The sequence below is a fragment of the Grampus griseus genome (genome assembly GCF_964374135.1).
Source record: "Grampus griseus genome assembly, chromosome: 8".
Lineage (NCBI taxonomy): Eukaryota > Metazoa > Chordata > Mammalia > Artiodactyla > Delphinidae > Grampus > Grampus griseus.
The window spans coordinates 38,749,125-38,887,616 of NC_139002.1; the positions used below are offsets into that span (position 1 = coordinate 38,749,125).

General features: G+C 40.0%; 1 protein-coding gene and 1 long non-coding RNA gene across 2 annotated transcripts; one reads left to right on the top strand and one right to left on the bottom strand.

Annotated features, from left to right (window-relative positions):
• Window positions 1-7,477: 7,477 nt before the first annotated feature.
• Window positions 7,478-23,381, bottom strand: LOC309826725. The gene is made up of 4 exons (XR_014297132.1): window positions 23,299-23,381; window positions 12,723-12,852; window positions 12,155-12,208; window positions 7,478-7,640 (listed from the first exon to the last, which is right to left on the bottom strand). It is a non-coding gene; the product is annotated as an uncharacterized lncRNA (long non-coding RNA).
• Window positions 23,382-24,894: 1,513 nt separating this feature from the next.
• SESN3 (sestrin 3) lies at window positions 24,895-99,261 on the top strand. The gene is made up of 10 exons (XM_082661033.1): window positions 24,895-25,247; window positions 72,240-72,305; window positions 74,892-75,089; window positions 76,546-76,728; window positions 78,761-78,997; window positions 79,731-79,905; window positions 85,505-85,623; window positions 86,450-86,640; window positions 89,026-89,170; window positions 91,229-99,261. The coding sequence occupies exons 1-10, from the start codon at window positions 25,170-25,172 to the stop codon at window positions 91,313-91,315; spliced, it is 1,479 nt and encodes a 492-aa protein (XP_082517159.1). The 5' UTR covers window positions 24,895-25,169; the 3' UTR covers window positions 91,316-99,261.
• Window positions 99,262-138,492: the final 39,231 nt, after the last annotated feature.

Consider the following 138,492-nt stretch of genomic DNA (forward strand, 5'->3'; position numbering starts at 1 on the left):
AGGGGTAAGAGTCTCTAGTTGCAGGCTTATTTTAACTTTTAATAGAATGACTTTGACAGAGCAGAAATAGCAGGCTTAGTACCCAGCTCAGGTGCTTAGATGTCAGAGACATTTTTGCCCTGGCAGGTGGGGCTCTTCCTCATCTCTGAGGAGACACTGGATTTCTCTTGTCGATCTCCAGCTGGGATGATTAACTGCTCTTTGCTTGGCTTTCATCTTGCCTGGCACAGATTTCTCTTTCATCGCAGTCATTGCTCCAAACCCTTTCTCTCTTGAACTTTTCATACCCATTTGAAATAGTTCAGCTTCCCTAAGTTCCTTTTACATAAGCAGAGCAAAAAAACATGGAATCCCTGGTTTGCTCAGGTGAAAACAATTCTCCCTCCCCCATCCTTATTTTTCAGTGAGACAGAATCCTTCAACAAAGGCTGAAGAGACAAAAATGTTGGAGGAGGGAACGTGGGAGTGAGGGGCACAGATGACTCAGACACTAAAGTGTAAGTTTTTATTTCCTCTCTCAATCTCTGTGGCTGCAGCCCCCAAACACATAGCACTAGGACTTATGTTTCACAATTGACATAGCTGATTTCATGGACTTTACATGCTTCTATCATTTTCCCAAGAGTTACCTTTTTCCCTCTGGGGACATTGTGGGACCATGTGTCCCCCTCCATCCTCCTGTCTCTCGCTTGCTGTGTGTGACTGATGCACACACGTCACTCTCGATTTCAGCAAAATGCTCTCTCTGAAACTGGCTTCATTTCACACTGCTCAGATGTTCATGTTTTCACTGCCTGTGAAAGTACAAACTTATTGATTTTTATCTTTCTGGGTTATTTTAAGGTTACAAATAATTTTTCATATTGAAAAATAGAATTGGTCTCATGGACACTCCAGAGTGAACCTAGACAGTTCTGACATCCAGATCTCCCCTCTCTGTTCTGTGAACACAGTGCACCTTCACTCCTGCTATCCTTTTGCCTGAAATGTATGTCTATAAAAATGCAATAGTTAAGACAGTAAATGTTTGGGGAAAAAATCCTTGGCCACATAGCTAGTTGATGGCAGTCAAAGCTAAAATGAGATTCCAACCTCAATTATTCAACAAATATTTTCTGCTGAAGTAATACATTAATGTAGGCTTAGAATTTTGTATAATATCCATCCAATTCCAAAGCTTTGGACATGAAAGTCCTCTCCTGGGATCCCAGGAATTAGAGTCACCCCCCTTCTCCCATTCCACCCATCCCCCTGCTCAGCCTGTCACTCTCCATTGGGAGGGTCATTTTGTCTAGAAAGTGATAGAGAGAATCAGGTTCATAAGTGTACATCATGTCCTAAGCCAGACAGTCTCAAAGGGCACTTCTAGCACAGCATTCTAAGTCTCTGGGCCCTTTGCAGAATTGTGTGTGCTGGCTTAAGAGTCTGGGTGCTGGAATCAGGCCTCATTCAAACCTCAGGTCTGCAACACTTTAGGAGCCTGGGAGGAGGGACAGAAACCAATATAAATGTATAGGCAATTTAATCTCCCCCATTTATGTCATTTTTTTATAAGTCAAGAATAGTCATATACATACCTCTTATAAATGAGGATTAAATAAGATAATGCCTGTGAAATCCATATTACAGAACTGGGATGTGGGGTGTAGAAAAGTCCCAATAAATGTTACCAAGAATTTTTTTAATTTTTTATACCATTTTTAAAGGTTACACTCCATTTACAGTTATTAAAAAATATTGTCTATATTCCCCTGTAGTACAATACATCCTTGTAGCCTATCTTACACCCAGTAGTTTCTATTCAATACCTCCCTCTCCTGACCAGTAACCACTGGTTTGTCTCTGTATCTGTGAGTTTGCTTCTTTTTTGTTATATTCACTAGTTTGTTGTATTTTTTAGTTTCCACGTATAAGTGATATCATACAGTATTTGTCTTTCTCTGATTTATTTCACTTAGCATTATGCCCTCTAAGTCTATCCATGTTGCTGCAAATGGCAAAATTTCATTCTTTTTCATGGGTGAGTAATATTCGTGGTGTGTGTGTGTGTGTGTGTGTGTGTGTGTGTGTGTGTGTGTATACCACATCTTCTTTATCCATTCATCTGTTGATAGACACTAGGTTGCTTTCATATCTTGGCAATTGTAAATACTGCTGCTAGGAACATTGGGGTGCATGTAACTTTTCGAATTAGTGTTTTCGTTGTTTGTAGGGGATATATACCCAGGAGGTGAAATGCTAGGTCATATGGTAGTTCTATTTGTAGTTTTTTGAGAAACCTCCATACTGTTACCCACAGTGGCTTTACCAATTTACATTCCCACCAACAGGTTACCAAGTACTTTTGTCAAACTGACAGAATTTCAGATACAATAAGAAAAAATCAAGGTAGCAAGGTATTAATAAAAGAAAATTTCAAAAATGAGTTATCTGTAGTATCCCATGGTTAAAAAAACACAAGTGCGGGAATTCCCTGGTGGTCCAATGGTTAGGACTTGGCACTCTCATTGCCAGGCCCTGGGTTCAACCCTTGGTTGGGGAACTAAGATCCCGCAAGCCGTGCAATGAGGCCAAAAAATAAATAAAAGAAAATAGGAAACATGCAGGGATAATATGAAAAGCTATAAATTTGTCTAGATGATTAACATCAAAAAGAAGGATTTTTTTATTTTTATCTTTTTTTGGCCTCACAGCATGTGGGATCCTAGTTCCCCAGCCAGGGATGGAACCCGTGCCCCCTGCCTTGGAAGCGCAGAGACTTATCCACTGAACCGCCAGGGAAGTCCCTGATTGTTGTTATTAATAACCTTTGCCAAATTAAACCATGGCTGTTATTATATTTGGTATACCTATTAACCAAAGTTCTGTTGGCAAAATCCAGCCAATATGTTGGGCACCATACAGTATTTTTTTCCTAGAAAGAGTCTTCCTATCTTGTAGCTAGAGATAAGTGTACTCTTTATAAGAATCCATAGGACTTGTGAATACCCACATCACAGTATGTGTGACATCGCATTTTAATTTTGTTACCTATCTGACTCTCAGTATGGGGCTGACATACCCTGCCCATGAAATTGCGGGATTAGTTATGTGCAGAAGGGGTTACACATCTCTTTTCTCCAGATTTCACTGCATCACTTGCAGAATCTCTAGGATAAACGGAAGACACTAAAAACTTTTATGAAATATCAGGAAATGTTCCAGAAAGCAAAGGGTATGATACTGTGGCACCGACTCTGGGGAATGAATGTGAGGCCTTATTACTGACCCATGTAGAGCTAAACTGGCCACAGACCTGGGAAAGGTCTGGAGGGCTAAACTCTATATTTCAATCCTTGAAGTGTATCAAATAGCCTGGCTGTTTCTGCAAATTCATAAAAAATTATGCAGGCTAAGTCACTGAATAAAGTGTGTATTGAGTGCCCACCATATGCAATACACTGTGCTTGCTGTTGGGAATATGGTGATAAGCGAAACAGCAGCCCCGTAATGATGGTCAGAGAGGTAACAAATTAAAATACAATGTTACAAATACTGTGACACAGGTATTCACAGGTGCTGTAGGTCCCCATAACTAGTGCACTTTAGCTACAAGATAGAGAGATTCTTCCCAGGAAAAAATACTATAAGGTGCCCAAGATGTATGGATTAATCAGTCAATAATCACCCAGAAGGGAAACTCTGTTACTACCGTGCTAAGAGGCTTAAGGTCCCTCTGATACCTGTCAACAATTTTCAATGTAGGGTCTTAAGTTTTCTTAAAAAGAGGACATATTCATCAGATGGGCATGGGGCATAAAGTTGGAAGAGAGAGCTAGAAAATTGATGACCAAAGCAAGATTCAAAAAGATATCGCAGGTTGGGAGGATGGCCTGAAACCAAGAAAAAATGTGAAATTTTGTATAAAAATATACATAAGAACAGAAAGAGGGAAAACTGGCTCAGAAGCAGCCTATGTGGGAAGACTTAGGGAGTGATTAACTGGAAGTTCTTCTTGGTCTGACTGTAAGCTTCTTTAACAAAGCAAAACATCATTACTAAACTATGGTATCCTTGAGGGCAGGAATCACATCTTAAATATTGAATACCCCTCCCTTGCCTTGCATAGGACCTAATACAGAGTGTGAGCTCCGTAAAACTTTCTTAAATGGAGTCAAAACTAAAGAGCCCAAAGTAGTAGACTCCACGAACGAATGGACTTTGGTCAGAATCATCAGGAAAGACTATCAGCTCTCCCCCTATGTACCACCTTCCTGATACCACTCTGGGCTTTCTCCTCCTAGTTTCTTCTTGCAATAAAAATCAGAATCCTCTGCATGATTGACGAGTTGACCCCATCTCCCACCTGACCTCCAGCCCCACCTCACAGGACCTTCCTCTATCCTCACACGCTGCTCCGGCACTTTTCATTCCTCCAAGGCCCCAGTGGCCCTTCCAGCCTGGTCTCTGATGGGAGATTCCACCCCATGCCCTCATACATATACACATGTGTTCCACTTGCTTCTCCTGGTTCACCCTGGCTTTTCACTGTAACCTATGCAGGGAAACCTCCCCTGAGCCCCCAGCCCTGGGCATGTCCAAGTTCCTGATATGTCCCCTTTCTAGCACTTATCACCATCATCATCCAATGCTGACCATGGAATTCTTGTTTCAGATCTGCCTCCCATGCAAAAGTGTGAACTCCATGATGGTGCAGACCTCAGCTGTCTTGTGTCTTCACCACTAAATCTCAGGCACCAAGAGCAGTATTTCTCAAGCTTTAATGTGCCTATGAATGAATGAATGACCTGGCGGATCTTGTTAAGCTGCGGATTCTGATCCAGTAGGTCTGGGATGGGGACCGAGAACCTGCTTTTCTTCCAAGTGATGCTGATGTTACGGGTCCTCTGAATCACTTTGAGTAGCCGAGTCTTACAGCACAGCTTGTCCCTGTGTCCTCACTGCCTTTAATCCATCCCCTTCTTTCCATCCTTACAGCTATTGCCTTAATGGAATCCTTTTGCATCTCTTATCCAGATGACCTTATCTCCCAGCTGTTCTTCCTGCCTCAGTTTCCTAGAGGTCCAACGCCTGGGTCTTACACCTTCAAAGTGTCTTTCTAATATGTAAACCCGTCATGCTGTCCCTCTTCTTTAAAAACTTTAGAGATTCCCTGTCACCTTGTAGGAAAAAAGTCTAAGCTCCTCAGTATGGCATTCAAGGCTCTACCCTGCCTACCTTTCTGATCCTACCTCTTTTGTACCCCAATCTCATATCCCACACTCCTGACCTATCAAGGCCTTTGCGGTTCCATGGACTCACTAGGCGGTTTCATTCCTCCCTACCTTTGCTCAGGCTGCTGACTCTCCCAGAAATACCCTCCCCCAGCTCCATCTGCCTGTCAGAAGTCCACACTCATACTCTGAATTACCTCCCCTTGGTAGGAAGCATTTCCAAGGATTCCCCTCTCCAAGGTGAACTGGCAGCTCCCTCATTTTCTTACCAAGTCCAAGCTCGTACTGCTCACCACATGACAGGTCAATAAATTGAGGGACAATTCGTTGGGGCAAGGAGTAGGGACTTTATTTGGAAAGGCAGCAGGCCGAGAAGATGGTGGACTAGTGTCCCAAAGAACCATCTTCCCTGAGTTAAATTCAGGCTTCCTTAATACTAAAAGGAGAGGGGGTAAAGTCCTGGTTCCAGGATGTGTTAATTTCTTCTTTCCTGTAGCCATTTACAGGTGGGCCTGGTCAGGAGGTTTCCTGTGGGCTAAACAAAGGTATTTTAGCTTAACGCTCATTATATGGGAGGCAGGGTTCTCAGAGATGAGCTATTATGTATACCTTAAGCTACAGGCAACATCCCTTTAGTGATTAACTTGTAGCAAAAGCAACAGAATACGAAGGTTAAAGTAATCTGTTCTTCCCTATTACAATTTGGGTTTCACTGTAGCTGTCTATGCTGGACTATCTTATTTACAGAGCAGCCTCCTCCTTCTGGGCAGTGAGTCCTCTGAGCACAAACCTGTCTCATTCATCCGTGTTACCCTTATACCTGGCATGCGGGACACTTAAGTCATGTTTAACACATGTGAATGGATGTTATCATGCTTTGCTCCAGATGCCGTATTTTAAAGGTGATGTTTGACACAGTGGAGTCCTCCTAAGGAGGGAACACCAGTACTGGTCCAGAATCCCCGTGACACGAGAAACAGTTCAAAGAACAGTCTAAACGTAAATCCTGAAGAAAAGATGTGCCTGCACATTGTAGGTGCTCAATATTTATTGAACGGATGAACAAATGAGTCATAATAGCTCTCTTCATATGGAGCTGTCAGGTAGAAGAGAGCACACACGCATCCTGAGTTACCTGTAGCTCCCGAAGCTCCAACATTCTATCTAAGGCAGAGATTTCGGTCCATTAAAATAATGAATTTCCTAACAAGACCAAGATGTACCAAACCGCACTTCCTCTAGGAGCCACCTAAATGATTTCTTTCTTTTACAAAGACAAAAACAAAGTAACACAACACATTCTCTGGACCAGTTAGAGTTATTTTTGTGGCAAATGACAGAAAAAAGTTACGTTGTGGGTGATTTGTTGCCTCTAATGAGGTATGTCCTCAGGACCCTCTCTCTCCTGCCCTCTTTCCCTTTATCTCCCCACTCCCCACGTTCTCCTCTGTTGGCTTCAGTGTAGAGACTCCACACAAAGCTCCAGCTCACTTCTCCCCAAAGCAAAGAAAGGACATGCTCCTCTGACAGGACCAGCTGGAACTGTGGCTGAACAAAGCCCAGTGGCCCCGGAAGACGGTTCTCTGGTACACACAGGATCACCTACCAGGGTAGGACCCAGTGTACCTGGGGGAGGAGAATAAGATGGGACTGAGGGTGAAGGAGGGGGCAATTTCCTAGACTAACACTGGCTGAGAGTTACCCGAAGTAAAAATAAAAGCTGGAGGACAAAAACAGCACTTAGCCACCGTGGCCTGAACACTTGTCCCTATTCCAGAACTTATAACTGCATTCAGTATTACATTTTCCCATAATATACTTTCAGCTGACAAACACTGGTTATTAAAAATTCCTGAGCAATTCAACCCACATTTTACTAACCTAAAAAGATTTCACTATTCCTATAACATAGACTAGAAGACTTTTTCTGAGTTGACTTTCTTTATTCATTTCTTCAAAAAAAAACGTTGTTACTGTATTGAGGATACAATGAGGAGGAAAACTGTCCTCATGAAGCCTATAATCTCGCAGAGAAGGCAGCCAAGTAAAATGACAATCACAAAGCAGGTGACAAGTACTTTAAGAAAATAACTCGTCTCCATATTGTGGTATTGAGATAGAAAAAGATAAAGAGAAAGTTTCATCACACTCCTTTATGACCAAACATCGTTTTCTTTGTTAGCACGACTAGCTGCCTCTCTGAGTTAGGATGTCAGCTGGCAGAAATGTTATTTTGGCTGAAGTAATCTCAACGTTTCCCTGGCATAGCAGCAGAAGAAAAGGGATCTTCTTGCTTGGAGCGCTCAGTTTCAAAGCTGGAAGAACTCATGGATGTAACATTGCAGTCGTTGGAAATCAGCACCTTCAGAGCACAAAAAGCAACTGATCACTTCACATGAAATCGGCAGCTCCTATCAGTGGCTGGGTCTATAAAGAATAAAAAAAGGAGGAAGCGAGGAGATTAGCAATGTCTTGATTCCCACACCATTTAATCCCTTGTGCCACCCATACTTCCCACTCAGTCATCAGTTTCACTTATTTTTCTCAGATTGATGTTTTGAACTTCTATCATGATCCCACAAACTATATGACCTCTCAGATGTCACCTTGGCTGTGGACATCCTTTTCTCTGTCCATAGTGACATGGCATACTACTCGTCTTTCAGAATCTGCAGTAGGTGAAAAGGTTTGGGTGATACCCTTTTCTCAGGCAGAGAATAACAACATTTTCTTTTACTTGCCGCTCCAGCCTTGATCATATATTTCAGGTTATTTAGGTTTTGAGTGATGGCAGTGGTTGCTGAATTACAAAGCTCATCAGAATTCTGATCTCTGCTTCTCACCTTGCTTTTAAAAATTTTCCTGTCGCTTATAAAAATCTTAGTTGCTGTTGTTAAGTAGCAACTGTGTTAACACTGAGTTAAAGAGACATCTAAAATAACTGCTCTGGATTCTTTTGCTGTCCCTTCTGCAGGAGGCACAGATGTGGTGCACTCAGGTGATCGAAGAGGCAATGGGTTCCATTGTAATTGCTGTGGGCCCAGCTGGGCTGACATTTTAATTTCTGTCTCTTTTGTGGCTCCCATTATCCTGGGGGCCAAGGTAAGAACGTGTCTGGAATCACAATTTGTGGAAGGTTAGTGAAATTCTGGAACAGGGCCAGGACCATTCAGTGCTTGGGATGGATTTCTTGGAGTCTCTCCAAATGTATGGGTTGTCCATTAGTGCCACGTGGCCAGACCTGAGTTTAGAATAGAGAGTTAAGACAAAATTACGCTTACTGCAGCCTGGTTGTACAATGGAAAAGAACAGAACGGAGATGAGTGGTCTGGAGAGAGTTGCTTCAGTGCTTTAGAAAGCTAGCTCCACAGAGGAATGCTCCCTGGGTATATAAAGGGTTTAGGGTGCTTAGAAAGCAGTTCTTAAATAAATATAAAAGATGAATTACAGGGAAAGTAATGGCTAAGACTGAAAAGGCTCTGGTTTGGGGAAAATGTTCTGTCTCCCAAAAAGAAGGTAGTTCTATGTAATGAATAAAAGCATGGCATTCTGGTTCAGCCTGGGTGGGTGTCCCAGCTTCACCAGTTATCAGCTGTAAGACTTTGAGAAAGTTAACTTCTCAGAAAAGCAGCAGTCTTGTGAAGTTACAGTTAAATGAGGTAAGACATATAAAGTGTTTCAGCATAATGCCTGACACATAGAAAGTGTTATTTCAAGCCTTATAAGGAGACAATCTAAAATGTTATAATCCAGTGGCTTGTAAGGTTTTGGGGTCTCAAACTACCTTGGGAATTTCATGAAAACTATGGATCCTTGTTCCTCAGGGGAAAAAATGCACATATATAAAATTTGTATGCACGGTTTTAGGGAACTCAGATATACAAGGAAGTACAACCCTACACTTCAGGTTAAGATTTTTTGTTCTAGGGCTACACTCATTCCCAAAAGAGAGACTAAAGACGTCAGTTTTATTTGTTTTTTATATTTTTTGATGATTTATAATTGTGTAGTCTCAACTTTTTAGAATTGGAGGGAATTTTATCTAGTCTGAAGCCCCCTTGACCCCTGCTTTTTAGGAATAATAATATTAAGGTCCTAGGAAAACTTGGTGTTTCAGATAAACAGTAAATTCTTTATCAATTTCACATTTCTATAATTAAAAAGCTTAATTTTCTCTTTATCAGCTACCCTTCATGTTCAAGATGCTCCTTAAAATTTAGTATATTTCTACTCCATTCTTAGTCCTGTTCTCTGAAATACATTTACAGCCCTCAGAAGCTCACGTTCATTCAAAGCCCATGGTATTTACAATGATATTTTTTTCCCCTTGTGTATATTAATTAGCATATTAAAATCGACTCTGCTATACCTGTTTGATATTGTGCTATTTGGTGGAGAAGAGTCTTGCTGAAATGCGGTACTAAAGTAACAATTCCATCGGGCGGGAATTCAAATTAACAGACTTATCGGGCACCTACAATGGGACAGGCTCCGTTCTGTGCACCTGGTTTACATGAATGAAAAGAAATCAGACAGAGATGTGTGCCCTCAGGGAGCCTACAGTCTACAATGCACATGATCTTTGCTTTTGGAAGGATTTGGCTGGGGTTGAGATTCTGTTCGTGGGCAGGACCAGAGCTAACCTGAAAGGTTATTATCTACATGAATGTCACCCACGCCTCCATCACTGTTCCTCAAGGATACTTACCTTCATTTGTTTCAACAATAGCTGACTCAGCACGGGCAGCACAAAACACAGAAGGGCCAAAGCGTGCCTGGGCAAAATCCCACCATACCTTCCCCCTGGCCAGAGCATGAACTACATCAAGCAGCAAATAGGCCATGCTTAGGTAAGTCATCTCTAGGCTTTCCACTGCAAAAATAGTTTAAGCTCTTCTCCTTTGCTTCCTGGAAACTTTGGGTGACTTTTGAGGGGAATGTGAACAAGAGAGCAAAGGTACCGGGGTTGGCAGTTTGCTCTAGTGAGAAGGGAGCAGAAAGTAGGGCTGATGATATGGGAAAGAGTCAGATGAAATAAAAGGGATGGGAGATTGGAACATGAAAAGTTGGAAGTAGGTCAGATAAGTGACATGCCAAAGGCAAGAGACATTAAAAGGCTCTGAAAAATCATGTGATCTTGTTGAATCTGCTTCTGGAGAAGCAGAGGTGACACAAAGCTGGTGTAGCTAACATGTCACTGGGATCCGTGGGCTCTGAGGAAGTCACCTAATCTCACTCTGAAATAGGGTAGAATGATGTCAATGAAGCCCCGAAGATAAAGAGCAAATAGAACCAAGCTGAGGGGGCGCGGAGCTGGCAGGTGGAGCTAGAGCCGCTCTTCACCCCCAGGTCGTTGTCCTGTCTTGGGGCTCAGATGGCTGGTCTTCACTCTGAAGATACTTTGGGCAGCTCCAGGGCTACAGAAATTAGGCCACCGACACACCCAAGCATCTGCCTTCCCTTTGCTTTTTCCACCTAGAAAAATCTTACCGCTCCTTGTTACCCTCCACATCTAGAACCTTATCCTCGTCTGGCTAAATCTACTCCTTAGTTCTTTGAAAAAGGGGAGAAAATCTTATTGATGTTCTCAGGAGGATCCAACTCAGACTTTGCTTCAGGCCCTTTTTACCTGAGATGTCACTGCACAAGCAACTAAGAACTATAGTGAAAAAGCAAAAATTATGTTCATGACATCTGAGGAAGGCGAAATCAACCTAAATGAGTTACATCATTTGTTCAAGAGAACAAAATCATTGTCTTATGACGTGGTAATGCGGTGACTTCTTTCTCGTGCACTCAGAATCTTCAAGCCGCAATATTTTTGTCAGATGAATCGCTTATCTCTTCTTCCAGTGAATGCTATGATAGACAACAGTATAAATATCCTGTGTCCTGGGCCCTTGGTTTTGTAAACAATCATGAAATAAATAAGGCATTTTCCCTGATGACCAGGGCAGACTCATAAATAGGTTTCTATAAACAGAGGACAATTGTAAAAGGCAAAGAGGAAAGAATCCATGGCTTGGTCCATGCTTTATATATCCTGCCCATTACACCTCCCAGAAGACCCTCTCAGCCCAGACCTATATTTAAAAAAAAAAAAAAAAAGACCTATTTATAGTATGGTTAAGTTCTTCTAGAGTCATACAGAATACATGAGGTATATTATCTTTTGTGATTTTGTCCATCTCCCTAAAGATAGTTACCTCCTGTAGAGTAAAACTGAGAATCATCAGCTATTAGCTAGTAGGCAAAGCTCTTGATGGCAAGAGCCAACGCACTCTATCTTAGGACTCCAGCTCTTAAATGGGTTAATACGTCCCGTTCATTAACTGGCAAACTGCAGTTCTTCAGTTAAAAGCTTAAGGAATGGGACTTCCCTGGTGGTGCAGTGATTAAGAATCCTCCTGCCAGTGCAGGTGACATGGATTCGATCCCTGGACTGGGAAGATCCCACATGCCATGGAGCAACTAAGCACGTGCGCCACAACTACTGAGCCCACGCGCTGCAACTACTGAAGCCTGTGCACCTAGAGCCTGTGCTCCACAAGAGAAGCCACTGCAATTAGGAAGAGACCCACACACCAGAACGAAGAATAGCCCCTGCTCGACACAACTGGAGAAAGCCCGTGTGCAGCAATGAAGACCCAACAAAGCCAAAAATAAATAAATAATTAATTTAAAAAAAAAAACCAAGGAATGATTATGACTCACTATCTCTAGCTTAGCAAAAAAGAATTTGTTGGGAATTCCCTGGCAGTCCAGTGGTTAGGACTCCACTGCGCTTCCAAAAGCAGGGGGCTCCAGTTCAATCCCTGGTCGAGGAACTACGAAGAACTAAGATCCTGCAAGCTGTGAGGCACGGCCAAAAAAAAAAAAGAATTTGTTGAGAGCAGGACACATAAAGGCATATATCCATGCGTGTGGACGCATACACTCACCTAATACGCGTGAGAGCCCAAGTCCCAGAGAAGATGGTCCTTCTTCATCTTCATCTAGAGAGAGGTTACAATGGGGGTTACATTGTGGTCATTTAATTTCTCCAGACACTTAGGTTCTTCATTTTCCCACAGGCTCTCTGACACAGAATTCTCTATCTTGTAATGTGATTGAACAGACTAACTAAAAGAAGACCAAAATGTACTTTGTGAACACAAGTGCAATAAAGATGCTTTGATGATCAACCTTGCATGTTATCAAGTACTTGAGGCCCTTTTAAATCAAAACAAACAGTGGTAAATGGCATCAGGGAACCCAAAATATTAAAATTCAAGTAAATTTCAATTGCTACTGAACAAATATATTATTGTTGTATGAAAAATTTAAAAAATAATAATAACTAACATTTATTGAGTGCTCATAATAGGAGGAACACTGTTCTATGCACTTTACAGAAATTTTTTCATTTAATCCTCAAAAAACCCTACAAAGTAAGTACTAAAAAATGAAATTTGAAGAGTTTTTGAACAGCAACTTGATTATACAATACCGAGATAGAAAAAATTTCACCTGTACAGAGTTCTTAGGTAATACATTTCAGGTCACAGCTGAAGTTCCACTTGTGTAATATATTTCCATTTGTTTCCATTCCTCAGCATTCCAATTCCCCATAGACATGTGACTCTCTAGATGTTCATGTCTTCTTGAAGAAACAGAAAATGAAAAGCGACAGGCCTTGAGTATACAGAAATAACTGTAGAGTTATTGCATCAACAGCAAGTCCAACACGACCACAACCCTTCTAGTATGGCCCAGGGAGAAGCACCACTTCCTTTAATTTCCCATCCACAAAGTTTCCAAAGTTGTGGCAAAAACAATCCTCACTGGTCAGGTGAAGTACCTCCTTTATTTTCCAAGGTCTTAGCAAATCCTAAGAACTATTTTACCTACAAGATAGAGAATGGGTTCAAGGGTGGCTGAGCTCAGAATAGGCCCAATATAAATGAGAGAGAGAGAGAGAAGGAGAAGGGGAAAGGGAAGAAGAAGAAGGAGAAGGAGAAGAAGGAGAAGAAGGAGGAGAAGGAGGAGAAGAAGAAGAAGAAAGAAGAAGAAGAAGAGGGAGGAGGAGGAGGAGAAGGAGAAGGAGAAGAAGAAGAAGAAGAAGAAGGAGGAGGAGGAGGAGGAGGGAGGAGGAGGAGGAGGAGGAGGGAGGAGGAGGAGGAGGAGGAGAAGGAGTAGGAGACAGAGAAGGAGGAGAAGAAGGAGAAGAATGAGAAGGAGAAGGAGAAGAAGGAGAAGAAGGAGAAGGAGAAGAAGGAAAAGAAGTAGAAGAAGGAGAATAAGAAGAAGAAGGAGAAGGAGAAGAAGAAGAAGAAGGAGAGGGAGGAGGAGGAAGGGGGAAGGGAGGGCAGAAGAAGGAGAAAGAGGGAAAGAGGGAAGGGGAGAGGGAAGGAAGGGAGGAAGGAGGGGAGAGAGAGACTTAGAAAGGGAAGGAAAAGCAGCGGCTCCTGCAGAGACAAGGCATGTGAGGCACAGGAATGGAAACCAAGAATATTCCAGATCTATTCTGGTTAGCTGAGTTGAGCTCCTCCAAGGCTAGTGATTGGCCCTACGGAAACAGATCACTTGTTGAGGCACATTCCTTACCTGGCAAGTTGAGTCAAATTAAAGCATTTATACCTGTTCATATTTATATGCCTGGTCCCCTTTGTATTTCATAAAGACCACCACAGTGATCTTTAACCTGCCAACTGACACAAAGCTGCCCTCATTCACTTTATCTTTTTCTTGACTAACTACTTAGTTCTTGGAAACATTCAAGGACATTTAACTTTGACTTCTGTTTTTACTTTTTAAAAAAATCTTTTTGGTTCAAAAACTCTAGAAAATCATTAAACTGGGCCAGCAGGCATGAGATCTGAATGAAGGATAACGAGTGGAAAGGGAGAAAGCCTTTTGTCTCTCAAAGTTTTCTTCACAGGCAGTTGCTCACATAGACACATTAGAATCACTTTGACATTAAACTTGGAGAGAAGCAGTTCGGCTAATAGATTACTGATCTCCATTCTCCAACTGGGAACACAAAATGTTCTAAAAAGTTTTGAGAGCAGCCTTTCTTAATGAAACGTATGCTTAATGAAACGTAAAAATTTTCTATGTGCAAAAATCAAAATGTGGTTTTCTGGCTCAGCGCATTCCAGTTCTTTCTTTTGAATGTCTGACTTTTCACATCCATTTACTAATGAGAACTAAGAGTAATACTTCATATTTGTAAGTGCTTGACATGTAAGGGAAGGAAGATGGTTTTAGTCTCTTTGGATGGAAAGAAACAGGCGCACTCAAGTTACTTCACAAAATTAGTGGTGGAAGGAGATTCAGATAGGGGAACGGGCGGTTACAGGGATACATGGCAGGGACCAGAACTGGAAACACCCAGGATCGAAGGCACTTCTAAATACAAGTGTCTTAGTGTCTTCGCCTTCTTCCTGTGCATTGTCTCTATGCTTCTTTTCCAACCAGCTTCCTCAGCCTTTACTCTCTATCTCTTCTGCCCCTTCATAGTTTTAGCGTCCATATGGTTCATGGCATCCTCTCACAATCTGACTTTGCTGCCAGCTGGCCTGGTGCCTTAGTTTCCAATTGCTGAATTTCCCAGAACGGCAACTGATCGGCCCAGATCATCATTTTAAGCTAGTCCATCCAGATGGCTGGCCAGGTCACAGAATGTCTGTCTTCCAGCAAGCATCTACCCCTTGGTCCACTCATCTGAGACAAGGGGCAAACACACAGTATAGAGCACCACTGTGTAGAATGAGGCCACAAGCAGAAAGGTTTCCTTAGAGGAGAATCTGGATGGGACAGGTTGAGATAAATATCTCTAGTTCGCTGGCAGATTATGTGGAAACCAGTTCATTCACCTTCTTTCTTAGAGGAGCTAATCTCAACCAATCACAATGGACCCGGATCATCCTTGATACAGCATGTAAGAGGAGCATTGGCAACTTCTTTCCTCTCCCCTCTCCCTCAACTTTATCTCCATTACATCCATCACTTTACCTTCATGACTAACCAAGTGCCTAGGAATCATCAGACTTATATATCAAAACATTTGGCATTTCAACTTAAAGTGTCAACAAAAGAATTTTTCACATCCCAGGATCATTTAGTTTTATTTTAGAGTAACATGCCAGTGGGCAATAAAATATTAGAATAGGGAATAATGAGTATTTCTTTTCCTACTCCCATAACATTGATCTCAGTAGGAATCCGACTACTGGAGGTGCCCACACTGTATTTGGTGGATGTTGGGAGATCTAAGTCAGTGGACCTCACAGTTTGGTAACCTATCACAGAGAATTAGTTCAAAGAATATTTACAATATTCTGAATGTACAATGCCAAGGCAGGACTGAATAATACTATAAACACTGGCATCGAGCAAATCTGGGTTCAAATCTCAAATGTCTTGTAATAACTGTGACTTTGACCAAACTTTTAATCCCTATAAATCATTTGAAAAATGGAGATAATAATAACCATTTCATAGGCATCTTATAAATATTAGGTAAGATAATGTATATAGGATATTGCAAAATGACTGGTACATAGTAAGCATTCAGTAAGTGATAGTGGTTGCTTTTATCACTATATCTATTATGATTATAGTATCATTACCATGGATGTTGTGGGGATTAGAGAAAATAGGTTAGAGATATGAGGATTACCTTCAAATACTTTAGAGTCTTAAGAGAGATAAAATAGATGTACCTCTTAGAAATGGTGTCTACATTTAACTTGCACATGCACGGATGGAACTCATCATGGTGGTGGCCTGAGTGAGAACGGTCAAGTGTGAAATAATGATGTTAAATGATATTCTTTAATCTGGAAAAAGAAGTTAAATAGGGATAGTGCCTCTTAGAAAAAGAAAGGAGGATGGCTTCCAGCATAAAATTTGTCTACTGTACTGTAAGAAGTCAGGATTCATAGGAGTTTTATAACTAGAACAGGAACTATATTAAAAGGAGAATTGAAACAACAAGATGAGAGTTGCAGATGGAAAGGACCTACTGGCTGGAATATGGGGGAGTCACTGTCAGAAACAGTGGACACCCCGCCACTTGGGTTTCCATTTTACTTCTCAGGGAGGCCTGGACCAGGTTAGATTCCCCTGCTCTATGTTCCCTTCCTGTGTTTTCCCTACTATAATACTCATTACATATTGGCATTACTTGTTTGAAGTCCATCTTCTCTGCTAGATTATCTGTTCTGTAAGACCCTGACTCTCATGTTTATCACTTTATCTCCATGGCTAGCCAAGAGCCTGGCACGTGGTAAGTACTCCACAGACATATGTTGAGGAAATTAATGTGTGACTGCAGGAATGAATTGAGTAATGAATATGGAATTAAAAGGTGATCTCATTATATACTCTTCTGTATTGTTCTCTAGTATTTGTAAGGGTTAATCCTATCCTCCTGTTGACATTGTAAATTGCATGGAGACACAGCAAGAATTCTGTATCATGTGTCTCCATCACTACCACTAAGGCATCCAGTTACAGGCATAAATGCTCAAAGGAGCTTTCTGAGTTCTTTGCTAATAATTCTCTTACCCTCTATTCTCCATTTTCTATTTATCTTCTACACCAATGCAGAGATTATACCCCAGTCTCACTATTAGATTATAAACTTATCTTTTGTTATTTTTTGTCGCCAGGACTTACTACTTGCTGAGGGTCCAATAAATAAATGAGCAAATAAAAAACTATCTGTACAGCATGTATTTCACAGCATACTCTTCCAAAGTTGCAGCCTTCCAGAATCTTACAAGATGCTATTGTAATTCCAAGCTTGCAGCTCATGTGGGAATGCCAACATTTTATCTTTGAAATTGCTGTGTTTGTTACATTTATATAATTGTTGAAAGTTGCTTCTTGCGAACAAGGCAAATTTTACCTTTGCATGAAAATCATTTTACAGTTTTAAGACAACGTGGGAACTTTATTTGGTAAAAATATGTGTACTCACTTTCCAGTTAACAAACTCTAATACATCCAACCATTTCATCTAACAAGGTTTTTCAAGCACCTCCTCTTAGGTTCCAAGTACTTGAAATACTCAGATGAATAAGACTCATCCCTGAGGATGCTCCAAGTCTGTATGTAATTGTCACTTTCAGAAGGTCTGAAAGTGGAAGTATAGACTGTTTCCTTCTAAAGGTCCCTTCAATCCCACCTTGGTTCTACATGTTGATTTCCTGCAAATCCTTCACAATAGAATACTATGTCATCTAAGATACCCGAGTCTAAAAATTATAACTCTTCTGTGCTCTTAATTGGATCGTACTCCCAAACTCCTTCACTCTCATGGGGATTTTTGTTTTATTCACCCACTTTCTTTTCTAACACCCAGACAGCCAGCATATTTCACAATGATCTTTCCTTAAAATATATAAAATTATTTCTCTATCTCAGTTTCCTTACATCTGAAAGAAGGATACTGAGAACTGGGGAGAGTGAATTTAGATTATCAAGGAGACGAGCAGACTCACAGAAGAAATAAGGGAACAAAGGAATACCAAGGCAACTTTGGGGATTTTTGAGACTAGAGCTCCTTTTACTTTCTCCCTGCTTACTTGCAGAAATTCTCCTACTTCTCCTATCTTACTAATCCTGCTTGCACTAGATTCTCATGGAAATCCTAAGACAAAACAAATTCACAGAATTTTAGAGCTTGGAAAGGTCTTTGCAATTCTCAGACACGGATTAACCACAAATTTAATAAAATTTAAAATTTAGTGTCCATCACTAGCACTGGCCCCTTCCAAGGCCCTTGGAGAGGCCAGAGCAATGTGTTCACGTGGTCATATTCTTAATTAAATTTCAAAAGCAAGCTATTTTAACCATTATTGGTAAAGACCACAGTCTCTTTTCACTCAAGTTACCTCTTTCAAACTCTCCTTCATGCTGGAAGAATTGGGAAGCCATGTGTATTTTTGTTATTCTGGCTAAGGGAAAGTTAAGATGCAGACACCTTTAGCTTGGGTTTGGTGGGTTATAGAGAGAGAGCAAGATCACAGTCATTTCAGTGTGTGGTTGCTGTTTTGAGTTGTCCCAACGTAAGAATGGGTTCTAGGAATATTTCTATCGCCCACCGGGCCAATTCACATGCATCAGATCACAAAGATGTAGGTTGGAGGAGGTTTCATGATGCCTAACTATCCTAGGGCACTAGACTAGAGAAAAAAATTGAATTACCTTTCTATTTTCTCCATAGAAGATAACATTTCAAAAATCGTTGTCATATGAAGAGGAAATCAAAATATACTGCCCAAAATATGTAGGGAAAAAAGTAATACAGGGTTGTGTCAGGTAGTTAATTAATAGAGATTTGTTATTTATTTGGATTTTGTGATGTTTATAGTATTTTCAACTTTTTAAAGTTTATTGATTCTATTGATGATTTTAAATAAGTATTTGCTTTCATAAATAATTTTGCATCCATAGTTTTATATTCTTTTATTAAGTAAGGTCCCCACATTATATAAGCTTCAATTTTCCTACAATCTGGATTTGGCCCTGACCCTACTTAATCACCCTTCCACATTTAATAGATAAGAGAACTGAGACCCAAAATCACATCGTTTACAGCACTACTGAACTAAACCCTGGATCCTCTGACTTTCTGTCCATTGCCATTTCTACTACCCTACATTACCTTTTGAGAAGTACCTTGAAAATCAAAGATCTTCACAGAAAAAAAAGAAACAAATAAAAAAGATCTCCTGACCACTGTATATAATAATAGTAAATATTTATATAGCATTTCTTATATGCGAGGCATTGTTTTACAGTGCTTTACATATAGCTCATTTAATCTTCAAAATAACTCTATGACTAAGCTAATATCAATATCCTCTTTTCAGATGACAAAAATCAAGACATAGAACAGTTAAGTAACTAGACCAAGGTCACACAGTATGTAGAGAACATAACATCCTTTGTATTGTGGCAGCTAGCAGCAAACATTTTCTGAGGGCTTGCAATGTTCTAGTCACTTTGCTGAACACTACAGTGCATTAATCTCATTCAATCTTCACAATCACTCTTTGAGGAGGTAGCATTATTACTCGGTCTTACAGATGAGGAAACTGAAGCCTAAAGACGGTAAGTAACTTGCCCAAGGCCATATATCTAGTAAGGGGCAAAGTCAGTGCTCAAATCCATACCTGACTAGGAAGAAACACTCTCATGGTCCTTCTACTGTTGCCACATTCCCCTTGGTCCCTTTCTCCTAAAGCTACAATTAGAATGGGGATGTGGGCAGACTTAGAATAAGGAGTGGGGTGAAGAGTGTAAAGGACATAATAGTCCCTTCTTAGACAACTGTCCTTCCCATTTTGTACACACACATGCACACACACACACACACACACACACACACGTGTCAGGGTACCTAGCTATCCATCATGATATTCCTTTTTAAATATATTTTTTTATTGAAGTATAGTTGATTTACATATCATGATAATCTTTACATCTGACCCCTTTCCTCAACGTTTGCTATAGCCAAGAGATGACGTTTCTTTTCAATTCATATTCTATAATAAAGTTAAGAGGGACAGTCAGCAGATCAGTAATTTAGGTATTTAGGTGCTGGAGAAAGTTTATAGAGGTGGCGAATCCTTACAAGGATCAAGAAGATAATGTAAATAAAGTGGCAAAATAGAACCCCAAAGAGTGACAGAGATGTTGGTAAACTAGAAAGTGCATGTCCAAACCCAAAGAGCAGGTACTGGGTTCCAGTAGATGGTTGCCATGTGGCAGTATGAGTCCAGTGTGATCAGATCTGACAAATTTTCAGGAGACGCCAGAAATCTAGAGTTGGGGGTGGGGCGCAAAATATCCTAAATTATAAATATTTAAAGTAATTCAATGTTTAAAAAGCACTGTGCTGGCTAACATCTTGCAGGCCAAACAAATAGCAACAAACCCACGTCTGAGGGCCTCGCTCGCCTTTGCAGTCTGCTTTACATGGGGTTAAATGCAGGAAACTCTGAAATAGGAAGTTAGAGGAGAAAGCCGACAAAAATTTGGATGTTGGTGGAATATTTGTTCTTTGAAAAATGAGCTTTAGTAAGAATAATTTTCTCAGTGGAGGTGGGCGATGGAGGGGGTGGGACGGGAATGGGCACTCAAGCAGTGGCCTTTTTGGATCAGATCCTCATAATTTCTCCTTTGGAGTAGTATTGGTCTTGGACCGCAGGAATCTAATTAACAGCTCAAAGGGAGCAATCAATTTATAATTGTGTGAAGTACAAATTCCTTTGTGCACAAAACAAATTACAATATTTGCAAATTTGTAAATAATGCAGTACTTTCCCTGAAATCCAAAGGCTTTGGGTGCTCCCAGGGGAAAGAAAAAGAAGTCTGAGGAGGCAAAACGTTAGAAAATGACCTATTGTCTCAAGAAATGGAATTTAAAAAATATCTTTAGTAATTGATTTTTTTCAATCGAATCCTTATTTAGGAACTATAAAGGGGCCTGTTCTTAGGTCAGTAGAATGAGAATATCTAGAGAAATAAACAGTTTCAAGTCCAAAAGTCACAGCACGTTACTAACAGGGTATCTTCTTTCGAAAGCACCGAGCATAAAAATGTGCCTCAGCCCTCCCTCCCTACACCCTTGGTTTGTGGTAGGAAGTTTCATTTTATAAAAGAGATAGCAAGTCCCAGTTATGATCATTATATACAATGTCAGAGAAGGAATTGGTGACAGATAAGGACACGAATCCAATCTCTCTGCTTTGCCAAATAGTTGTTTTGAGCCATTCAATTCACAAATATGTACTGGGATCCTTTTATAAGTTCCTGTAGCTGTTATTAGAGATTCAAAAGAGATGTTCTAGAAGAACTTATGGTGTACTGAGGAAAGTCAGAGTGAAAACTCCTTATTTTCTCCAAGATTTTTTAAGCACTTCTCTTCAAGTTGGTTGAGCTAGGAGTTGGGAGTGGATAAGTGAATGGAGTCCATCCCTGCCCTTCAGGGGTTCACCAGTCTAATGAGAACATAGAATTTGAACCAATCATTTCAGTATTGAGCTTGATGCTAAGGAAGAGCTACAGGAAAGCACTTTGGATGCTTTGGCAAGTGCTTATTTCTACCGGGAGATCTTTCAAAGAGAAAGAGATGGAGGGCATTCGAAGTAGAGTTAAGTGGACTATTGACTGGCCTTCTATAGGAGGATGACAGATCAGATTTGTGCTTTCAAATGATTCTCTCCCCTGTGCTCTTATTCACTGTGAGTTGGTTGCAAATTGGTTAAACCTTTCCACAAAATCTTTTAGCAAATTGCATCAAAAGCCTTAAAACATATTCATATCCTTTAGGTTAGAAATTCCATATCTAGGAATAAAAGATGCTGCCAGAAACTTATATATGAGGAAGCTTATCAGAGCATTATTATTTATAATCATGAGAAGCTGGAAACAACCTACATGTTCCATAGTGGAGTAATGGTTAAATAATTTACGGTACATCCAAGCCATGTGATTTTATGCACAACTAGGAAAAAAAAGTCACATTGAAAAAAATAGTTCAAAACAAGCAAAAACTATTTTTAAATGATGTGAAATGTTTCGTGAAGTGTCATTCTCATTTTGTAATTAAAAAATTAAGAAGTAGTGCTCCACATTGGTTGTTAATTTTCACCCAGATCTTACTTTCCTAAAGTTCTTTCTTGTTTTAGATCAACCAGACAACAAAAGGGGCGGAGTTTTTCCTTGCTCTGTACAAAGTTCAAAGAATGGGCTTTTGTTTCCTTCCCTCTTAACTAACAATGTGATCCAGGATTTGCAAGTCACTTATTCTCTAAGTTACAGTCTCCTTCTGGTATCCAGGCTAGCTGGGAAAGAAAGGGAGGTCAGGTGAGGAATGGAAGAGAAAGGAAGTGTCCAGAAGTTGACCATTACCGTGAGAGGGGAGAAGAAGGATGATGGGACTGAGGGTGTGAGAACCAGAAGAAAGAGTGGTCATTGTGTATTGAGAATGAGTTACTGGATTGGAGATTTCAGGGGTGGGACACAGACACATATACCGTGGTTCAATAGAAGAAATGTTACAGTGCAGTACATGGTTGACTGCCAAATAAATGACAGTATAGACAATGTTACAACAGTTTGGAGGATTTGGTGGAGAGGGCCATCATTTGGTCACATACATGTATATGACCATGGATCAATGAAGAGATTCCTCTAAAACCTCCTTTTAGCAATTTTTGTTAGACGGTATAACTGTATAGGGCTGGCCTCTCTTGGCCTCCCTCTTGAGAGATTTAGTTATGGAAGAACTTAAAGGACTGCACTGTGAAAGAATTTTAGCTATTAAATAGAAGGAAAGGATATAAAAAGTATATGATAGAAAATAATTTGAAGTTAAAATACTGTTTGAGAAAACTCAGTCTCTGCACAAAAATTCACTTCATCCTTCAATTTCTCCTTTCCTTTAAAATGTATTCACATAAAATCTGCTTTACAAGCCAGGAACATAACTCAAGATATTTACCATTAAATGGGGACACCTATGTGTTTCAGTTCTTAGGACAACTGAGACTTCCTTTCTCCCTGGATTTCTTGGTTCTCTGCGTTGAAGTGTACGTAGTAATTTCTCCCTTTGCTGAATCTTCTTGCTTATACAGTTTCTTCTAACTGCATGTTATACACCTTCCCCATGCCATTGCTATTCTAGGCTCTATAAATCTGCACAGCACCAAGAGAACTTTAGCTATCACTAGTTAAATGGATCAACACATTTACCCAACCACATAACTTAGACCCTTTGGGGGTTTTCCAGTCTATTTTAATCTATTTAAACCTGACACTGGCAGATTTCCATTTCCTTTGTTCCTTGTGTAGACTTGGTTTATGCCTGTTGGTCTCTAAAAGGGACAGAGAGGAGGCAGCTGTCGAAAAATGAGGAGATTGGCAGTTTTAACCACACAATTTGGTCTAATAGCTTTGATATGCTAAACTTGCTAGCTCCTCCAAGTGTACCTTTCTGATTTTGCATCACAACACTACACTGAATCCCTAAGGAAACCAGGGTAGTTTTTTAAAAAGAAAGGGAAGAAAAGAAAGAAATGCAAACCAGTGAAACCGTTCTTTTAAACCATCTCCACAGATTCATTCTGCCAACTGCAGGCCTTCACAAATCCTCGTACACCAGAGACCTTTAAAAAAAAGAGAAGCAGAGAATACCGATCGTGTTCTCAACAGCGAAAACAGGTGATGTCATAACGCACAGTCCTATGTGGTCCCGGCCAAGGCCGGGTGGGGAGCTGGGGCGCCAGTGCGCACGGAGCTCCGCGCCAGTGGGCAGAGCAAGTTATCTCCGGGGTCCGGAGGACACCGGTGAGGACCGGGCACCAATCAGGTTCTCGCTCGGAGCCTGCCTTTGTTCTCACTGGGGAGCAGGTTTCGGGGCGTCTCGCGTCGTCGGGAACCAGCATTCGACTAGCATGCGCGCTGCTAGCTCCTCGAGAGACCTCGCTCCCCCACTCGCCTGTCCCCCACACCCTGCCAGCCTGAGCTTTCCCCAATTACATCTGCCTTCTCTCCCCAGAGCGTGAACGCCAAAATCCTAAATCCATTTTTAGCTTCGGAAGAGGCAGGTCCAGCCCAACAGTTTTAAATGGCAATTTGTTCTCTGAACCTTCGCTCCCAGGCAGAGCTCCATGCTCTGCGTTTATCTAACCAGCTACCTCAGAAGGACTTTTGGGTGGAAGACAACCCTGTCTCTTTGGCCTTTTCGTGTTGGACAAATAAAGGAATTTTCGTTGCTGAGAGACTGCGAGAAGGGGCTTTAGATGGAGGAGGAAACCACTCACCCACAGGTTTTGTGTCTTTTCTTCCCTCTAACTCGATTATTGGTGCAAATATACTTAAACATCTATCCCCTACCCGCTGCCGAAGCCTCAGGTAACTGGTCTTTTGCAAAACAGGGCTCACGATAAATGATGCATAAAGTTCTTTGAGATCCTTGGATGCAAAGTGCTACGTGATTGCAGTCTTCTTTACAGCTAAGATTTTGGTTAAGAGAAAGCCTAACCACTGCCCTGACGGTAAGGACGTTTTAGCTCCCCCCACCCCCATCCTCTTTCTCAAGAAATCAGGAAATATTTAGCTCAGTCTTAGACCCACTAGCGAGCTCTAGCTCCCAGTTATTTATCTCATTCCCTCACCATTTCTGCAGAGACCTAGAGCAGGGGCTGTGCCTTGTCTTAGGGGAGGGGCTGGACTTCACGGGGTTATTTGCATATGACACACCCTCTTCCTCCTATTGGTGGAGCAGCACACTGTATTCCCACCCACCCCACTACCTAACTAACCCGCCATCTCCCTTCAGTTCGGAGCCTCGGAGACAAACTTAACTTGCCCAGAGATTCAAGGCGTCTTCGGCCTCTCTGATTGGCCGGTGCAGCTCCCAGCCGGGCTCTAGTTGCTCATTGGCTGTGGGCTAGCGCCCGGGGGGCGTGGCTGGAGCGGTCCGATTGGCGGGAGGGGGCGGTGCCCGAGCGTGGAGGTGGTGAAGGTGGTGGGGTGGCGGGGGCGGGGCCGCACTGAGGCGCTGCTGCTGCGGCGGCGGCGGCGGCGGCGGCGGCGGCGGCGGCGGCGGCGGCAGCGGCGGCAGCGGCAGCAGCAGCGCGGCGGTGGCGGCTGCTCGTCCTAGCCTGGCGGGGGCGGGGGTCTGGAGGATGGGGGCGGGTGGAACAACGGGCCGGTGAGGAGCAGCCGCCACCGTCTCCGCCGTCGCTTCGGTAGCCGCCGCGGTGGTCGCTTCGGGCAGCCGTTCGCTCTCGGGGCGTCGCCTCCCATCCCGACATCCCGCCCGGAGGACGCTGAGGCTGAAGCGCGGCCGGCGGCTGGGGGACGGTCCGGCCCCTCAGCTGCGCGGGCGGCCGCAGTGACAGCCCGGCCCCAGCCCGCCGCTCGCCCTCGCCCTCGGTGCCCGCAGCCACGATGAACCGGGGCAGCAGCAGCCCGTCGGCCGCCGCCAACTACCTGCTCTGTACCAACTGCCGGAAAGTACTGCGGAAGGTACGGGCTCGGCCTGGGGTCCGGCCCGAAAAGGGCGCTTCCTGCCGGCCGCGGCTCGGGCTGCTCGGCCCCGGGGCGCACTCTTGGAGCAAGGCTCAAAGGGATCCCGGGGCACCTTCCCTACGCCGAGACCCAAAAAGGGGGCATGGGTTGAGAGTGGAGGGTTTAGCCTGCTGCTGCTTTTGATGTCTGCCGGGACAGACGCTAGTCCCCAGGGGTTGGGGATTTGGGGCCGCGGGGGGGGCGGGGGGACCTGTGGTCTGTTCCTCCGTTCACCTCCTTACCTTGCCACCCCCGGCCTGCTCCCAGGGCGGAGGGAGGGACGGACCTGTTCGATCCTTCTCTCAGTGCTCTTGATGGAGGTCGGTGTGAAATCAGAACTGCTTGGTCTGGTCCAGAGGAACCTGGCTCCCTCTTTGCTGTGCCTAACTCTTGCGGGTGTTGTTTTTGTTTATTCGGTTGCTTCTGCCTTCCTTGCACGCTTTCCCCGAACACTCCCTTTTTACATTCTTTGGATGGTCGTCTTGTGGCTGCAGTTCGATCCTGAAAGGAACTGGTAAAGCAGCTTGAACTTTATGCCCATGGGAAATGCTATTCGACGTTACAGTTTCTCAAGCTGGGGTTGGGGGAGGTGGAGACTGAGGTGGACGTGAGTTATCCCTTTTTAGCACTTACTCATCCTCAGCCCCCCGGTGTTGCTCCAGAAAAATCAGACGCACAATCAGCTTATTGCTTCCCAGAGTGACTGATAGAAAGTTTACTCCAGTATTGTTTAACTTACTTGGCTTAGTCGCTCCGTTAAGGGGGGTGGGGTGAGGGGGCTGTGAAAAGATGTCGTTTTAGACCGAGAAAAGCTTTTAATCAGACTTTAACAGCCGCCACTGGGTAATATTATAATCAGTTTATTCTTCTCGAGACTCTATTTTTACATTTCATTAAGTGGAAACAGTAGTTGAGGTGCTTCTGTTTGTCCAGTACAAATGAATTAAAATTGCTGAGCTGTGCAAATGCGTCGGGACTGAAAGACTAAGATGAATACTGCACCGTTTTTAGTCAATTTCTCTAAATACAGTTCAATTGGGATTGTTCTTTATATATTAAAAAAAGAAAGAAAGAAAGAAAGAAAGCATGTAAGTAAGCAAGCTCAAATATTTGCGCTCTTTGTCCAAAAACTGTTTTTCTTCCTCTGTGGGTCAGGCCAAGTGCCAATCAAAGTTGTTTTTCAAGCCTCTTTTCCCTGCAGTAGGGCTGCTGCTTCCCCCCCCCCGCCCCCCCCATTTTATTTGAGAGCACGAAGAAAGCAAAGGGGTTGCATATTTGAAGTTAATCAAACAGTGAAATATGCCTTAAATTGTGTTTATCGGATATGTTTTTCTTGAAACAGATTTTTATTAAATGTGCATGTTGAGTATGTGCAGTTATTTTTTTCCATAAACTCTGGGATCAAATTACAGTTGATACTTGCTCAGCTCATTGTAGGGCAGCTCGTGAGAAATGTAATGGATCAGAAGCGCAGAGCAGCTTAGTTGAATGTTAACTCTTTCACTTCTGGGCCAGATGGCATCTGAACTTAGCTTTTTAAAAAATGATGATGATGATGATTTTCCAACTTTAAAAGTGATGTTATGTCTTTAACATGAAAAAAAAAGTGTTGTTGAGACATGTTTGATTAAACTAAAGCCTGGTTTAAAAAAAAACAGCTAATTTTTTTTTTAACTGAATAAGGGGAAAATGAGCTGTATTGACTTGGATTTTTTTTAATGGCTCTGGCAATTTGGTGGACTAATTAAATTTTTGGAGGTAGTATTAAGTTTCAAAATCTATTTTTCTTTTGAGAGAACCATGGCTGTGGATCCATGACCCTTTGCTAGCTTTCAAGACATCTTTATATCTTTCTCTTAGCTTTTAAGAAACTATTTCTATTTACCTAGAAGGAACATACTCATTTCTAGCTATTATTAAAAGACAGAGGTAGTATATGGAAAATGGATAGTCACCATTTTCATATCTTATAATTGCTATGCACACCTCTGCTAATTCCCAGTTTTCAGTAACTCCAAGGTATTTAATATTGATTCATGCAGTAGCATGAAATAACTTTAGATGGAAATGGGATTGTTTGAGCCAGTTATGGCATGACTTGGCAGACATTTGTAGCTTTTTAAGAGTGCCTTAAGTGCTCTTAAAAGATATCAAGTGTTTAGCATTTTAAGTTCTTCATCATTCTAAAAATAGCATGTAAGAGTTTTCTAATAAAGAAATGGTTTTCTTTTTGATAGAAAGTATATAACTCTAAGCAAAATTCATCTATAACGCTCAAAATGGGATTCTCTGGATTTATCTTGTGTTTTCCACTTAATAAAGTGTTCAGTAATAACCATGTGAGTCACAGCATTTTGAATTTTAGTTCAGTGTAGTTCATGATGGAAGAATGAAAATCATGCACATCCAGTGTGAATTACTCTTTGCTGTTATAATCCTAATTAATGATGGAGGAAGAGTTACCTTTATTTATGTGGCATGACACCTTTTTCTCTAAGTGGCTTAATTTGTTGCAATGTATTGAATTGGGGGGGAACTTCAAAAAGAACTGGATTCACCTTCAAAGAAAATAATTTGGTTCAACCCAACATCTGAAAATTTAATTGTATATTGTATGAGAATTACATTTATTCTTAGAAGTACCTTCATAATTTTGATTCAGTGTCTACCAAAAAAAAGAGACTTTTTTACGTATTAAATATACCTAATTTGGTAACCTTAGGTCAGTAAAAAGAATGGAGAGGTAAACCACATAGGGAAAGAAATGAACAAACAAAACTCTCCTCAAATCTATAACTCCTACTTATTCTAACTTGCTCTGTTATCAAAAATAATTCAATAAAGGTTTTAATAAAAGAGGAAATGTTTCTATTTACTTTGGAAAAGTTAATGAGTTGTGAAGTGTAATACATTTTACTTGAAGAAATTCCACTGACAACTAGATAAATTTCAAAGTGGAGTGCCAAACTGCATTAAGAAAGGTAGGTAACTCTCAGTCCACTCATCTTCCAATAAATAAAAGGGTGCATATTACAATGTATTTTGAGTATTGAGCAGTTAGTGCTACTGAAGTGAATAAAACTCTGCACTTTAAGTTAGAGGATTTACCACTTTATAATTCTTAATATGTTTAGGTAGTTCCAGTGATTTATCTTTGTTGGATATTGCACTTTTTCCCCTTTGCTTATATGATCACTTATTTTGACAACTTTTTGATGAGTGAAGAGACTGGGAAAATAAAATGGGAAGTATTAGTTTAAGTCATATGAACCTCATTTTTATAGTCAAAATTGTCAGTTAATAGCAGTTTTATATGGTTCAACCAAAAGAATCGTATTGCTTTGACTGTGGATGAGTAGCTGTATTTTTCTTTGGTTAATCAGGTTTCTTATGTACATATTTTTGATTGTCAAAAGTAGTTTTTTATTTAGTTTTATCTGAAAATGAACTAGACAGAGACCAAGCAGTGAATTTATGACAGCAAGCCATTATGCAGTGGTTTTCAAACTGCTTTTTACGGAGCCCTAAGATGCTTCAGTGTTCAAAAATACTTGAGTTGGATTAAATTTTAAGTACTTTTTAAAATCATAATTTAAAAATACAACCACCCAAAAATCTTTTGTTACGAGACTATTCTTGTGCCGGCCTTGAATTAAAATTTATTCTGCTCCCTTTGTACATATACTTGAACATTTTTGTTAATAAGACATTGATCAGAAAGATTGTCATTGATTATGAAGGCACTGGCCTTTAAAAAAACTTCCTTCCTGTGCATATCTACTCATGTTCAATTTTCACTTGTGAGAAAAACTTATCAGTAATTGTTCATTTATAACTAAAACACTTATAAAAACGCTTTTGTGTATTTATGTGTTTCATAGTTCAGATTCAATATAAGGTTTCATTTGTAAAGGGATTCTACTGCTTCTATAACCTCCCCACCACCAAATAAATAAACTGCTAAAATATAACTGCAAATGTAGTGATACTGGGAGTCACAAGATATGCTCATCATTAGGTCTTTGATACGTGTTTGAATTTTGGGCAAGTTAGTTAACTTCTTGCAGCCTAGTTTTCTCTGTAAAATGTACATCATTTCTACTTGCCTTTCAGGTTGCTGCATAGCTGGAGAGAGGTAATCTGTGTTAAAGTACTTTGTAAGCCATAAAGTACAACTACAAATATAAGAAAGACAAGTCTATGTATTTTCCCTATTCCTAGAACAGGTCTTTTGTGTGTTGTGGCAATATATTTCAATACATACGGAGTAATTTGGTTAGTCTTCACTTTTCTGTCTTGTCTAATGATTGCCTGTAAGTGAGAGGTAAAGATATTATGCTTTTAATTAGCGTGATCAACATACCGATTTTTATTTGCATATTCTACCCCTCCCGCTCCTTAAATAGTAATCCAACGCATTGATTTTGATGTTTCAAATAATTAAATAAAGTAAAATTGCCTTTTGGACACCTCAGCAGATGAGGGATATTGGTATTAAGTTTGAAAAGACTAAGAGTTAAGGATGATCGTGCTTAATAGAAGTTGGGGCAAATCTAGGGTAAAGCAAAGAATGTTTAATTATTTTAATTTAGGAGAAGAGCCTGGAAGTAAAAACATGTCTCAATCTTTTTCTCCCAATTTCTTCATCCTCTTTTTCCCCTTTGAAGGGACTGGGTTATAACTTATGTTTGGGTAGACCTTCACAATTTTTACAGTGCTTTCACATTATCAGTTGATTCTCATAAACTGAGAAAACTTAAAAGGCATGGACTCTGTCATACAACTCGTATGAAGTCCATTTAATTTTTAATAACACCTCTGTAATAAGCTATAAACTACATTCGAATTGTCCCCTGTAGTATTGAGGCCATCAGGGAATATCCATCCCCCCCATCCCCCAGCTTCAGCATCTGTGGAATGCCTATAGGTACCTAAAACTCTCCAGGTAACATTAGTTGGAAATGTGACTTTTAGCCACTCTTTGACACATTATTGCAGATCAACTGGAGGGGAAAGAGAAGAGTTAGCTGGCTATTTTTATTATCTCTTTAACAGTAGTTTGGTTAATTCTTTAATGAGGTAAAGCACAGTTCTCAAATATGATCTTCAGACCCTGGGAGTATCCAAGATCATTTCAGCAGGCCTGGGAGGTCAAAACTATTTTCATGATCATACAAGACTTTATTTCTTCTTTCACTGTGCAAAAGCAGTGGAGGTAAAACTGTGCTGGCCCCTTAGTGTAACTCAGGGTAGTGGCACCAAACGATAATCACTGTTAAATTTTGTTAAATCCTGACCCTTGAGTGATGAGAAGTATACTATGTGCTTCTACTGCACAGCAATCTGGTTGTCTCTAGGGAAAGAATCTGTGCAGTTGTTTTAGTTGCAAGCTAAACTAGCCACTTTTAAAATGAACCCCATTTTTACTTAAAAGAACATCTGTTAGGCAAACTTTGGTTTGTCATACTTGGGTATTTGATAACAATTTTCTTAAGATTGAGTAATGTGACCCTGAAAATTTAAGGAAAAACACTGACAATATTTATTGCCAGTGATAAAATTCAAGCTTTCAAGGAATAATTCGAATTTTGGAAAATGTATATCTGTCACCATTAGCCTGAAAGCTTCCCAGTTCTTAAAGGTTCTCCTTTTGAAAGCAAGGGTGATTAATGGGTGTGATTTTTTTATAGTATATTATATTACAAAATGTGTCAACGTTTGGAAGATCTGCATGACTCAATGAGCCAGTATCTTTTAAGTGACCAATGCATGAAGACATTGCTACTCAGGACCTTGCTTGCCTTCTCAGCTCAGAACCAACCAATTAGAGCACAATGGACATAATCTTTGCCATCTGACCATTCTTTTTACCACTGCCAATGAATATTGTCAGTTGTTTTCCTTGAATTTTCAGGATCACTTGACTCATTTTTGAGAAACTTTATCAAAATCATGCATGGGTAAAAAATCCATTCAAAATACAACATAGAGAAATGAATTTTAATATAATATAGAAAGTGAAGTTTACTGATTGGGCTTCAGATTCCACATTGTGACTCACCTTTCAGAAGCTCTACTTGTCAAGTTTTGGTGTAGTATCAAAGCAGGTATTCACAATTATCTCTTGCATTGTCCAACTAAATATCTGTGTGAGGCCAGATTTTCCTTCCATACCTTCAATCAAAACCTATCATGACAGATTGAATACAGAAGCAGATATGAAATCCAGCTGTCTTACATTGAACAGACATTGAAGAGATTTACAAAAATGTAAATCTCTTCCATTTCTTCTGTTTTGAAAATAAAATTATTTTTATAAAAACCATGTGCCATGATAACATGTAGTGGATTTGTTATTATTTTAAATGAATTAATAGACATTCAAAAATTTCTGTTTTAACTTCTACACTAAATCCAATAGTAAATATTGACAGTTATAACGCACACATAAAGAGAAGCTCTTTGGGGACCTCAAGAGGAGGTCCTCTTTGGAGTTCCAAGACCAAAACTTTTGAGAACTGCTGAGCCAGAGATCCTGACAGCAGTGTATGTTGCATATACATGTAATTCTTTAGAGTGTCTATGGGGGAAATAAAATATCACTGGCAGAAAATGTAGATAAACCCAAACCAGTCATCTCTGCTCTATGTGGGGATCACTTGCAGATGCTGCCAGCACCTTTCAGTGACATCTCAGAAGCTTCTCTAGTACCACAGTACAGATGGTCCTTGATTGAGGAAGGTTTGACTTACAATTTTTTGACTTTATGGTGGTGCAAAGGTGATAGGCTTTCAGTAGAAACTGTATCTTTGAATTTTGAATTTTGATCTTTTCCTGGACCAGTGATATGCTTTATGATGCTCTCTTGTGATGCTGGGCAGCAGTAGCAAGTGGAGCTCCCGGTCTGCCATGTGATCATGAAGGTAAACAGCCAATTCACTTACAACCATTCCAGACACATACAATCATTCTGTTTTTCACCTTCAGTACAGTATACAATAAGTTCCATGATGTATTCAACACTTTATTTTAAAATAGGCTTTGTGTTAGTTGATTTTGCCCAACTGTAGGCTAATGTAATTGTCCTGAGCACATTTAAGGTAGGCTAGGTGTATTAAATGCATTTTTGACCTAGGATATTTTTGATTTATGATGGATTTATTGGGATGTAACCCAATAAGTGGAGTAAGAGCTGTAGTAAGACTTAGACTAGCTAGAGATATCTTTCTGTAAGTTTTGTGAGCATCCCTTTACCTGGTAGAAACCGGGGATGGACAAAAACAAAGCTCTTTGGCTCTAAAGGAATGCTCTCCTTAGTACTTACTATGCAACAACTAAAGAATGGTCAGATCCAAAGATTATGTCCATTGTGCTCTAATTGGTTGGTTCTTGGCTGAAAAGGAAAGAAAGGCCCTGAGTAGCAAAGTTAGCCTTTTTTTCTTGAAAGCTGAGAAGTGTGGGAGAAGCAACAGAAGAAGGGACAAGAATCAGAAGAAAGAGGAGTATCAATGTAGACTACTGATAACTAGATTGTTTCAATAAAGAACAAGAAAACCACTACTGTAGACAGGAGATAGGACAGCTCTGAATGTGGAAATCCCTAAATATTGCAGCCCTTTAAGGTATAGGGCATTTTCCACTTTATGTGTGTGTGTGTGTGTGTGTGTGTGTGTGTGTGTGTGGTTGGGAGAGGGGGGGTTACCCTGTACACAAAGCTATGGCAGCCAACAACTACCTGTAATTCAGTGTGGTGTTGAAGGCATGGGCATAAGGATCTATCTGATTACATCTGGTGAGACCTATGAATGACTACCAGTAGCTGACCTGTCCATTAGACATCACTGTGGTAGGAGTGGGGATAGAGGGAGGAGGTGGAATTCACAATACACAGTACATACGTTGCCAAGCCAAAACATTTAGTCATGTATTGTGTTAACAGTTACGTTAAATGTATGAGTAGATGTATAAACTATTTGAAAATATCTATCCTATACCATCTAAACCTACAGTTAACATGTAGAATTTCTATTGTTCAAACTTTTTCTTAACAACTGTGACATCTCTAAAAAGTCTTTCCTCATCTTCAAACGTTTTTTTCTTCTGTCTTCTGGACTGCTATGCTAGTCAAGCATACTGCATTTATTGCACTTTGCATGTTGAATTATAATTAAAATTTATATATATCTTTCCCCTACTAGGTTGCCTCTTATTTGGGATCAGGTTAATGGAAAGTTTATTTTTAGCAAATATTGGCAGTACATTTATATTGAATACAGTATAATCTAGCTAAGAAAATGACAACTCTTTTCTCACTTTCCAAGATTTGTCTGTTCTTTATAGCCATATTTTGTCCTCTTTATTGATAAGATTTATCTGAACACTTTGAGAAGTTTAATAACAAAAATTATTTTTTCATCTTTGTGACCATGAGAATGTTTCGATTAAATATCATACCACTTTTTCGAGGGAGTTCTGATAGGCAGCAAGAATGTTAGTTCACTAAGAGGATCAGGACACTGGCCTTAGCAGTTGGTCTCTCTCAGAAATGTAAAATGGCCATTGCTTTGATAGGTACACATGCTTCATCTCCTGGAATCTGCTAGACTTCTCTAAGGGAAGGCTACTTTAAAGGAGTAACCTTTAAACCCCAATTTCTCTGCAGGTCTCCTCCTGAGGTTTGTTTCACCAGAGAATTCTGGCTAAACCTTTCCCTCTTCTACCTCCCCCAAGTCTTTTACTTTGATCTCCTTGGCCACCAAGGAGATCACCCTTGGTAACTGTTAACCAGAGAATTCTTCATAGGCCTGGACTACCTCTTAGCTAGCCTTTAATTTTTAGATACTCCCAGAAGTTATTTATTGGTCTATGGGCCAGAATACTGACTGCCGCGCTAAGGGACACATGAATATTATGGGTTATTCAGTGGTGGGTTGCATTTTGCTGCTCCAAGCTAATAAGGAATGACAGCCATTTTACCTATGTTTCACAAAGAATGTATTGAACATAGCATATGCGTAAGTATGATCAAGTGTAAAACTGGCTGACTAGGGCCATGTTATTTTTTGTACCAGAGATTCTTTAAAGTATAGATTTGAGTAAGACTTACTTTCTCTACTAATTAATAGCTACTTGTACTGCAGGTATATGTTCTCATTTCTAGATATATATTTTATTTTTGCATCTTCCTATATTGCAAAGATGGAACTAGGCAGTTGAAGAAATGAAATCTCTCTTTCTTTTTTTTTTAGATATATGCAGAATTAGAAAGGTCAAATTTACCTCACAGGTAACTAAAACTGGATTTTGTGGAAGATTATGGTAATTATCTGAAACTGTAACTCTTAGTTTTGAAATGCATTTTATAATGTCAATAACAATAGTAGCTTCTATTGAATACCACCTATGTGCCATGGACTGTGCTAAGTATTCAGGCTCTACATGTGTATTATTATATTTAATCATCACAACAAACCTATAAAGAATTATTATTCACACTTTATGGATGAAGAAACTAGAGCTCAGAGAGCCTTAGTTACTTGCTTAAAATCATAGTACCAATAAGTGACAGACTCAGGATTTAAAACCAGTCTAACTCCAAAGCCTGGCTCTTTATACAGCTATAAACACTGCATTCCCTTGTACTCCACATGTTTTCTTTATGTACAAGATTCAGAAAACATAAAATTAATGAAACAATAGGACCTGATTACTTGAGATTAATAGGAGTGATTTCAAGTTCAGATATTTTCTACTACTTTAATTTTACATGAAAAATGTAATTTTTTCTCTTTATAAGAGTAAATCAATGAGAATCAAATTGAAGTTCTCATTGGACAGTTTTGACCTATCTAGTTCATTGTTTTATCTATGTAAATCTATTGTTAATTTTGTGACCATTCTTATCCCAGGATATATTTTTCCTAATTTCCCAGCAAACTTTGACCGACTCCTTTTGCCAGCCAGCCATACATTAGTTCAATAACATTGATTCATTCAATAGTGCTATAATGTCTGTGACCAACGACACTGTCTAGAAACATTTTACGTATTGTGTCTCATAAAGAGGACCTCTAGAAAACATTCTCACTTTTTGGTAAATTTTTTTTTGCAGTAACAAAGAGTTAATTTATGAAGATAAGAAGTAGCATGAATGATTATTTCCACTATTCATTTTATTTAATTAATTAATTTTTATTTTTGGCTGCGTTGGGTCTTCGTCACTGTGTGCGGGCGTTCTCTAGTTGCGGTGAGTGGGGGCTACTCTTCGTTGAGGTGTGCGGCTTCTCAGCAGCAGCTTCTCTTGTTGCAGAGCATGAGCTCTAGGCATGTGGGCTTCAGTAGTTGTGGCACATGGACTCAGTAGTTGTGGCTCACGGGCTCTAGAGCGCAGGCTCAGTAGTTGTGGCGCACGGGCTTAGTTGCTCCGCGGCATGTGGGATCTTTCTGGACCAGGGATCGAACCCGTGTCCCCTGCATTGGCAGTCAGATTCTTAACCACTGTGCCGCCAGGGAAGTCCCTCCACTATTCATTTTGGCTTCCTGTGTTAAGGCAACAATGATAATGAAAGAAAACGAGGAAACCCTGGGACTTCATCCTTCCACTGGCCTTCCCCTGCCAACACTCCTACAGTACTGTGTCTACAGAAGAGTTTTTTGTCTTACAAAGGGAGAGAGATTTGTGGGAAGACGTGGTTTTGCTATTTGTTAATTGGAACTCTTGAGAGTTTTCTATAGAAACACAGTTAAGATATCTAGTTAGGTTCTGCAGTACTATTAATGTAACTAGTATTCTTAATAGCCATTTACTGATTAGGCTGGAAACCTAACTACTAGGTATAAGATTGTTTCCAGGGGAAGATACATTGTGAAATCGTAAGTAACTGCTTCACTGGAGCTGTCTTTCCTAACTTGTATGCTTAACACTAAGAAGGGTAATGATTTTGACAAAAAATATTTTTTAATATGTTCACTCTGAGAATATGTTTGGTTATTGGTTGTTGTGTCTAATAGGAAGACTGCAGTATCATCCAATATTCAAGCAGGAGTTGATGGAAGGGATAAAAATTGGATGATAATCAGGATGTTGAGATAACCAAGGGCCAGTATCAAGCTGACCTATCTTTATTCACTTTGTGCTCAGTAAGACTCTAGTCCAGAATGGTGCATTTTAAGCTGTTTCTACTACCCATTGTTGTCTTTAAGGTAATATAAATGAAAAAAATAATCAATTTTAACTCCCCAGCAAGTTTCCTTTTTATTTGAAATTAGGAATTTAACATGTGTATCTTAATTCTTTTGATATAAATTAATAAAGAAAACAAATTAGCCCAGCAAGTTTACTCCACTCAAAAAGAATTAAAACAAAACAAAAATCATCTAAGCTAAAGGTACCTTAGCACTAAACCCCAAGTGATGCTCAAATTCTTTTATCAAAGCTTTTTTGTATAATATATTACTTGAAATTAATGAATTCTCAGATGGAGTGTGGAATCCTATTTGTGTTATAGTTTTATTTTTTTAAGTATGACATATAGTTAATAATCTTGTGAAATATCAATTGTTTTATATTGTACAACTATTAAAATGACTACAAGGTCTAGGTTCTAATATTCGTTACACAAAGTATGTTGATTATTGAGCACCCAAGATTAACATGAACTTATAAGTATTCTTTTGACTATGCTAGAGACCTATTTAACATTTAGTGCCCTTAAAAATGAGGGGAAATATATATTTTGGTAAATAGGATTGTAGAAACAATTTTCCTTTTTTGGTAAAAATATATGGATTGCCATTTTACACTCATTCTGTGTCTCAATGCTATCACCCTTTAATGGCTTTCATATTCTTAAGCAGGCAAGAAATGTAAAGGCTGTAAACATTTATAAACCACTCACAAACTTTGTGAATATCTTTCATTCATTTATTCATTCAACAGACATGAAGTGCCCCTGCCTGTTAGACGCAGAAAGAACCCCAAGTGAGGACATCAGGGTTCTTGCCTAAGCAACGTGATGAGTTGCAACACACACCTGGATCTCACAAAGAGATCTTCAAGATTATGCCCCTCCCCTGGCAGATAGTATAGATCATGTTTGGCAACTGTTTCTATAAAGGGGTAGATAGTAGGTATTTTAGGCTTGCTGGCCTAAAGTAAGGGCTAAGGAGCTGTCTCTGTGACAGCTACTCACTTCTGCCTCTGTATTGTGAAACCAGCCATAGACAATTCATTAAAGAATGGATTCGGCTTTATTCCAATACAGTTTTATTTAGGGGTCCTGAAATTGTAATTTTGTATAATTTTCACATGTCATAAACATTCTTTTGATTTTTTTTCAGTCATTTAAAAATATAAAACCCATTCCTAGCTCCCAAGCAGCAGAAAAAGAGGTGGCAGGCCAGATTTAGCCAGCAGTCAGAAGTTTGCTGACTTCTTGGTGTAGAAGCAGTGCAAAGCATTTTGCATCAGAGACCTCGGTTAGGTGACCTTTCTGATAGGCCTATTAAAAAGTTTTTTCTATGTAATTCTATCTACTTTCATTGGTGTACAAAATTAATCAAAAGCCAACTATGTAATAAACATTACCATTTGTAAAAACAACTAACTGGGATGACCTGCCTATTTAGTACCTGGATAGAGAGCATGTAATTTGGATGGATCCAAAGTAAAACTTTAAAAATCTGTAGATACTGAATATACTTGAAAGCACATTTGTCAGGTCATTTAGCACCTATAAACAGAGTGTTTTTTACCTCTTTTGAAATTGTCACACCTTGTTTGAGTTCAGTGGAAGTGCCATTAGTATTACAGAGGCTAACATTTTAATTAAAGTTACATTTCGAGAGTTTTCCAAAATCTAATATGAGTTGTTTGGATTGATATGTCACAGTGCACAACTTATCACTTAAGAATCTGTTTTTGTGCTGGCCAGAGTCCCCGTGTTAGTATCACAGAGCTCTGTTACTCATACTATCTTTGAGGTCTCACATGAAGAGAATATACAGTAGCTCCATAGACATTCCTATGACTACAGATTGGCAGTGCAACAAGCATTGTAGTTTTTTGTTTGTTTGTTTGGTTTTGGTTTTTTTGCGGTACGCGGGCTTCTCACTGCTGTGGCCTCTTACTGCTGTGGCCTCTCCCGTTGCGGAGCACAGGCTCCGGACGCGCAGCCTCAGCGGCCATGGCTCACGGGCCCAGCCGCTCCGCGGCATGTGGGATCTTCCCGGTTCGGGGGCACGAACCCGTGTCCCCTGCATCGGCAGGCGGACTCTCAACCACTGCGCCACCAGGGAAGCCCTGTAATTTTTATAGTAAATAATTTTAAAGAGTTGAACTCTGTCTTATTCCATTAAAGTCCTAATTCCTTATCTACCTTCCTCAACCAACATTCACATAGTGGCACTCAAGAACATTAAATGAAATGAACAGATGCTCCAGAGCTGACAAGAGTAGTACCTGAATGCAGAGATACGTGAATGTTGGTATTGGAGGGTGTGTGTGAGGGGAGGATAATTCCATGGAAACAAACCCCTTTCTGGTGAGTAGAAGTGATGGCTATCAATAATTTAAACCTGGAAAATCATTAGCTATTCAAAATACTTTTTATGGAAATGAGCTTTAAAAATTTCACACTGAGCATTTAATCAGTGACTATAACATGGCACCATTTATCCAGGTCCCACATTTGTAAAAGCATCAGTATATGATATTTTCCATGCTTGAGATCTAATGATACCCAGAGCAATGACACAGCTAGTGCAACGTGCAAGATTCAAACCTAGTCAGTCACTCAGAATTTTCATTGAAATGAAGATCGGTAACTATGCATTTTAATAATGTGTCCTTCAAACTACATCTGGTAGGGAGTTCTACTGACCAACTCCTGTTACGATTGCATATGGTTATGATGATATATGGGAGAATTAAATGTACATAACCCATGTATTGATATGGATGATCATTCTTGTTCTTCTATCTTATGAAGTAATCACAAATCTGATGCACTTGGTTTAAAAAAACAAATTTCCATAATGTCTAAGCAGCAGATATTAATGGAACACATTTTACTTTTAACTGATGTTAAACTTCTCAAGGTAAGTACATGACATCAATGTGTTTTTCTCTTGCTTCCTTTACTAATGATCTGGATCAAAGTTATTGCAGAGAACATATTTGTCACAATGGCAAATGGAAAGATTTGATAATTAATGAATACCTGGATGATAAGTTCATTTAACTTCAGATATTTTTAAGGAACAATTTCTTACTGAGTAAGAAACTAACTCAGGTTCCTGCCATCAATGTGCTACAGGGTGTTGAATCTTTTAGAGTGCCAGTAAAATTTGAACATGCGTGGCAGTGTGCATTTAGTAATTTTAGCATTTAACAAACCACTGTGTTTCATGAAAGGTACTCTGATGTCATGAAAGTGAAGTAATTTGTCCTCTAGAACTCCTAACTCGTCCATCACTTTTTTTAGTGACAGGTATGCATTTCATGACCATAAAAAAGGAGAGGAGTGCGCTGTTACTATAAAAGGCCATTTCCTTTTATTCTGTCTTTATAGTCATTTTAATGCATTTTAGTGTTTATGGGTAATTAACTATCTGACAGAGCTGTAGAGCACTTGAAAACTAAAACATAATGTGCTGTCAGTTTTGGATCAATCAATCCAAGATCAAGGATTTCTAAAAATGAAGATGTAAGTCAGTGGAAAAGCTAGATGGGACTCATAGAAACTCGATACATATACATTTTCTGGAGCATATGTAATTGTCATAATTGATTTACAGTTATTTCTAAGAAAATTTTACATTCAAGTACTAAGTTCCTCTGCACAGTTTAATAGTAGATACTTGTTTTTCAAGGATTCACAGGCGACACAAGCCATTTATTGCTGGTCAGGGGGTTATTTTCCTGAATGTCATTGTAACCTCACAGCAGTTATCCAACCACTAGATAGCAGTTTTTTAGGAATTAACATAGTCTTGATTGAATTAATAGCCTTTCCAAATTGCTATGATTTACTGTTTTCCCCGAGGGACTGAAGCTATTGTTTTCTTTAAAATGGTTCATTTTGGGAAAGATTGAAGTAATTTTTAACAAGGAATAACAATTCTCTCATCTAAGGAGTTTGTTTAAGGTCTAGGACAATGGTTCTTGAAGTGTGGTCCTGGAGCTTGCAGCATCAGCATCACCTGGGACTTCGTTAGATGTGCAAATTCCTATACCCCATCCCAGACCCGCTGAATCGGAAACTCTGGAGGTGGGACCCATCAATCTGTATTTGAATAAGCCCCCCCAGGTGATACAGATGCACTCTATGGATTGAAAATTACTAGTCTAGGATTCTTATCTAAATACTTCTACAAATCAAAATTTACACATCCATTTTACGTTCAGTATGCGTTATCAATTATTTGAGAAATATGGTAAAGGAGGAAATTGTTTCCAATTAAATTGATTCTAAAGCTCTACTCTTTAGAGATAATAATGGCAAGTACCAGCTCTAGAATCAGGAAGATTTCTTTTGCCTGTTTTAAAAATACAGATTTGAGACTTTCAGGTACAATTTGCTCTTATCTTGAGAAAAATGTTATTACATTGTTGCTAGATTCTGAACTTCAGCTTAAGGAAAAAAAGAGATGGGTTTTGGAAACTTGTTTATGACTGAAATCAAGTGAAAATATCTCCTGGAATTGCTTGTCTACATAAAAATAGGTGTTTTAGCACTAACACTGGTAGACTCTGATGGGTTTTATCATCTTAGGTGACTTTTATTGCAAGGAAGATTGATGTTTTAAGTTTTCATGGAAAATTATCTTAGTTTTTTCTTAAATAGAAGGAGAAATGAATATATGTGTCTTAAAGACAGATTTAGAATTGCCACATTGTCCTTTTAAATTATTTTGAGTCTCTTAGATAAGATTAAATATGTATATAAATTATGAGTGTTCTTTTTTACCTGTAAACTGGTAGCTTACTCTTCAATTACGAATGGGATGTCAGGAAGCCTGAAAATTAAAATAAAACAAACTTAAGGAATGTATATTACACATGGGCCCTAGATAAAAGGATAAAAGATTGCTCTTTGAAAAGGAAAGATAGTTCCAGTTAGTTGCAGTTCATCTAGGATAGTGAATATAAGTACTTTTATTTTGTTGCATCTAATTTTGAGGTAATGGGAGTTTTCTTCATATTGTCTCTACCTTAGTACTAAAATTTAACCTGTGTTGCTCTTACTCAGGAAAAATAATGGACTGTATTAAATTGCCCCCTCCTAACCCACTCCCAAATTTCCCTTCTGTGTTGGCTGCCCAAGAAGCATTTTTAGTGACTTAATTCTAAACCATGGAGATCGATGCCTTTTTATTGACCACTTTTTTATCCTCCTTCTGTGAGGAAAGGACTAATGTAGTACCTTAAATAGAACTGTCTCCATGGCAATGGGCAGTCAGCTTTTGACTTTGAGACTTATAAAAAAGGAAATTTTAAAAGGCATTTTCATGGTCTAAAATAGCAGTACAGCAAAACTAAGGTATGAGACTATTTCCTGTCAGTTATTGCATGACTGATTAAGCTAGCATAACATCTTTCTTTACATAGCACTTTTTGTCTGAGTATTTCAAAATGCTATACAACAATTCCTTCCCTTAATTAATGAGTGATAATTGTTATCTTCAGATTAATAGAAAATTTGAGGAGCTCAGATATAAGATTAGAATTGGGTCCCTGAGAAAAAAGGGTTGCCTAGGTCTGGCTGTATTTTTTTTTTTTTTGCGGTACGCGGGCCTCTCACTGTTGTGGCCTCTCCCGTTGCAGAGCACAGGCTCCGGACGCGCAGGCTCAGCGGCCTTGGCTCACGGGCACAGCCGCTCCGCGGCATGTGGGATCTTCCCGGACCGGGGCACGAACCCGTGTCCCCTGCATCGGCAGGCGGACTCTCATCCACTGCGCCACCAGGGAAGCCCTGGGCCATTCTTGATTATAGTTAAACAGAATTATCTCTGAAACACTGGAAACAATGACAAGATTAAAAATAAAAGCTTAACAATTTCTGCCATCTTTTTCTAACTGGTTCCTACAGTTGGGGATCTGTGCATTACTTCTCCTGTTACAAGACTTCCTTGGCAACCGCCTCCCTTGTTGCCTCTTGCATCCACACCCACTTAAGAGGTAAAGCCCTGTAGTTCTCATTGTTGGGCCACCTAGCCTTCCGTAAATGTCAGGAGTGTGCTGTATATTAGAGGTTAAAGAGTAAGACCACATTATCCTTTGTAATCTTCTTTAGTCCATTTCTTTTCTGTATTCATTTCCTCCTTGACTAAGCCTTATCTTAGTATGGGGTTAATTTCCAGTTGAATCATCTCTCAACTTAAAAGTATCATCAGTAGGGGCTTCCCTGGTGGCGCAGTGGTTGAGAGTCCGCCTGCCGATGCAGGGGACACGGGTTCGTGCCCCGGTCAGGGAGGGTCCCGCATGCCACGGAGCGGCTGGGCCCGTGAGCCATGGCCGCTGAGCCTGCGCGTCCGGAGCCTGTGCTCCGCAACGGGAGAGGCCACAACAGTGAGAGGCCCGCGTACAGGAAAAAAAAAAAAAAAGTATCATCAGTAAATACTTAATACCCTGATGTTACCGTTAACAAGGGAATTGATTAAACAAATTATGTGACATAAATGCAGTGGAGCACTAGACAACTCTCAGGATGTAGATCTATGTGTTGATGTGAACTGATGTCCATAATAGGTTATTGGATGGAAAAAAAACCCTTTATTAAGGATATTAGGTTTTTCCTTTTTTTAAAAAAGATAATACAGAAGGAGAGACTCCAAAATAAATAGTATTTGTTTCTGGGTGGTGAGGTTACTGGAAATTATTTTTACCATCTGTTTCTCTTCATTGCCTTTTGTTTGTTTTAACAATAAATATGTCTTTTATAAAAATGTTAAGACTCTCAGCATTTTGAAATAATAGAGTAGAACAAATTAAGTGAGGGATAGTGCTGAGAGCAAATCCAAGTGACATGGTAAATTGAAGATGCCTTGAGATGAAAACAAAAGTTCATGCATTTAATAGATATCCATCGAAGCTACAGATAAACTGCCAAGGGAATAATAATGTGTGTGTAGGTGGCTAATGAGAGCTCAGATATGTAGCCACAGATGTATACAATCTGAAAATGAATGAAGGTATCGTAGCTGTTTCTATACCATATTCCTTTATGTTATCATAGCAATCATTCCAGGATTTCCCTTTAGGAACCTTATGTACTTACTAATATTTAATCAGAAAACTAGTTTTTTCTCTTTAACTTAGAATTCAAAAGATAGCTGCAATTGTATTCTTTTGCTTTTATACTCTATGGTAGGTGAGACATTGTATTTTCAGAAGTGTATCAAATCTGTAATTTGAACATTATATATTAATCTAGAGGTGTTTTCAATTAAGACCTAAAGATAGGAAAAGATGCTTAATTTGTGAAATAATTTAATTTACAGTTACTTAATTGGTATTTATGTTCAAGGGTTTTTGAAGAATACAAAGGTATACAGAATATGACCTAGATTTTAGAGAGCTTACTGTGTGGTTGGAAAGGAAGACCTTTTCTAAATTATTATGAAGGGAGGTAAAAAGGAAAACATATACCCTTTTGGCTTTTTATAGATAATCATAGATTATTATTTATCTTTAACAATTATGAAGTCATGAATAAAACTTCAATCACCCAAATATGCTAGTGTATCGACAGAAAGGTTAATCAAGTATTAAATATCAAATACTTGTTCTTATTTTTAAGGCAGAGTGATGTGATCTTGATGACTTTCTGCATTTTTAAGGATTTTTTTAAATCTAAATTTTAATTCTTGAAAATGAGCATCACATTATAGAGTATCTATAACCAATTATTTTGTAAATGAGTGTTTCTCACTTAAGTAGCTTTATTTTCTAATTTTGTTTTCCATTTTTAACTGTCTGGGTCATTTGTTGAGCAAAATAGTGAATTAAGCGACTACTGTGAGTCAATAGTTTTCTAAATCCAGTCTACTCTATAAATCTTTTCTTTGACTTGTTAGATAATGATTAAGCACTTTGACTAGTTACACTGAACTTTATGAACTTGATGTTGCATAATTCTAATAATAGCAAACACATGTAGTAGATAATATGGCACTGTTTTAAGAGCTTGACAGGTATTAGCTCATATAATGTTTTTACTATCTGTTTCAATAGCCTTTTATTCACCCCATTAGTGAGGAAGGGATTCCTAGCTTTGGGTCATGGGGATCACCAAAGAAACAACGCTCAACACTGGACAGGTGAGATCAACAGTTTATTAGTTACATATACCACAGCCCAGGGAAAGAAAACACCGCATGCCACTCAGGCCATAGGGAGGTTGCACTCAGGAGTGAGCAATCAGGGGCCCTGGGAGGGAGGTTTTGTAGTATCAAGAAAGTACCTTTGGTTCCTGTGGGAATCTGTGATTGTCTTGCTTGAGTAATTCCATGGCTGGTGGGGAGGGAACTGAAACCTGCCGCTCAGAGATCAGCAGGAATTGCACCTGGTCCCTTTGATAAGAAGGGTTATTTCGCCAAGGGACCTTATCTGCACGAGCAGAGTGGGGAGAGGAACTTGCGTTTGAGCCATTTGAGGTCTTCCTGATTTCATCAGATACCTAGGCAGCACGTAATATTGAGCCTTAATTTTAGGCTTTACACTATACGACCCTATGAGGTAGGTACAATTATTAACCCCATTTCGTAGATGAGGAGATCAGGTACATAAGCTAACTTGCTTAGAACTATGATGACCACACCTCCAACCGTTGTCTTATATGTTTATGTTCCCTCAACCTAGATAGAAATTCTCAATATCCAGAAATAAAAGGAAGGCATATAGAAATTCAATGTTTTACACCCATTTCTATCTCGTAAATAGAAGTGAACTGCTTTTGTGTTTGTTTACTGGTTGTCATGAGTTTTCATGCATGTGCCCTGATGATTTTATTTCATTTCCCTTTATAAATCTATAAACTCTGATATAAGTGAATACCTTTGCATTTCTTGATTGAGAGTTGTTGGATATAGTCATAATCAAGAGAGGTAATAGATTTGGGTTTTGTCTTCTAAGAGCCTTTAAAAGCAGAAGAAATATTAAGATAATTTGGATTTTATTCTGTCTAGCATGGGAGGGAATGGTCTACTGATCTAGTGTTTCTATGAGTAACTTAGCTATATTTCTTATAAATATTAAAAAAAAACCTTTGGGTGATAGAAATTTTGCTGGTTTACTTGATTCCAACTTTGGAATTTGCAAATGTGATTTTTCATTATATTTTTAAAAACATACTTTAACTATACAACAGAAAGTAACTGATGGTCATCTGCAATATATATCCTGTTTTATCACTCTAATGATATCAGAACATCTCATTTTTCTTGATAAAATTGGATATCTTTTTCTGTGGATTTGGTCTTCAAATAATGCAAATCTAATTATAAACTGCCTGAATTAACCCTGGTTTTGTTTTTACTTTTCTTTTTTATTATGGCTAAATCTTTGATATAAGGAAGATAAATATTTATTTATAGAGTATTACTTATCATGAACTATATGACAATTAAAAGCAGAATTTCCACACTTGAGTTTTTCTCATTGCCTTCACCTTGCCTGTGAACTTTGTCAAATTAACTTTTTTTTTTAAATAAAAACAATTTCACATCTATTTATTAAATAGTCTTGAGTCATCTGGTCCATAGGAATAATAAACTTTTTTAGTATTCTTTCTGTCTTAATGAGAGCTGTGCTTCACTGATGTAGTGTCATAATGCAACATGCTGTTAATTCTGCTGTAACACTTATGCAGATTTGTTCCAATTGATGTATTAGGGAATAATTTGAGCATGATGGTGAATTTTGCATTTGCTTATGGGCAATTTCATCCAAGAGAAATACTAGGTGAATTCAGAAAACCACACCTAGTTGACCTGAACTGCCTAGGAATACCCTAAACACACATGTTGCTCAAACATTCACCCTCCACCTCAGTTCACCAGTGTGTTTTGAGCTCTGTCCATCCACATCTGGTGTCACAAATTTCCATCCAATTTCAGATCGTCTTCCTTCCACTGCTTCATAACTCACAAGCTGTAGACCCTCCAGCACGCACTTCCATAAACAATCTTCAGATCTTTTTCAAGGTAATGGGCCATATTTACTGTAATGCTTATATATTTTTTAGCAATTTAATGTGTGTGAAACTTTGATACTATTTTTTATTAGGTTCTTTTTTTAAAGTGTAAAACTGATGCACTTTTTTTAGTATTGTGCCCTTAACTTCATTTTCCCCATAAGCCTGTAGTTTTATTGCATGATTTTGCACAGTGCAGTGAATTTTTAGGGGCACATATATTGTGTTATAGAAGAATGACTGTAATTGTAAAGGTTATCTTCTTTTTTTTTTCCCTAAATTACCCTTGGCTTTTAGTTAATTCATTGTAATAGTGTGATTAGTTTAGTAAATTTACTAATTATAAATGTGATAAATCAGGCATAGAAACTCAGTAGATTTTTTAAAATAATTAGATCATTAGAGATCACAGATATCTTTAAAATATGTCACCTGTGAGGGCCCCAGAGGGAACTGTCATGTACTCATCACCTAAATTCATGGTTAAAAGCATAATTTATTATTGTAACATTATTAAAATTTATGTTTGGGGGAAATTATGGGGAAAAGGAAATTACAAAGTTGTAAAAAATCATGATCTCTAGTACATTTATATTTATGCATCTACATATGTATGCTTAGAAAAACATTGGAAGGATAGAAATCACCATGTTAACAGTGGTAGTTTTTGTATGAAGAAATTATGAAGAATTTTTGTTTGTTCTCTGTGTTTTTCTTTATTTTCCATCATGAGTAAAAGTTAAGCTTTATAATGAGAAAAAAAGAAAAACTACAGAGGGGGGAAGAGCACACAAGTTGTGGGGTGCAGTATAGTACTAACAATCATGTAATTTAATTTTTAATGAAGCTCTTAGGAAAACATAATCCAGAATGGAGGGAAATTAGTAAATCTTGCCAGAAATTCTGTCTAAAATTTGAATATAGGGCTACTTTTCATTTTGTGCCCACTATATTCTTGACACAGTACTAAATTTTTTTTCTTCATACCTTATCTCATTTAATCCTTATAATGTATCTTATGAAGTTGAGATACCATCCCCACTTGAAGAGAATAAATTGAGGCTTGAAGAGATTAAATATTTACCTGCTGCCTTGGATGCTGCACTATTATCAATATAATGCATTACTTTTTCTCTGAGGAAATGTGTGTTTTTGAAACACTTTTGTTTATTTTTTATTTGTAATAAGAAAAACTATCATATTGTTCTCTAAATTAGAAAAAAGCACTTATTTGGGGGAAAAATGTTGTTAACTTTTGTAGAGAAGGACCCCATTGCCTTAAAATCTTGTAGAACATTGCCACTCAAGGCTTATGAATCTGTATTTCATGTTTTGCCGCTAAAGGAATAAATGTTACTTCAAGGCTTATCCGTGAAATTAAACTGGGCCCTCTGTTCCATATAGCATTCTTATTTGATATTTTCATGTTTTTCTCTGAGAAATCAAATAATAACATTAACAAAATACAAAAGAAATCGTTGGCTGTCGGAAATGCAGATGTCCCTTGGTACCTTGCAATTATTTAAAAAGTATTTGCCAACTAAATTCTGATGATTCAATAATCACACGTCTCTTCAAACTGTTATTTAAAATAATTGTATTCACATGGGTAAGAGAGTCAACTTCGTTAAGTTCACTTCTGCTCTTGAGTATAACATAAAATCACCATTTGATTCGTCTTTAAATCCTCTAAAAACTATCATTGGACTAGTTTTATTGATTTGGAAATGTACTTTCTCATATGAACTTAATCGTGAGGTCTTATAACCACTTATATAATTGTGCTGAGAAAACTCAGAGTTGTTCCCACTGTAATACACTCCTCTTAGAGAAAAGATAGTTTGGAGCACAACTAGGGAAAAAAATTCTTTGCTTTAGAAAGTAAAATTAAGCTTTGAAGGGCAAACAATAAAAACTCATGGGGAAGATCTGCAGCTTCAGCTTTTCCATTTGTATGCTTCTTTTTGGACCCACTGCCATACTTGGAGGAAGCAAAAGCATCTTCTTCTCCATGTGGAGAAGCAGCAAGACACCCATTAGACAGCCAGCACCAGCTGCCAGCAATTGAGTGAGGCATCTTGACCTATCAGGCAGTCTGTACGTGCTGATAATTATATACATGTTTGGCATAGCAATGATCATGGCTCTTCTTATAGAGGAGAAAAATCTTGTATCTTTTGGAGACTGCATTCTAGGGAAGAAACAGCTGTATCTGAAGACCTCTAAGATTATATAAACTCCCTAAAAATATGTTAGGGAAAATTAGAACTCACAAATATAGACAGGCCTAGTAATCCTTAATGCTGAAGATAAAAATCTGTAATACATTTTTAAATAGAAATATCTGAGAACAACAAGTCCGTACATCATTTTGTGATGACTTTGAAAAATAATTTATGGTATTTATAAGAGATTATAAAGATTATTAATCTTATAAAGATTACTTACAACGCTTTCATCATTCACATAAAACAGCTTATCATAATCCCTTGATTTATTTTGGGGGAAAAAGAAACGAGAGAAAGAAGAAAACCTTTAAGCAACATGGATCCTGACAAGAAATAGATTTTTTTATTTTTAACTTTTTTGGAGTATGGTATGTTTTCTTAACTGGATTATTGAAAAGAATCTTAGATATACTTAAAGTCATTCTGTTTTAAATATGTATACATTATATATATATATTTAACTATAATATAGGTTATCTTCTAATCTTGGCTTTATAACATTTTATCGAAAACTCTTTTTTAGTTTATTAATAGACTATAAGTAAAATGGTTATTTTTAAAATAACATTTATTTTAAACTAGTTAAAACAATGAGAAAGTAATTCTAAAACAAATTGGTTATTTTGCTTCTGAAAACTTCCTACCAGCATTTAGAGCCCCTCACAACATTGTGTATTACCAGAGAACGTTAATGCAAAAAGGCCCTTAGAGATCATCTTTCTCATTTTTTATTTTTCAAATGAGAAAAGTGATGCCTCAGAAACTGATCAAAGTCTCTAAGTGCTTGAGAAGGGAAAAGAACTCAGGTTTTTCATACCCTTTTCATTATATTACCTTGCCTATACCATTCAGTTACATATCATTCTGTTTATTATTGTTTGAGGTATATATGTCTAATTTCACCAGCTAGGTTGTAAGCTCCTTTTAGGTAGCTTTTATATTGATACTTTGTATATTCTTAAGAGAGCTATTACATAAGCTGTTTAACAATGAAGAATTCAGTGCATAACTGAATGGTTATGGATGGTTGTTTGATTTGAATATGTGTTTTTAACTTAGAATGCTTAGTGCAGTGTTCTGGTTCCCATTAGATGTCCTTTTAATGCTTAAAAATTAGTAATGCTTAAATCACATGAATGATCGTTATTTATTTTGAGTTAACCAGAAGACAATTCAGTATGCTAACACTGAAGACTTAAGTACAGGCCATCCTTAGTTAAAATAAGTTGTCTGTTAAAATAGAATAAGAAAGAACAGAACATTGCATGGATAACATCTGTATGTAAGCTAACCTGGAAAGTGGGAGGAACTATCAAGAGAATGACAAATTAAAGAAAGTCTTCTTGATTATTAGAAAATAATTATTTTCACAGATCTCAATTGTAACATAATTGCAGCATGTTCCTTCAATCAAAAACTACATTATGAGAAAATTTTTGCCAAAACAAATTCAAAAGCTTTGGATGTTGTGAAACAGCGGTCCCCAACCTTTTTGGCACCAGGGACAGATTTCATGGAAGACAGTTTTTCTGCGGGGGAGGGGGGATGGTTCAGGCGGTAATGTGAGCGATGGGGAGCGGCAGATGAAGCTTTGCGTGCTCCACGGCCACTCACCTTCTGCTGTGCAGCTGGTGGTGGAGGACCCCTGTTGTAAAATAATTCTATTCATTTATAATAGGTATGTGTGTGTGTGTGTGTGTGTGTGTGTGTGTGTGTGTGTGTGGTGTTTTTTAGGACTACCATGAGTCCAGAATGCCAAGAAATGATTTTTAAAGTGGTTTTTGTCCAAAAATTGTTACTTAGTATCATTAAATGCGTAATAGGCTCAGTAATACATAGGAAAATTGTGATCAATCAACATTTATTGAGCACCTGATTTGAATTAATTATTCAAGTTAATTAAGATGGAATACTTCTTTTATAATCAAATTGGTGATAGAGAAGATAAAGACATGTGTAAAGGTATGACCCAGAAAGGAGACAGTTCACTGGATTTGAATGATTCAGTATAGTGTATGTGGGAACTCAGTTGGGCCTCATGAGATGAGTGAGCAACATTGTAATAAATATGAAGAGGGGACATGGCATTCCACATGGAGGTTCAGGGATGAAGGAACAGAAATATGCAAAGGAATATTTCGGAGTCAGCAAATCAGTGTAGCCAAAGTGAAGTGTTCAATTCGGGAACACTTGGAAAACAAACACTGGAAAGCTAGGTAAGGGCCAGAATGTTGAAAACCTTACCTTCTTTGTTTCTACTGTACTTCCCCCAATCCCCATCCCCCACCCCCACCCCAGCTGGGGATAAAGTAATAGCCTAAAATCGGTAGTGGTGATGGAAACAGAAAACATAATAGAGTCACTGAAAGAAAGTTTGTGAGCAGGCGGTATTAGAACCTGGTATGAAGTTATTAAGTGTTATGGTGTTATGCATGATAGGAAATTTGGGTCTTTAAGTGCAGATTAAAATGATAAAGCACTTGACTCTTGCCAGCAATTTCATCTCCCTGAACCCCATATCCTTCCATATACCTGCCTTATAAACGTATATCTCTGGATTATTAGAATCAACCTCAATCCAAGCTGCCTCATTCTCCTGATTTCTTTTATACCAGTTGGTGTCACCATTATTCATCCATCCATTCATCCAATTCCGAATTCTGCGAGGCATCCTAGACATCTCACTATCCTCATAGCCAATCAGTCACTCAATTCCATTTATTCTACCTCCTAAAAAGCTCTCAACATAATTCCTTTTCTTAATCCATACTGCTTAGTTAAGCCAAGTCATCTCTTTCCTAGAACTTAGAGTAGCCTTATAATGGGCTTTATTTCCTCCAACTTCCCCACCCCAGTCCATTTTCCAACTGATGTCAGAAATGCTTTCTCAAAAGACAATATCCTTTTAATATTGTCTGTCATTTATATGAATTCAAAACTCTTGGCATTCATGATATGGCTCTTGCTTATGTCTCAAGTCTTATTCCCTGAGAAATATTCAGGGATCATATAGAAACAGCATATGGTTCTCCAAATGTATCATGACTTTGTATTTTCTTTTCTTTTTTTTTTTTAACATCTTTATTGGAGTATAATTGTCTTTGTATTTTCTATTCCTTTTCTCCGGGATGTTGTACCCTCATGGACCTAGCCATCCTTTTCTAGGTAGTCTAACAAATCTTTATTTCTTCGTAAAGAATTATCCCATCTGGAGGGCAATTTTGAACCATCCTCTTGCAGAGTTAGGCTTTCCTATCTTGGTCATCTCCATTAAAGCTCCTAACAGGTATTGTAACTGTGCATCCAAATTTATTCACCTTGTGTTTCTTTGAGGTCAGCACCTATACTTTATTTATCTTTATACTTCCAGTTCTTAGCCCAAGACCTTCCAGATAACAATCTTTAAAAAATCAAAAAAAAATATTGAATGAATTAATAGTTCTTCTTTATAAAAGTTACAACGCTTAATCTTAGTAAGGTTTAAATATACATAACACATTTTTTCCTCTTTAACTTGTAAAGTACCAAAACTTTATTGTAATAATTGCCATTTATTAAATGCCTGTTGCATGTCAGGGACTTTGCTAGGCACCGTTAAAAAACTATCATGAAAAATGTCACTCTACACAAAAGCAGAAAGAACAGTGTAATGAGCCTCCAAAACCTATCACCAAATTCAATATTGGCAAGATTTTGCTACTCTTACTTTATCAATACTGTGGTGGTGTTATTGTTGCTGAAGTAATTTGAATTAAATCTCAAAACTCATTTCCTTTTACCCCTACATATGTTAGTATGCATTTCTAAAATATACAGACACATTCTTGTATAGCTACAATGCCAGTATCACACTTAACAAAATTAGCAATAATTGCTTGATGTCATTTAATACCTCATCTTATTCAAGTTCCTGCCAATTGTTTAATGTCTTTTTCGAGGTAACTCTTTCTGAATTAGATTCACCATTACATTTGGTTGTTAGGTCTTTTAAGTCTCTCTTAGGAGTAGTTCCTCCTTTTATTTTTGTTTTTGTTTTTCATGGCTTTAACTTGTTGTTTTCAGCTGTCCTCTAGAATATTTTGTAACCTAGATAGTTTTCTATGCTTCCTCATGTCATTTCGCTTGCTCCTCTGACCTTCTATTTCCTATGAATTTGAAGTTGGGCCTGAAGGCTTGATTAAGTTCAGGTTCAAATTATTTTTGTATATAGACATTTTCCTCATCCTATTTTATGGCTGTATGGATAGGTTAGATTCCTGCAAGTGGGATTGCTGGGTCAAAGGGTAGATGAATATGTAGTTTTTCTAGACATTGTCAAATTCCTATCGGTGGGGAGGGGTTTGTTTGATTTTGCATTCCCACAGTTTTTGGGACTGCCTGTTCCCCTATAGTTTTGTCAATAAATATGTTGCCTAACTTGGGTTTTTGTCAATCTGGTGTGTGAAATATAATATTTGCTTTTCTTTTTATGAGTTACTTCTGTGAATTGCCCATTCTTTGTTCACTTTTTGATCTTGTTGTTGGTTTTTCCCTCATGATTTACAGGAGCTCCTTATATAATTGATATATTAGCCATTGTCTGTGTTAAATTGCAAATATTTGTCTTCTGATTTTGTTTATTGTATTTTTGTACCATACAAAAGGTTTTTTTTTTAAGTGTGTGTGTGTGTGTGTGTGTGTAGTTGAATTAGCAATTTTGTATTGTTTCTGGATTTTGAGTCATCATTAGGGAAGTTCCATTGGTTTGTCTATGTGCTAACACAACTCCTTTAATTATAAAAGTGCTATGTTTTACTATATGGCAGAGCTTGCACCCCTTCTACATTGCTCTTCTGTTATAGGGTTTTCTTGATCGTTCATGCTTAACTGTTTTACAATTAAGTTTATTTTACAAATAAGGAAATGAACACTTCCACAGAAGTTCTATGACCATGTAGTAATGAGAAAAGTAAAAAATAATAATTGTTCTTAATGGTTTCTTAACACTTTGTCTTCGCGTGAAGGTTACTTTTAGCAATCCTTTTGCAACTGTAACCGTTTATAAGGATACATAATTAAAAGGAGGAGAGACGAGAGTGTATTGGAAACATTTATTTCAGTCAGTGGTTCCCAAAGTGTGGCAGTGGACCTCTAGCTTTTAGCACAAATCAAAGCAGTGGCATTACACTGAAATAATAATCATTATTTAACTCAACAGCCTGTATTCACACACACACACAAAAAGTCAGTTTCACTGAAGAATATCCTTGATGAAACAGTAAAACTTATGCATTTTATTAAATCCTGACCATTGAATACTTATCATTTTAATAATCCCTGTTTCAAAATGGAGAATAAAAACAAAGCTCTTCTCCATGCCAAAGTATGGTGGCTGTCTTGAGGAAAAGCAGCTGTGGGACAGAGTTGTGAGCCAAACTAGTCATTTTTTTGAACACCATTTATTTTTATTTATTTATTTATTTTTTTGCGGTACGCGGGCCTCTCACTGCTGTGGCCCCTCCCGTTGCGGAGCACAGGCTCCGGACGCACAGCCTCAGCGTCGCGTCCATGGCTCACAGGCCCAGCCGCTCCGCGGCATGTGGGATCTTCCCGGACCGGGGCATGAACCCGTGTCCCCTGCATCGGCAGGCGGACTCTCAACCACTGCGCCACCAGGGAAGCCCTGAACACCATTTTTATATGAAAAAATGACCGACTCATAGGTATGGTTATTCAGACTTGGGTATTTAGTAGATACTTTTATAAAAATGAACAAAGTGAATCCATCACTCCCGGGAAAACACTGATAGGATTTATTGCCAATGATAAAATTTGAACTTTGAGGAGAAAAGAATTTTGGAAAACAGGTATCCCGACCATGAGCTTGACCGCTTCTCAAAACTTAAAGATTTTTCTGATATGAACAGTGCTGACATTAACACATTTTATTTTAAATAATATATTTGATGTGTCAACTTTGGACAACCTGTCAAATGCAGTGATCCACTATTTTCTAAATGACCAATGGTTAATAATACAAAATCTTGCATGGATAAATGATCCCTTGAAAGTATAAGATAAACCAATGGATTTTTTTTTAATTTTTTAATTTAATTTTATTTATACAGCAGGTTCTTATTAGTTATCTGTTTTATACATATTAGTGTATACATGTTAATCCCAATCTCCCAATTCATCCCACCACCACCACCACCCCCCTGCCACTTTCCCCCCTTGGTGTCCATACGTTTGTTCTCTACATCTGTGTCTCTATTTCTGCCCTGCAAACCGGTTCATCTGTACCATTTTTCTAGGTTCCACATATATGTGTTAATATATGATATTTGTTTTTCTCTTTCTGACTTACTTGACTCTGTATGACAGCCTCTAGATCCATCCATGTCTCTACAAATGACCCAATTGCATTCCTTCTTATGGCTGAGTAATATTCCATTGTGTATATGTACCACATCTTCTTTATCCATTCATCTGTTGATGGGCATTTAGGTTGCTTCCATGACCTGGCTATTGTAAAAAGTGCTGCAATGAACATTGGGGTGCATGTGTCTTTTTGAATTATGGTTTTCTCTGGATATATGCCCAGTAGTGGGATTGCTGGGTCATATGGTAATTCTATTTTAAGTTGTTTTTTTTTGTTTGTTTTTTTTGGGGGGGGTACATGGGCCTCTCACTGTTGTGGCCTCTCCCGTTGTGGAGCACAGGCTCTGGACGCACAGGCTCACGGCCATGGCTCACGGGCCTAGCCGCTCCGCGGCATGTGGGATCGTCCCAGAATGGGGCACGAACCCGTGTCCCCTGCATTGGCAGGTGGACTCTCAACCACTGCACCACCAGGGAAGCCCTATTTTTAGTTTTTTTTTTTTTTTTTTTTTTTTTTTAGCGGTACGCGGGCCTCTCACTGTTGTGGCCTCTCCCGTTGTGGAGCACAGGCTCCGGACGCGCAGGCTCAGCGGCCATGGCTCACGGGCCCAGCCACTCCGCGGCATGTGGGATCTTCCCGGACCGGGGCACGAACCCGTGTCCCCTACATCGGCAGGTGGACTCTCAACCACTGCGCCACCAGGGAAGCCCTATTTTTAGTTTTTTGAGGAACCTCCATACTGTTCTCCATAGTGGCTGTATCAATTTACATTCCCACCAACAGTGCAAGAGGGTTCCCTTTTCTCCACACCCTCTCCAGCATTTGTTGTTTGTAGATTTTCTGATGATGCCCATTCTAACTGGTGTGAGGTGATACCTCATTGTAGTTTTGATTTGCATTTCTCTAATAATTAGTGATGCTGAGCAGCTTTTCACGTGCTTCTTGGGCATCTGTATTTCTTCTTTGGAGAAATGTCTATTTAGGTCTTCTGCCCATTTTTGGATGGGGTTGTTTGTTTATTTTAATATTGAGCTGCATGAGCTGTTTATGTATTTTGGAGATTAATCCTTTGTCCGTTCATTCATTTGCAAATATTTTCTCCCATTCTGAGGGTTGTCATTTCGTCTTGATTGTAGTTTCCTTTGCTTTGCAAAAGCTTTTAAGTGTCATTAAGTCCCATTTGTTCATTTTTGTTTTTATTTCCATTACTCTAGGAGGTGGGTCAAAAAAGATCTTGCTGTGATTTATATCAAAGCGTGTTCTGCCTATGCTTTCCTCTAAGAGTTTTATAGTGTCCAGTATTTCACTAAGGTCTCTAATCCATTTTGAGTTTATTTTTGTGTAAGGTGTTAGGGGGTATTCTAATTTCATTCTTTTACATTTATCTGTCCAGTTTTCCCAGCAGCACTTATTGAAAAGACTGTCTTTTCTCCGTTGTATATCCTTGCCTCCTTTGTCATAGATTAGTTGAGCATAGGTGTGTGCGTTTATCTCTGGGCTTTCTATCTTGTTCCATTGATCTATATTTCTGTTTTTGTGCCAGTACCATATTGTCTTGATTACTGTCGCTTTGTAGTATAGTCTGAAGTCAGCAAGTCTGATTCGTCCACCTCCGTTTTCTTCCCTCAAGGCTTTGGCTATTCAGGGTCTTTTGTGTCTCCATACAAATTTTAAGATTTTTGTTCTAGTTCTGCAAAAAAATGCCATTGGTAATTTGATAGAGATTGCATTGAATCTGAAGATTGCTTTGGGTAGTATAGTCATTTTCACAATATTGATTCTTCCAATCCAAGGACATGGTATATCTCTCCATCTGTTTGTGTCATCTTTGATTTCTTTCATCAGTGTCTTATAGTTTTCTGAGTACAGGTCTTTTACCTCTTTAGGTAGGTTTATTCCTAGGTATTTTATTCTTTTTGTTGCAATGGTAAATGGGATTGTTTCCTTAATTTCTCTTTCTGATCTTTTGTTGGTGGTGTATAGGAATGCCAGAGATTTCTGTGCATTAATTTTGTAACGTGCTACTTACCAAATTTATTGATTAGCTCTAGTAGCTTTCTGATGGCATCTTTAGGATTCTCTATGTATAGTATGTCATCTGCAAACAGTAACAGTTTTACTTCTTCTTTTCCAATTTGTATTTCTTTTTCTTCTGTGATTGCCGAGGCTATGACTTCCAAAACTATGTTGAATAATAGTGGTGAGAGTGGACATCCTTGCCTTATTCCTGATCTTAGAGGAAATGCTTTCAGTTTTTCACCATTGAGAACAATGTTGGCTGTGGGTTTGTCATATATGGCCTTTATTATGTTGAGGTAGGTTCCCTCTATGCCCACTTTCGGGAAAGTTTTTATCATAAATTGGTGTTGAGTTTTGTCAAAAGCTTTTTCTGCATCTGTTGAGGTGATCATATGGTTTTTATTCTTCAGTTTGTTAATGTGGTGTATCACATTGATTAATTTGCATATATTGAAGAATCCTTGCCTCCCTGGTATAAATCCCACTTGATCATGGTGTATGATCCTTTTAATGTGTTTTTGGATCCTATTTGCTAGTATTTTGTTGAGGATTTTTGCATCTATATTCATCAGTGATAATGATCTGTAATTTTCTTTTTTTGAAGTATCTTTGTCTGGTTTTGGTATCAGGGTGATGGTGGCCTCATAGAATGAGTTTGGGAGTGTTCCTTCCTCCTTAATTTTTTGGAAGAGTTTGAGAAGGATGGGTGTTAGCTCTTCTCTAAATGTTTGATAGAATTCACCTGTGAAGCCATCTGGTCCTGAACTTTTGTTTGTTGGAAGATTTTTTTAATCACAGTTTCAATTTCATTACTTGTGATTGGTCTGTTCATATTTTCTATTTCTTCCTGGTTCAGTCTTGGAAGGTTATACCTTTCTGAAAGTTTGTCCATTTCTTCCAGGTTGTCCATTTTATTGGCATAGAGTTGCTTGTAGTAGTCTCTTATGATGCTTTGTATTTCTGCGGTGTCCGTTGTAACTTCTCCTTTTTCATTTTGAATATTATTGATTTGAGTCCTCTCTCTCGTTTTCTTGATGTGTCTGGCTAAAGTTTTATCAATCTGTTTATCTTTTCAAAGAAGCAGCTTTTAGTTTTATTGATCTTTGCTATTGGATCATCATGTTTTCGTTGTCATTTGTCTCTAGGTACTTTCTGATTTCCTCTTTGATTTCTTCAGTGATCTCTTAGTTATTTAGTAACGTATTGTTTAGCCTCCACGTGTTTGTGTTTTTTACATTTTTTCCCCTGTAATTTATTTCTAATCTCATAGCATTGTGGTCGAAAAAGATGCTTGATATGATTTCAATTTTCTTAAAGTTACCGAGGCTTGATTTGTGACCCAAGATGTGATCTATCCTGGAGAATGTTCCATGCACACTTTAGAAGAAAGTGTAATCTGCTGTTTGGGGATGGAATGTCCTATAAATATCAATTAAATCTATCTGGTCTATTGTGTCATTTAAAGCTTGTGTTTCCTTATTAATTTTCTGTCTGGATGATCTGTCCATTGGTGTAAGTGAGGTGTTAAAATCTTCCACTATTATTGTGTTACTGTTGATTTCCTCTTTTATAGCTGTTAGCAGTTGCCTTATGTATTGAGGTACTCCTATGTTGGGTGCATATCTATTTATAATTGTTATATATTGTTATATATTCTTGGATTGATCCCTTGATCATTGTGTAGTGTCCTTCTTTGTCTCTTGTAACATTCTATATTTTGAAGTCTATTTTATCTGATATGAGTATTGCTACTCCAGCTTTCTTTTGATTTCCATATTCATGGAATATCTTTTTCCATCCCCTCACTTTCAGTGTATATGTGTCCCTAGGTCTGAAGTGGGTCTCTTGTAGACAGCATATATATGGGTCTTGCTTTTGCATCCATTCAGTGAGCTTGTGTCTTTTGGTTGGAGTATTTAATCCATTCACGTTTAAGGTAATTATCAATATGTATGTTCCTATTACCATTTTCTTAATTGTTATGGGTGTGTTTTTGTAGGTCCTTTTGTTCTCTTGTGTTTCCCACTTAGAGAAGTTCCTTTAGCATTTGCTGTAGAGCTTGTTTGGTGGTGCTGAATTCTTTTAGCTTTTGCTTGTCTGTAAAGCTTTTGATTTCTCCATTGAATCTGAATGAGATCCTTGCCGAGTAGGGTAATCTTGGTTGTAGGTTCTTGCCTTTCATCATTTTAAATATATTGTGCCACTCCCTTCTGGCTTGTAGAGTTTCTGCTGAGAAATCAGCTGTTAACCTTATGGGAGTTCCCTTGTATGTTATTTTTCATTTTTTCCCTTGTTGCTTTCAGTAACTTTTCTTTGTCTTTAATTTTTGTCAATTTGATTACTATGTGTCTCGGCATGTTTCTTCTTGGGTTTATCCTGCCTGGAACTCTGTGCTTCCTGGACTTGGGTGGCGATTTCCTTTCCCATGTTAGGGAAGTTTTCGACTATAATCTCTTCAGATATTTTCTCGGGTCCTTTCTCTCTCTCTTCTCCTTCTGGGACCCCTATAATGCAAATGTTGTTGTGTTTAATATTGTCCCAGAGGTCTCTTAGGCTGTCTTCATTTATTTCCATCTTTTTTCTTTATTCTGTTCCATGGCAGTGAATTCCACCATTCTGTCTTCCAGGTCACTTATCCGTTCTTCTGCCTCAGTTATTCTGCTATTGATTCCTTTTAGTGTATTTTTCATTTCAGTTATTGTGTTGTTCATCTCCATTTGTTTGTTCTTTAATTCTTCTAGGTGTTTGTTCTTTAATTCTTCTAGGTCTTTTTTAATCATTTCTTGCATCTTCTTAATTTTTGCCTCCATTCTTTTTCCGAGGTCCTAGATCATCTTCATTATCATTATTCTGAATTCTTTTCCTGGAAGGTTGCCTATCTCCACTTCTTTTAGTTGTTTTTCTCGGGTTTTATCTTGTTCCTTCATCTGATACAAAGCCCTCTTCTTTTTCATTTTATCTATCTTTCTGTGAATGTGGTTTTTCTTCCACAGGCTGCAGAATTGTATTTCTTGCTTCTGCTGTCTGCCCTCTGGTGGATGAGGCTATCTAAGAGGCCTGTACAAGCTTCCTGATGGGAGGGACTGGTGGTGGGTAGAGCTGGGTGTTGCTCTGGTGGGCAGAGCTCAGTAAAACTTTAATCCACTTGTCTGCTGATGGGTGGGGCTGGGTTTCCTCCCTGTTGGTTGTTTGGCCTGAGGTGACTCAGCTCTGGAGCCTACCTGGCTCTTTGGTGGGGCTAATGGCGGACTCTGGGAGGGCTCATGCCAAGGAGCACTTTCCAGATCTTCTGCTGCCAGTGACCTTATCCCCACAGTGAGCCACAGCCACCCCCCTGTCTCTACAGGAGACCCTCCAACACTAGCATGTAGGTCTGGTTCAGTCTCCTATGGGGTCACTGCTCCTTCCCTCAGGTCCTAATGTGCACACTACTTTGTGTGTGCCCTCCAAGAGTGGAGTCTCTGTTTCCTCCAGTCCTGTCAAAGTCCTATAGTCAAATCCCGCTAGCCTTCAAAGTCTGATTCTCTAGGAATTCCTCCCTCCGTTGCCAGACCCCCAGGTTGGGAAGCCTCATGTGGAGCTCAGAACCTTCACTCCAGTGGGTGGACTTCTGTGGTATAAGTGTTCACCAGTTTGTGAGTCACCTACCCAGCAATTATGGGATTTGATTTTATTGTGATTGCACCCCTCCTACCATCTCATTGGTGCTTCTCCTTTGTTTTTGGATGTGGGGTATCTTTTTTTTTGAGTTCCAGTGCCTTCCTCTTGACGATTGTTCAGCAGTTAGTTGTGATTACGGTGCTCTCGCAAGAGGGAGTGAGCACACGTCCTTCTACTCCGCCATCTTGAACCAATCTCAAACCAATGGATTTTTATGTAACAGAGTAAGAAGTTTATTGATGTGGTTTCAGATTCTACATTCCAACAAACTTAAAAGCTACTACTTATCAAGTCTTAATGTAGTATCTGTGAGGCTGGATTTTCTTCATGTTGTACAACAAACAGATTGAATACAGAAGTGGATATAAGAATCCCGTTTTCTTTAATTAAGCCAGATATTTACACAAATGTATAATGATGTTACTCTTCTTAGTAAATTTGTTTTGTTTTGTTTTGGAAACTGTAGTTTCAAAAACATTCATTTGTGTTAAAATGTAATGGGTTTATTCTATTTTTATTTTTAAATGAATTAATATTTAAATTTTTTCTTTGATTTAATTTCTAATGTAATAATTATTGATAGATATCACTCACATTAACAAAAGCTTTTGGGGTCAATATTTTTTAGCAATATAAAGAGGTTCTGATATCAAAAAGTTTGTGAGCCATCTACTTACATGAGCATAACAACTGGTTTTAATTCTGATTATAACAGGTTTTAAGTTTACCTGTATACACTAAAGCACAGTTTTGTAGTCCTCTGTTAGTAGATTTAGGGATTGACAAAATAGAGATGAAGAGATGAAGTTCATGAGACAAATCCTATTTTCTATTCTAGGCAAAAATTAAAACACAATTGTTCCTTTCAAACTTCTATTCTTTTCAGTTGTATTGAAACTGAAGTTTAATATAATTCGATGTAAAACTGAACATACTTTAATTTGCTCAGTTGTGTTCCTGGCAGGCTGTGTGAAAGGTACTTTCTCAATTTAAATGAGAGCATGAGTTCTTGTTATTTTTGACAACTCAGTGTATAAAGAAGTACTGGTTTTTCAAATGGCTAAATGCTTGTTTTGAAAATCTCTAGAACTCAATTGTATTTAATGTTTTTTTCCCTGATTCCTCTAAGCTGAGCAAGTGACCTGTATTTTGTTAATCATTGGGTTTTGAAAAACCTGGAAACTGTCCCGTCATTCTGTTTCATTAGAAAAACTTAGAGGCCTTTTGATTTTGTTACAACATGGGTGTTAGATACTAAATACAGATGTTTGACTTAAAACTCTACTTTTCCTTCATATACCAGGTAACTACATTCACAGCATATTTTTTGTTTCTCCAAAAGACTAGTAGCTATCAGCCATATACTGAGTAATATTAGAATGTTCTGTAGCCATAATTGTCTCTAATAGGAGTCTTAATTTCAAAAACTCCCAACTTTTATTTCTTTTAATCTAATTGGAACATAATTTTAATAGGTAAAGCTTTCTAAAATTAAAAGCAAGTTTTACTATTACACATTACAGACATTAAAAATTGTTTGAGGGAATTCCCTGGTGGTGCAGTGGTTAGGACTCTGCACTTGCACTGCCAGGGGCCTGGGTTCGATCCCTGGTCTTGGTGAACTAAGATCCCACAAGCCTGCGGTGCAGCCAAAACTAACTAAATGAATAAAAATCGTTTGTATGGAAGTAAAGCACTTCTTAATACTTTTGTGGGACCTGGGAGTGATCTTATAATTAGTGGTAGTAAAGTATATTGTCTATATGTTAATAAGGAAGCATTGAGTTAGGTAGCTATTATGAAGTTGCATTATCTCAGGTACAAGGCATAGTTCTCTTCTCATTTTCTTGGCCTTAGCCCAAAATTTTACAGCATGTTCAATGAGTATATTTTGTCATTCTGCATCTCTAAAGAAAGTGCTTAACACCTAAAAGCTTTTATAGGAGTCTTTGTTGCTCAAGATCAGTGTCATGACATGCAATATTATTACTGGTTTTTAAGAAAGTATTACAAATTATAGGAAGTGTGCAGGTCTTGCTTGTTTTAACAACATAAAAAGATAAACAAATGGAGAAAAGTGAATATTTGTCACATAGGGGGCCCAGACGGTACAAGGAAGGTAATGGATTGATGTCCAGGACTGTGGTTATTAGTTTAATTTATTGGTATTTCTCAATAAGAGTGCAGAGAACTGCCTCGAGTCCACAGGATGCTCTTCCCTGCTGAAGGAAGAGAAAAGGGGTGGAAGAGCCTGTACCAGACTCCTGTCTCCTCAGTTTAACTCAACAAATGTATGAGCGTTTACTATTTTCATGTTGCTGTACTGTAATGCTATAGATACCATGTTAGAAATGGATCCTGCTCTCTAAGGAGCTTACTTATGGTCCGAAGGGAGTGATAAGATAATGATATATGTTAATAGCTATAAGAGAGAAACAAAGTATGATTGTGAATCTTAAGAAGAATAGATTTAAATTACTAGAAGAGCTTGAGAGTTGGTGGGAGTGGAGGAAGACCAAAAGAGTTGGTATTTGAGCTGGGTCTTAGAGGAAGAATGGGTAGAATTTCAAGAGATAAAAAGGGAGGGCAGGGCCTCAGGAAATGCTGGTTCAGATCTATCTAAATTCCACAGGACACAGAGAAGATCTGCCATGTTAGAAATACCAATTTTTAATTTACAAGTAAACCTAACTTAATTGATTTACGCTACTCTGTGGTATTACATGGAAAGTGGAAAATGAGGTGTATTCTTTGCTACTTGCCTCTGGATGGCACTGGACTGGAGCATGATTTTAGGTTTACTTTCAGTTTAAACGATTAGCTAATGGCGTAGTTTAAAGGCTGTCCTAGGCCCATATTTGTTCTTCTTTGTAGGTTTGTGTCACTGTGTGGTTGTAGAGGGTACTTGTGGTCCTTTGTTTTTAGAAGTTTGCTATTTCATAGACAGGATGTAAATATGAAAACTTGCCTGCACTTTGAACAGGGTCACCCATGTGTTCTAATGAGTAAAATTTAAGGGATTTTGTTACTAGCCAAGGGGAAGCTCATTTAGAAACTCAAAGTTTAGAAACTTTGCTCTATGGATATTCATTTTTAATTCTTTTAGTGCTAGGATGAGGTCCGTTTATCTTTGCGTACTTAATTGCATCTACTACAACAACTACTGCTGATTTCTACTAGTAATAGTAATACTCATGGCTACTGTTTCCAGAGTACTCAGTAGGTGAGTTTGTTTATCTTTAGGCCCACAAGTTAGTAAACCAAAATTTATCTAACTGTTCCTACCGAATGGCACACCAAGGTTTTTTGGTTTTTTAGTGAGAGTTGCTTAATTCATTTCCTGCAACTCATTTTTTGAAAAGAGATTCTGTTATTCAAATGGCCACTATGTAGAACTTTCAAAAATGGACCTGAAGTTTACCTGACACCATACACCATACTAAAGTTGAAATACTCCAAGATGAACAAGGTACTGTCCCAACCCAATAGCACCTGACAGCTTAGTAGGGGAATGAGGAGGTAGGGAAATTGATAAATGCAGTACTTTTAGTGGAAATGTTTTGAGATTTCAAGTTAAAAATCTTACTCAGTATATGTTGTTGAAGAAGGCTGAAATTTATGTTATTAGTGACAAGATCTTTGCAGTGTTCCTCAAGTGACTATACCCAGTGGTGGAGCTGTTGCAGGAAGGGGTTGGTAGCCTTGGTTTTAATAGCTTGGTTAGAAGGAGAACTGAAATCTCAGGATCTTGGAGACAGGATTCCCCACTTACGAAGGGGAATTTCTAGTGCTCTTAAGAGCGTCTGCAAATTTCTGCCACACGCTACATGTGGGGCTGGGCTCCTGGTGCTCTTGGGGTCCCTATACCACTCTAGCTCCAAGGAATGGAAGAGATGTTGTGTGATTTGCAAGATTCTTGCCCTTGATGCTATTGCTGTTTTCTGCTTACCAGTCTTTTCTCACTAAATGACCTTAGATCTCAGTTAGTTATTATAATACATATCTTTATTGTATTGAAGGTCAATACATATTTTAACCTAGAGTAGGAGAAGTCACAATTTTATTAAATAGTCTTTTAGGCCATTTTGGGATGGTGGGAAGTAATGTATATTCCAGGTAATGACAGACATTTAAATTTGAGTTTATTATAAAATTAAAAATCTATTACAATTAATCTAATTTAAAACCCATCCTTTTCTCATTTAGGGATAGACAGTTTTTAGAATATCTCTGTGTTCTTTTCCATTTGCCCTTTCCTTCTGAAATATGTAATGTCATCAATTTCTATAAACCCAGTTATTATTCCTGAGATTGTCTGCTAAGGAATAAAAAGACGACATCAGCATTATTTCTTAGCATAGAGCCACCTACCCATCTCTGCCCTTTCTGCAGTGGTTTCTGCCAAAATGGAACATCTAAAAAGAATAGAAGGAGAGTCAACAACTGTAATTTACTGTTTGTATTGATAATTGCAGTTAGCTTTCTTATGGTCACAATTAAAATTTTTATTTGGGGTATGTGTTTTATACTTAAGATATTTTGTCATTACAGTATGTTAAAAAATGTTGAAGTTATTAAACTATCTTCTAAGGATACCTTTAAAAATCTTCAAAAATTGAGGGATTAGTATGTTAAGTGGAGTCAAATTTCTGTTTTGCCAGAATTTTTTATATGTTGAACACATTTTTTTAACCTCTTAATGTCTGTATGTAAAGTTAATTATACACATTACTCTCAATATTATTGTCTCCCATAGATATAAATTCATAAGCAGCTTTTACATTTTAATGGATAGAATTTGTATGTTTTTTGCTTTTCCATTTTTAATGAAATAAACTAAAGAAGATAAATGTAAAAATTAACTTGAATAATTTATTTTAAAGATATTTAGTAGCTTAAAATGCAGCAATTATTTCTCCTTAGCAGTTGGCCTTTTAGGGGCAAGTAATTTGCTGATTACCTCTAAAGTCTCATAATTTTAAGAATTCCTAACGTCCACATAATTTTCTAGTGGGATTAATTTATATAAAGTGATCTAGTAAATTGCCTAGCAGTTAAGTGTCAAAATAAGCAATTTCTAAATATAATTCATCTTTATCCTTTTAGTGTTTTGTTTTCCAGCACATAATTACTTAATAGGCATAATTTTACCTGATGAATTTCAAGCATAGCTTCTTTCAGCTATAATAACACATCTGAAGAAAGAAACTTTCCTTATGTAGCATTCTTGAGATCACAACCCTTGTAAAATAATCTCTTAGGACACATGGAACTGATACATAAAAAGTATCAGTTCTTATTTTATAACTAGTTTTTCTCTTGATTAAAATCGTAGGATTTTATGGGAAAAAAATTTAAGCAAATACTGTGACTGCTGTCTAAGATATTTGAAGACAAATCACAATTAAATTTACTATTGTTTAAAATTTCTTAAATATTTTATACCCCCTTTTATTTTTAACATGAGTCAACATTTTAGAGAATTTCCTTTCTTCTTTTTAAGTTAGTGACTTGAAAGTTGTCATCAAATTAAGACTCTGGGGGCTTCCCTGGTGGCGCAGTGGTTGAGAGTCTGCCTGCTGATGCAGGGGACACGGGGTTCGTGCCCCGGTCCGGGAGGAAAAAAAAATTAAGACTCTGAAGAATGGCATCTGCCAACTTTTCTGCCATCGTCGTTAATTTGTTGGTTTTATTGGTTTTGCAGTCTTACTATCCAAATAATTTTTATATTTCTATGAAGTTACCTTAATACTTGTCTATTCTGCTTATGTTCATTCCTGAATTTTTAACCATTTTGTATCTTTGCATTATCCGAGTAGCTGAAATCAAGACTAATCAATGCTATGGAGCAGTGCTGTACCATAGAACTTTTGGCAATGATAGAAAAATCCAGCTTGGTACCCACTAGCTACATGTAGCTATTATACACTTTAAATGTGGCTAGTGCAATCAAGACACTTAGTTTTTAACTTCTATTTAATGTTAATCAACTTAAATTTAAAGAGCCACATGTGACTAGTGGATACTGTAATGGAAAGTACAGTTTTTTAAAAATCCAGGACTTGTTTTTTGGTTTTACTTTTTCACAGAAATGAAACAAGGTTTATGATTTCAAGGTCATTGTGTAAGATTCACTAGTATGATCAAAGTCACATATTCCCCAGAATAAGATATTAGCTTTATACTTAAGAGAGGAAAACATGGCAATATTATTCCTCAAGATTAGTGTAGCTATGGGTTATTTTCACTTCTAATATAGAACAACCCTGGAATTCTTCTATTAAGAGTAGCATCTGTTGAGAAAGTATATTACAGCTGTTACAGTTTGGGGTGTTTTATTATGCTTTAGGGAAAATTGACAGAAGAAAAATTTAAAATGAAGTATTATTTTGTCTTGTACTTTGCGAGTTTTTTTTACATTTTTATGTGTTATCTCCTCAAAAGCAAGGGCCTGGAATTGACATGATTCTCAGCTGTGAGGGGAAAATATTTCTCAGCATAAGAGACACTCTTATGGTTGAGATGGAGCTGGGGAAAGGGTAACTGAAAGATTTTGTTGGGAAAAGGCAATTATAGGATTTAGCGGCTGTTTGAATGCAGATTCCTAGGATGGAGAGTCAAAGATAACCCTCAGAGCCAGGGTTACTGGTGTCGTGTGGTGATTTATAACTTATAGAGGAAAGTGAGGAACAATCTGTTTAGGGTAGGAGATTAGTCTGAAACATGTTGATTTTAAGGTTCCAAAATGCCCCAGCAGTTCAAAATGCCCCAAAGCCAGATGGAAGGGCAGAGCAGAGCTAGCTCTGAGCTCAATAGCAAAGATGCAGCAGTCAGTCGCAGGGCTTGCTTGTTTTTCACATCACATGCCCTTCTCTCTCCTTAATCTGCTCCACCCTCCTCCCCGCAATATAGTGAAGCTCAACAGTTCAGTAGAGTTTTGTTTGTATCAAGAAGATGGAAGCCATGGACGAGAACGCTCACTTGAGAGAATGAATGTCAATGAAGGAAGTGCAAGGGATGTCTAGGAAGAGTGTAGAAGTGTTCAAAGAAGTCAGTGTATTGGATGGTTCAGTGCTAGGAAAGCTGAGCAAGGGGAGAGTTGCCTAGCAAGAAGCAGATGTGAATTGTCCATGGAGGTGAGAAGGCCAGTGATTGCAGGGGTAAGCATCTCAGCTGGGATCTGAAGAGTGTGGGCAGCTGTTGTTCAGTGGGTGTAAAGTTTCAGTTATGCCAGATGACAAAGTCCTGGACATCTGTTTTCAGTACTGTACTGTGCACTTGTTAGGAGGGTAGAGTTCATGTTATGTGTTTTTTTACCGTAATTTTTTAAAAGGGGAAAAAAAAAGTCCTTGATATCTTTTTGCAGGCTGTAATATGTGCAGACATTGAGACAAAGATTCTCAGAACTGGCTGATTTTGGGTTTTTTTTCTTTTCCTGAATTGTTTCTGTCTGGATTCACTTTCAATTCGGTTGAGCGGATTTCTGCAATTACATTAAGATGCTTGGTTATGGGATTCAGTAGGTGTGACCATCAGACCAAAAACTCTGCAGAGCAGTCATTTAACATTTCAAAAAGGCATTAAAATGCCTGAAGATGTGATTAAAAGAAAATCAGATGTAGTCTCAAGCAGCGTTTCTGTGATGGTGGAACCTTCTGTGACGGAGATGCCTGCACAGGCCTGTACAGTAGGAGCCAGAGCCACGTGTGGCTGCTGGGCACTTGAAATGTGACCAGCATGATTAAGCAACTGGATTTTGAACTTTATTTAATTTTAATTAATTTAAATGTAGTCACATGTGGCTGATGGCTGCCACATAAGGCAACACAGGTCTGGAGACTTCAGAAAAGTGAATCAGGACATAAATAAAGTAGGAACCCAGTCCTTGGACATTTTAAATTTGAAATAAAAGCTGAGGAAAGGTATTGCAGGGGACCAGAACTCCAGCTTATGGTTGTAAAGGGAATCTTTTGGATATGGTGCTATCCTATTTCTTTTGTGTTTTATCTTATCAACTTTAAAAAGATACAGAAATAGAAAGTAGGTGGGGAATAAACTTTCAGGAAAATGAGTTTTAAGTAGAATTTACAAGCTGCCTTGATTGTTAAAAAAATTTTTTTTCACCTTCATATAAATATGCAACACGGTCAACTGAGACAATAGTAGAGTCTTCACCAGAAAATATGCTTCTTTTACAGAAGCTGGAAGTAGACTCATCCTTTCAATAGTGACGCCATTTTAAAAATATAACCGAAGAAGGATACATGCTGGTATAACTTTAAAATGTTAGTTTTCCCTTCTCTTCAGTGTATAAATAGCTCTCTTAGGTGAGGCCACGTCATCTATCCCCTGGGCTATTGCACTAGCTTCCCAACTAGGGTTTTGTTTTGTTTTGTTTTTTGTTTTAGGGTGTTTTTTTGTAGTTTTGTTTTGTTTTGTTTTGTTTTGTTTGTTTGTTTGTTTTGTTTTTGTTTTTTGTCTCTGGCCCAGGGACCACATCACTCCCAGAATTGTATTATTAAAAACACAGATCTGATCACAACTCTGCTTCAGGAATTTTACCTCAAATATGTATACAATTAAAAGTTTCAAACACATTTTTGAAGGCTGTTTTTCACTTTTGAAGTTAGTGGGTTAAGTGAACATTTTCTCAGCTGATGAAAATAGAATTGGTAAAACATTTCCATTAGCATATGGGTAGTATGCAACAAGAACTTTAACGATTTATAACCTAAACCCTAGTAAATCCACATCTGGGAATTTTTCTAAAGAAACCGTCTTAAATACCACAAAATGTGCCCCCAAATCTCTTTATACAAAGATATTCATCATAGCATTATTTATAATAGTGAAAACTGTATATAACTTTAATGGAAAATGACAAAGTAAATGATAATTAATAAAATGATGTCTTCCCATATCACTTTGTATATGCATCTGCTATGGACTATATCATATGATGTAGTTAATGCATTTTTGCCAATCTACTCCTTTTTTGTGTCCCCACTGTGCCTAGCACATTGTGAATGCTCAGTGAATATTTGCTGAATAAATGAACAAATGAATGTTGACACAAATGAAATCGTGTCAGTTGCTTCTTATCAATTGGTTAAAATTAATAGATGTTATATTCTTTTAAGTGCAGTAGTGTGCAGTTCCATTTGTGATGAAACTGTATTTCAGATTTAATTCTCTGCTATTCCAGAAAATATTTTTGTAGGCAAAATAACTATTTCAGACATTTAAAGGTAAATTCAGTTGATAAATATATCAAGTAATGATTTTTATAAATAAATCATATTAGTAATAAATCATTCTCTTTCTCCAAAGTCCCTTTGTACACTTTTAGTTTATTTTTTTCTCCCTGTATTTTCTCTGAATTTTATGTATTTTTATGCACATAAATAAAAGCCTCCACTTATCTCCCTGTTGATATTTTTCCCCTCAAACCTGTGATTTGTCCTCACAATCAGTTCCTCTGGCTGCTTTGTTTATTTGGAATGATCATTTGTCAAGGAAATTGCTTTTCACATACTAGCGCATTAGGCTATACTATATAGAGAGTATTTGAAATTTTATTTTCTATAATTTACTAAGGCTAGCAAAGGGAAGAAATCTGTTATTTTCTTTTAAATTATTTTTCCAGGTAAATCTAGATGATAGTTGATGCAGACAAGAAATACCAATATTAGAAATTCTAAATTATTCCTTTTTACATGGAATCCTCTAATGTACTTCACCAGTAGATAGAGATCTATTTGTCATCACTTCACAAATATAACCTAGATGCCTACTTCTTTCTGAAACATTAGCAGTTTGAGAAGATTATTATTTAATATATTTATTTCAGTAGAACCCTGAAATTGTTGAAGACTGTGTGCCAAGCTCCCAATGGCAGGGACCATATCTGTTTTGCTCGCCCTATGTCTTCAGTCTATCACAGTATCTGATTAGGTTCTCAAAGAATTGTTCAATGTCTGACTGCTTCCTAATGAAGTAAGGGATTTAAATAACTGTTTTGTGTTTGGTAGGCTCTTGGATTGTAAGGAACAAAAAAAAATTCAGGTTACCTTGTGGAGAAAAAAGAGAGCGGGGGAATGGAGAGAAAGAAGAGATGATTAGGCTCTTCTCTTGCGAATCTGTAGGAACTCTAGTGGTTTTCCCATAGAGGCTGGTATCTGTTGATGCCACTCTGCTGCTGCTTCATTGTTTTCTCTTTGCCTCTGCTTCTGAGAGCTATTTTGTATCTCTTCTCTGTCGGATTACATTACTTTCCTATAACTCTAGTACTCTAGAATCTTACTGGTCCAGCCAACTACCCTCAGCTCTGTCTGGGTAGAACTTTTTTCATCAAGGCACTCGTGGGCTGCAGATCAGCTTCTGTGTTGATTGGTCTAGTTGGCTGTGGCCAGGACACAAGGTCATGTGAAATAGTTATTGCCATCCTCAGATAGGAACCACCTAGAGCTGCTTCCTCATTTTAGCAGTTTCCTGAGGAGGGCTTGGTGGCAAGCTTAATATTAACACTCCTTTCCAGCAGACATCTGTTCCCATGTTCTTCAGTTTCCCAGTCTTTATAATATTTATAAACCATGGCATAGTCCCTATTTTTATGTAATGACTTTGGAGGGCTTCTATTTCAGAATCTTAGGCTATCGCTTTTATTATAGAAAATTAAGTGGCCATTCCTCCTATCTCTTCTCCTGGTTAAAAAGGATTTCAAAGCCTGAGAGTTCTTCATCATGCGTACCGAGAAGGAAGTTAGTCCCTGATTGAATGGGGACACCAAAACAATTTAACAAAAAAATTAAAAACTTAAAAAAATAAACACTCAGACATACCACTGGCAATCTAGCAGTTGTTAATACTAAATAGAATAGCAGTGGAGCAATAAGCATTGCTATAGTCTACATTTCTTAGATTAAATTAACCTCTGCTTCTCCAAGGTTTACATTTTTCTTACTTAAAGCTTCAAAACTTTATATTAAATATGCTTATCCCTATTTTATTCAGAAAGAAGAACACAAGTCAGATCATTGCTTTGGGTAGTTGTGTGTAATCCTCTTAGAATTTAACCTTTCCTTTAGCTTTCAAATTGAGGTCTAACAGTGTACTAGTATACTATTAGATATGATTTTATTAGGAAGGTTGATGGTTTTCAGTCACGTCAAATATGGGCTAAAAAATCTATGGTGCTGTAGAGTGTTACTGAGGGAAATGACATTTGGGAAGCCTACTGTGTGCCCAGCACTGTGGTAGGAGCTTGTCTGTCCCATTATCTTGTTCATGCAATGGCCATATGGGGTTTTTGTTGTTGTTTGTGTTTTGCGGGGTGGGTGGGGGGAACCAAGACCTAACACTTACTCTGATTTTACATAATTCTATTTATTTATTCCATTTATTTTAGTACCTCAGCAGTCAATCTGCACCGATTTAACTTTACATAGAAAGTCATCATTAATACATAAAATTTTTCTTTTAAAAACAGGATAAAAGAATCAGAGTATCTCAACCCTTGACAAGAGGACCAAGTGCCTTTATTCCAGAGAAGGAAGTAAGTTGATGTCTTAATATACATAAAGTGTGATTTAAAAAGTAGCTTAATTATGTCCAAGAATATCTCCATTTTTTTAACATGGAAGTAAACCTGTGTTTTGCTCTTATTTCTTATTTATATGTCAGAAAACCACACAGGTATTTTCGTTTCAACTTCACTTAAAAGACTGTGCGTGTGATAATCTGCCTTTTTATTTTGGAGTTAGGTAGTACTGCAAAGTTAGAATAATATAAATTTTACCATATTTGATTTCAAATATAACTTTTCTAAATAAAGCTGCTAACAATAATAAAACAATATTATTTTGAAGGTTTAAGGTTTTAAAACGGCTAGTGTTTCATGGTGATTATAGGTTACATAAATGTTAAGAAAAGACATTTTGAAATGAAAAAGTGAGTTTTCCAACTAAACCTGTTGAAGAAAACATGATATTATATCACTAGTAGTTAATCTTTTCATTTGGTTCTAAGTCTCTGGTGGGACAGAATGTCACAGGATCTCCACTCCAAGCTGCACCTTTGATGAGGGTGGGAAGTTAAGATGGTAAATGTTGAAAGAAAGGATGTAAAATGACACAAAGGAGATTATAATCAATACAAGGTTTCTGTACCTATTTAATGGGTATATATCTCTATGAAAGATCACAGCAATGTTTAGGACCTGTAGATTCCTAGATGCCTCTAAGTTATACTTGGGCTAAGAAAAGTTTAAGGACCACTAAATGAGTTTTTCTCTGTTTCAAGGAGTTATTAATTCATATTAACTATGGTTACATATACTGATTTACTATTGGCTGCAAAGATATCATTTATCTTAAAGCACCAGCATTATTCTTTATTGTTCAGAAATTAGTCAACACATATTTATAGAGTACCTATTATGTTTCAGGCAACGCTTAAAAGAAGGGATGAGTAGAATTTGATTAATAACACAGGCCAGGCCATTGCCACAGTCAGCAATTCCATCATGTTCATTTGCCTTTTTAGTGACCTTACCATCTACATGAAACTCCAAAGTTAACAGTAATGTTTCAGGAGCTCAGTGACTGTGGCTGATCTAGGTGGTGACCATTCATTAGAGAAACTGCTGTGCTTGTCCTATTTCCCTCATAGAGCACAGGGTTGCTCTTAGTGGAGTGATTGCCTCATATATATATAAAGACTTCCTGAAACACAGCCATTTACACAGTATGTATTTGAAGACAATCTGGTTTGCAGAAGCAGCTGCTGTTTTCAGGCTCTGTTGCATCATATGAATCTATTAATGTATTTTAGGCATCAGTTAAACAGAAGAATCTGCTGCTGGAAAACAAAACAAAAACAGCAAATAGTCTGTCCCTAATTATATGTAGTTTATCTTGATCCTATCATATTTTTAACTATCATCTTGGTTCCCTGTAGTTGACAAAATGGGAGGAAATGGGCAAATGGAAATATATTTGGTTTTATAATGAGCCAAAGTGGAATTGCCTCTTTTTTACACCATTGTAATTAACATTTCCTCACAATTTATACTTTTCAAACATTACATTTCCTTTGGGATTAAATTTTCCTCAGTCAGTAGTGTCTTTGTATAATTTGTACTTATTTTCAGACTGTGAAGCCAGCCCTGAAAAGTAAACAGAATTTCTTAAGAGCAGTGTGGATCTTTGGAAAGACCATGAGTCTGGACTTTAGGAGATTAGATTTTAGACCGGGCTGTGCTATTAAATAGCTTGTATGAGTTGAATTTAATCTTGAGTCTGTTTCCTTATCTAAAATAAGGGACACATTCTTCTTAGGTCTAGAACTCTAATTCTAAAATACCAATAAATAATGAACCAATCTGAGAAATACACATCTGATGTGTATTAATTCCCACAGAGCATGGTCCTTCTAAGAGGTGCTAATAAGCTCTTAACACCTTCGGAGCCAATTCTTGGTATGACACCCGAGCTGTCCTTGTTTATAAAGCTATATGTAAATAATCTATTTTTGAGAAAGCTCTTTTGATTCTCTCCAATGCAGCATGTTCATTTTAATAATTTACTTTGTTTTTAGTAATTAATATGATAGGCTCAAAATAGGAATTCTAGTGTCCTTATTAATTTTTCAATTAACACTTTCCTATAAATTATCATATTTTTCTTTGTCCCTAAAAAGACTGCAGAAAGCTTTTTTATGTTGAATAATGAAAAAAGCAAAGGATCAGTCTGAAAATACTTGTCTTAAGATATAGTGATTAAGTATCTTCATAGGCTATTGAGATAAAATTGTAAATATATGTAATCAGATGCCAGTGCTTTTGCCTCCCCAATTTTGCCTTATGTGCCTGGCAAAGCAGATGGGAGCTTCTTTTCTCCAGTTTCATAGCTGTGTGTATAATGTTTGATAATTTGACATTTGTTGTTTAATAAATTGTGGTCCCAGAGCCAGAAATGCATGGGCTTTCTTTTTCATTTCTGTTTCTAATATGAGCAACTACATAATTTCAGTGTCTGTTAATATAAAAAGAACATTCATTTGCTTCAATCGTGGCATAATGTATGTAAACCAAGGGTGTGTTTACAAAAATCATGATATTGTTTTGTTTCTTGATGGGAAGGTTGTCCAAGCAAACACAGTGGATGAACGTACTAACTTTCTTGTGGAAGAATACTCTACATCCGGTCGCCTGGACAACATCACCCAGGTCATGAGTCTGCACACGCAGTACCTGGAGTCCTTCCTGAGGAGCCAGTTCTACATGCTGCGCATGGACGGCCCCCTTCCTCTACCGCACCGGCACTACATCGCCATCATGGTGCGCTGTGTTCACGTGACATCATCCTCACTTGGTCCCTCTCCCTCCTAGTATTATATGTGTGTGCACAGCTAAGTATAATTAGGTAGAAATAAGAACTGAAAAAGCCTGTGGACTTTTGGATCCCAAGTCCATTGGATACATTTTGAATGCTTTAAGCCACTCAATGTACTGAATGTTTCTCATTTAATTATTAGTAAAGTCATTTTCCATGTTTAATCTCTTATAATTAAAGATGCTTGTAGGGTCCAAAGTAATATCTCTAGTAGCCCACAAGTTTTGTTTTTGCTCCTGATAGCTTTGTTTTATTATTAATATAAAACAGGTTGTTTGTGCCATTTTAGTCATTCTTTACAAGATGAACATCACTAATTTGGCCAAATAAGAGGAAAGTATCAGCCAGCACCAAAGGAGGCTCTGGATAAGAGAAGAATTCTTAAGTGAACTCTTACACTTCTAAGTTTAGTAGTTGGTACAAACTAGTTAGCTAGTTAATGTCTGGGGGGGAGAATTATAAATTGGGGTGATAGGCAGCAGGAGTAATAAGGGTAGAAGCAGTGCTACAGTTGGACTATTGCTGGAGGAAAGAAGAAGACAAGATGCAAGTGCTATATATTTGGAGGAGTTAGTGGAACGGCTGGGCTGGCAGAGTGAGCAGAGCCGGCCAAGAGTTAGTTTTTATCCAGTTTAATTTGTTTATGCTCTCACTGAAGTTTTAAACAACAAAAAAGGGCTGCATCCTGTGTTTTATTAAATGATGAACTTGACAAAGATTACTCAGCTTAAGGTTTTGATGACAGTAAGGCCGAAAGCCAACTTAGAATGGTCACCAATGAAGAGAGAAATAAGATGTAGAAAATAGAATAAAACAATACTGTTGAACTGAGAAGCAGCCTTGAGGAAATGAGAGGTGAAAAGTCTGTTTTGCATGGATTTACCAACTTATCAAGGCTGACACTGGCTTACATATGAAATAAAGGGTCAGTGAGCTTCAGTTTCACCTCAATAGGAGGATGGGCACAGATAAGGCTGATTTACAGTTATCTCAAAGGGAGTACGAGAAATACTCAAATTAGCATACATTCTGAATTGGTACAGTACAAGTTAATGAGATTTTATTGCTTTTTAGGTAGAATACAGTTGATATCATTTACCATAATGAAATGAACATGTATTTCCTTAACATAAATAGAAAATGGGTTCTAGGTTGACCCGTACCACTTCTGGATGGGAAGTAATTGGCTTCTTGTGACATTAGCTTATATAAAGTATCAGCTTTATGTATTGACTCAAGAATCTATGACAGCATTGTGATGAAAGTTTTAGGAAGAGGATTTTGTAAGAAAAGAATTATTAGCTATAAAAATTAACTCTATCTCAGCGATTGGCTTAGTAATAGTAGAATAAGACCGTACCATGACTATTTTATCCACTAACTTTTTTCTTTGTGTTTCAGGCTGCAGCTAGACATCAGTGTTCTTACTTAATAAACATGCATGTGGATGAATTTTTAAAGACAGGAGGTATTGCTGAGTGGTTGAATGGTTTGGAATATGTACCACAAAGACTGAAAAATCTTAATGAAATAAACAAGCTGTTAGCACACCGACCCTGGCTGATCACAAAAGAGCACATTCAGGTACTGAGTGTTTCTTTTGGGAAAAAAAAAATAGTTTACTAACGGTTCTCACTAAGAGTTAATTCTTTAGTTAAGTATTTTACTTAAGACTTAATTTTAAATACTTGCATATTAGGAACTTGAAAAATAAAAAATAGTGTAATAATATGTGTAAAAAAGATAAATTTAGAAAGTCAGTGGGTTTAATTTAAAGGTAAATGAATATTTCTCTTCAAGTAATCAGTAATTAGTTTATACTAGTGCTTTAGCGAGTAGCTATAAGAAAAGTTGATTCCTATTTTCAAGCCGTAGATAGAACAAAGAACATGCACTAGCAGGATAAGATACCTGGGTTCTAGTCTCCTAACTTTTTTACCCACAAGTTTGTGACCTTTAGTAAGTTTACTTCTGTGGGCCTTGGTAGTTCACCCTGCTATAAAATGAGGGACTTAGATTGAATGAGTTCTAAACTCTTTTCTAGTTCTAACATTTCATAATTTTAAGATTTTGAAAAAGTGGTTTTGCAAATAAAAATGATTTGCTAACTGGTGTGTGTATGCTTACATGCCTCTAGAAACTAGAACTTAGATAAGAGAGAGAACTGTGATTGACTGGAGCACTTGCCCTTCAAAAGGAGTGTCTGTGAAAGGCCTCCAGGGTGAGGTTGTTGTATAATGTGCTTAGCACTGTGTTTGGCACTTGGTCACTATTCAATAAGTAGGAGTCATCATCTAAATCACTATCAGTAGAAGCCTTAGGTATTTAAAATCCCTGCTTCTAATGCATAGAAATGTCCTTGGTTTTGTTTTGTTTTGTTTTGTTTTTTCCTCATCTTGGTAGTTATTTACCCAGTTAAACCAAACTTAGCTTTTGTCAATATGCATACTCTCAGACTTTTATTATCTATTAGGGATTGTTTATAAAAATATGAACAAAGTTATAGCAATTTGAATATGTAAGGGAATGGAGATATAGTCCTGGGCTACAATATAGCCCATGCTTAATAATTAATAGAAGACAGTGGAGCCCCATGAACATTGCACTTTTCAAAAAGTTTGAAAAGCAGAGAAAAATGTATGTATACTCGGATTATATAATACTACTTATAAAAATAAAGAAGATATGTAAAAGTTACATTAGAGTGGTAGAATATGATTGATTTTCCCTTTTTTTCCCCTGAGCTTTTGGTAATATATTAAATTTGTATGTAATTAAATAATGGAGAGTAAGGCAAAAGCAGTTTTTTGGTTTTGGGTTTTAGCTGTGAAGTGAAACAAATGAAGGTTTTACATTTGTGGTGGGGTGGGGGGGTGAAGGCACAGCAGGACATATCCCCACACATCCACATGCCCTGAGAAAGAGACAGACAGACAGATAGACAGAGATGGATGGGAGAGGATCCCTGACGGATTAACAGCTGGAATTGGTATTGGAGGGATTACTGCTTTTAATGGCTTCACTTATGATTCCATCATTCATCTGGAGGATTCAGTAAAATAACGTATAAAAAAGTGCTTTGATATTCTTTATGGCCTTTCAAATGTGAGCTAGTATTCTACAGTTTCTCTCATCTGCTATAGGTTCTTCCGCCGTCAGAGAAGATATCTAAAAGATAACTAAAAGTTAACTTACTGAATAAATTTTTATGTGATTTTTAAGGTAGAGTCTCTACCTTAAAACCATAAAATGAATGATTTTGCTAGAGAATCTTTAAAGTCCCTTCCCTACTTAAAGTAGCTTCAGTGTTCTTGGATTCTCTAAAATACCTTATTAAAATAGCATAATATGTAAAAGTGCTTTGGAAGCAGAAGTTCCATTGTATATATAAGGAATTTCAGAGAAGCCACAACATACTTCTGCTGTTAGGTTAGATAGGTTTAATGTAACATTGTTTGAGCAAAGCTGTATCTTTAATATATGAAACATGTTTAAAGGGAATTTTAAGTATTATAAATGGACATGTGAAATTTTATAGATTTTTCCATACTTTCTAAAATTGCTTTGTAGCATTGTATGATTTTCACTTTTACTCTGATTTGCTTTTTCATTTCAGAAACTTGTCAAAACCGGAGAAAATAATTGGTCTCTGCCCGAACTGGTACATGCTGTGGTCCTACTGGCACATTATCATGCTTTGGCAAGCTTTGTTTTTGGTAGTGGCATCAATCCAGAAAGAGATCCAGAAATCTCCAATGGATTCAGGCTAATATCAGTCAACAATTTCTGTGTGTGTGATCTCGCTAATGACAACAACATAGAGAATGCATCTCTAACAGGCAGCAACTTTGGGGTTAGTTTTCTTAACTGTTTTCTTTACTACTTTGCCTTTTAACTTGCTACGTTAAAAATATCTAGAGGGCTTCCCTGGTGGCGCAGTGGTTGGGAGTCCGCCTGCCGATGCAGGGAACACGGGTTCGTGTCCCGGTCCGGGAGGATCCCACGTGCCGCGGAGTGGCTGGACCCGTGCGCCATGGCCGCTGAGCCTGCGTGTCCAGAGCCTGTGCTCCGCAACGGGAGAGACCACAACAGTGAGAGGCCCTAGTACCGCAAAAAAAAAAAAAAAAAAATCTGGAGAATTTATCTGATTAAACAGGATATTATGTACTTGAAATATTTCATATAATTTTTATTACTGTAAAAATTTAACCTGTACCTGAAGTTCTGAATTGTCTTAAGGAAGCTTTTAAAGCAAATAGATTACAAATCATATTACAAATCGTAAGGCTGCCTCAATTTTCAAAATAAGTGTTAATGTAATTTAATATGTACCAAATCCTAGAATTCTAGATTAAATAAATCCATTCATATAAACTTTTTGTATTTATAGCTGAAGCAGAAACACTACACTTCTGAAAATGTTTGATTTTGTCATATGATTTTCTTTGGAGTTACTGGAAAACCCACTTAGGAACTTAATAACTCTGCTAGTGCCACTATGCATAAGGTGACATTGGGAGATGGAGACATTGGCTGGAACAACTTTTAATATTAATAACACCCAGTATTATCTTCTCTGGCTCCAGATCGTCGATTCTCTAAGTGAGCTAGAGGCCTTAATGGAAAGAATGAAAAGGCTTCAAGAAGAAAGGGAAGATGAAGAGGCATCTCAGGAAGAAATGACCACTCGCTTTGAGAAGGAGAAGAAAGAAAGTCTTTTTGTGGTCTCTGGAGATACTTTTCATTCATTTCCTCATTCAGGTGCTTTTTATTTCACTGTCTTTGCCTTTTAGTTGTTCTTAGAACCCTGACAGACCACCTTCAGTATTTTCCATATGGATATGTCCAAACGGTTTTACTACCACGTTCCTTTAATTTAGTTCTCCTCTACCTGACCCTGATGCCATTGCTTCCCCTCTTATGTTGGTGTAGCTTTGAATATATTTCAGATTCAGTTGAGAGGTACTTCAGTTTTGTAGTTCATATTCTATCCTGAATAAAATGTTTTTTCAGAGCAGACCAGTTGCTTATAAGGTTAGATAGGAATATTTAATCCATCCTACTTTTGTAATTTTTTTTAATGATAAGTAAAATTCTGTTTCGACAGATGTAATTTGTAAGAACTCTCTCTGCCTTTTTTGTGGGTGGGGAGTTATGTGGGAGGATTGTTCTCAACACTGCCACTTTTTTCCAGATTAGTTCTAAAATTATACTGCACTTGCATTTGCATTTCTTTGGAGAAACCTTTGGAATTTTATAAAAATATATTATTTAGGTCATTTTCTTAGATTAAATTTGGAGGAATTCATTCTGTATTAAAAGCTAGGCTTCTTTGCTCTAGTCTTAAGAGCACACTTTTTTCCTAATACTCTGAGAGACTTTGAAATAGGAGAGAAACTTTCCAATTATGACTAAAAAAGATATTGAACACCACATAGTAAATGTTATTAAAATAGCATAGACTCAGTAGACTTTGAAAGCTTAAACCCTTCAAAGTCATCAATCTACATAACATTTATTTTTACAGTTCCCTTGGTTTAAAAGAGGGCTTCCAAATGACTAGTCATAAAGCTAGTCAGTCTCATAAATCCTGAGGGTAATTGATTTGGCTATGTTTGTTAAATATAACGTTGACCAATAGCTCTCAGAAGTTTTACCAGGAAGAACAAGAACCCCTTTTATCATTTCCCCAATGATTTTTATTATGAAAGATTTTATCTACCAAACTGAGTATATTTAGTAATAATTTCTCAGAGCTTCTAACCAGCAGGAAATGCCAAATATAAAGAAGCTTATTGTTTTGGTTATTGATTTACTGTTCATACTACAAACATTTATTGTACCCTATGTAATCTCAGCAGGGTGGTAGGTACTAAGCTTTCCAGGCTAAATAAGGCATGATTCCTGCCCTCTGGGGGGGCTCTCATTGCTAGTGGGAGAGAAAGAAATAATTACAATACATGACAGAATGTGAAGGGTATATGGACCCAGTCGTGGTGGGGGAGGAGTGTGGACAGAAGGGGTCCTAGAGGAGGACTTCCTCCAGCTGCCTGGCTCGAAGCTAAATCTTAGACACTTGAGTGCAAGGGAGTCTGACAGTGGCTGGGGGATGGGGAGTTGGTGGTGAACAGCATACCTGCCTGAGCCAAGGCATGGTGGTAAGGAAACAGGATGCTGGGTGCAGAAGCAAGTGGTTCTGCATTAGGACGTAACTCACGAGGTAGGTAATGTGAGGAGGAAGCTGATTAGGTAGGTAGAGGCCTTATCATGATGACCTTTCTAACCTTAAAGAGCAAGTAACCTGCCCTATTTTGGACATGTTGAGTTGTGATGTCTCTAAAGCTTCCAGTCTGGAGACATCTAGTACAGTGCTTCTCAAACTTTAATGTACACTTGAGTCACTGTGGAATCTTGTTGAAATGCAGATTTCTATTTGGTCCATCTGGGCCAGGACCTGAGAAGCCTCATTTCTATCACGTCTCCAAGTGATGCCCGTGCTGCTGGTCAGCAAACCACACTTGGAGCAGCAAGTGTTGAGCAGGAGAGAGTTTTAAGCTCAAGATAAAGTTTTGGAAGTTATCAGCATATATTTGGGAGTTAAAATCAAAAGCGTTGTTTATAAAAATCATCCAGGGAAAACAAATGGGACAAAGGAAAGTAATGAGCCTTCTAGGTAAACCAATATTTTAAAATGTAATTGTATTAAGGTTAGTAATATCTGTTCACTTTTAGACATTAATTTTTGTGTGTATGTATGAAAAATTTTAATATACACCTCTTTATAACTGAAAGAGTGAGTAGACAAAAATCCAGAGAGTATTTAAACTTATTTAGCACACTTTAGCTAACTGACATATATAAAACACTATATCCCAATCTGCAACATATAGCATTTTTTCAAGTGCACATAGAAAATTTCCCAATGTCAACCATATACTGTTAATAAAACAAATCTCAACAAATTTTGAGATTAAAATTTCATGGAGCATAACTTTTGACTGTAATGGAAGTAAGCTAGAAATCAGTAACAAAAATAACTGGAAACTTCTCAAGTGTTTAAAAATTAAGCAGTATACTTCTAAATAGCACAGAGTGAAAGAAAAAGTTACAATGGTTAGAAAATACTTGGAGCTGAATAGCGGTGAAACATGGCATAGACATTAATTTTTTAAAGCTTCTCTAAGACCATTAGAGCTTAAAGGACATATAAATGTTTTATTTCTTTTAGGTTTCTTTTTTTAGTATTGAAAATATATTTTACCTTCTTGGACCCTTGAGCAAGGACTTCTAGCTTCTATAGTGAATTTTGACTAGCAAGTCTTAGACCCTAGCCAAAAATTATGTTCTGGTTTTAACAGAAAAGGCTGCGTCATTTATAAATTATTCAAGGAAATAAATTGTTTCATTATTAACTCTTCACCATTCCCAGTACTAAATTTGCTGGTCACACAAAGATAACAGAAAAATGACTCAGTATGTGGCTAATTGAGTTATTTTTATAGACTTACTACGTTTTAAAATGGAAATAGAAATTTATTTTTCCCTATAACAAGTTTCTTGGTTTGATCAGTGTGATAAAAGCATTTTAGATTCCATGCAGAGATTCTAAGAATAGTTTTTCAAACCTCTTGGAGAAAATAAATGTTTAAATTGTTCTACAAGGGGAGAATTCTGTAGCTTGATAACAGAGTTAACTAGCTTTTATTGTTGTTGTTTTTTTTTTTTTTCCAAGTTAGAATGGTTCTCCATTACTGTAACACAGTATTTTCTGTAGTATATTAGTAGCCACCTCTTAGGAGCAGAAGAATGCAAGTAATATGTAAAATAATATTTTGAGTCCAGAGTTTGAAATATTTGTTTAGATAGAATTAAGATTAGAGTTTTATATTTGTCGATCAGACACATTTTTTTTAATTTAACTTCTTAAGGTAAATTTAGGAAAAAAATATTTGTAGTATGAGAGAACTTTGTATATTTCCTTCTATGGACAAAATTGTCTAGAACACAGATCTTGACTGACTCCTAATTTGAAAATGAATAGATGGATATTATTTGTAGGATAAATTCTATCATATTTGGTTTTACTCTTTATTGTTTATTTTAAAATGTTTAAAGTTCCTGTGACAATTTAGAAATATATATGAGCAAAACAAAAGCTAAGAGCAAAGTCAAAGGAGCCAGCTGTGTAATAGTCAACTCCAGGATCGATGTCCACCAAATTAGACCACCTGGCTGTACAGTGTAGGGGGAAGATCACTTCAAGAGAGGAACTATTTTATAGAACTTATTTATCAGTTCTATAAAATAAGTTTATTTTATAGAACTGATAAATAAAATAAGTTTATAGAACTTATTTATCAGAGACTTACTCACTGGTCTTGGTTTAACCCGCAAGACTCCTAGTTTTCATAGCAGCCTCAGTGATTGCTACTACATTTTACATTTTTGGCTTCATTTATATTTATTATGTGATGAACTGAATTCAGGAAAGCATAACGTCGTCCATACATGTTAGGAGAGAATGCATTGAAAACACCATTTTTTAAGTGTTTCTATTTATCTGAACAGAGGCTGGAGCACAAGGAGACAGGGCAGTGGTTGTGGGGTTGGGTGGGAAGAAGCCTGAGCTTTCTCTTCGGAGAACTGCAAGTCACCTAAAAGCTTCAGATCAGTTTAAGTAGTTTAATGTGTACAAGTTTCCCACATCATCTTAAACTAACCCACACTGTATTCGTTACTGACACTCAGTACTGATAATGGTATTAGTAACTTACAGTTAGTTTTATTTCTTAAGTATATATTTCTTAAGTATATATTTCTTTTCATATTAATGAAACAATGAAAAAATAGATATTAAGTACATAGCATAGTATCTGGTATATTGTAAGTACTCAACAAATGCTAGTTTCTTCTCTTTATGTGTAATAAGCTACGTAAGATTTTAATAAGCTGCTTCCTAGGTTGGGTAGCCTGGGCACTTGAGCTTTCCTGCCTATATTAAGCACCCTAATTAGTCCATGCCAAGGGAACTAAGGAAGGGTCAAAACTCATGAGAAAAGAATAATTGCTAGGATTTTCATGAATAGCAAAGATTAAAGATAATTCAGGTACTACTAGTCTATTAGGTCTTTCAGATGAATTACTGTAATTGCACTTGTATTTTAAGCTTCTCAAGACTGTCCACTTGAGGATTGTAATTTTTATTATGTCACAAAATTGTTTCATTAACTACTTATTTAATATTTATTTATTTATTAAATGTTAAATTTACTTAATATTAATTAAAACACTTATTAGGAAAATACTGTTCTTTATGTGGAAGATACTAGTGTTTTATTTTGAAAAATATGTGTTCATTTTCTAGAGTAGAAGGTAGTAAATAAAGGTTGTTCATTCCCTTTTAGTGGTTGAAATCAGAAAAAGAGTAATTATAAAGACAGACTAACCTAGGAAAAAAAAATAAGTTAAAAAAGAATTATCTTTAAATCAAATTAACATGCATTGGGCATTTACAATTTTTCAGTGGTAAATTTTTAATATTATCAAGTATACAGAAGTCAACTGTCTTAAAATATTATTATAGTCTTCTGTCTTTCTGAATGCCATTTTGATAATATTCTAATCACAGTCTCAGAAGCACATTGTTTACTTCATATGTTGTATACCTTGTTGTTTTCATGTACACAGAAAAGCGCATGTATCTTAGGTGTAAAACTTAATGAACTTTACACACAAACTGATCCTTCCTGTTTAACTAGCACCCAAATCAACTCAGGGAATAAGAGTGGTCCCCAAAAGTCTACTTTCCTCCCTATTGTGAACCCTTACAAGTTCTCCCTGGATGCCTCTTTGTAAGCTAAAAATGAACTCTATTGAACTAATTTTCACTGTGAATACATCCAGATGAAACACCATCTGATTTTAATAAAATTCATCTTAACATTAAACTCAATTTTAAGTGGTCTTTCACCTCATCCCTTCTCTTTCCCCACATCCTACTTCATCCCCTGGAAAGATCAAAAATTTTTTTAAGCTTTATATTCAAAGGCCTGTGCTATCTTCCTTTTCTAAATAAGTAAAACACATGTATTGATCCTTGACTACTACTATTTAGATATTTAGTCAATTTTTTGCCTGGGTAACTACAGCTGAATGTTACAATTGCCAATATTTGGTAATGAAATTGTATTCAAAACGTCAGGTAAAGGTATTTTATGTGAATTTAAGTCATGTAGTCAATATTGTCACTTTGGAAAGCCATGGAAAAGCTAAATGAAAAAGTGGAGGAAAATGAAGCTGATTCATTTGTTCTAACTCCGTATGGTTTCCTTAACACTAGGTTGTTCATTATTGTCCTTAGATTTTGAGGATGACATGATTATAACATCTGATGTCTCCCGATATATCGAAGACCCTGGTTTTGGGTATGAAGACTTTGCCAGACGAGGAGAGGAGCATTTGCCAACATTCCGAGCTCAGGTAGGAGATGCCTTTAATTCAGAGAAACTGGAGAAGAGATACTCTCATTTTAATTGTGAAATGTTGAAATGTAAATAAATTGACTTCTAAATAAATTAATAGAGCATTTCGATAGAATCTGTAACTATCTTTATTTAACCTAGTTTTTGGCCTTGTCTAATTTGATGTCCCAGGTGATGGATTATTATTTCAACATTAACCCCCTTAGAAGGCAAAAGGAAACTGCTTTATTCAGTCACTTGCATTATTACATGATAGTTGTTTAATGTCTTTTTTGGAGAGGGCAGGGAGGAAATTGAGTGATATGTTCACATTTATAATAAAAAGGCATTTTGTAATAAAATCATATACATCAGTAGTTACGGGCTTAAGGACCAGCCCCTCCCCAGCCCTAGAAAAGAGCCATAGTAGTGATGTGGTTCATAAAAAGAGAATGAGTGTGAATAAAGACAGACTCCTCCATGCTTGCTTCATATGATCTGCTAACCATCCGTGTCACTGAGTAGGTTTAGTCACATAGGAATATTCCAAGGTCTTCTGGGGTCCTTCCAAATGATGGCATAGTTTGCATAGTACTTGACGACAGGAGGTAACCAGAGTTCATCACCAGTGTGCCGAACCCTGGACCCACCGAGGAGACAGCACAGCACTCCCATCTACAAACTGATGTGAAGCATTCTTGGTAAAGCTGCAAACTTGGAATTAGTGAAAGAATTACGGACTTTGAAATATCTCCACTTACTTGCTTCAGTAGTTACACTTAAAAACATAGACTTTAAATGGAGAGTGACCATTTTGTAATTGGAGATACATTTTATGTTTTTAGGACTATACCTGGGAAAATCATGGGTTCTCCCTGGTGAACAGACTTTATTCTGACATTGGACATCTTCTTGATGAGAAGTTCCGCATGGTCTACAATCTCACGTATAACACTATGGCCACCCATGAGGATGTTGACACAACCATGCTGCGCAGAGCTTTATTTAACTATGTTCACTGTATGTTCGGAATCAGGTATGGTCATCATGGAGACAGTTTTATATGTTTCTAAGTGAAAATTCTGGCATGCATCTTACTTCTATCCCATTGAGAAGTATATGCTTCTGGGGAGAAAATATTACATGTGGACTTCTGATTTTTAAAAATTAATTCTGTCTTATAGAAAAGCATTTTTCTTTGTTTAGCTGTTACAAATCTTAACATGCATATATAACTATAGTAGTTAGAATCTACTAAGAAGGGAAAAGAATATCAGTAATCATTGGGGATAGGAGAGAATCACTCAATTTGAGAAACCTTACTGGACGAACTGGACATTTAAAAATGTATATATTATGTCCCTTTAGATGGGACATGTGCTGGGACAAGAAGTGCTGGTTGGTTGGTTGGTTGGTTAGTTTTTGGAGGAATGGTAATTAAGGTATAAATAAAACTAGGGTAGAGTCCTCCCTCATAAAGCTCACATAAGAACACTGAAACGGGGCTTCCCTGGTGGCACAGTGGTTGAGAGTCTGCCTGCCGATGCATGGGACACGGGTTCGTGCCCCGGTCCGGGAGGATCCCACATGCCGCGGGGCGGCTGGGCCCGTGAGCCATGGCCGCTGAGGCTGTGCGTCCGGAGCCTGTGCTCCGCGACGGGAGAGGCCACAGCAGTGAGAGGCCCACATATCGCAAAAAAAAAAAAAAAAAAAAAAGAACACTGAAACGAAACTGTAAGTCAATATAAATTAGTGGTCTCTAAATTTAGAAAATTAGAATTGAGAGGACAGGGAGTCAATGAGTGAACGAGACTGAATGGTCTAATCAGGAAAGCTCTTTTGGAGAACATCCTTTTTGAGCTGGGTTTTGAAGACTTTTATGGAGAGGGATTTGCAGAAGGAGAAAATCCCCTTCAGTCAACTGAATGAATACATTCAGTTGACTGAAGAAAATCCTCATTCAGTCAACTGAATGGATACATTCAGTCGACTCTATACTATATCCTTTCTGATATAGTATCAGAAAGCCTTTATGGAATGGAATTAAAATTCTATTTGTTAAGCAACGTGGTTTCTATAACTTTTTAAAAGATCCCAAATTTCCTGAAAAATCAACTAATAATGAAATAGTCCACCTAAAGGACACTATTACAATGGTAAATAATAAATCTGCTATTTGCCCATTTACCATTCTAGAAAGAATCATCACACTTTAAAACAGATATTATACCAACCTAATTAAGAAAAATAAACACTAATAGATTTTAATTCAGTTGCAATAAATATTTATTATGTTCAAGACAATAAATAACAAATATTATGGTGATTATTTTTCTCTGTTGGATTCTACTAAATAAAGTTTATATAAAATCCTGGAGGCTTTTTTTTTTTTTTAAACTAAGCGTTATGTTTGGGTTAGAAAGTAACAGAAAATATAGAAGAGAAATCCCACAAGCTCCCACTACTACATTTACCCTTGTATCTGCCTCTGTGCCTGTTTGCTCTTTCTTCTCTCATATTGTGGATGAACTGTCTATACTCCTATGCTCTTGGGCATAGAATCCCATCTCCTCTCATCTTCAGAAGATCCCTGTTCTAGCAATTCTCCCTTCTCCCTTCTGCATAATCAACTTTACTCTCTTAATCAGATCTTTCCCATCAGTATATAAACATGCTATTATTTCTCTCATCATCTCAAAAAAACAAAAATCCTTTCTTCATCCTTCTATTCCCTCTGGCTATTGCCTCATGTTTCTGCTCCCATGCACAGCAAATCTCTTTGAAAAAGCTTTGTGTGTCTACTGTCACCATTTTCTCATCTCCCACTCTCTTGTGAACCGACTGCAGTATCAGGCTTTTACTCCTGTTATGTCAACAGAGCTGCTCTTACTGAGGTTGTCCGTGACCTCTGCATAGCTCCTTGCCATGGTCAGTTCTCAGTAGCATCTTCTTTGACTAGTCAGTAGCATTGGACGCAATTGATTATCCTCTCTTCCTTGAAATGGGAAGCCCTAGACTCCTGCCTTAGGGCTCAAATGTCAGCATCTCAGAGAAGCCTTCCTGCCCGCTCTATCTAAAATCACAATTCCCCTCCCGGCCTCCAGTTGCATTTTATCTCCATAGCAGTTATCACTATCTGATACATTGTATGGTTTTCTTTTTCATTTCTTTCTTTTTTCTCCAGTAGAATTTAAATTCCACAGGTCCAGTGATTTTTGTCTATTTTGTTCATTTGTGTATCACCAGTGCCTAGGGGGGAGTAACATGGCACATAATAGACACTCAGTAACTATTTGTTAGGTGAATTAACGAATGAGCGTTTGGTATTTAATTACTAGATAATTATTGTGTCTTGGTATAATTTTAGAAATCAGAAATTTTGATTCTGTCATTCTAAAGCTTGTTGTCATATTGCTTATAGGTATGATGACTATGATTATGGAGAAGTTAATCAATTACTTGAACGAAGCCTGAAGGTTTACATTAAGACAGTGACCTGCTATCCTGAGAGGACTACCAAGCGCATGTATGATAGTTACTGGCGTCAGTTCAAACACTCAGAAAAGGTGTGTTTCATGACTAAACCTTTTATCGTAGACAAATATTCAATATAAGAAGTCATGATTATGAAAAAATTATACATGAAAATATTAATAAATTAGCTCCATCAAAGAAATGGAAGTGGCATTATCTGGCCATCTGTTTTTCTTTCCGTGATTTTAAATTAGGGTTTATTAACTAAATTTTGGTTCTGTGTTTTGTCCAGTGTGCTGTATAAAGTAAAAGTTTAGCATTGGCCTTTGAAAGATTGGATCTGAATATTGATATTTTAAAAGGACATTTGGGAAACTGTCCACCATCCTACTAGTAAAAATCAAACCTTCAGAGATGTTGTGCGAGCTATAATTGTACATTATTGTATGCCCAGAAGGCATACCCATTTAGAGATTCCTTCACTCTAGCCATTACAGTTAACCTCTTAGAACAAGGGTGTCTCACTCCAATTTGGTAATTTGGTATTTTGACAATATAATGGATTTGGATCTTTGAGCCAAATATGTTATTATATGAGGATATTTCTTTGGATTGAAATATATAGGAATCCTTATTTAAGACCTAATAAATGTTAAGGATCTTTACCAATATACTAGTACAGTATAAGTATGGCTATAAATCCTAGGTCTTTGACCTTAAAGGCCACGAATCTTCCATTTATATCACAGTTTCTAAGCTTGAGAGTAAGAAAACCTTTTCAGGGTCCTAATATTCACTCAATAACCATATGACTTAGATAAAGAATGTTATGACCTCAATCCCTAGCAGACCTTCTTGAAGTCTTAGAGCCGATTACACATCATATAAATACCCATTTGCCTCCAGCATCTCTCCGAGATGGATCGCTATGCTCTGCTTATATGTTTGCATTAGATTTTCTCCCTTTACTAGGTGGTATCTAGAAATTCTCCTTACTCATCAAGAGAATAGATCCAACAATACATCTAACCTATAGAAAGATACCAAAATAATCTAAATATATCACAACATATTTCTTTGTAAACATTCTGAAAATATGTGGGTACATAATTTAACCTATCGGATGAACTGTATCCCCCCCAAAAAAGTTAGGTGCTTGTTCACAGCTGTATCTGAAAGACTCTAGGCAAGCTGTGCATATCTAAGTACCAGACACTAATTCCAAACTGCTTTAAACGTCACATTTTCACTTTAATATCTCCCAAGTACAGGCATACCTCAAAGATATTATGGGTTTGGTTCCAGACCACTGCACTAAAGTGAATATCACAATAAAGGGAGTCACATGAATTTTTGATTTCCCAGTGCATATAAAAGTTATGTTTACACTATATTGTAGTCTATTAAGTGTATAATAGCATTATGTCTTAAAAAACAGTGTACATACCTTAATTAAAAAAATACTTTATCACTAAAAAGTGCTAACCATCATTTGAACCTTCAGTGAGTCATAATCTTTTTGCTGGTGGAGGGTTTGAAATGTTGTGAGGATTCCCAAATGTGACACAGAGACACAAAGTGAGCAAACGCTGTTGGAAAAATGATGCCGATAGACTTGCTTGACGCAGGGTTGCGACAAACCTTCAGTTTGTAAAAAACACAGTACCTGTAAGGTGCCATAAAGCAAAGCACGATAAAACGAGGTATGCCTGCAAATCGTAAGCAATGTTTTTAAAAGCTTTCCAAGGAATAAGCATAGGCTATAAGAAATGTGGGGCTGAGTTTTAGCCATATAAACTTTTACAACTGGAAGAAAGTATAATTTGTAGGAAAATTGTGATTTGTAAAAATCAGTTTTATTTTATAACCCAAAAGAGTGACTGGCTTTACATAACATCGATCCTAACAAAATTATTGGACTTTTTAAGACTTTAGGGGTCATTTTTACTGCTCACTTTTTTTTATAAACACAGTTTTCTTATGAGTATTACATCACGTACCCGCATAAATATGCCCAGGCATGTGTGTTTGTACATGTGTCTGTAATACCCATGAAAAACATTTGTGAATGTCTGATATATGAAAAAAAAATTAAGGTTTTTTCAGTTGTTTATGATGGTCACTAAATTGGTAACACTTTCATTTTCTAGGTTCACGTAAATTTACTTCTAATGGAAGCACGGATGCAAGCTGAGCTTCTCTATGCTCTTCGTGCCATAACTCGGCATTTGACCTGAAGCATCATCCAGGGAAAATGTCATATATGTGTAAAGACCTTTTCACATAGGCTATACATCAGAAGCTGTTTGTGATGTAGCATCAAACATTATTCAATTCTCTAGTGTCAAAGTTTTAGCCGTTTTTTTGGGGGCGGCTGTAATGTGCAATGATGTATTTTCTTTTTCTTGATGCTTAACATGACTAACAATTGCAAAAATAATACTGAGGAGCACTACTTGGCATTGTTTATAGTTGGGTTTTTGGATACTGATCATAAGTCATGAACCTGGTTTGTTAATGCTTAACTTCAGTGCTTTGGGGTTTGTGTGTATGTGTATTTTTGTTCTTTCCTTTTTTTTTTTTTTTAAATATGGAAAAGCGCTTACAATCTGCTCAAGCAATTGTTTTTCAGATATCGGAATTCAGCAATGAATGACCTCCTCTGGCCATTCTAGAATTTTAATGTTGTGTCCTAAATCTGGTGGAGGAGAAGCATGCGCTGTTGAACTAAGCTGCTCACAGGACACTCATCTGTGTCCCCAGGAGATTATTTGTCAGGCACTGTTTATTTTTTTATTTGTTTATTTGTTTGTTTTTTTTTACTGCTATTGGCGATAACATGAAATGTGATACAGCCATTGTCCATAATTTAATGTGAAATTGATCATGATGAATTCTATAGCATGCTACTGAAATGCCAAATTCAGCTAGTTTCTTTCTCTTCTGAAACAGAAGTTTCCGTTTTCCATATCAGATGTATATATTAAAAGTGGAATTATGCACAATCCTTTCTATCACTGACAGTAATCCTCAGTCATCAGAAATAATCAGTGCTTGCAGGGCTACTTACAGTTCACTTAGTTGGCACATATAAACATGTACCCACATAAGACTGACCAAAAATTTTCTTTGCACATTTTTCTTTTCTCATAGTGTTTTCTATATTGCAGTAAGCGGAGGAAGGTTATAATATACCTATATTTTTTCCTGTTAGGCTTTTAGAACTTATTTTCCATGGTTTTTCTTATGATAGGTTAAACAGTTTATTATTCAAAGGTAAAAATTGTGTTTCTATGCATTAATGTGATTGAACGACAACAACAAAAGAGTGCAATATGTTAAAAAAAAAAAAATACTCAACAGACTTTCCCCCTACTATGTCACTGCAGAAGTGTCCTTTTAACACAGAGCCATAAAGAAATTTGGTTCAGATTTCTTTATCGCCCAAGGCTTTTGCCTTCCTGGGGTTGAACAATGTTCCTTTCATAATGCCAAAGCATCCCCTTCCCCAGAAAAATCTCTTTGGACAACTGGTTAAAAAAAGATCTCAAGTCTTAAGGGAAGAAAAAGCATCCCAAAAGTCACATTTTTGCATTGGTTTATGTTGCTTGATTAGATTATCTTCACAGAGCACAACATTATGTGTTTATAGCTTTAATTTATATTATGTTAATGAACCAGTGAAGTGCCTAAAGAGATGCTTACAGCTATCCAGTAGGACACAACTGCACTGCTTAAACACTTTTTGGTTAACTAAGGGTGACTTGAATTTTACACAAACATGCTAATTGTTTTAAAACAGATCCATTTTTTCATAGTGAATAAGATAGTTAAAATTTTCCGTTAGAGTTCCCACAAAGATTTCATTTTAGACTTACTTGTTATCTAGGACTTACTTTTTTTCTCTCATGAAAGAATTGTGGACTAGTGTTCTGTTCAGTCATTTTCCCCTTCCATTTATCATCCTTTTCTGGTACGATCCATTAGGTTGCTTTCTTTTAGGCTTTGTTCTAGATAAGAAAATAGAAAGATGACTGTAAACCTATGAATATGAGATAGTTCTGCATTTTTAGATTCCAGGATTTTGTTTGAAATCTTCCACGTGAGGAAAAAAATTGCTAATTTTTCTTAAGACAGGGTGGTTTATTTAAAGAGATTATTCAAAGAACTCATGTCAGATCTAGTCTGTTTTGTTTATTGTGTATACCATATGTTGATTTTATGCCATATCACATTATATAGATATGTGTTAAATACAAAGAAAGTCTTTAGGGGAATGGCAAAATACGAATGACAACATGCATGTCCATTTGACTTCCCCAGTTTTAGAACTTTCAAGTTGAGGATATCCTTTACTCTTGACTTTTTTTTTTTTTTTTTTTTAACTAGAATTCTTTCAGTTAATATCCCTATGTTTTTGTGCAGGTGACCTGTATTACAGGATAAAAAATGATTTTTATATATTGAAAAGGAGGAGAAATTCTCACAGAACACCATATGAGCTTTAGACCAAAAGGGGAAACAAGGTTTAAGTAACTAAAATGGCCACTTAGTTTTTGTTTTTTGTGTTCCCCCCAACCCCCGGAAATGTAGGTAGTTGGAGTTGGGTTATGGAAATCTTAGTGCCTTTACTAGATCTCTTTCCTAGCAAGGTTTCGTATTAGCTCAGCATTGATCTGTCTCATCACTAATCAGGAAAATCAGTTGACTTGGAACTATAAACAAAGACAAAACAATATATTTATGAACCTCACTGAATCAGCCTAGAAAAGTTGACTCTGAAGGTGCCAAAGCACCTGCCGAGATGCAGCGCGCACAGCCTTCCAGGTTGTGAAATCCATTGTACAGCGAGTTTGCTGTGAACTTCAGCTAATGCAAACTTGAAATTCTGATGCGGTTTTCCAGGGTGGTATTTTTTCAGAGTATTGAATTTACTATGTAGTAATTTATAGTATAGCTTTTTATATTAAAATGTGATATTTTTAAAAGAGATATCTGGTTCAATTGGTGTATTGATGTGACTATACGATCTGCTAACCCACCCCTTGGGCTCGCATTGTGCCAAACTGAGATGTGCAGGTGTGCGTGAGAAAAGCACACGTGAATGGGAAGCCTCTAACTCCGTTGCTTATTATTTTCAAAATAGTCTAATGATCCACTGCTGTATATGCTTGGTGGATAGCCGTTTACTTTTGAATTTCAAATTTTCCCACTTCCAGTTATAACTCTCAATTTCTCAGATCACCTTAGGAAAATCCAGCTACTCTCCTCTCTGAAAGTAAATCTTGAACCCGACCCCTTGACTGCGGGAGTGGCCAGGCAGGTGCCTCCTTGGGAGCCTTTTGATGAGGCTTCCTCAGATGGACTTGTGATAATTAGAGGAAAACAGGCTTTTGAGACGGGACAACTTATTATTTCTTCACCTTTTTGAGCTAAGGATACTATCTCAGTCTCAGGAAGAATCTTTGTCCCATTTGGGGTACTTTTTAAATAAAGAATGGCTAGTGTGGAATCTGGGGCATGGCCTTGGCCTCTAATTATGACTTTAAACTCAAATAATATTGACAGAGCAACACAGGACTGTCTTAGAACAGAAAACTCGATGTCAGCTTTATATCAGAATCATATTTGAACCAGAGCCCCTATTTTAATTGTATTATAAAGTCCCTTAAATTGGGATTGACCTATATACACTAACTAATATGTATACAATAGATAACTAATGAGAACCTGCTGTATAGCACAGGGAACTCTACTTCATTTCGCTGTACAGTAGAAACTAACACAACATTGTAAAACAAATATACACCAATACAAAATAATTAATTAATTAAGTCCCTTAAAGATTTTAAATGCTTCTAACAGCTAGTTAACATTATTCCTGAGCAACTTTTTTTCCCACCTTATAGAGTTTTTAAATCCAAAATCTTAGATTTTTATGCCACAGCAAAATGAAATTATCACGAACAATTAAAGATCTGTACTTAAAAATAGTTCACCACTTTCATGCAGAGCGCATGCATATATGATGGTAAGATTCTTTTAAACACTAAGGACAATTCGTGAGGGAAAAAAAAATTTCAGTGCATATTATAAAAATGATTTGCACTGTGCTAGTAAAATGAGGTTTTTGTTTTGTTTTATGTTGTGTTTTAAAGACAATTCTAAATCATTCCTCTGGAAAGCAAGACCTTAAACTCTTCTCTTTATCTAAGGGGACTTTTCTTCTTTTATGCAAATAGACGGTCTTGCATGAAGCGAAAATTATGCAACAATAATGTTATATAAATAGTAGAGGAAATTTGCTAATAGTATAATTCAACAGTAAACTGAAAGGTATATGGCTCCTCTATTCAGATCGAGTTTTAAGTTACCTAATTTTATAGTCAGAACCTATTCTAGGTGGCCATAATCATAAACTGTGTTTCCCGATTATATCCCTCTGGAGACTGAGAATCAAATAATCTTTCCTTAAAACAGTACTGTAACACGAATGTATTCATCTCAGTCAACAGAACTTCAGTGCCCCCTGTATGTGGGGCTTACTTCCATGCTAATTTGGCTTTGTTAGTAGTATCCGCTCAGGTGAGACCTAGAACAAAAATATCTGGGGTGAAATGGATCATAGAGGTAGAGGTACCTGTCAAGGCAGAAACCTGTGAGGAAGGAAGAATCTTTCAAAGAACACATGGACCATAATTCTAAGAGCGTGGCTGCCGTCAGCATCACACACCTAATCTAAAGGAGCACTTCCTATTGTGGGAGCTTCTGCCTACATTCAGCCCGTCCTTTCCTGCCTGCTTTCTCTTCCTCCAAGTGCCTCGACCTCTACCACGCTCGCTCTCTTCCCCTCCCCTCAGCCCATCTTGGTCTGAGCGCCTTTTCACAATCCAAACGAAACATCACCAGCCACCTGCTGATCGTCACCAGCACTTACTTTTCCCAGTTACTTCTTCTCCATCCGTGAGGAATACGACTTGTCCCAACTCCCTCGAAATCCCTCTACCATCTAGCTATATTTTGGCTAACCTTTGCCCTGGACACCCTCCCAGATCTAATGCAGCACCACGTGTAATCTCGTCCATCCCATACTGTTCTACCCTTTCCCAGCTGCCAAAATATCTTGCTCTCCTCTACCTCATCCCCAAAGAGCCTATAAACTCAGAGTATCCAACCTTTTCATGGATTCACTCTCCGTTGTTCAGTAATACTACTTCCATATTTTAAATAAATCATAGAAGATTTTTGCCTTCTATCAAAGTAGGAATCTTTATATTTATACATGATACAGAAATTGAACTATTTCTACCATGCAGAATTTAGCATTTAGCAGGATTTTAAAGTGATTGAATTGCCATCTTAACCTGGATCTATATTTGGTTAGTCCAAGTTATTTGAATGTAAAGTGAAAATTCTCCAACAATCCAGATTGATCTGTAACCTATCAATGGAACAGGAAGTTTCTGGCATACAAATGGGTGGTGTTTCAGACATTTGTTTTATTGGTGTCATTTGGGCCTTGAAACACATTTCCAATAGAAGGACATATGATAAAGCATGTTTAGGTGGTCCCACTGGATCACAGAAGACCATTTGATTTATAATATAGATAAAATACCATAAAATTGGCTACATAATGGTTTGATTAAGCTTCCCTAGGTTAGACTAAGCTTCTAACCCCTATTCCTACCCTATTCTCATGCGGGAAAATGAGCTACGGGATGAAAAGGGAATGCACTGCCTTCGTAGTCCTTACAACCATGGCTGCACTTCCGGTATATCTAGACAGTATCATTAAGGAACAGGAAACGCACAGAAGGGGAAGAAGCATCAGTTCTTCCTCTCTGGCCAGTGCCTGCTCAGTGTGGTCCATAGATGAACACTGTCAGGCTTCTGACGTGGGGCGTGTTTATCTATAGACCTAAAGACAAACCCCCCTTGTTTGAAAGTACAGATTATTATGATCTACAGTGGTATTTGGATGGCCTTCCACGCCCGTTCATGAACAACCCAACCTGATAACAGAGTCTAGTCGATTCCTTTAAGGGCCCAGAAATGAATAGATGCCTAGTTAAGAAATGAGCCTTGAATGATGGAGACTGAAAGGATGGTTTTTATTAAATCATATGTCATGAAGTGTTCATTCTAGCTTTAATTACGACTGCACCACCATGAAGTCCAGAGTTGAAAAAAGAAGGAATATGGGGGCGGTGGGCGGGGGGATGCCTATCTGATTCTTTTCAATGCTTGTGGAAATCTTTGAAATAAGAAAATGCATACTATAAAATAGCCATTAGAACAAACACCCCATTTTACAGCTCATAGGACAGCATCAAATGTTAGTAAGTCTAAATATGATCAATGTAATTTTTGGTATATAAATTTGCTAAAACAGTCTATTTTCTTGCACCCCTCAGTTTAACCTCTTAAAAATGAATGTATAATTTTAACAGAAAGAATATCAAAAGGAGAGACACTCTCTAGTCTTTAATGTTAAAATATTGTTTATGAATGCTGATTAGCTTAAGTATTCATTATGACACTTACTGAATGGAACTGATCATACGTCTCTTTCTTGAGTTAGTCCTTACAGATTGTCAGCTGACTCCCAAATCTGGTAAGGAAGGATCAAAAGGTAGGATAAAGGAAATGTATCAGTTGGGTAGCCAAGAAATTTCCTTCGTAATGTTGAGACTGTTTTCTCCTTTCTGAATTTCACTGGTTCGCTAAAATAAAGGGTAAGCATTAAATGGTACCCTTGTTCATCAAGGAAAGAAAGTCATCCCAACTCTATATCTACTGCAGATAATTTCCTTTACATCCATATATCTTCCCTGGAAAGAAAATGCAATTTTTCCCTTCCTCTTTCTCCTCACGTTTACTGTTTTCAATCCGATAAGATAGACACAGAAAGCAAACCACAAGCCAGTTTGGCATCTTCTCCATGCTAATAGAATACTCACAGCCACATGCACAGTTGGAGCAAGGTTACAAAGAACCTTGTCAGGTCAACTTGGAACATGGCCTTGCTACTGGGATTAGCCCCTTCAAACCTGAAAATAACTTTCCTGGTCATGGAAGAACTGGATGTATCCTTTAGCTTAAGAAATAGGATTTGAACTTGAAATCTCTTTTTTTTTTTTTAACCTGATTTTGCAGAGCAGCTACATCATGAATGTATATATTAAGACTTTGTAGCTGAATTGCACATGAAATCAGATTGCCAACTTCTTATCTTTCAATTTTAGACATCATTTTATCCTTAAGTTGTGAGTGATATATGTAGCATGCTGTGAAACGTCTGTTATAGTTCTTTAATTCATCAGTATTAATACAGAATTATCTTTTGCGTTCCTTGGTACTTTTTATTCCATGTAATCAGAAGCTGTGATGTTTTGCCTTTGTAGTCCTGTGCTTTGTTACTGTAATTTTTTTTTTACGAAGCACGTGACTTTGGACTAACGTGAGGCGGATGACGTGATCTTTAAGACTGCTATATATCTATCAGTCTCTTACTATATAAGGTTTTCAATTAGAATAAGCTTTTATCAAATAGATCATTGATGCAATTTAGGACTCACACAATTTTCAGTGTCAAATGGCGGTCATACATTTATAGTTTCAATTCTGAAAATAGCAAACTTGCTAAACAGCCACTTTAAACTTGTTCTGGCAAATCAGACCCTGCTGTAGATATAGTCTAAGTTAGTTAACCATATAAGGCTTTTCAACTATTATGCCCTCCACATAAGTCAGCAGTTAAGAAGATTATAGAACCCATGAAAGCTTTTTGTGTGTATAACTAGGTTTTATTTTTCTTATGTTGCTGATTCTACAGTTCTGACTAAAGCTGACCTGAATGGATCAGTTTTTGTGTAATATTCTAGTGCTTTAATGCCTCTTTTTTTTTCCTTTTTTTTTTTTTTTTGGAGGGATGGGTAATATTATTTGAACAGATGCAGAAGGAACTGTTGGTGAGTCAAGGCAAACACATTTGAAATAAAGGAACTGTGTATTAACATGTTAACAATTCATAACTGCACTTTTTATGACATTTTGAAAATCTATTTATAGGTACAGAACAATGGGTTTTGTTAAACTGTATCACATTTATACTTGCAGAAATTTATTTCATTGTTATTAGTAGGAATTTTATTGGTTCAATAAAATTGGCAAAACTGAACACTGTTTGCTTTTATATATATATTTAAATTAATATTGGAGTAGCATTCTTGCCTAGGTTTGTTTCTGCTTAAATTACTGGACATGCATTCTGAAAGACATCAGCATTGTAAGAGTCATTTTTTCCCCCTTATTTCTTCCTGACCCAGTTTTCTTGTGATATTTCTTACAGTCACTTGATACTGCATTAATAGAATACTGCAATAGTGTAAGTTGTGCAAAACGTACAGTTATTGTTACCTTTGAAAATGTCCATTGTGATCTCAGCAATAGGCAAATTAGTTTCACTATTATCTCTTATTAACCAAAAATAGTAAGGTAGAATGAGGAAAGGGGCATTGAACCTGGGGTCAGAGCTTGAATTCAAAGCTCGTTTTTCACATTCTACTAGCTTTGTGACCTTAAGGAATTTGATCTCTAGGAACGTCGATTTCTGTCCCACAATCTGAGGGGGATAATGCCTTCTTGAGATGGTTGTTTGAGATTAGGTGAAGTGTAATAATATATTTGAAATATGCAGTACAGTGATGACTCTGAGTGAATAAATGAGAAAGCCCAGAGAATACTCTTGTTGCTAACTGAAATAAAGAGTTAGGAAGGAGAATTTGGGGGGAGGGGGGTTTATACATGTGTAATGTGAGGTGACAGTAAGACTCCCAAGTAGAAATGTAAAATAGTCTTTGGGAAAGTTATAGAGGATGTGCAAAGCCTTTTGTGCAAGGTATTCCAAGGAGAGCCCTTTTTACTTCTCTTAGCTCGCTGATTACATAAAAATTCACAGCAAAGGCAAGAACTCTCCCTTTGTGCCATGTGTCCAGCTGTACTGGGAGATCAGCAAAAACCAGCTTCTTGCTAATTAGAGTCTGCCTTTTTCAATAATATGCAACCTCTGGGAGAGATAAAGGACAGGACACATCAGACCAAACTCAGCCAACAGCTAAGTTTCCACTTCTCCCCCAGTTCAAACTCCAGCTTTTTGACCCTAGCTCCCTAGGAATTGATTAATAACTTTGAGCCATTTTTAAAAGTAAAATGAAACTCCTTGTTTATGTGTGTATTTGATCTTTTCACATATATGATCTCATTTAATCCTCATAATAACTTTGTAAAGAAAGGATGACATTTTACAGAAGAGGAACTGAGTCTTGAGAGCTTTGCCCAAGAGTTGGCACTTAGAATCAGCACAGTGGGAATTTGAACTCTGTCTTTCTGATGCCACTTTTATACTAAACTTCACTACCTTAATTCAGCCTAAGTTTCTTAGGTTAATGATATAAATGACTATGCTCTCAACAGGACATTTTAACTGAAAAATAAAAGGATAGTCCGTGCTCCAAACAAGAGGTTAGATAACTTACCTCTCTGGCTAACTTGCAACTTTTTTTAAATTTTAAAAAACAGATTTTTTTTCCCTCCAGTCCTGAATGGGCCTTACGATTTAAAAGACGCTCCCCGAGGGAGAGGTTCCCAGACCAATATATAAAAGCAGGACTTGTCAATTTAAAGGGCAGAAGTCTCTCCAAAGAGAACAATAAGCCTGATCCTAAAGAAGACTCAGGAAAGCTTACAACCGTGTTACTTTTTTATTTTTAGGACCATTCTGTGTGGTGGAAGTTACCAATGCAAAGTCATAGTTTCTAATGTATTTAATTTTCTTCTCCCATAATCTCACGTACTTGAGATGTTTCAAAACACAGGTGGGCCCAAATCTTTCCATAGAACTCTTTTTTAAATATATAAACTTACTTTATTTATTTTGGCTGCGCTGGGTCTTCGTTGCTATACACAGGCTTTCTGTAGCTGCAGCGAGCGGGTCTACTCTTTGTTGCAGAGCACGGGCTCTAGGCACGCAGACTTCAGTAGTTGTGGCACGCGGGCTTCAGTAGTTGTGGCTCGTGGGCTCTAGAGCCCAGGCTCAGTAGTTGTGGCGCACGGGCTTCATGCTCTGTGGCATGTGGGATCTTCCCAGACCAGGGATCGAACCTGTGTCCCCTGCGTTGGCAGGCGGATTCTTAACCACTGAGCCACCAGGGAAGTCCCTCTTCTTTTTTTTTTTTTTTTTTTTTTTAATTCATCCATAGAACTCTTTAAAAGGAGTTTGAGACAAGAATTCTTAATACTCGCTCTTACACTGGCCTGCTTCTAAAATAAACATAAACAAACCCTTCATCTTCACATCAAGAGGAAACTCAGGAAGAGTCTCCTGGATACAGTACTTTCACCGCCCACTGACTGTCTCCTTTATTTGTTGAGGCAGCGGCGCCAGCCACTCCACACACACCAGCTGCTTCACACATCAACCACTTTACCGTGGCACATCGCTAACTCCCTCCTGCCCTGTGCTGTGGCCACCAGCTCCGCTCAGGCTGGGGCCAGGTTTTCCCAGAGACAGTGGGAAAGCACCTCTTAGGTCTGGCTTCCTGCCCCGGGGCTGCTCTGAGTGCTTGTGGCAGGGTGCCAGATGGACCTGCCTCGACACTGATCGTGCACAACCACAAGTGAAGGGAGTTAACAGTTAACCCCTGAGCAGTGACTAACTAGAGACAAGGGATGAGTGTTTCCTTCTTTCCATCTCCCAGGTTGCAGTTCAGAGACTCAGAGGGCCTGGTGGAATCGAATACCAGTCTACTCTTTCCTCCTTTTCCTATTTCACTCCCCCGGTCCTCCACTCCGGCCACTTGATCTCAAAGAAACCTTGTTCTCGGGCCTTGCTTCCTGGAAGTCCACACCAAGATAAGGCAGGGCAGTGCAGTGCTGGGGTTTATCAAGCAGGTCCTAGAATAAATTCAAATCTCAACTCCACCATCGGGAACTATCTGGACTTGAACAAACTACCTGATCTTGTGGTTCCTCCGTTTCCTCATCTGTAAATACAGATAACAGTAATGACAAAGAAGACATAGCCCTTGTCGTTAAGAAGGGGGAAGTGTGGGTAAGAAGAGGGTAAAAAAGGCAACATCAGACAGCATAGGAAAGAAGATAATAGCTTGTAATGTGGGGTCGTAAAAAGAGCCATCATTTATCAAGTTATCATGTGTCCTATCTAAACGTTAGAAACTTTAAATACATTATTTTATTATAGCCCCCCTGCAAGCAGGTATTATCCCCATTTTAGAGAGTTAAAAAGAACCTTCCTTCCGAGGTAATGAGCATTAAGCTAAAATACCTTTGTTTAGCTCACAGGAAACATCCTGACCAGGTCCACCTGTGAATGACTGCAGGGAGGAAGAAATTAACACATCTCCTCCGGAGGCTGATGGGAGCCAGGACGTGTTTGACTTTACTCCCTCCCCTTTTAGTATAAGAGGAGTCTGAATTCTAACTCAGGCAAGATGGTTCTTTAGGCCACGAGTCCACCATCTTCTCGGTCTGCTGGCTTTCCGAATAAAGTCGTTATTCCTTGCCTCAACAACTCGTCTCTCGATTATTGGCCTGTCGTGCGGCGAGCAGCACGAGCTTAGACTCAGTAACCAGATGCCAAATAAAGAGGAGAGTCGTGCATTTTTGTCTGCTGTTAACAGTGATGGCTTTTAAAACAGTGAATATTGAAACAGGCACTTCTAGAATTGCTACGATTTGGACTTGCAGAGATTGAGGAACTACATGTTTAGGCAAGGAGGTCGGAGGGAGCAAAAGCCTGCTGCAACATGCAGTGCACGTGTGCGGGACCTACATTAGAAGATGAATTTGGAAATTGTAATTTGGTCAGATGTGCAGGGTCTGAAAGGTCAGGCTAAAGGACTTGTATTTATTCATTTGGAAAAGGAGATGAAAGCCATTTTCAATGGGTCTTTAGCACAGGATGGATGTGTCCCACTTTAAAACAATAGCATCTCCTTGGCAACCAGAGCCCAACTAGAATTTCAGGGCAGCATGGAAACAGGATCTGCAAGGTAACTGTGATGCCTTCTTTGGGACGTTTTCTGAATATCTTGAATAATTTCCTGAATACTTTTGCACATCCCCCTGGATGATGTACTCCAGGCCATGACTGGTAAAGCTTAACATACTCGAAGCAGACAGTTGCCATACAAGGCCTTACCTTCCCACCTACGTGCGCAGAGGCTCCTTTGATGCCCAGGACCAGTGTGAGACCCTTCAGAACTTGGTGCCTTCTAGCCATGCGATACCTAAACGGATAACGATTAAGTGATGGATGTGGTAGATTATTTGTATAAATGGTACCATTTGATGTCCTCCCTGGACCCACACGCTTTGGAATGTGACTTTACAGCTTATCTTATTAAGAGGTAGGGTCTGTTTCTCCACCTCCTTGAATGCGGGCCCTTCCTGTGACCAAGTTGGCCAACAGCGTGGCAGAAGTGGCATTGTACAAGTCGCAGAGCTAGGCTCTAAGGCCTTGCACGCTTCCACACTCTCTCAGAATTTGGGCACGCCTGGGCTAGCCTGCTGGAGGACTAGCCACTTGGAACAAGCTGGATTGCCCCAGGGGTTCTGGCCAAGGTGTGGGAAAGCCCAAGCAAGATCATTTGAGTCATTTAGCCTGACTGCTAGCCTGACAACTGACTGCTGACTCAGGGGGGTGCCTCACCCAGCCCAGTTCAGATCAGCAGAATCACCCCGCCAACCCACAGACTCATGAACAGCATTGTAATTGTACACCATTGAGGTTTTAGGGTTGTATGTTACACAGCATGGCTGTGGCAGTAGATAACTGATATCACATCAGTGCTGGAGGTGGTTAGCACTTCATCCACAGAGAAACTGGATTGGAAAAATTATTCTTATGTCACAGTCTCTGAAGGATAGCCTTGAGAATAGTTGTAGGGATTTTCATTTATAATCTCTAAACTAGAGTCAGCGTCGTTGGTAAAAACAATCAGCCCTTTGCTCATCCCTGTCCTCAGAATGTCCATCTTCATGGGGTGAAATGTATCACATTCCTGTTAAGCTTGTTCTTAGGTCTTCATCCTCAATATTTTGGATCCAAAGTATGACTGTACTCATAACGGGGCTGGTGAGGTTAGGGCCAAAAAACCCAAACTTTAGAGTATAAGAGTCCCTGAGGAACTTGTTAAAAATCCAGGTTCATGGAACCATCCCCATTAATTCCGATTTAATGAATATGGGCAGAGACCAGGGGTCTCCATTTTTTTTTTTGGAATTTTTGAATTTTATTTAATTTATTTTTCTATACAGCATGTTCTTATTAGTTATCTATTTTATACATATGAATCTCCATTTTTAAAAAGTATCTCTGGTAACTGGGGGCGGCATGGTCAGACTTTGAGGGGAAAATGGTTCAGGTTACAAGACGAGCTTTCCAGTTCTGAATGTAATAAAACTATAATATGGGGTCATGCAACCGGGTAATAACTGAAGTCTGTGAAAAGATAAAAAGCAAACCAATCCACAGAAAGACAAGTGGACACAGAAAGTCATCATGAATAAGGTACAAGGAAAAGAAATATTTTTCTCCTGGCCTTTCACTAAAGTTTCCTGCGCTACTTCTATTTCTACCTCAAGTGAAGTTTAGGCTAGATTAATAGTTCTTGACCATGTTGCACCTAGAATCACATGAGGACTTTAAAAATACTGATATCTGAGAACCCCACACCCACCCCGAGATTCTGGTGGACTTAGTCTGAGGAGCCAGCAAGACATTTGGTTTTGAAAAGCTCTCCTGGTGATTCCAGCGTCCAGCACATTTTGAGAACCAGTGGACAAAATTAATAACACCTCCCACCAAGTAGATCTCTTCCTAACAGTGGAGAGAATCACAGCCCAATTTATGACCTCCGGGCAGAATGGAGAGAAGACAGCTGGATTAGGCAGAGAAGAAGAGGAATTCTCATCTGCTTCTAAAACCATACTTCATGGCAGAGTCTTAGAAGTGCTGGGACAGTGAACACGGAAACATACACCCAGTTCACGTGACCCCAGGAAAAGAAGGCAAGTGTCGACGCTTGCTTGTGGGCAGAACAAGTTTTGCATACTGAAGTCATTCTAGATGTCTCTGTCTCTGCAGTGTGTACACTTAAAAGTGTGGTATACAGGTTACATCGGGTCTTTGATAATTAACTCTCTCCCTCTAAATTTGTGGTAAGAATGCTTGTCTGGTATTTCAGATATTTCTTGAATGCACAGATCCTGTGTGACGTACAATAGTCCCATGAAAATAAGACTTAGGGGAATTCTTTAAAAACTAAATGGACTCTGGAAGATTACAAGTCCAAGCAATGGTTCTCAAACCTTCTCCCTGTGCATCGAAATCTACAGGGAAGCTTCTTAAAAACAGAGATTCCTGGAAACCACCCGAACTTACTAAATCAGAATGGGAGGTCAGGGGTCAATACAATTTCCCTTTTTACAAGTTCCCCACACAAATTTTTATGCACTCAGTACCACAAGAGTCTCCTTTTGAGAACCATGTATCTTTGGGGACAGGCCCCCTTAGGGGGTTTTTACACAGAGTTACACAGCCTTAAATCCACTTGGACTGTCTCCACCCTCTCTCCATGTTCAGTATATGACTGGGAAACCAAAGAAGGTTGCCATGTTATCAAAGCAGCAAATCAAAAGGCATCCAGAAGAAGCTGCATCAAAGATGGGTTCCTGGGCTTCCCTGGTGGCGCAGTGGTTGAGAATCTGCCTGCTGATGCAGGGGACACGGGTTCGAGCCCTGATCTGGGAAGATCCCACATGCCGCGGAGCAACTGGGCCCGTGAGCCACAACTACTGAGCCTGCACGTCTGGAGCCTGTGCTCCGCAACAGGAGAGGCCGTGATAGTGAGAGGCCCGCGCACCGCGATGAAGAGTGGCCCCTGCTTGCCACAACTAGAGAAAGCCCTCGCACAGAAACGAAGATCCAACACAGCAAAAATAAATTAATTAATTAATAAACTCCTACCCTCAACATCTTCTTTAAAAAAACAAAAAACGCATACGCCCTTAAAAAAAAAAAAATATGGGTTCCCCACGGTGAAAATGAGCTCCCATTATAAACTTCGGTTACAAATGTCTACTGAAATGGAACTTCTCAGTCAAAAGGCAAAAACACTCTTAATGCTCTTCATACACATTTCTGAATTGCTTCCCAGAAAGGTTGTGCCAGTTTACACCTTGACAATGTGCATGAGATGCCCATCCCTATGGTCACAAGCACTTCAGACGAACTGTAGCTCCTACCTAAGTTTGCCCAGCGCTGGCCTTGATGGGATAAGATAGAAATACACTGTGCCTGGACCAAGGAGTCAGTGAGGGGCAAGGCTCAGACAGCCATGGGACTTCTGAGCCAGAGAGAAGGACTCTGACCCCCTGATTGATTCTCTGTGGTTTTCAAGAGAAGTGTGGCTCTCAGCCCGGAGAGGCTGTGGGGGCCCCAGCTGCTTGGCAGAAGGTTGGGGGATGCTGCCTATGGAAGCAGCTCCTCTGGGCTGAGGCCAGGGCTGACTCCACGGAGAGGGCCCCCAGGTGGGGTAAGGGAGTGACTGAGAGGGTGGGAGGTCAACAGAGGCAGCGAGGTTGAAGGCTTCAGAAGACCCTGTCCTCTAACTTCAGGTGACACAGCCAAGTTATTCCTGTGTCCTCTCTCTCAGCTTCCTGGTGCTGCCATGGGACTCCAGGCTGCTTGGGGCTGTGCCTACCAGACTTCTCCTAAAGCAACATACCCATGTCTCTGAGGGGTAGATTGTAGCCAACTCCTTCCATAGAGCACTTTCTATGTAAAACAGTATTCTGTACCTAGAACCTTTTTTACTCAGTTCTGGTGGGCCCCAAAGGATTTAGGAGTTGGCGACGTGCTCCCATATTCCAAAGTGAAATAATGGCTCATGAACTCAGGAGTAGCAAGAGAGGTCCTCCCACACCTGTTTGTGACCCTTAACCTCAACCCCACTCCTGGCTAAAGGAGCTGAGGTTGAAAAGGCAGGAGGAGATTTCTTTACAAAGAACTATGTTTGAGCTCCCCACAGAGACTATTCTGAGGCATTTATACACGTCTGGTGCGGTTTAAAGAACCCCATGGACAGTGCTCGCCTCCAATCTAGAAGAAAGCACACAGGCTAGATTACGACTCAAGTTGCCCAGGGTGGCATTTGGCAGGGGACGGTGCGTGAGCACTCTTAGACCAGAGGAGACCTTGGAAGATAAGCTGGCTGGAGCCATCTTGAAGGGACACCGTCTAAGAGGGGGCCTGCCAGAGGAAGGTGGGATCACAAGAGGACACCCAGAGAGTGCATGTCCTGAGTCAGCCTCCGTGTTGTCAAGCCTGTCTCAAATTGTGTGTGTGGAGGAGGGAGGGATGACGTGATCGGATCTGCATTTCAAGAACATTCTGGCTGGAGCATGGAGAATGGAGGGGACCAGAAGAGCAGTAAGAAGGCGTGTTAGTAAGCCAATCAGGTGAAAGGAGCAGGTAGCATGGACCAGGACGGGGACTGCAGAGATGGTGAGAAGTAGCTGGATCTAGGAGATGCGAAAGAGGTCAAAGTGATTGAATTGGGGGGAGGGTAGACAAGGAGGCACCCACGACTCCTTGTTTCCTGGTTTGCCCATGTGGCTGCCTGATGGAGCCATGGACTCAGAGAACCCTGGAAAAGGACCACGTTCCAGGGCAGAGACCATGCGTTTTGCCTTGGTCATGGGAATTCGGGTGACTTGAAGACACACAGACAAAAATGTTAAGAAAGCAAATGGAAGCTTTGGGCAGGGGTGAGATGGCTTAGGAAAAAGAGTGAGACGTGAAGGCAGCCTAAGAGCCCACCTTGAGAAACTCAACAGTCAAGGCCAGGACGAGGAGAAGGCACCAGTGCCGGAAAAAGAGGAAGAGAAGGAGCTGCCAGAGACCTGACCAAAACGCCATGTGCTGCACCTGTTCTCAACGCTGGCTGCACAACAGGGAATAAAATAGATGAGTTCCCTGCCCGCACGGAGTTTACAGTCAGGGGCAGGGAGGCAGGGAACAGTAAGCAAGAAAATCTTAACATTATAGAACTAGAAATCAGAATAAATGTTGTAAAGGGAAAGACAGGGAACAAGAGTGAATTGTGGGGCAGGGAAGGGTTCTCGGAGGAGGTGACATTTATGCAGATTAGCTCACCCACACAGGATGCTAATTTGGGGCAGCTGTCCCGGGGCAAATGTCACCGGGATCCCTGGCGATTTCTTAAACCCTTGGCATTGGAGGCGCCAGTGCACAATGAAGAGAGAAGTGTTTGGAGAAGGGGAACTCCCTGGTGCCCGTTATCTGCTTCCCCACTGGAGAATGTTCTTCCCTCCCCAGCTCCTTCCCTGCAGCTGCCAGGGGCCCAGTGACTAAGTGTCTTCAACTAGTGAGTGTCTCCCCAAAGAACGGGAGAGGACCTGCAGAACTGACCCAGGACACAAACGCCCGGCCGTGAATGGGTGGGAGAGAAGCTGTCACAGCCCCTGGTCCAGTCGGAAGGTGTTTGGGCTCTTGTTCAAGGCCTGAGACCTGAAGACCTGGCTGGCACTGGCCACTAAGGGAGCCAAGTCCTTGTTCAAAGCCAAGTGCCCCAGAGGGTGTCAGGTACCACTCAGCCCTGCCCAGCAGTCTGCAAAGAAATGCTAACTGGGGTTGCCATGGTGATTGCTGTGCTACCGGCACGCGGGTGGGGTTGAGGGGTGGGTGTCAGCTGGCGGTGCCTCTGGGGCCTGAGCGTTGGGAATACAGCCCAAGAGCTCCACCACCCGCCTGAAAGACACCCCGGCCTAAGGGTGCATTTACACACCCAAAGCCCCTGTCAGACTGCTCTGTTGGGTTTCTTTTAATTGATTTCTTTCAAAGTAAACAGTATAGTATTATTTATATACAATCCCATTAACTAAGCAAATGGGAAGCCCCGTTTTAAGGCAGCCTCCTTAAGCGCTGTGAGAAAGCGCGAAGCCACAGTGAAGAGCTTAGGCTCTGGGGTCAGACAGACGCAGGTTCAAAATCCAGCTCCACCACCTGCCGGCTCTGCCCCCTACCGGTTCAGTGACAGGCAAATTCCAAAACTTCCTTCCGCCTTCCTTTGGTTTTATAGGATGAGATGACAGAACCTTCTTTGCAGGGGTGTTGTGAGGATTCAAAGAGATGATATCTGTAAGGGACTCGATAATAATAGTAATGATAACAATGCTAACATTTATCGAACACTTCAAGTACGTTGAACGTGGTCAAAGTGACTCACCCGAATGAATTCATGACCTAGCTCATGGAACTGGAGATTCTTAGGTTGATATCCTGAAGATCCTGTCCCAATCTTAGCCTGACCCCACCTTTCTGGACTCCTTTTATGATTTTACTCCCTCCCCAAGCCAGACACAAGTCCTTGGCTACAGCGGCGCCGGCCTCTCTTCTCCTTTTCCAGCCGCTGCCTTCTCTCACGCCTCTGACCATGCTCCCCCCTCCCTGGGTTTACTCGGCGCCACCTTGGTCTACCAAACTCCTACTCGTCTTGCAGGGTGCAGTGCAAATGTCACCTGCTCTTTGAAGCCTCCCCCGCCGCATCCAGGCAGTCAGCTGCACCCTCGTCCGTGCCCCCACGCACTTCCTGCACACCTTCTGAATGATAATAATAAACACAGGTGCCAAGCACCACGCTGAAGTCCTTTATTTTAGCTCATTCGATCCTCACAGGCACCCTATAACATAGGATTGGTAATGAACCCCGTTTTAGGATGCAAAACTTAAGGCCCAGAGAAGCTAAGTAACTTGCCCAGTGCCACGTAGCCCATAAGCAGCAGAGCCAGGGCACAGGCCTTACGACTCCAGAGTCGGTGCTGGTAACCGCTGCACCAGACCGCTTCTCCCTGCCGCTGGGGGCCCAAGCCCACCTCCTCCAGCAGGTGGGGAGAGCCAGAGATGGCGCTGCATTCATTTCAGCAACGCTGCCATCCAGCATAGCAGCTGGCGCCCAGGCACATGCGAACTCCCCCTCCACGCAACCCCACACACACTAAACTAGACTATTTAAGGAGAAACCACTAATCCAGTAAACTCACCCATGTGTCCTGGTCTCTTTTTCTTTCTGCCCTTGATTAGGAAACTCAGCTCTGAGTCCTGTCCAAGGGGCCCAGTAGAGTCTCTTTGAAGTTGATGAATAATAAAGAGCTTCTTCAAGTTTATTGAATTAAAAACAAACAAACAAAAAACAGCTGTTTTTTTCCCCTGGGGAGAAGTCTGGAGCCTAATGATAAAATAGAGACATATTATTTGTCATGACACCTTTTCCCATTGAAAGGAAGGGAATCCATTTCTAAAGAAAAGAGTAATAACAGAATTCAAAAGGTAACCGGGCTTCCAGAAGGGTCCCTCTCTGTCCGGGCAGCTCCCAGAGGCAGCTGTGAGGCCAGAGGAAGTCTTAAACAGAGAGTTTGAGAGGGCACCGATGGCCACGAAGTCATAGCAGTAGCCCAAGGCCCCAGCCCAGCTCAGCACCTCTCAGCCAGCGCTAGCTGGGGAGGCCAGGAATCGCAATAAGGGGAGAATATTTGAAAAATCTTTGGAGTTAGAAAGACTGAAAAGTTGCCCAGCCGGTGCTGGTCCTTTGTTTGTTTGTTTGTTTCCCAAGTCTAGTTTCTAATTTGGGTGTTTCCAGGATTCTAGCCCTTTCCTCGTTGGAAGCAGATCATGTCTGGGGCCAACCGGTCCTTTGCTCCAAGTCACCCATGTTCCTCGGGACATTTTCCCCCTTAGAAACAAAAGGTGGGGCTTTGTCAAGATTCAGCGGCATTCCTCTCAAAGCCCCAAGGCTGCCTCAGTTCAGCGTGCACAAGAGGAGGCCTTTGAAGGTGCGAGGGCTCATTTCCTAATAAAGCAGGCCAAGAAAGAACCAACATCTTTCAAATTCAGGTCCTAATCAGCTCTGTAAAAAATGGATTTTTAAGCCGAAGGCTTAAATTTGGACAAAAGCCTCAGATTCGAAAAATGCTTGAAAGTAGAATTGGGAGGGGCCGGGGTGTGGTAAGGAAGCATGGGAGTGGGGAAACACGGGTACAGGGTTTTGCCTTCAGTCTGCAGTTACTAAGTTCACGAGTTTGTACCTTCCTGGTCCCATTGCTAAGTATACCCTGAGCACATATTTGTACCAAAACTCAACACGGAAATCAGTTATATGTCACAGGGTTGCTGTCCTTGAGTGAGTCACCATCCCACCAAGGACAGGAGACCCAAAATAAGCAAACATCTGCATATAAAGGTCTTGGCACATGGTAAGGGTCTCTCAAAGTCACTTCCTGGCCTCCCTTCGGGCTGCTGGAGAGGACAATGATGTGACCACTGGTGGTGTCTCTGGGTGGAAAGGAGCACACTCTCATGTCGGAAAGAGAAAGTTCACTGTGGATCTAAGTGCCCAGCAGGACTGGTGAGGTGGGAAATGGCCAGGGGGTCCATGATGAGTGAGAATTGGCTGGTGGGGGGCAGGGGTGGGTGGGCAGGAGGAGGGTGGGAGTGGAGGGCAGAACTCTTGATCAGGGGCGCCGATGCCAGGCACAGTGGTTGGGCCTCGCCTGAGTTTCACATGGGAGCCAGACTCTGACAGCCATGTATGTGTTATGTGTGTATGTGCGTATGTCTGTTTGCTTGCTTGCTTTTTGCTTTAATATTTTATTTAAAATACTTAATACGGGCTTCCCTGGTGGCGCAGTGGTTGAGAGTCCGCCTGCCGATGCAGGGGGACACGGGTTCGTGCCCCGGTCCGGAAGGATCCCACATGCCGCAGAGCGGCTGGGCCCGTGAGCCATGGCCGCTGAGCCTGCATGTCCGGAACCTGTGCTCCACAACGGGAGAGGCCTGCGTACCGCAAAAAAATAATAATAATAATAATAAAATACTTAATACTATTATAATATTCTGAATTTGAATGTCTAGAGTGGGGGAATATTTGCTCTTCGATTTTCAATTTAGTTCCAGGCCCCGTTCCTATTACTCATCACTCAATTCATACATTTATGTCCCCTGCCCACACTCCACAGAAGCTTATGGCCTCAGCCCTATAGCTAACAGGGAAATTGGACATCTTCAGAATGACGTAAATGGTTGTTCAGAACTGTCACTTGCATGTAGAGTTACCAGATAAAATACAGGTGCTCAGTTAAATCTGAGTTTTAGATAAACAGAAACTTTTTTGGGGGGGGCATGCCATGCGGCATGTGGGATCTTAGTTCCCCAACCAGGGATTGAATCTGCACCCCCTGCGTTGGAAGTGTGGCATCTTAGCCACTGGATGGCCAGGGAAGTCCCCTAGATAAACGGAAACATTTTAATATGTCCATACAATAAAAATTATTCATTTTTTCTAAATTTCCAATTTAACTGAACATCTCGTTTTTGGTTTTTGCTATATCTGACGACCCTACTCCTATAGCATATGTCAAATTAATGGGAAGAAAGAGAGGATAAGACCAAATGCAGAAGTTGTACAGCCCCAGAAAGAGACAGATAACAGCTCCTATAATAGGGCAGATGGCTGGATTGGAGATGAACGATGTTCTGAAAAAAGAAGGAGCAGAACATGCAGCCTGGTTAGAGACATGGGGCCAAAGCAGAGAATAACCCAGGAGTCACAGAAATGCAATTCACGCTATAGCTCCACCACACATGGGTAATCAGACGAGATGCTCCCAGCCTCGGTTTCCCCATTACCACCTCCTAGCCTGTGGAGAGGAGTAAAAAGATCATGGAATTGCTGCACAAACAGGAGTTGTTATCACAAAGGCCCCAGCCCTGTTCTTCCCCCCACACACCACTACTCCAGCCAGGCCTCTTCCATGCTATCTCTGCCCAACTATTTTGAGCACAGGGTAAATGTCCCCTTGTTCCATCTCCCCGTTGCCCACTCTTCCACATGGGTACTTGTAGGACTCAAGAGTTTCCTGTCCTTGGCAAACTGGATGACCTTTCCTCTGCTTTTTTTTTTTTTTTTTTTGCGGTACGCGGGCCTCTCACTGTTGAGGCCTCTCCCGTTGCGGAGCACAGGCTCCGGACGCGCAGACTCCGCGGCCATGGCTCACGGGCCCAGCCGCTCCGCGGCATGTGGGATCTTCCCGAACCGGGGCACGAACCCATGTCCCCTGCATCGGCAGGCGGACTCTCAACCACTGCGCCACCAGGGAAGCCCTCCTCTGCTTTTTAATGAGCTGTTGGTAAATGTTTATTAGGGCAGAGGGGGACACGGTCCCACAAGCCAGAAGCTCTGACGATCCAGGTCTCCATCAGCCCATGACCAAACAGCCTCTGGGTCGGAGCGAATGTACTTGGACCTACACCGGGTTCCTCTACCAGGCAGAAACCTGCTTTGCAGACGACACAGGGCAATGGCCCTGAAACTGACCCTCCCCTCCCCACTTTCTGTGACTTGGGACAGATCATGTGGCTTTTCCATCCAAACGTAAGGTTTCACTTTGTTACTGGATGTCCTTTTATTTTCGTTGTTTTTTTTCCTTTCTTCATACCCATGTTACAACTAGTGCTAACACTGCAAGTGTCTAAACAATTTCTTTCTGAGTTATACTTGATGGAGACATAAGAATCTCTCTCTTGCTTGGATTCCTTCAAGTCACTTGCCCCACCCTCAGAAAGCTTTGCCTTCCTTACATACACGCCCGGAGAGGGGCTCAGGACGGGAGCTGCACTTTTCCTTGGCCTCTGTTGCCACCTGCAGGATCATTTGGGGGAGAGTTCAAGGATGCTGGGTGGCGGCACAAAGAGAAGGCAAAGGTAGCGTGGAGTCTTTGGGCTTCACCGGTTGTCAAGAGATTTCATAAGGCACGACCTCATCGCCTCTCTGGCGCTCCAGATCCAATATTTAATTAGCTGCATGGCTTTGCGCAGTCACTTCTGCGAGTCTGTTTCCTCATCTCTGAAACAGTATTTGATATCCATAAAATCGCTTTGATAGTGATTATTGGGGGGTCACTCATTCATTTATGTGTTTATGAAGCAAATACCACATCGGATACAAAGACATGAAAAATAAAAAAGATTTCCTGGAGGAAATCACAGTCTTACCGTGGCATCAGTCAAACACATAGGAAACTGTCCGTTGTTGTGAGAGAGGTATGACCAAAGTGTCGTGGGAAGTAAGTAGTGACTAACTCTGTCTGGTGCAAGCAGGGAAGGTTTCACAGTGGAAGTACCACACGAGCTGGATTTGGAAAAACAAACTGGAGTTGACCAGAATTCGGAAGAATGCACAGGAGTCATCCACCATATAAAGAAGAGGGGAAAGGACATTCCAGAGAGAGGGAGCAATGAACCAAAATGCTTTGACTCAGCTTGCTCTAGAAAGTTCCCAAGGAGTGAATGAACTTTCGCATCCTGCAGCAGCCTTGGTAGGAGAGAAGTGTGAGGAGAGAGAATTTTTCTAACTTCAAAGCCAGGAGGCAGCCGCTCACGCTGCCTGTGGCAAGGCCCAGTCCTGGCAGGAGTCTAGGATGCAAAAGAGGAAGAGGAACAGACCATTCAAGGCAGGATTGGGAGGTTCGCTCATGACCCGGGCACTCACCACGTGGCCTTGGCTAAGTGACCCATCCTCTCCATGCTTCCGTTTCCTTATTTGCAAATGGAGATAATAATACCCACCTCAAGAGTGTCCTTGCAAGATGCAAGCAAAATCAGTAACCCAGTGCCTGACACAGACATATGCAGATACATTAGCCAGTGGAATTACTATCAGAGGTGAGCCTTCAGGAAGTTATTTTACCTCCCGAAGCCCACGTTCCTCACCCATAAAATGAGAATAACAATGTTGGGCCTGCACGCATCAGGAATTTATTGTGATGATACCATCAAGAAATATAAGCTGTAAAGTTCATATAAGCCTGAGTTACAAACAAGAGAGAAGAGGATGAGATCATCGAACCTACTTTTTTTTTTTTTTTTTTTTGCGGTACGCGGGCCTCCCACCGCTGTGGCCTCTCCCGTTGCAGAGCACAGGCTTTGGACGTGCAGGCTCAGCGGCCATGGCTCACAGGCCCAGCCGCTCCGCGGCATGTGGGATCTTCCCGGACCGGGGCACGAACCCGTGTCCCGTGCATCGGCAGGCGGACCTTCAACCACTGTGCCACCAGGGAAGCCCTAGAACCTACATTTTTAAGGTACACTGAGTGCCTGCTACTTGTAAGGCATTTTCACTTTCGTGACCTCATTTAACTTTTCCTGAAGACAACCTTCTGAGGTGAGTACCACGTTTATTTTCAGTTTACGTGTGATGCAAGTAAGAGTCAGAGAGGTTGGTTTGTCCACTTACCAGGTGCTCTCTGAGCAGGCCCTGTGCCTGAGCAATGAGCCAGAGCGGATCATGGGAGCTGTGATGTACACGATGGTGCCTCGGGCTCAGGGCTTGGACTCCTGTGTCTCACTCATCCTCTCGCTGATCTCTCCAGCCTTAGGGTTTTCAGCACCACCTATATTTATCCCGACAACCCCCCCATTTCCATCTCCAGCCCAGCCCTCCCAAGACACGAGTGTCTGCCTAGCCAACCTCTCCACTGGCTTTTCTAATAGATACCTCACCCTGAATATGTCCGAAACACAGCTCTACTCCACCTTTCCTCCACGGTCTTCCAGTCTCTTTCAGCAGCAGCTCTATCCTTCCAACTGCTTGGAGTCACCTTCGATTTCCTTCACACCTCACAGGAGGGCAGGAATCTTTTTTCTACTACTTTGAAAACTACATCCAGAATCTGAGCACCTCTTTCCACCCCTGCCCCGAGAGAATCTCCCCGGATCATCACCATGGCCCTCATTTTGTTGTTACCTCCTATTCACAGCCAAGTGTGATCCTTGTGAAGAGTAAGTATCCACCTGTTGGGCAAAACCCACGAATGGGTCCCCGTATCATTCACATTAGAGCCTATAAAATGTCTGCAAAGCCCTATACAATCGGCCCCCTTCCAACAGACATGCTCTAGTTATTATATGTATTGCTTATTGTCTGACTACAAGCTCGGCCAGGGGTCCTATACTGGCACATAGAAATACGCCTTGAACGGATAAAATGACTGTACAAGTGTTTGATTACTTATAGGAAATGCTATGAACAAGACGTGCTTCTCTAAAAGGAAATTCACAGGGAGCGAGCCAGAATCCAGCTGGCTTACAGCTCCAAGCCCAGAGCTCATCCCCTAAGGAAGACAGTGTGCAACCCAGTGCCTGGCACAGAGCAGGGGCTCCCACAAGCTAGCTGAACTGGAAAATGAAGGGATTTCAGAAAGCAGGGAACGCCTTCCCTCACCCTCTTGCAGAGGCTGCTCAGCCGTCCTGCTCTCTCTTTCTCTGTCTCCCTGCATGCGCCCAGGCACACACACCAACGCCCTGCCTCCCTGGGCCTGCTTTCCTTCAGATGGGGGCCTTGTGGCTCCTTAAAATGTGAACAGCTCTCAGGAGGGGGAATAAAAGGAGAGTCACCAGGACGGAGTCAGCTCACACTGGCTGTGCTAGAGAGGACATGCGCAGGGACCCTCTCCCCTAAGCCTTACTGCGAGTGAGGGGGAAGCCAGCACTGCTGGATCTTCTGTAGGACCCCGATGAGGAAAGGGAACGTCATGGCTGTAAACAGGGAAGACGTAAGTCCCACCTCAGCGGTTGGGTGGAGAGAGGAGACGTGCCCAGGAGCCCTCGAGAACTTAGAATAAGGTTGCCCTCTGCCGGTAAACCTGTGAAATCAGCCCACAGAGGAAGAGTGCAGAGATAAATGTGCAAAAAACAGCCCGACTAAACAGTAACCTGAGTGCGTGTATTAACACATCTCAGATGGGGCGCATCACAAAAGAGAGGAGGAAGGGGACACGGATCTAGGTAAGGGCGAGCCTTATGGGGCTCACGGAAGTATCTGGTCACGTTGAGTTGGGTTAACAGACTGTCCGAGCCTAATGTCCCCATACCTTTTATTCATCTAACTCTCCAGCTCTGAGTTCACCGTTTTCCAGCAACTTCGCCGGCTCCGGCCTCCCACTGGGCTTGCCAGCTGCGAGGAGACGCACCCGCAGGCGAACTCACAGGTGTGGACCCCAGCCTCCCTTTCTCGGTGTACGTGAATAAATGACGCTCCACGTGGCTAGCACAGCCCAGCCCTTCCCAGGCGGGTCGCCAGTGCTGTGCGGGCGCCGCGCACAGGTAGGATCCAGAGGGGGCGAGCGGGGCTCGGATCCCGGAGCCGAGGGCTGGCCTCCGACGCCCCAGCCGCCTTCCCGAGCTGGGATCGGGTTCCACCCGGGTCTCCAGAGGGTCCGTCGGGAGCGGCGGGGGCAGGACCCCAGACCCGCAGGCGGGCACGGCCGACAGCGATCACAGGGAAGAAAGATTCTCTCAAATCCCCGTTCCCTCCTCTTTCGAGCCCTGGCCTCGGGAAGGGAGCCCCGGAGGCAGCGGACAAGCCCCCAGGGAACTGGGTGGCGACCCAGCCGCCCTCCTCCAAGCGGAGACGCCCTCCCCACCACCGCCGTCGTGGGGCTGGGAAGTTGTCAAAGGAGGCGCCGGGTGTCCTTGTAGAAGGGAACGAGGTGTGTGTGTGTGTGTGTGTGTGTGTGTGTGTGTGTGTGTGTGTGTGTGTGTGTGTGTGTGTGTGTGTGTGTGTATGTGTGTGTGTCTATGTCTATTTTCCATCTCCCGGTACTACAGTGGGGTGAGGGTGGCTTAAGTTTACCCCGGTTTCGGGCCTGTGAGCCGTAACATCTTTTTCAGGCGCCGAAGAAAACAGGCTGAGTGGGGCTGGGAAAGGAGCGCAGTTGCCGAGAGGAAGGGGCCTGGAGGTCACCATGTCGCCTCCCCGGGGACCTCGGAACTTGGTGCGGCCACACCGCCGGCGGGACAAGACTCGATCCCTCCCAGGAAAGGGAGCAGCTTTCTCTCCGGCCCACCCCAAGGGAAAATAAACGGCCTCTGGCGCTTTGCTGCATTCCTGATTTTTAACAAAACTATTGTTGGAGGTTGGCCCCCGTGCTTGCTCCTCGGCGGGAGCAAACCTGCCCACTCCCGGGCCCGCGGCGGAGCCAGCGCCGCCCAGCCGGCAGGCCGGGAACAATGCCTCTTTGTAGCGGGCCCTCGAGGCAGCTGCGGCCCGCCACGCCCAGGGCCCTCCCCTTAGAGAATTCCGAAAGCAGTCGCAAGCCCTGCTCTTCCTCGAGGTCTCGACCTGGGAAGAAAGCAAAGCATCCTTCCTAATCCTTCCGAGGGGGTGAGAGAGAAGGGAACTAACTTTTCCTGCGCCCCGTGTGTGCCAGCCCTTGAATCCTCCCTGGCAGTCTTGTCCAGTGGAATTATAACCCGCCTTTAGTTTCTGTGCCTTGTGCCAGGTCCCACAATGGTAAATGGCAGAGGGCGTCTCAAACTCAGCGCTAAGAGAAATTATATATACATATTTTTTTTTCTTTTCACCACCCAGGGTTGAGGATTAAAGCCATTTTGACATTGTCCCTGGCATTTGCTTGACTCCAGTTCTTCCATATGCCCCGAGAAATAATATCTTTCCACCCCCTTTCACGCACCTCCTTGGTTGCCTGATAGCAGTGGTCACAGTGTGGCTGTTTGAGGGGGTTCCTGCCTCCTCGTTCGGTTCTGAGAGGGCAGTGCCGTCTGTTTTTTGGGTGTGCTTCCAGAATGGTCCTCTTCTCTCCGGCTCTGGCTTGTCAACCCTCACTCAATGCTCGCACCCATCTCTCAGTGCACTGCCAGGACCTGGGAGCACCTAGTCCCTCCCAGCCACCTTGCAGAAGGGCAGAGCCTCAGGGCTCCCATCCTTTGAGGGGCTATTGGCAGCATCCACACAGGATAGAGCCAGTCCCAGGCCAAGGATGATTGCCAAAGCCACGGGGCAGTGGGTGCTGGCTGTGGGGTCACTACGGGACTACAGACCCAAAGTAGAGACTGAATAGCTTCTTGGGTGAATACTGACATGGGGGTGCTGGTTATTTGAGGGGAGGCAAAAATGCGGTGCTGGCACTCACAGCTCCATACATTACAAACGTCTTCCCCGACCCCACCCCACCCCTTTCCCTGCATTCTTCCTCTATTTGCACTGGCTGTGAACCACTTCTTGCCAAATGACTCAGTACAGATGGGAAGTTTAATTTATTTGAGGGAGGCCTGTATGCTATCTGGATACCAACAGTCACCAAAAAAAAAAAAAAAAAAAAAAAATTGAACTACCTAAATAAAGATAAAATGCCCAGTACTGGTAACTGATCGATGCAAAATTTGCAGCCCCTGATGGACCCTGAATGTTTGGATCAATCAAAAGCAAGACCAGGGCAATATATGTGGGGTTCATGGACCTCAGTAATTTTGAGGCAAGACGGTCAAGTGAAAAGTGTGTAGGCTCCAACCTGGCTTAGAATACCAGTTCTGACACAAGCTGTGTGATCTTGGACCAGTTACTCAAGCTCTCAGAGCTTCAGATTCATCTTCTACAAAAATAGAAATAATAATTCTTTATTTTGGCATGGTTATTGTGAAGAGTAAAGGAAATAACATATTTGAAAGTTCCTGTAGTACAGAGAGTGTTCATTTTATTGTTGAAAATTCTATCAGTAGGGGCTTCCCTGGTGGCACGGTGGTTAAGAATCTGCATGCCAAAGCAGGGGACACGGGTTCGAGCCCTGTTTCAGGAAGATCCCACATGCTGTGGAGCAACTAAGCCTGTGCGCCACCACTACTGAGCCCATGTGTCATAACTACCGAAGCCCACGCACCTAGAACCTGTGCTCCGCAACAAGAGAAGCCACCACAATGAGAAGCCCGCGCACCGCAACAAAGAGTAGCCCCTGCTCGCTGCAACTAGAGAAAGCCTGCGCATAGCAACAAAGGCCCAACGCAGTCAAAAATAAATAAATAAAAATAAAAAATTTTAAAATAAATTAAAAAAGAAAATACTAGAATTGAAGCCAAAACTGATTTCTGTGATCACGTGTTTAAAACCTCTGGAAAGACAAGCCATCAGAGGTCTTTGGGTGCCTCAGGCAGGATCTGCAGGTATGAGAAGGGAGAAGGAGAAGGTAGAATGAGGTCTGGGGGTTCAGGGACTTACGTCCCTCTTGGTTTCCCAGTTTGGGTGCAGAGGGAGGAAGCATGGTGTTCTGGCAGCATGAGTATGTTTTGGCAACATTTCAAAAATTGTCCCCCTTTTCTGATCAACCTGCCCAACTCCAGTCTCTTCCCTTCTCTCCTCCCTTCACTCCTTTCTCCTTCCCTTCCTGTTTCTTCCCACACCCATGAGATTGCAATTAGTCCTTTTGAATCTCAATTTCCTCCTCTGAAAAGCTTGTAATAAGAGTAGTTCAAAGACCTAAATGTAAGGTCAGACACTATAAAACTCTTAGAAGAAAACATAGGTAGAACACTCTGACCTAAATCGCAGCGATATCTTTTTTGATCCACTGCCTAGAGTAATGAAAATAAAAACAAAAATAAACAAATGGGACCTAATTAAATTTAAAAGCTTCTGCACAGCAAAAGAAACCATAAATAAAATGAAAAGACAAACCAGAGAATGGGAGAAAATATTTGCAAATGAAGCAACCGACAAGGGATTAATCTCCAAAATATAATAAGTTCATGCAGCTCTATATCAAAAAAAAAAATGAACAACCCAATCAAAAAACAGGCAGATGATCTAAGTAGCCATTTCTTCAAAGAAGACATACAGGGAGTTCCTTGATGGTCCAGTGGTTAGGACTCGGAGCTTTCACTGCCAAGGCCTGGGTTCTATCCCTGGGTGGGGAACTAAGATCCCACAAGCCAAACAGCATGGCCAAAACAAAAAGAAAGAAAGAAGAAGACATACAGATGGCCAAAAAGCACATGAAAAGATGCTAAACATCACTAATTATCAGAGAAATGCAAATCAAAACTACAGTGAGGTACCACCTCACACCAGTCAGAATGGCCATCATCACAAAATCTACAAACAATAATTGCTGGAGAGGGTGTGGAGAAAAGGGAGCCCTCCTACACTGTTGGTGGGAATGTAAGCTGGTACAACCACTATGGAGAACAGTATGGAACTTCCTTAAAAAACTAAAAATAGAACTACCATATGATCCAACAATCCCACTCCTGGGCATATATCCAGAGAAAACCATAATCCGAAAGTATACATGCACCCCAGTGTTCATTGCAGCACTGTTTACAATAGACAAGACATGGAAGCAACCTAAATGTCTATCAACAGAGGAATGGATAAAGAAGATGTGGAACATATACACAATGGAATATCACTCAGCCATAAAAAAGAATGAAATAATGCCATTTGCAGCAACATGGAGGGACCTAGAGATTATCATACTAAGTGAAGTCAGACAAGAGAAAGACAAGTATCTTATGATATCACTTATATGTGGAATCTAAAAAAATGGTACAAATGAACTTATTTACAAAACAGAAATAGAGTCACAGATATAGAAAACAAACGTATGGTTACCGGGGGGAAATGGGGAGAAGGATGAATTGGGAGATTGGGATTGACATATACACACTACTATACATAAAATAGATAACTAGGGACTTCCCTGGAGGTCCAGTGGTTGGGACTTCACCTTCCAATGCAGGGGGTGCAGGTTCGATCCCTGGTGGAGGAGCTAGGATCCCACATGCCTCGCGGCCAACAAACCAAAACATAAAACAGAAGCAGTATTGTAACAAATTCAGTAAAGACTTTAAAAAAAATTAGATAACTAATAAGGATCTACTGTACAGCACAGGGAACTCTGCTCAGTACTCTGTAATGACCTATATGGGAAAATAATATTAAAAAGAGTGGTTATATGTATATGTATAACTGATTCACTTTGCTGTACAGCAGAAACTAACACAATATTGTAAATCAACTATACTCCAATAAAAATTTTTTAAAAAAAGAGTAGTTCAGGGCTTCCCTGGTGGCGCAGTGGTTGAGAGTCCGCCTGCCGATGCAGGGGACACGGGTTCATGCCCCGGTCCGGGAAGATCCCACATGCCGCGGAGAGGCTGGGCCCGTGAGCCATGGCCGCTGAGCCTGCGCGTCTGGAACCTGGGCTCCGCAATGGAAGAGGGCACAACAGTGAGAGGCCCGCATACGGCAAAAAAAAAAAAAAAAAAGAGTAGTTCATAGGGTTGTAAAAAGGATTAAGTGAGATAACATATATTCAATAAATCAATCCTATTTCCCGTAAGTTGTCTCATCTTTTCCTCTTCCCTCTTGACTTCTAATTCTCCCTGCTCTCCTTCTTTCCGTTTCCCACAGAGACTGAATGTTGAGGCCTGGGAAACATGCGGTTCCTTTATTCCATCCCACCCTCTTGGGCGGCTGCCCTTTGAAGATGACTGTCTTTATGATTAGCAATTTCTCATCACCGGCCTCTATGAGCGAACAGCTCCTGAATTATTTACTTTTAGGAACTCTTCATTGGGTGTGTGTCACAACTTGGAATCCTAGAGTAAATAAATTCAATACTGTAAGTTGATTCAATGTGGGGTCATGCCTAAGCTCAACAACATTAAAAATGTACCAGCTTGCCCTGAGGGCTCCTAGGACAGGTTACATAGAGGAAATTGGAGTGTTCATCTTAGCACTTTGTTTAGGCTTAGAGATCTGGCTTCTCCTTTTGAGGGGGGCACTGAATATTCTAGAGCCCTGCAGGAAAGACTCTCCTGGCCCAGAGCTAGGGCTGGCTGCCCTTACCCATCGCGATCCCTCCCCTCTGTGATGCTGCCTCCCTTTTACACTTCCATCTGGATTGACCACTAATGCATTTGTTTATTCTGCAACCATCTACTGTGATGCCCGCTATGGTGGATAGGGTGGTAGTAAAGGTCCAGACCCCTTGCTCCTAATCGTGACAACTCTGAAGGGCTATGCCAGCTTCAGAGGGCTTCATGGACCTGCTGAGTTCTTTGTTCTGACTGCATCACAGCCCACCTTCTCTTTTGCCATGTCCTGTGTCTTTGCTTTCCCTCACAGGTGTGGTCCCTGAGCACTCCTCAGTTAACTTCCTTCACGCTAATCTCATCTCAGAGTCTGATCCCTGGGAGCCCAACCTGCACCATGGAGCTGCATGGAAAGCACATGGAAAGTGGACTGGGACACACCTGTGTTTAAATCCTGCCTCTGTCACTTAGTGACGGTGTGACTTTAGGCAAGTTATTTAACCTCTCAAAATTTCATTTTTCATCTGAAGGAAAAAGATTATTGTGAGGATTAAATGAGTTTATATATAGTGTGTAAGAACGTGGACCACTGGAGCAACTCAACGAATATTAGTCCTTCCTTAAATAGTATTTCTCAAACATGACATCCCAGATCCCACTAGAACTATATTTCTAGTTTATAAATTATTATTATATTCTAGTTTATAAATTTTAGTAGAATTTCTGTTTTTATATTCTTGAAATTAATCCTGTATCTTTGAAAGGGGTGACTCTTTCATTATTAAAGTTCTAGAACACTGTCTTAGGTCAAGCATAATGGTGAAGAAATCAGAAGGACTGTGGATTTGGTGACCTTAAATGAGCCAGCTAACCATATCGCCTAGCTAATCGCTGCAAAAGTTCCTCACCTGTAGAACGGGTTATTAATAGTACATACTTAGGGCAGATGGTATCTTTCTTAAATGCCTACAACAGTGTTTCCCATCCCCACTGCTCTTCTGAAATGATCTTGCCATCAAAAGATGGAATCTAGTTCTCATCCTCTTGCATCTGGGCTGGCCTCAGTGACTTGCTTGAACATTCGAATGTAACAGAAGCAATTTCTGGGATTTCCAAGGCTAGATCATATGAGTCTAAGTCATTTTGTCTGGGTCTCTTATAATGTGCCCTGTTGGAACCCAGCCACCATACTGTGAGAAGCCCAAGCCCTGGGAGAGGTCGTGGTGTAGGCGTCGGCCGACAGCCAGCATCACTGCCAGCCAAGTGAAGGAGCCATCTTTGATGTCCAGAACCACTGGGCCTTCAAACGCATGTGGTCCCAGTCAACATCTGACTGCAGCCCCGTGAGACCCCAAAAAGTATGGCCCCACGGAGCCCAGCCAACCCACAAACCATGACAGATAATAATAAATTGTTGTTTTAAGCCATTAAATTATGGGGCTGTTCGTCATGCAGCAACAGGAACCAAAATACTACCTCCTAGGTTTGTTGTGAGAAGTAAATGAGGTAATGCATGCAAATTGATTAGCAAAGTGCTTGGTTAAGGATTACGACACTTATAGAAAAAGGCAAGCTGATTTATATGGGAGCTAAAACATGGGTACAAATAAACTCAATCCTAAGCAGGCATCATCTGATTCAATACTTAGTGAGCACCTGTCACATGCCAGGCTCTCTCTATAATCAGAAAACCTCAGAGTAGAAAAGAATCTTCTAGTTCAACCTCCCACCGAGTGAGGACATTCCTTCTTGAATGTTTGCTTAACCCAACAATTATTTACTAACCCCTGCTCTGTGCCGGGAAGGGTGGTAGATGGTAATGCCGGGAAATCAAACACAAAGATGCCTAAGACTCAGTCCAGGGCCAGAGGCGAACACGTGGACAGTTTCTGCACAGCGTACCATCTGCGGAGAAGAGGGACACATTCCCCAGCATTGAATGGGGTGAATCATTTCATTGTCGGCCAGCTCTGGTGATTTCACCTCCCTGTGCACTGGCTCCTGCTGCTGTATTTTCTGTGTATCAACCTGTAGTTTGAATGGCAGTTCTCAGTCTCTTTGTCTTCTTGCTCCATATCCTGAAGTTGACTATTTACACATCCACTTACCCACCTCTGCTCATGCTACACATCCACTTACCCACCTCTGCTCATGCTGACCCTCATCAGGGGCACGTGAACACCAGCATGGGCTCTTTGAGGGCAGTACCTGGGGGTCCTGTTCATTGTTGGGGCCCCAGCTCCTAGATCAACCAGGAAGAAAGGACGAGGAGAAGGGGGAGGAGGGGGAGGAGGAGGAGGGGGAGGAGGAGGGGGGAGGAGGAGGAGGGGGAGGAGGGGGAGGAGGAGGGGGAGGAGGAGGGGAAGGGGAGGGGGAGGAGGGGGAGGAGGCAGGGAGGGGGAGGGGGAGGAAGGGGAGGAGTAGGGGAGAAAACAAAAGACAACAAAAACAAACAAAATTGCATCCTGTTATGTGTGGGTTCAGAAAAATGACAAAAATTCCTTTAATTCAAGTTCATTTCAAACAAGGACAGCAGGGAAAATTACCAGCATAAGCTGCATTCTCAAGCTTCAAGCGAGTCTAAGTTTTTAATAGGCTGGGGTTTTAATAGACAGGTGAAACCAGTTTCTGAAAAAGTTCACTTTGAGTTCATTCCAGCCAGGTAGTTAATAGCTGCTACAGTTTATTTGCTGTCACTGTTTCCCACACACAGCCCTGTTTTATGGCTTCTTAAAATTACCTTTAAAAAGTGTTTCACAAACCATGAGCTTTACACAAATCTACGGGTTAGAATTTTTATTTTAAATGATAAATATAAGTTCTGTGGCACATCTGAGAATGCTATTGTCTTCTCTTGAGAAACAGGAAGAGAACACTGTATAACCCACCAGGGCAGAGCACACAGCCACCTGAGCTGGGCCTGTTCTTCCCAGCCTAACTCACCTGCTGAGAGCCCCACCTACACCTCACAGGCATGGGGAGCAGGAGCCCTGGGCATGAATAGACCAACATTTGCTTCATTTCTTTATAGTTTCCCCTTCATATAAGTCAGACCCCTTCTCCTGCTCATTCTCTTCCTCCTTATTTGAAAATGTTATCACTTGTTTGTATTAGTGTTTCTCTGCATGGTTGTAATTATAGTTTACATGAAACATAGCACAGGGCTCTTTTATTTAGCAATTTGTTTATTTTTTGTTGTTGCTACAGTGTATTCATGTCATGGGGGGGAGGGGAGGACACCCCCAAACTCTGGTCTTGACTCTACCCTTCACTGATGCCAGAAGTTCAAGCTGAGGGCCTTTGTGATTTTTTTTCTCTAATAAATGTGCATTTGTTTAATTAAGAAAAGTAAAAGAGAGAAAAACCCTAACCATAACAAACTCTCGATGTCCTAAGAGTATTGAAAAATCAGTGTTTCCCCTATACTGAAATATCTGAGAAGCTGAGGGTGCCCCTAGTTAGAACTCCAGTCCCAAGTTCTTCTAGGATAAGAGTTGGTGCCCAATAAATTGCTGCTGGTCTGGGGGAGCCCCGATTGTTAGCTGAGGCAGATGCAGCAGCTGGGTCTTTACACCCTATGACCGTACCCTCAGTCACAAGAGTTACATATCCTCAACACTCCTCTTACCGGCAAGATCTTCTACTACCTTCTTGCTTACAAACCTGCAAAATGCTTTCGTTCAAATATACTGGATCTATCTACTCCATCCTGTGATATCCAGGCCAGATTTCAAATCTGTTGGGAGGAGGTGCCAGGCCACTGCCACAAGGCTTCCCTTTATTTTTCATGTTCTCCTTGGGCGTATTATTCTCAATGAATTTGGCCATAGATCCCCCTGTTTTTCCCTGAGCAACCAATCCAAGTAACATTCCAGTGGTATCTGCATCTCCATCATTGTTTCCTCTACATTCTGTTATTCTGGGTCCTTACCCCACTTGGCAGACTCCCCCAATCTTCTCTGCTTTTCTCCTTTGCTACAAACAATCCAGTTTCAAGTTCCTCATCTGATTGGGTTTATCTTAAAATATGGCTTTGGCATTTTAGAATTCATCTTCAAACTCCATGATTCCTCCATCTCACTTCCTAAGGTTCTATGATTCTCACTGTGTGTCAGTTAATACCAAGTCTGTTTGAGACTCTCAGAACGCCTGTACCCAGCCTTATTTCCAGGAGGTTGACCCATCCAGAATGAGTGAGGTCAGGTTTGAAACAGAAAAGCTCATCTCCTGTTTCCTTTGGAGTCAGAATCAAAGCTCCATGGTCAAGGTCTATCCTACAAGGAAGATAGGTCTGGGTCAGAGGCCACCCTGCTTTCATTCCAGTGGGAAGTAGATCCCAAGCCATAACTTCCGGTTAGAGTTTATCTGAAATTCCCTATGTCTGGGAAAAGAGCCTTTGAAGTCATGAAGCTTCTTACTTCCAGAATAGGATTTTGCTTGCTTTTTTTTTTTCATGGAGAAGAGAGTCTAAATTATATTTATATTTACTGTCCTTTGAAAATGACTGATGAGAGAGTCCTCAGAGGCTCTTTCTAGTATCTCACTACTTCTTTTGGTTTGGGGCAGGAAGTAATGGACATGAAAAGCCAAAACTGGGGAATCATGACAGGTCCTGCTGGGTTGTAAAGAAGTGTCTGAGGAGTCAAAAGCCCTCCTGGATTGAGGTGTGTCTGGTCAGTACGACAGGTCTTCCTGGAGAGAGATCGATCTGGGAAGTCATGATGAGCTCTCCTAGGAAGAGCTGCATCTGGGGAATGTTGATATGTTCTCCTAGTTTGCATTGTTTCTGAGGAGTCAAGAGCCCTCTTAGACTGCAATGTGTCTGGAGGGTCATGATGGACACCCCTTGAGTGAGATGGGTCTGAGATATTTTGCTGAGCCCTCCTAGAATGAGAAGGATTTGGGAAATCATTGCATCCCTGCTAGAGAGAGATGGATCCACGGAGTCAGGACAAGAAAGCCTATGAAAAATCAGACCTTCATTCTTGCTTCCATTTGGCATTGGTCCAAAAGGCCTCCATCTGTTTTCCCATCAAGCAAATCTCCATCATCTTCCTCTTTCTCCTTTCCCAGTTTAGTGGTAAAGATAGCTCACATCATGATCAACTCACATCACGGTGCACAACCTTCATCTTCCTCCCACTGACCCTGCCAGGCTTCAGCTGCTTTTTGCAACACTTGCAACTGAAAGATTGCAAAGATCTCTTAGGTAAAAGTGACACTTCAAATGCGTGACTGCTGAGAGTGGTAGAGCCCTGCCCAGGGTAGTAGCGTGTCGGGCTCCTGAGCTTTAACGGGCAAGGAGGAGAAACCACACCAGAGGGTGTTAAGTCCCAGAGCAAGATGATCTTCTAAAGAGACCTGAGGGAAATGCAGCAGGTTGAGGCTCCACTTGGAGCCTCAGGGCTTCAGGAAACACTTCATGTAGTCCCTAAGAGGATCACCTCTATTTTTTTAAGCAATGCATATAATGGGGTCAAGTTTAGCCGTGATCCAGAAACAGAAACAGACTCAGAGATATAGAGAACAGACTTGGGGTTGCCAAGGGGGAGGGTATTGGGGGAGGGATGGAATGGCAGTTTAGGATTAGCAGATGTAAACTATTATATATAGAATGGATAAACAACAAGGTCTGACTGTACAGCACAGGGAACTTTATTTAATATCCTGGGACAAACCATAATGGAAAAGAATATTTTAAAAAAGAATGCATATATATGTATAACTGAATCACTTTGCTGTACAGCAGAAATTAACACAACATTGTACATCAACTCTACTCCAATTAAAAAAAAATGTTTAGCCATGATCACAGTGTTTACCTACACCCAGCTATGCCTGACTAGATATTAGGTCATTGTCCAATTGATTGACTGGGATACTCATTCAAGAGAAAGAATATTTGTGTGATGAGGGTTAGGAATAAAATCATTTTCATGGATAAGATCTGTTTACATTTTTCAGTAATGTACCTCTAAAGAGGTCCTAGAGTTTCTTCACCGTTCAGTGCGTTTTCATTAAAACACTACCTCCCTCAGTAGGAGTGGATAGGGGTGGACATAGTTGCTCATTATTGAAAGCTGATTTCTTCTTTACTCTTTTCACTGACTAAGCCAACCCCTTAAAGTTGTTTTTACTTTGCCTTGCAAAGAAAGCAATAGTGTGCCCTTACATAATGTTAGTGTTTGGAGAACTGCCTAGAGAATATCTAGTTTCTCTAAGTGAGTGATTCTGCGGTTCAGTCCTAATGTAAGTGTCCTGGTGAGAGATGTGTGTTGATGGTCAGATCACCTTCCTTATCTTCTTTGTTCACCCCAACAGCTTGGAAGTTGGAGCCCTGCATGGAGCAGCATGAAACACCTCTCCCAGGAAGAGCATGGCTCTGGGGCTTTGGCATGCGAGCGCTTGCTACAGTACCAGATATCTGAAGCTGGACTTCACACCTGGCCTCCACGGCCTGCCGTGGAGTTAGGAAGGAAGACACGATTGCTCACAACACTGCTGGTGTAACAGAGGCTGTTTTGGAAGCACCTTCTATGTGCCCATCAGTGGGCCAAGCGCATTTCATCTATTTTCTCACTTATAACACAATATTAGCTGGTAACAAATGAATAATTCTCCAGGGTCACATTGTTCTGGGAACACGTAAGTAAACAAGCTGGGAGGCAAGGGCACTTGATGAACTGACAGATCAGAGGGTCAACCTGACCATGAGTTCCTTAAGGATGGATTCCTCATGTGACTCAATTTTATTCCTGCAGACCAAGGCACTGGAAGACTCAGAGGACAGTTTCTGGGCAGGTTAAACAGGCTGAAGGCAGCAAGAGGGGCTTAGGAGGCAGCACGGGCTAGAAGTTGAGCCAAAATCCTTCGTCCTTCTCCAAGGAAGATTGGATTTTCTCCGAGATTTCTCTGAATTTTCCATCTGGACCATTTTGCTGCAAACTGGCAAGGCTATGAGATTCCCCAAGACTACTTGGGCACATCCTCTCTTTGATGGAACACAGCTCTAATATTTTCAGGGTCCCCTCAATTCTTTTTTTTTTTTTTTGCGGTACGCGGGCCTCTCACTGTTGTGGCCTTTTCCGTTGCAGAGCACAGGCTCCGGACGCGCAGGCTCAGCGGCCATGGCTCACGGGCCCAGCCACTCCGCGGCATGTGGGATCTTCCCAGACCAGGGCACAAAACCGTGTCCCCTGCATCGGCAGGCGGACTCTCAACCACTGTGCCACCAGGGAAGCCCCCACTCAGTTCTTATGATCAGCACTACTCAATCTTGGTTTGCCTGCAGATGACTCTGCACAGTCTTTTGAAATCAAAGAACTCAAATGTAGGGGCTGGAATTGCTCAGGGAAGGCCAGAGTTAAGCACCTGTCCACATGGGGGATGAAATGGGCAGACACCCTGTTCTACAACCTCACCTCTAGTCAGAGTGGCTGAAGGCATTTGTAAATCTGCGTCCCCTCTTAAAGATAAGTGTTTTAGTAATAATTTTGCATTACAAAATCATTTCCCTTCTCAAAATGGGAACTTATGTTATTTTGAAATCCTTTACCCATTTAAAAAAATTTGGCAGTAAAAATACATATCAGTGAAAGATGTCATTTGGGAAAGATTGCATTCCTAATTTGCCTTTCTATGAACTCATTCCTTACAAAAAGATAAACTGTGACTTTATTTATTTTTTAAAATTTATTTTATTTTTTTATTTTTGGCTGCGTTGGGTCTTCGTTGCTGAGCGCGGGCTTTCTCTAGCTGCCGCGAGCGGGGGCTACTCTTCATTGCAGTGCGCGGGCTTCTCATTGCGGTGGCTTCTCTTGTTCAGGAGCACGGGCTCTAGGTGCGTGGGCTTCAGTAGTTGTGGCTTGCAGGCTTAGTAGTTGTGGCTCGCGGGCTCCAGAGCGCAGGTTTTGTACTTGTGGTGTATGGGCTTAGTTGCTTTGCGGCATGTAGGATCTTCCCAGACCAGGGCTCGAACCCGTGTCCCCTGCATTGACAGGCAGATTCTTAACCACTGCACCACCGGGGAAGCCCAAACTGTGACTTTACATAACAACGAAACTTTGACAACAATGTTCTTCTTAGGCATTTTTGTAATATGTACATATTAAGGATGTTTGCTGTCTGTCTGCCATATTACATTTATCAGTCTTCCCCTCTCCCTGACCAACTTGTACTGTAAGGCATACAAATACACAATTGTATTTTTGGTCTACCCTCCATGCCTAACACACAGCCTAGAGGACATGAAGTGTTCAACAGATGAATATTAACCAGAAACTCTAAAGGCAGATCACCCTACATTTTGCAACCTATCTGATAACCCTATCTTATTTCATTAGGCTTATTTTCAGATTCTGAGGGAAAATATTTGTTTTGAAAACCCCATCACAAACATCCAGTCTCATCTCCAGATAGCACAGAAAATTCTAGAACAAAGACCCATTGTCTCCTGATTCCTGGCAGAGCCCTGCCTGATTTGGGATTGAGAGAGAATGTCTGCAGAGGGCACATGAGATATTTACTAAAATATTGAGCAGAGAGACATCCCCTTGGAGGAGAAAGCTGGTTGTAACTATGGGCTCTGAAGCTGGATTGTGGCATGTCAAGACCCAAGTTCACTCCTGGCTGTGTGACCTTGGACAAGGTGTTAACCTCCCTAATCCTCAGTGCCTTCCTTTGTAAAATTCCTTTGTAAAAAACAGACGTGCACTTCAGCAGAATGTCTAGAGTGTAAGTGTTCAAAGAATTTTAGCTATTATTGTTATGTTATGATTTCAGTACCAGCATGTCATGTACACAGCAAATCTAGTTTCTGGAAACTGTGCAGTGATGTCATTCCTCAGGTTTATCCAGTTTCCTACCAATTGAGTCTATGCCTTTGCTTCTACGTTCTATAAAACAATGAGATAAGCATGTAAATAATCATCCGTTTGTGTTTATAAGGCATGATCACATCCATGTTCTTCTTTGATCCCCACAATATCTCTGTGGAAGTAAATGAGAAAGACCTTTTGATCTCCATTTTACAGGTGAGGTTAAATGGGGCTTCCCTGGTGGCGCAGTGGTTGAGAGTCCGCCTGCCGATGCAGGCGACGCGGGTTTGTGTCCCGGTCTGGGAGGATCCCACATGCCGCGGAGCGGCTGGGCCCATGGGCCATGGCGGCTGAGCCTGCGCGTCCGGAGCCTGTGCTCCGCATCGGGAGAGGCCACAACAGTGAGAGGCCCGCGTGCCGCAAAAAAAAAAAAAAAAAAAAAAAGACTTTCCCAAACTAATAATAAATATAGAATAGAATGGGACTTAAAGCAATATCTTTCTCACTGTGTCTCTGGGCTGAGTAGAAAGAGCCTTGGCAAAAACAGCATCCCCCTAGTTAGAGTTCCTGACTGCCATGTTCGCTGCTCTATGCCACTGGCCACGTTTCGCCGCCATCACTGGGAGCATCGGGATGGGGGGGATTTCTCCTCTGCTTCCTGGGATTCTGGATCCACACTTTGCTGCCTTAGCTTTGAAGCCTAAGCATCTGGTATCAGCCTCTCATCCTGCCCAAGGTTGTACCGACAGGTGCTACTAGAAGGCAGCTTGCTGGGGCAAATCACACTGTTCCTACACATACAAGCCCTCCCAACTGACATCTTTATCTATGTTAAATATCATCAACATTCTCACCCAAGGCAGCTTTGAAAGGAAAGGAAGTCACAAGAAGGCATCAGGCTGCCTGGAGGAGATGGATAAACATTGGGGGTGAAGGGATGTTTCTATTCTGTGAAAGTCCAAGGTAGCTCCAGCTTCCAAGCAGCCAGACCTGACCCCTGGGCACTGAGGCAATGGATTTGAGCACTTTGCATCCTTTTGGATGAGAATCAGCTCTGGTGGGAGCATTCCTTTCTGCTCTAGTCCACAAAGTAGGGAAGGACTCTCTCAAAGTACCTGGCACAGGACAACTGTAATGACCTAAAATCATAAAACCAACCCTAGCTGTACAACAGAAGTGTATATGAAGTTTTTAATAAACACCTATGCCTAGACCAATTCAATCAGAATCTTGCACCTGAGATCCAGGTAGCAGTATTTTTGTAGTTGTACTGATATACATTGTATTGTATACGTTATCTTATTGGTATATAATAAACAATTTGTCAGCATAAGTATACATCACCACTATCAAGATAATGAACACAGACATCACCACCTAAAGTTTCCTCATGCCCTTTGTAATCCTCCCCCATCCCACCACCAGGCAGACATTTATCTGCTTTCTGTTGCTATAGATTAGTTTCCATTTTCAAGAATTTTACACAAATGTAATCAAATGGTATTTTCTTTTTCTTCGGTCTGGCTTCATTAACTCAGAATTATTCTGAGATCTACCCATGTGGTTGTGTGTCAATTCCCTTTCACTGCTGAGTAGTATTCCATTCCTTTGTGTGGATATACCTCAATTTCTTTATCTATTCACCTGTCACTGAACATTTGAGTTGTTTCCAGTTTGGGACTATTATAAACAAAACTGCTCTGAACACCCATGTACAAGTCTTCGTATGGATGTATGTTTTCTTTTCTCTTGGGTAAATATTTAGGAGTGGAGTGACTGAATCATACAGTGGGTATATGTTTAACATTTTAAGATGTTGCCAAACAGTTTTGCAAGCGCTTGGACCAGTTTACATTTCCATCAACAGTTAATGAGAGTTCCAGTTGCCCTACATCCTCACCATTCTTGTGGGGGTGGGTGTATAATACATCTCACAGTGATTTTAATTTGAATTTCTATAATGACTAATGATGTTGAGAACATATTTCATGTGCTTTTTTCCTTTTTTGACATACGTAGATCTTTTTTTTATGAATTTATTTATTTATTTTTGGCTGTGTTGGGTCTTTGTTGCTGTGCGTGGGCTTTCTCTAGTTGCGGCGAGCGGGGGCTACTCTTCGTTGCGGCGCACGGGCTTCTCGTTGTCGTGGCTTCTCTTGTTGCAGAGCACGGGCTCTAGGATCGCGGGCTCAGTAGTTGTGGTGCACAGGCTGAGCTGCTCCGTGGCATGTGGGATCTTCCTGGACCAGGGCTCGAACCCGTGTCCCTTGCATTGGCAGGTGGATTCTTAAGCACTGCACCACCAGGGAAATCCCAACATATGTATATCTTTTTTGGTCAAGTTTCTGTTCAAATCTTTAGGGATGGGACCTAAGCATCTGTTAAAAGTAAATAAAAGATCTCTGGTGATTCTAATGTTCAGTTGAGATTAAGCACTACTGTCTTTCTGAAAAATTGAGTACAAATCTCTCATTTTAATTATGTGGAAACTGAAATCTGGGAAGAGATTGGATTACTTGTAAAGTAAGGGAAATTGCAAGACAGAGAAATCACCCTTAACACAATTATGGCCATTAGGGAGCAAGTTCTTCATTGCAGACTTAACTGCATCATTTCCATAAGTCGGATGAAGCATCTACCCATGTCAAGACTTGCTGGTCTTTGTTCCAAGCTGATCATTCATCATTTCTCTTAGTCATCTGAGTGTTTGTTCTATAATAAACATTTGAAGGAATTGACAATTGACTTCTTTTAACCAAATATTTGACAGTATTATAACTGTGGTGAAATGAAAGGGAAAATAGTCTTAGGGCTTCCACATATAGTGTTAACTACACAACTCTAGAGGACTCCATTCACATAGACACAATGTGCAGTGTACAACCTGTACAACCTTATATGGTAATCCTGAACAACCTTAAATCTAAGATCTAGGTTCTGAATCTCACCTTCTAACTGTGTTATCCTAGGAAAGTCAGTTGAATCTCTGACTCTTGGTTTAAAATCTATACAATTTGGATAATTAGCGCTCACAGGATAAATATAAATGAAATGAGTTGATGTTAGGGATTAGCAAACCCAGGTGGCTATAGGAGCTAAAGCAAGTAACTTAAATGAGCAAAGTGGTTCAGAGAGGTGATCAAGAAAAAATGGCGTTCATGGCGAACTGTCTAATCAGCTCTAGATGATTATGGCCTTAGAAAAATGCTGGCCCAGAGTTACCAGAGCTTTTATTTTTTAAGAGAAGTCAGAAATCAAAATAGGTGTGGTTCAGATGTCCACTGATAAATGTGAAAGGACTTTATAAATCACAGCGCACCTTATATATTGAAAGGGCATCACTCTGTCTTAAATCAAGCTGTGAGTCAGTCCATGTGGGTCTCTTGTAGGTGTCTGTCCTACACCCCCTCCTTCATCTTTCTTATGACAAGTACCAGCAACATCACACGGTTCACGACCCAGACTGGGTCAATCATCTTATCATGTTTTCCTGGCCACAGTGATTGGCCCAAGAAAGAATGTACCCAACTGGGCAAAAAAAGAAAAAGAAAAAAAATAACTCCCTGGGGATTCTCCTAGCCAGAGCTAACAGAGAAGCTTCCTTCCCTCTCTAGATATGCGGCCATAAGGATGACTATCCAGAGCTGCCTGTGACCGTGCTCCATGCTGTACAGAGAGACCATCTACTCTAGGGGAGAATAAGGACAACATAGTGTGATAGAATTCCATCATCATGTGAGTCCCTGATATCAAAAGACCCTCTCCCAGCTTCTGTTACATGACCTAGTAAATTTGGGACTGGGCTAGCTTCAAAGAGGTTTCTGTTGCATGCAACGAAAGGATCCTGACAAATGCATTTTGCCATCTTGAAGTACGATGGCAGCAAATGAGTTTTCACTGATTTTCAATACATCCTCATGATATCTGATTCATGGAGAGAGGATACAGTGCTAAGAAGTGAGCCTTAAGGAAGGAGATGGAAAGGTGGCCATGGCGTTTCAGGGGAAGCTAACCAGGGCTGTGTAGAATTCTCTGTGTTGGTTTGGACCCTGCACCCTGAGGTATTTTCTCGTATTTGAAAGCTCAGATGTGGGCTCTAATGAGCTTCCAGAAGTGATGGGCTTTTAGAAAGGGATTTACACTAGGACACATGAGAGATTGAGTGGGACATTTTGATATGATATTTTATTAATTTACACTGAAAAATAGAACTGATCTGTAGACTGGAACACTTCCATCAGCGTCTTAATACATTATGGTCTTAAGTTACACAGGAAATCAAAACATAATTCAAAGCCACTTTGTAAAAACTTTGCTGAAATAAAGCATTGTTGAGGGGGGTTGAAGTCTATGTGTTTGGTGTACATTCGCCTCGGAGGCAAACCATCACCTGAAGCCAGGTCACAATCAAAAGTTTCTTGGTGGGAATGGGATAGAATAAGAGGTGTTAGGTAGGTTGAAGTTTAATGGCATTGAGCCAAAAATAATGATGCATTCATTTTGCAGGGCAGGTGATTTGGAAATATCCAAAGTTCAAATTGCCAAGCCTTGCTCTCTCCTGGAGAGTACTCATCTGGGCATAGCCAGTGTCTGTCTAGGCAAATTTTCTTTCCCTGCGATACGATGACTGAGCATCTCCTTTTGTGCTGGAAACACTTTTTCTATACATGTCGTAATGCCCTCAGTTGGATTCTGGAGTTGTGGTGTGTGTGGCCAGCTCTGGAGAGCAGACTGTGTTCTTCACCACTCTGCTTTCAGTGGTGTTACATTGGCAGCTGGAAATCAGGCATGGTGAGGGTGTTTATACCAGAGAAATTGGCAAACATTACAAATCAGGGTCTTTTCTTTCCCTCAGCAAGCTGGTTGTTCACCATTAACTAGCACACTACAGGTGATGAGCCTTCTTTCAGGTGTACATTTCTACTTTGATCTATTATGGGCTGATCTTCTATTTGACAAGTAGAGAGCAATTTGTTGGCATTATTTCTAAGATTTTAGAGGACACCTCACTTTGTCCCTAGCCGTCACATTACAGGGCTCGCCTAGGCCAGGCTCCAGCCCCGTGGGAAGCTGGTCTAAGGCACTTCCTGACCCTCTCAGCACAGTGCTTCCCACCACGCCTCTCACCTGGCAAAACAATTACTGCCTATGGGAGTTGATCCAGCCAGCGGGAAGGATTTCATAGGATCATTTATTCTAAGTTGCTAGTATTAACACAATGGGCTGCTCTTTGTATTTTCATAGGAAAGAGACAGCCTAAGGGAAGGGAGCCAAGGGGGGAGATTTCTGGAAATACTGCAGGCTGCTGGGGGTGGAAGCAGGGCGGTTATTTGGGAACATGAGTGTTACGACATTTTTTTTTTTTTTTTTGCGGTACGCGGGCCTCTCACCGCTGTGGCCTCTCCCGTTGTGGAGCACAGGCTCCGGACGCGCAGGCTCAGCGGCCATGGCGCACGGGTCCAGCCGCTTCGCGGCACGTGGGATCCTCCCGGACCGGGACACGAACCCATGTTCCCTGCATCGGCAGGCGGACTCTCAACCACTGCGCCACCAGGGAAGCCCACAACATTTCTTAAATGCTCTCAGGTTGGCTGCCACCTAAGGGTAACCCCGCTCAATTTTGCAAGTCGGGGAAGAACTGATGACAATCATAATAATGATGAAAGTGATAATGATGACGATGTTGATGATGTTCTGCTGTCGTCGCAATAATGTCCCAGGAGATTTCTCCGACTTTTGGGGAACTCTCAAATAGGAGAGAGAAACTGATCAAACTTAATCTCTGTGACTCATTAATGTGAAAGTACTTGTTGAAAAGCAAAGATTTATTACCTGCAAGTTGGCAAGATCCTAAAGATGGTCCTGCAGTGGCATCCAGAAAAGGCGCCGTGACTCACGGGAAGTAAACTCAGATCTCCTGGGTCCCAGGAGCGCCCTCCCCTTTGACCAGCCTGCTGATTCCTCACTCCTGGAACTTTCACTTCCCTGGAAGTTTCCTTCTAAATGCCATGAAGAGGATACACCTGGATATGCCTCATTGACAAATAGCTTGGGAAATCAGAGACTTGAGACAACCTCCAGAATCATAATCCCAGGAGCTGCTGTCTGATGTTCTTGAGGACAGTGACTCAGTTGGCAGGCCCGGGCTGTCCTCCCATTGGCAGGCTGCCAGGGGAGGTCTGGGTGTTTCTGCCGGTTCTCAGAGACTCCCCTGGGACTTTTCACTCTCTGGCACCCATTTCTTGTTCAGCTCTTATTATTTATTACTCATATGGTGTCTTCTTTTTAATGCCTAATATTTCAGGGACTCGGCTTACTCATGTGGGAGGAAAGCAAACAGGCATGACGTGAGTGCAGAGCAGTCTACTGAAGACGGATTTCACTGACTTTAAGAACATGGGACTTGGGCTTCCCTGGTGGTGCAGTGGTTAAGAATCTGCCTGCCAATGCAGGGGACACGGGTTCAAGCCCCGGTCCAGGAAGATCCCACATGCCACAGAGCAACTAAGCCCCTGTGCCACAACTAGTTAGCCTGTGCTCTAGAGCCTGAGAGCCACAACTACTGAGCCACGTGCCACAACTACTGAAGCTCGTGCATGCTCTGCCACAAGAGAAGCCACCGCGCTGAGAAGCCCATGCACCGCAACGAAGGGTAGTCCCCACTCACGGAAACTAGAGAAAGCCCGCGCGCAGCAACGAAGACCCAGTGCAGCCAAAAATAAATAAAATAAGTAAATTTAAAAAAAAAAGAACGTATGACTTAAGGATAGACAAGAGGCAGAATTCTGAGGACCTGAAGTTCAGAGCCTTATCAGGGCATCGTGTACAA

What these genes read in the sequence shown, in the direction of transcription:
- SESN3 (XM_082661033.1), top strand. Translation starts at nt 25,170, where the DNA reads ATGAACCGGGGCAGCAGCAGCCCGTCGGCCGCCGCCAACTACCTGCTC. An exon ending in CCTTTATTCCAGAGAAGGAA is followed by an intron (nt 72,306 to 74,891) that starts GTAAGTTGATGT and finishes CTTGATGGGAAG; the next exon opens with GTTGTCCAAGCAAACACAGT. An exon ending in TCATTCATTTCCTCATTCAG is followed by an intron (nt 79,906 to 85,504) that starts GTGCTTTTTATT and finishes TATTGTCCTTAG; the next exon opens with ATTTTGAGGATGACATGATT.